The sequence below is a fragment of the Callionymus lyra genome, chromosome 12, assembly GCF_982586985.1.
Source record: "Callionymus lyra chromosome 12, fCalLyr1.hap1.1, whole genome shotgun sequence".
Classification (NCBI taxonomy): Eukaryota; Metazoa; Chordata; class Actinopteri; order Syngnathiformes; family Callionymidae; genus Callionymus; species Callionymus lyra.
Genome location: NC_141829.1, coordinates 22890301 through 23027312, shown reverse-complemented (window position 1 = coordinate 23027312; position 137012 = coordinate 22890301). Strand labels below are relative to the sequence as shown.

The following is a 137012-nucleotide window of genomic DNA, read 5'->3' as shown; positions in this document are numbered from 1 at the left end:
CATCTGGGAAACACTGAATCAGTCGTATTACGTCTTTAAGAACAATAAAATCTGAAAAACCCAGCATAATGTGTAGTGGGTAACTGAACTGGTGTGTACTCAAGTGTGTTTAAGCTGAACCTCAGTTCTCATTTGTGAATCAGTTACGTCACCTTCTGAACGTTATCTTTGAAGGGTTTTAGCTTTACTCATTGGTGAGATCTGGTAAAATTAGGACGCTTCTCAGTTGAATCAACATCTCCTCTTAGGGTTCACAAGTGATATAAAATGAATGTAAAGTTGATCACATCATCCAGCAGAGTGATGAGGTGAAACAGTGACACTTGCTGCAACATGCAGTTATCGCCAGGGGTTCCTGTTTCTCTTATAGTTGCTAATCTGTACATGGAGGAAGTTAAGAGATGCCCTTACTTCCTTCAAGAGAACTGCACTTAGCCATTGGTCCAGATATGTTGATGCCTGTGTCAGAATTCTGATACATGTGGTCGAAGCCTTCACCGACCACAATATCATGGTTTACAACTCTATCAAGTTCACTCGCGAGGATATCAAGGACAAGGTCTTGAACCTTGACTGAGCAGTTCACGTGAAGAGAGATGCATGCCTCAAACCTTAAAGGACACCCACGCATATGGATTAATATTTACTCTTAGATTCGCACCAGCCATAGCAGCACAAACGGGGTGTCATTCGGACCCTCAACCACGAGACTGAGAGTGTCCCCATATGCAATTAAGAAAAGGTTAAAGTGCAAGACCACAATATAAGAAACACCCACTTTTACCTGTGGTTAACCTCAATTGAAAACAAGAAGAGGAAAGCCACCGACAATAAAATGAAAAGGGAACACAAGGAAATTGTAATACTTTACTTTGCTGATCTATCGGATTAATATAGAGGATCTTCGGCAAACACCAGATTCCTTTTGCCTTAATACTTGTTAACACCCTCAGGCAGAAGCTGGTCCACCCTGAGGACAAAACACACAATCACAAACAGATCAATGTGGTGTATGTCGTCCAGTGCAGTGAGGAATGCCAAGGCCTGAACTTTGGGGAAACAAAACAACCGCTTCAAAGTCCAAGGATCTACAAAGATGAACCACCTTCTTGGATCAAGACTCTGCCATCGATCTCCACTTAAAAGACACAGATCACTTATTTGTGCACAGCAATGTACAGGTGCTGGCTAGACAAGCAATCAATACCATTTTTATCATCTTTTTTATTGCATTACAATTAAGGCTATGAACAACGGTGCATAAAACCTATAGGTAAACTATTCCCAAAAAATGTCAATGTTGTTTTGACAAATGCTCGACGACCTTTCATCTGGGAAAACTTGAAAATGACGTTGATGTTAAAATCCACCAGCTAAGCAGGATCCAAACATTTGATTTCTAATGTTTGCTCAAATAGCAAAGCCTTTATCAAAGAATCCACATTGTCGTTTTTGTTTGGTTGGTTTTCAATTTAATTTAAATGAAAATCAACCTAAATTTGTGCCATCTGTCCCAAACTGAATATTTAAATGATGTCTTAAAGTATGTTATTCCAGTATTTTCATGTACCAGGGGTCTGGCTATACGTGCAGCACCACTCTGCCCAATTACAGTTCCTCAGTTCTCGCCCCCTTAGAGGTCCTAGGTAGATAAAAGGAAACAATGTGTACTCAAGCCAAAACTGAAGCTATCAATTCTTTTTTAGTTTCTCAAGCAGCTCAATTTCTCCTTCTTCACCATGTCTTCCCATAAAACCCCTGAAAAATATACAAAAGAGACAACGATACAACACAACTGTGGAGCCTAAACTGAAACAACATGGCAACATGTTGTCCTCTAATATTTTGTTCAGTTTGAAGTAAAGCAGTGTTAATATTTGTGTTTCTCTGACTGTTGCAGGTCTTCCAGGTGAGTCAGAGAACAGAAGGTCCTCCAGTGTTCGCAGGTGTGTGACACAAACAAACAGCTGCGAGGCAAAAATGGACAATAAAAGAGCTCTCTGGCTCAGCTCAGGTCCACAGACACCATGACTCCCAAGTATCTCCTCATCGCCGGTGAGTCTTCATCTTCTAAAGATCTCAGTCCAGTGTTGACGTGTGTGTGTGTGTGTGTGTGTGTGTGTGTGTGTGTGTGTGTGTGTGTGTGTGTGTGTGTGTGTGTGTGTGTGTGTGTGTGTGTGTGTGTGTGTGTGTGTGTGTGTGTGTGTGTGTGTGTGTGTGTGTTTCAGCTTTTGCAGTGGGACTCCTGCTTCTTCATGGATCAGGTGAGAAGAAGGTTCCTGTTGTAGTTTTAGTTGAGTCTTTTGATTTAAGCTATTCTTTTTTACCTATTTTTGATTAGTCATTAATTTAACCTCATATACTCAATAATATTTTTCATCAAGTAACCATTGTCTACATTGCATCTCTTTTTGTTACATAAGGAAAGTTGTGAATATCTTCATGATATTTGTTGATGAAAGCAACACTAGAAGGTTGATGTTTCTTCTGCTTGTGTGTGTGCAGGTGCTGCCCCCGCGACAGGGTGAGAAGAGTGTTTGGTTGGACTCAGGTGAGTGTGTGTGGTGGTCTGGTGCTGATCTTTCTTCTCTGCTCTTCTAGAACCGTTGTTGAACAGCTGGATGAGAAGGTGAGCTTCAGGTGAGCTGTGGACTCTGCTGCTCTCATCTCTGCTGCTTCTTCTCTACAGTTGGAGGGGCTGACCCAAGAGGACGTGCTGAAGTACCTGACCGATCAGCAGCAAGTGGCCATCACCTGGCTGCAGGACAACAAAGAGAAGATAAAGGCTGAGGTGGACCAGCTGTTGGGACGAGTTCTGGCTGTGTTCAGCAAACCGTGAGTGAGGATCCTCAGACTAGAGTGACATGTTTGTCCTGCTGAACTTCTTCTCTGTGTGCAGAATCACTCCTGAGTATGTGGCTTATTGGGAGCAGAAGGTAAGGAAGATCTCACACACGTGTCACTCTCACCAGTTCACTCACTCTGCTGCTGGTGTGTCTGCAGCTGTCAGACTTCGACGTGGAAGATTTCAAGAAGACTCTGTACATGTTGAAGTTGCTGAAGAACATGGAAGAGAGGTGAGAGGAGGAGAAGATTCTTCTGTGGACCATAAACAACTTGTCTGCTCTGTTTCAGTGTGAAGGAGGAAGTGAAGGACATGCTCTCCAATTAAGATATTCATTTCTAGAAAGTGGACGTGGCCTGAGTGGAAGCAGTGAACGACTGAGGATTTTCATTGCAGTTCCTCCTTCACAACTTTTGTTCTGATCATTAAACTATACAGCATCAATTCTTTGACTCTTGACTTCCAAAACCACCTGACCCACTTCTGACCCACCTCAACACACACAGACACACTCTTAAGGGCTGTGATCTTCTTTGGAGCATTCTTAAGAACACTGTAGAATAAAGGATGTGTTTCCAGAGTTGCTCTAGCTTCAGAAGATCTCTCATTTAGAAGAAAATATAAGATCCAGTTGACAAACTCCTAACAGCCTTCTTAGCGATCAAATGCTTAGTGATCAGGCTGCATCAGGACTTTCTAACAACTATGTATAGAAAAACATCAACCAACCTTATGGTATTTCACGGATATCAAGGAAACAGATTATATGTTATTGAACTTATAAAGGCTTCAAATGCATCTTGGAAACACTGAATCAGTCGTATTACGTCTTTAAGAACAATACAATCTGGGAAAACCCAGCATAATGTGTAGTGGGTAACTGAACTGGTGTGTACTCAAGTGTGTTTAAGCTGAACCTCAGTTCTCATTTGTGAATCAGTGACGCCACCTTCTGAATGTTATCTTTGAAGTGTGTTGGCTTTACCCATTGGTGAGATCTGGTAGAATTAGGATGCTTCTCAGTTGAATCAACATCTCCCCTTAGGGTTCATGAGTGATATAAAATGAATGTAAAGTTGATCACATCATCCAGCAGAGTGATGAGGTGAAACAGTGACACTTGCTGCAACATGCAGTTATCTCCAGGGGTTCTTGTTTCTCTTATAGTTGCTAATCTGTACATGGAGGAACTTAAGAGAAGCCCTTACTTCCTTTAAGGGAACTACACTAAGCCATTGGTTCATGTATGTTGATATCACCTGGGTCAGAATTCCGATGCATGAAGTCAAAGCCTTCACCGACCAAAATATCATGGTGTACAACTGTATCCAGTTCACTATCAAGATATCAAGGACAAGGTCTTGAACCTTGACTGAGCAATACATGTGAAGAGAGATGCATGCCTCAAACCTTAAAGGACACCCACGCATATGGATTAATATTTACTCTTAGATTCGCACCAGCCATAGCAGCACAAAAGGGGTGTCATTCGAACCCTCAACCACGAGACTGAGAGTGTCCCCATATGCAATTAAGAAAAGGTTAAAGTGCAAGACCACATTATAAGAAAAACCCACTTTTACCTGTGGTTAACCTCAATTGTAAACAAGAAGAGGAAAGCCACCGAAATGAAAATGAAAAGGGAACGCAAGGACACTGTAATACTTAACTTTGCTGATCTATCGGAATAATATAGAGGATCTTCGGCAAACACCACATTCCTTTTGCCTTAATGCCTGTAAACACCCTCAGGCAGAAGCTGGTCCACCCTGAGGACGAAACACACAATCACAAACAGATCAATATGGTGTATGTCGTCCAGTGCAGTGAGGAATGCAGTTTGTGTTTCAGCTCTTGCAGTGGGAATCCTGCTTCTTCATGGATCAGGTGAGAAGAAGGTTCTTGTCTTGGTTTAGTTTTGATGAAGTCCTCGAATAAGCTCCCTTTGTCACCAAGTTTTGATTTGTCATCAATTTTACATCATATAGTCAAAATAGTTTTAATCACATGACCAAGATCTACGCATCTTGTCTCGTTTTCATTACGTGATGAAGGCTCGTGGACGACAACATCTCCTCATGATATTTGTTGATGAAAGCAACACTAGAAGGTTGATGTTTCTTCTGCTTGTGTGTGTGCAGGTGCTGCCCCCGCGACAGGGTGAGAAGAGTGTTTGGTTGGACTCAGGTGAGTGTGTGTGGTGGTCTGGTGCTGATCTTTCTTCTCTGCTTCTTCCCTTCACAACTTTGTTCTGATCATTAAACTGTACAGCATTATTTCTTTGACTCTTGACTTCAAGAACCACTTGTCCCACTTCTGACCCACCTCACTCACTCACTCACTCACTCACTCACTCACTCACTCACTGACTCATTCCCTGAGAGACACACACAAATAGAATATCAATGATAAATGAATGATAAAACAAACGTTTGTTAAGATGATGACTGAATGCCAAAAAAGGGCATTTTGCCTTCAAGAGTTCCCGGTGCACATTGCACAATGCTGTAGACGGAGCCCCCTGGACCTGGGGCCTTCAGTGCCTGGTAAGGCACAGAATAACTCCACTCTTAAATCTTTTGTATACCCTTAACGTTATGGTCCAACTGAAAGACTTGTAAAGGATCTTCCCTTACCTGTCATGCATGTCCTAACAGTTTTCGGCAGCCAACAGTCTTTCCTGAGCACAACCAACTGCAACAGCCTCTCTTGATGTTCAACAAACGATGTATCTGGATCACCAGGTTCTAGATCACGGACCATGTAAAAATAAACCGGTCGTCTGTTGGGGTTTGGTGTTATAAAAGTATAGTATCTGGGGAAGACAGCATGCCCAGTGTTGTTTCTGTGAAGGAGGACTTGGCAACACCATACAGCTCACAAAGCTGATGTTTTAGCAATCCCTTGAAACTCCTGCCTTGATCTAAATTGATGCGACTTGGAACCACAAACTTACAAAACCTCTCATTTAAAAGAACTTATTGGGGCCCGCTGATCCTTAGTAGGGACAGCCACAGTGTATTAACTTAAAACATCTGTGAGGACCAAGACATTATCGATCCCATTATGAGAGGGTTCCAATATGGTGAAATCCATTGCAAGGATTTAATTCAGCCTAGAGGCCAGTAGGTGGCCCATGAAACTGTGGTGGCTGGCACCTGACGCCTTGGCTACCTGACAACTGTTACAGTTCTCTACCCAACATTTAATATCGGCGGTTACTCCAGGCCAGCAGCACCTTTAAAGTACCAGCTCACCAATGCGTTCCACTCCCTGATGGCCATGCTCCTCATGTAACTGCCAGAGGATCTCAAGCTGGAGTAGGACTAGTAAGAGGATCTGTAATTGCTCTTCCTGCCCATTGAGCTGAAACACACAGCGGTAATGCTCGCCTTCCTTTTCAACTAGCCACCCCCACTGACGGAGCACGCTTGCTGCAACTTTTTGCATCTCTGCCCGAATAGCCTGTCTGCTGACGCCAGAAGCCTAAGACTTCCTTCAGGAGGGGATCCGCCTCCTGTAAAGCACAGAGTTCGGTCAAACTCTGAAATGGAAGAGCAGATACAACATCTACTGGACCAAGACAACTTTAAAGCTGCTTTGGAAGGGCAGTGCTAGGCTGAAGTTGTTCGGCAGAATTATGCCCTGAAGAATACTGCTGGAAAGTGCATCCCCGTTGTTATTACTGCGGCCTGAACAGTATGAATGTCAAAGTCCAACAAGGCAAGCTGGGCTGCCCAGAGGTGTTCCAGGGCACCCGAATTAGCTGACTTAAGATGGCTCAAAGGGTTGTTAACAGTGAATACGATACAAACTTTAGGGCAAGAAATTCCAATTTCATTGAGCTATAATTTGACATGTTGCGCTCCGCTGGCTAGCATCAGTCTCCAGAATAAAAGAGTGTGAAAAGTCAGCCTATGCCAACACAGGGGCAGGACTCAGTTTAGCTTGTTAGGCTTCAAATCGCTGTAAATCACATTCTCTTTTCTAGGCCAAGTAGATTGCTTGCCCTGAACCACGCCTGGACTTGCTACGAGCTATTCCAGCCACCAATTTATGGAGAGGGATAGCCAACTTGGTAAAACCATCGACAAGCTTAAGCGATCGGTAGTCCACACACATACATAGACTACCATCCTTCTTACGGACATGGACAGTGGGTGACGCATAAGGGCTACAACTCTCCCTGATTATCTGGGAATCCAAGAGTTGGTTGATATGAGCAGGTATGCGTTGATATTGCTGACGGACTGGAAGGTCATCCAGTAAGGGTACGCCATGTGACAAAAGACTAGTACATCCAAGGTCAGTCTCATGAGCAGAGAAAACACAACTATATCTGTCTAGCAGTGACCAAACATGCTTCTGCTCAGCCTCGGCCAGGACAGAAAGATCCACTTTCTCAATACTAATCCTACTCCAGTCGATCACAATCTGAGAAGACACTGTATCTGATGTTGGTCTCACCTCAGTGATCCCTTTTGGAAGGCTTACAATTTGAGTCAAACTAAGTGTTCCCAAGGTGATATGTGGATAAAGAAAAACATCATTCTTCCCCACATTTCCCACAGGGATGAAGGCAGTACCACAGGTGACAGGAACTAGGCATGTAGAGGTTAGACGCCAGCGCACGTTAACAGTTCCTACATAATCAGTCGAGTAATGAGATGCAGTCTTATGACAATGTTGGAGGGCCTTTACAACAGATGCTGGAGCTTGCGTTACTACGTCAGTGTTAAAGACAGAAGGACCATGCACCCCAAAGAGACCCTGGTAGCACTGCTGGATGTTCATACCAAGAATCCCAGGGGTGGGTGACTGAGCTCCTGGAGGGTCGTGGTGACTAAAATACCACAGCTGGAAAGAACCTTTCTGCAAAGAGCTACATCCAACTCTAAGTTACCCAAGTACGGTATAGCCAAACTATAGGTATAGACCCACTGTAGACCAAGCAAGGAACTGTGATATCCTGCCCAAAGTGACCACAATATGTGTATTAACAAACTTTTAATTTCAAATTTTGTCGTTAAATCTTGAAATGCCCTCATGATGTCATCAGACTCGCTGGCTCAGTCAATAGAGTTCAGGGCTTAGCATTAAAAAACCTGGTTCCTACTTCAGGAAAGTTGCGAGTGGTGATCGAAGAATTTAATTGTGTGGTAAAAATGTGTGGTTCATCTGTACAACACACGCGCATTATTGTTACATTTATAGAATACAAGGTCATATAATGTCCTAACAGAGCTGGGGACACTGAGAAGAAATCGAGCGGACTTGACTATTCTTCCAGAACCTATCCAGGGTGCCACGGTTCAGACAAACTCTAACGGAACAGTGACAAGATCTGGTGGAGTCTCTCAACCTCCACAAAGATTGGAATAGTAATATAGAGCACAGTTTAGTTAAGGGGGCTAGCTGTGAAGAAAAGGGCAGAATAAATCCCTTCAGCAGAGCCAGAAGGTTCAGGTGGTCTACCCTGTCCTTCAGTTAAGATAGAAGTTAAATTTAAGTTCAGTGAATACTTTAACAGCTAAAAGAGGGGGATGTAGTAGAACCTGATGACCACCAGGGGGCACTGTACTGTTGACATGGTTGGAGGTGTGTGGGGAGATCGGTAAAGTTTTTTGGAATCCCTAATGGCTGTTAGCGTTGTTGTGTGTCTCCTATAAAAACTAACGAGTTGAGCAACAACATCGTACAGTCTTATCTTATCAAGCTTCTGTTTATAATCATTATCACAAGAATGTGGAGACACCTTTTGAGGTGTAACTACCTTGTCAGTCATGATCAGGTTACATTTCGACGTCATAAACAACGAGAATTACAATGGAAACGATTTACTGTAAATGGTTCATTTCTGGTAAGTGTTCCGATGTGTCTCGCTTGGATATTAAGGCCTGGTTTTATCCGCCCACTTGTGTCAGGATCAGCTCAGGATACTTTCGGTTTAGATCGTCAACACTCGCTGGGACATTTTGGAACTATTGCAACGTAAGTAAAAAAAAGTTTAAATCGTCGATATTTCTTTGATTCCGTATTTTTAAAAATACGTTGTTTTTTTTCAATGCAAGAGAAGTGAAATAAAGAAGTAATTATCATGGAAATGTTTATGTTTTTCTCTCTTCACGTTTGTTGTTTGAACACACGTCAGGCGCACTTCATTATTTCACACGTAACTGTCAGTAAATTATATTTTAGATTAAAGAGAAAATATGTATTTCACTCCGAGTGACTAAACGAATAACTTGTAATGTACTCTGTGTCTATTCAAACACGGACTAATAATAATACATGAGCAGGATTTATTTAAACATTCTCTTAACTTTCGTGAGGCGCCGTTAAAAGAAAATGGTGTCTTAACTTGTTGTCGGTTTTTATCTATTAAGATATGTCATTGTTCGTTAACACGCTGTTAAGGGGATGTATTTCTGTAAAGGGAAAACTGTTTAATTGTTTAATAAATCACTTTAGGACGTCTATCAGTACCATCAGAATATTGAACTGAACCTCGAATTCGTTTTTTTTAGTTTTTATTTAAAATCATTGTATTTAATCATTTGTATATTGAAAGGTTTAATTGATGAGGAACAACTTAGAAAGTAACTTTTCCCACAGAACAACTTTTACTAAGAGATTCTAGCCCCACCAGATAAAACTAATATCTGGCTTTGTATCATGGCATAGAAAGTTATACGGTATTGCAAAGTATTGCATACTGTTAAAAAACGAACAGTAATCATTTATTAACGTATTATACTACAGTATAGTGTACTATACTGTAGTATAATATAGTATAGTACATTAATAAAATAATAACTGTATATAAACGTGTGTGTCAAATAATATTGTTCATATTTGCACATTAAAAGCAGGAGCGGCTCAGGTAATAATAAAACAACAGCACAGGTGATAATAAAAATAATCAGGGACATATTGAGTTGTTAAAATTCTTAGGGCAGTGGAGCGAGATGTGGGTGTGGTAAAGGGGAATTCTTGGAACATGTGGGGAAACTTGAGGAGTTTTACTGACAAACACAAGGGTGATTCACTAACGGTAAACTATTTATAGTTCATTCATAGTTCGTAAGTGACAGTTAAACACTTTTGATTTGTTAACTCAGATTCACAGTTTCTCCAGCATGTTTGGTCACCCAGGTGTGTTCTATTACAGGTAATGGATTTCCAAAAGAAGCTTTATGAAATCGATCAGTCTCTGGACACTGAGGAGGTGAAAGCTTTGTGTTTCCTCTGCGCTGATCTTCTGATAAAGAATCTGTCACAAGTGGAACGAGCAACAGAGCTCTTCGATTGTTTGAGCCAACATGGACACTTGACGGAGGAACGTCCTCATCTGCTTACTGAACTTCTGCTCACCATTGACCGACCTCTACTTGTCAATAAATACCAACTACCTCGACACAGTGATGAGATATCTAAATTCAGGTTTGCCTGCTCTTACCTCCAGAGATTCTTTCACAACACTTGCGTTCTTCACGACTCTTCCTCCTCTCTCTCTCTAAAACCCAGGAAGCTGCTGTACAACCTCGACAAAAACCTCACTGATGAACATCTGGACGACATCAAGTTCCTGTTGTTTGAGACTTTACAGGAGAGGAAACGGAAGAAAGCAGTGAGTCGATCATATTTATTTAAGTAGCTTTCACCAAGTCATGTGAGCGATGCATCCTCACATTTTCTTCCACTTATCTGAGGCAGAAGCTGAAGGTAAGAGGTCCAGACTGAGGGAATACACACCTTTATTTGGAAGAGCAGCAAGCAGTCCACAGAAAAAACTTCAAAAACAAAATGTCCCATGTCTATGTGCCTTTGGTGGAAGAGTTCATCTTCCACAGGTGAGGAAAGGATGGAGCAAGAGAGAGTTACTAAGACCTTACCTCACACAAAATGAATTAAAATAATGCCCTGGATCAAATAAGATCATGGCAAAAGATCATGTAGAAATAAAAATACATGCATTTGCATTTATTTTTCATTATTCATTACTAGTCTATATGTCTTTATAATATTTTTGCCCCTCAATGTGATTAAAGTAAATATAGATAAAACATTTTATAAATATTTGATGTGTAAATTAAAACTGCCCTAGACTGAAAAAAAACCCTGTTTGTTAAGGATTTACCTAAATGACCTTACAGAGGTCAATCTATTGCTACAGATCAGTTTTTTGCACTATACTTTCTAATACTTGACTCCTCTCTGCTGGTTCACAGACGACACTTGAACTTTTCCATGAAATGGAAAACTCTTGCCTGCTCTCTGAAAATAATTTGAGCGTACTGGAGAAGATTTTTACATCTGTGTATCCTGCATTGAACCAACAGATTGCACAGTTTAAAGAAACACAAGGTAGTAACTTTTAGAAGAATATTCTCTTTCTCTTTCTCTCTCGCATATATAAATAGACATAAATCTATCTTCAACTATTTTATTGCCTTGAACTCATCCCTCCTCATGCATGAGTGTATATCCTTATTTTCTGCTTTCTCATTCTATACTACAGCCTAGATAAGTCTGAAATAAATAAACTGTAGCTTCTACTCTTTTCCTTTCTTCCCAGTTACATACACTGAACCAGTGGCTGAGGAGAGAGGATATAAAGAAAACAGGGTGATTACAATATTCTTTTTCATGTTTCCTTCTTTAGACAATATTTCTAAAATAGTTTGTTCTTTGGATTCTCAGGATTCTGGAGTGTTCTCTCAACAAGCTATTATTCAAGCACCAGGTAACTGTATATATCTTTAATGTAGTGGTTGGTATATATATTTTTTGAGTTCCTTCTGGAGTTAGGAAGATTTTGGGGGTTTACTTGTAAAGGTATGTGCTATATTCAAACCACTTTTAAGTGGTGAAATCGAGTGTAAAATCGTTAAAAAATATACCGGTTAAATCTCTTCTGTAACAGTTACATTATTTATACATACTAATATATATTACATTATCAAAGCAAGTATTTTTCAATTGATGGCGAGATTAAAAAATGTATGTAAACAAGATGAATGCTTTTGTTGTGTCAGCTCCTGGGTTTATCTTACTGGTAACTCCTTCTTTGTCCTATAAAACTGGTCTCTCTCTGATGTCTTCTTCATCCAGTGCGATCTCTTACTTGTCAGTAATCTCAGACAAAAAGTTACGTAGAGCATCCTTAAAGTGATTGCTATTGTCACTATTGGTTTAGGTTGTTTTTTTTACATTTCCATGATTCTATATTGATTCTTATGTTTCAGTAGCACCTCCAAATGGACCACAAGAGATAGAAGAACACGATAAACTGTGTGAAAAACTGGCCGAACTGAGCACAGAGGTCGCTCAGAATTACTCTGAAGGTTGTTATTACCGTTTTAGATTATTGATACATTGTTTTCAAGCTTATAACTTATCTCTCCTCCTTTAGTGATGTGAAAATGCTGCATGAAGAGAAGAAAACATCTTGCTCTCTTCTTCCTGAGATCTTCGTCAAAACTGGAACGTTCTCAGTCTAGAAGAATGAGTTTTATGATTTTATCTTGAGACGAGGTGGAGATAGTTGTCAACCATAAGTACCTCGGTGTGTGTCTGGACAGTAAACTGGATTGATACTGCAACACAGCACATGTGTATAAGAAAGTCCAGAGTAGACTGTACTTTCTGAGGAGGCACAGTTCACTTAACATCTGCAGGAAACTCCTCTGCACGTTCTACAAGTCCGTGGTGGCCAGTGTCCTGTTTTATACCATGATGTGTTGTGGTGGGGGTTTATGCTCCTTATATTTGCACTTTGTTTTTTTAAATTTGAACTTTTTTCTTGTTATTACTTTTATGAAACTGGCTGTACCTTCTATCATCTGTTGTTTAGTGGAAATCCTAATTGTACAAAGGGGAATTACAAAGGGATTAATAAAGTATATGATGTATTAAGAGACAGGTCTTCTCCTGTTGCATTGAGTTCCTGAGCAGTGACACAAGATCAAGAACTCTAGGATGACGTGCGCTGCGGAAATGCGACCGTGCGGAACACTGCGCTGGGCGGAACTAGGGTTCTCCATCACATAGTTTCCTTTTTGTCAAATAAAAGGACTCAATTCATTCAAGGTTTCAAGAAGCTAAATTTTTTTACCTATAAACCCCAAAAATCTGCCATTATGCTACATACACGTTAGTTGAATGTTGCTAAACGACATCCCTCCAGTCAAGATTTTCGCCGAGGGACTGACGCACAGTTTTGCTGAACCGGATGTTGATATATATTCACCGGTAGTGACTGTGTCGTGCAAATGACAACATATTTTTTACAAAACACACCGTTTAATACTTAAATAACATTTCGAATTTGAAAATTTAAATACAAACTCCTCTCCTCTAAGAGATCACTACAGAAAAACATGACACAGGAGCGAAACCCGATTTTCTGTAAAGACCCCGGGTGAGTAGTTTCGCTTTTAATGACTTTTGTTTGAGAAGTTTCAAATCCACACGTATAGCTTAAGATCATATGCTAAACTAAATCTACAGTTTAAGGTAAACGTTCAAAGGAGGAAATAAATATTGTAGCGTTAGTCTGTATCGTAGTTGGATCAGTTTAGGATTATATCAGGACAGGAAAACCTCCTGGGATTATTACCTTCACATTTTAAGGAAAACTACACTCCCTTGCTTGAATAAGATGTTTTATTTAAGTCGTTTTAAATATAAAAAACATGTCTCGAATATCTACACATTGTAAGTATTAACTGTCACATTGTCACTTGTGTTGCCAGTGTGATTAAAGATGAGACTCCAAAGGTCCCCCACAAAAAGACCCCCATACAGATCCTCCACGAGTACGGCATCAAATCTGGCCAAGTCCCCGTGTTCCTGATGGAGAAAACTGAAGGAGAAGCCCACCAGCCCAAATTCATCTTCAGAGTCACGATCGGTGACGTCAGCTGCATAGGTGTGGAAGCATCAGGATTGTTCAGCATTTTATTAAAACCGTGTCCCTGCTTCCTAAGCTGCAGATAATAGAAACAAGTGGTAGAGAGATCACACAGGATGGAGAAGGCCTTAGAGAGAGACACGTTTCATAAGAAAACATTAACAGTGCAGTGTTGTATGTTCAGAGAGTCAGGAATCAGACTGCAGTGACTGGAAAGGACAGAATCAGAAATGACTATCAGAGTCAGAATAAGAAGTAATGATGGATGTGATGAATAACTTAATACATGAAGGAATACAATTTCTTCAGTAGTTTGGATTTAAATGTGTGTTAAAGGTGAAGGTGTAGAGGTTCAGAACACAGTCAAGATTCAGAGTCGTGTTTGATAAACTCTTCCCTGTTCTATGTACATCTTCACATGTAGAAATTATGACTGCATCATTTCAATTACAGGTGAAGGCTCCAGTAAAAAGGCTGCCAAACAAGCGGCTGCAGAAGATGCCATGAAGACTCTGCAGATCGATCCTGAAATGCTGTGAGTGACTTCAAAAAGTTAAACTCTGGACTGAACCTATCTTCTTCTAGTTTGTTTTTGAAACGGGGAAATACCGCCCTTTACTTTTGTGTTACCTCCAACTAGCCAGAGGTGAGTTTAACATAAACCAAACTCACGGCGAAGGGGACAAAATTTGACTCAAAAATTCATAAATAATCTCACTTGTTTAAATCTCACTTCTGGCATGACATTCATGACTTGATTTATGGCACACCAAACTCTCTGTTGCTCCAACCTTTGTAACCTAGAACGTTGACAGTGTTTAATCTTTAACTGGCCTGAAAACTTAGTAAGTAAGTAAGTAAGTAAAGGTTATTTGTAAAGCACCTTTCTAGAAGGGACAGAGACACTTGTTACAATGTGGATCCATGTTGAATGGTGTTCACAGAGGGAAGCGCTGTGTCAAGATCGAACCAGACGGTGACGCTGGAGGGACAGAGAATCATCTAAACTCAGTTGGAGTCCTTCAGGTTTGTGTCTAATCTGCTCTTCTCCGCACACGAGGGTAGTTAAATTTTTTTTTCAATACACTTCAGGAACTGGCGATGCAGAGAGGCTGGCGTGTTCCTGAATACTCATTAGCGTCAGAGTCTGGTCCGCCACACATGAGGGAGTTCACCATGTGCTGTAGGCTGGAGACGCTATCAGAGAGAGGTAAAGATCCGTTACACTTGAAATAAAAAAATAAAAAAATCATTATCAATACCATATAAAACCAATCTCTACTTGTCAGTATAATGAACTAGTGGTGAGCTAATGAAGCTTCATAAAGCATCGTCATTTTAAGATTATATATCTATATCATCATCTATAAACTTAGAGCACCACCTATTGAGCTCTAAATAGTTAGGACACCGTTTCATAAAGCTTCACAAAAACATCATGACTTTTTGTCCTCACTTCGCAGCGACGGCCAACTCCAAAAAAGCCGCCAAAAAGGCGGCGGCAGACGTCATAGTGGCAAAACTTCAGAGTCTGTCTGGCGGTCCTGTCATCACGTGGGTGAGTGACGCTCCACGACAAGAACAGAGAGTTTTTTAGATGAAAACTGAGTTATTCTGGTTCAGACGCCAAGTGCCGACGTGACGTTGGAGAAGCTGAAGAACTCGGCGGGAGAGAAGATTTCCCTGCTGAGGAGAAGTCCCCTGAGTATTCCCAACACCGACTACATTCAGATGATGCTGGAGTTGTCGGCGGAGCAGGCCTTTACCGTCTCCTACATCAACATAGGTAAGTCTTTTCCTCAGCCTGTGTCTGCGGGTTTCACTTATTAAGCTCTTGAAAGAAACCCACACTGACGTGCCGCTCATTTTGATGATGATTAAACAGTGGTGGAACAAGTACTATCATTTACTGGACCAAATGTAGGAATTACTCTCACAAAAACTATTCGTAAACTATAATGATCCTAATAAAAACTATCGGTGGACGCAACTATAGACATGTTTGATAAAAATGTGATCAAAAATATTTCAATTGGCAAAACGTGTAAAACGGCTAATTATATTCCAGGTATTTTTAATTTTAAACTTAAATAATCAGAAGAAAGAGTTATAAAGTCTCACTGTCATCATCCATGATGGACAGTAGTTTCTTCCTCTTCAAAACAACCACAGCATAAAACGGGACACTGGCCACCACAGACTGGTAGAACGTGCAGAGGAGTTTCCAGAACTTTCTTGTACAGATGGTCTGTGTTGTGTTAGAAAATGGCACATTCATCTATGTTTCTATCATGTTCCGTCTTTATACCTTTTGGGCCCCAAATAAATTAGAAATGGCATCTTTGCGTCGGATGAAATGTAAAGTAAGAATAACCCACAAAATAATTGACCCGAGTGAATAAAAGTGGACTGACTTCTTTACCCTCACGTCAGTTCAGAACTGTATTGAGTCTTATATAAAAATAATCCTCACTGCATCAAACTGAAACGCAGACGTCAGACTGTGACGTCGGGCAGCAATTTGATCTCAGTCAGGTGTTTCTGCTGAGTCATTATCCTCGCCTGCCGTGTTGTGTTCATCCTCCTCCTCACGACCTCACACGACGCTAACTGTCGTCCACAGATGAGCTGACGGTGAACGGTCAGTACCAGTGTCTGGCCGAGCTCTCCATCACTCCGGTGACGGTCTGCTGTGGCACCGGGATCTCCCGCAGCAACGCTCAGAACGACGCGGCGCACCACGCCCTGCAGTACGTCAAGGTCATGGGGACCTGTATGTGAGGCCCCTTGGATTTCTAGCACCAGGAGCCTTGTGTTACGTGGATTTGACCTGTTCTAATGACGACACATAATGATTTGACTGGCTGAATTTTGGCCCCCGAGCCTTAACGAACTGGCAATATGATCATGACTCATGACCGGGAGAAACACTTTTGTGTGGTTTATTGTAGCCCCTGCAGAGATTGTATAATGTGTCTGTGTGCGACTGCAGGATTGTGTTTTGTTGTCACCGGGTTTATACATTACTTTTTGGAATAAGATTGTAAAAGTATTTAAATAAAATATTGAAACATTATTATTTGAAGGAAAAATGTGTTACAGTGAAACATTTAAAAAAATAAAGTGCATTCTGAGTTGTCTCTGTGTTTGAGCTGTTTTGATATTTACCAGTGAAAGATTAATACATTTAAAGTTAATTTCTTGTGTTTGTATCTAACTTATGAATCTTAACATTATAACAAACTACTTCTTCATTCTATTGTCTTATACTGTGGCAGTTTAAGTTCATAACACGATTTTGCACAAAAAAAATGCAGAAATGGTTGATATAGTTTATTCACTAGCAGCTTTACCGCCGCCACTAGAGGTCGCGCTTGTTTATTTGATAAATCATTATAATAAAATGTAATTTAATATAAGTAAGTAATTAGTATTTATAAAGCGCTTAAACAATCAAAAAAAATACCCAATAAAATGTTTTAAGATGTTTCATGAAGGAGTCAGTAGATCCATCAAGCGCAGAGAGAGAGGAAGATCGATCCAAAGCTTAACAGCAATAACATAGTAATAGATGGAAAAGTGTAAAATGTGTAAAAAAGAATTACGTTTTAAGTCACATTTTATAATTTCAAATGTTTTTTGTGACAAATGTATACTGTTAAAATTGCCTTTGTGCCTCTTTCAATCCTCTACAAATCAATTTAGAAGTAAATATGAAACGAACATCGTGGGGGGCAGGAGTGGAGTGAAAGTATCTGAATGTTCTGTCCTATGTTAGTCTTGGTATCCTTTGTCTTTGTTGTTTTTCTTTGATCTATGTTCTTTGTCTTAGATTGTATCATCTTGTTCTTTCTCTTTATGTTCTTGTCTTATTTTATTTTATTTTGATTTCTTTTTTTGAAAAATTGCTGTATTTTCTGTGGCTATTGGAATAAACAATTTCAAATCAATAAAGTTTTACCTTACCTTAAAATGTAATGCATGTTTTGTATACTCAAATCTCTACATATTTACTTTAGCCAAATTGTCATCAACTTAACTATTGCCTTTGGTAATACATTAAAAAAAAGAAAGAAAAAAAAGCTTAATTTCTTCAGTAAATTGAATAAATTGTCGCTCAAGTAGGTTCTACATTCCACCTTGTAAGAGTTATTACAATGACAATGTACCTTTAAGTGACCTTGCACTCAGTTGACATCACTCAAACCCTTACAGGAGCCAAGGCATCAAACAGGCAATTGCACAGTTGTTTGCTATGATTTATTTGCTCTTGTTTTGTAGTTAGACAGGGTGTCCCTCTGGTCCTAGGTAACTGGGATCAAGAATGCTAACATTTGTCGTCACACATGTCTTTGTGAGGTGAAGAAGGGACACACTGTGGAATCTGGACGTTTATTCGAAGGAGCTCTACGTAGCAGCAGTGTGGCGTCCATGACAGATATGTTCTCAGTTGAAATTGCACTTTAGAAGGTTTTTCCCCGTCAGTCCGGTGTGTCAACGCTCGACCGCACAAAAGGAAAAGTGGTCAAACGAAACCTTGTAAGGCATCAGCAACAATCATTGGCAGGCGATGTCTGGACATGCAGGGTGGAGGTGATGAAGCTACTCGTCAGTGCTGTATTTACAGTGTCGGTGTCGTCCTCCACCACCACCGCGAGCGTCAACCTCTTCTTAAGGCACAGCGAGTGAAAACAAGCGTCATCGTTGGGAGGGCGGAGCCAAGCTCAACGGCACAGGAAGCTGTTTTGTTCAAATGCTGGAGGAAAAGATGAAGTAGCTGCCTGAATGGATCGTCGATGCGCAGGCTTCCACGAGGATCTGCCTCCACGCTTGTTTACAGGTGAGCACTAAGTCTGAGGCCTTGGTGACTCTCATTGCAAGTCTATTCTAGCGGAGTGGAAATGATGTTTCATTTTGTAGGAGCCGGCTTGACCGTGAGGGTGTCCCGTTGAACTTGAGGAGCTTAAAGGTGAGATGAGGTGAAGTTGAAGCATCTCGGGGGGGTCTTGTTCTCGAGTCAGGGGAGAAGAAGTAGGTCCCCCGGTGAGGTGCTCCACTTGAGTGTGAGGTCAGATCCATGCTTATACATTTTCAATAATTTAAGTCAGGTTTGTCATGAGTTATTTTCATCATTTAAAATAACAAATCATTTTGAATGTTTATAATTCAATAACACTAAGTCGTTCCTAAAAAGCGGGAGAACTGGCTGTTAAGTCGATGGAGTCATAATTATATTGAAGTATTTATATATCTTGATTATGGAGTTTACCAGTTCCATCAGAATATTGGATGGTTGAGTTTAATGTTTAACATTTTGAAATGTTTTTTTTTAAATAATTCAACAATAATTCAATAGTTTGTACATTGAAAGGTTTATTTGTTTTTTCTTTAAATAAACGTTTTTGTTTTACTCATTCCAATAATTTAAAAAAAGTGTGGGATATTAAATTTAATATAAAACGTTAGTTTAGAAACCTTTTCGAATTGAATTACATAATTAAGTTAAAACAAATTCAACCTTTCAATAGAGAAATCAATGAATTTTATTTATTTTCAATTCATTTCTTTTAACATATAAATATATTCTAATGGCACTGATGTACCTTCATTCTTATTAATTTATTTTGACATTTATAAAATTTGATTTAACAAATCAATTCAAACCTGCAGTTTTTACTCCAAGTTAATTTAAATTATTATATTAAACTTAAATACTTCACTTGAGTAGACTTGTATGTCGTTAAGAATAATTTTAACTCGGTTAGTTTTAAAAGTACTTTTAGTATAAAATACTTTTTAACGGGTACATTTACTTTGTACTTGCGTAGAATTTTGTTGAAGTAAAAGTACTTTTAATTGCGTAAAATATTTCCGTCCATCTGAATTTAGCCGCACGTGTTGATGACTGATGAGCTTGTATGGACCTCGGTTCTGGACCATGTTGACGGCAAAGTCTGAGCAGGAGTGTGGAGTGACTTGATCAGAGAATAATAAGTGTTTGTCGCTGCCGTCACACTCACCAGGAGAGTTTCAAAAAAATAAATAACGTCGCCCAGCCGGACGATATTTTCAATAAAATCTGCCGTCACTTTATAAAAATACTATTTTCTCTACGACACTGATCTATTAAATATGGCTGACGCCAGTGAAAGCTGCTCTACTCATGCAGGACGTCTATCTGATGTTGCCGTGACGATGACTGGAGGGATGGACGGCGGCGTCGTTTTTTCCCATGCACGTCTGCCTCCTCTTTCTTTCGTCTTCGTTGTGCATAGATGATGAGCGGCGCCGACCCGCGCTCTACCACAGACTCACGGTGGCGTCCATGTTGATGAAGCCCGGGTTCTTCCGCAGATCCCAGTAGGTGTTGTTGGAGACCCACCTCTCCCGGTGGTCCACCACCTTCCTGCAGGAGACGAGGGGTCATTGTGGCGACAACTGATTAGCAGCGGCGGAGGAAGGAGAAGGACTTACTTGAAGAAGCACGGCTCCTGACGGACGTTGTTGTCCTCGTTCCACCGCCGCCTCGTCCGCTGCAGGTCCTCGATGCGCTGCTTCTCTGAGGCCGCAGACTCCACGCTCCCTTCCTCCAGATACCTGTGAGCAGCACTGATGTCAGAGGAACCTCCCAGAATGATGTTCTCGTTTATCAGCTGCACGGCTGCCACGTTTGAGAACTGACTAGAGCTATAGCATGAACCCCTCATCTTTGACAATGACTAAGATGGTTAAAATATGGTGATTTAACTCATTATTTCTCTACAATACTACATTCATTTGTTAAGATATTTTTGGGGGAGACAAGTCTACATTTTTCAGACCAGATCTGTGGCCGTGATTGATTGTAACTTGGGATCATTTTTTATTTAAAGCATCAAAAATCTGGCGTCATTAATGAGACATATCTAAAATATGATGTTTAAATAACCTTTTTCTATAAAATTATACATTTAAATGTTATGATATTTTGTGAAACAGTAGTCTAGATCCTCTGGAAGAGATCTATGGCAGTCAATGATCACCCCTCTTGTTGCCTTTGGGTCAAGGTGACCCGAATACAATTGTGTTTGTAGTATCCCCTGTGTTGCCTCTGGGTCAATATGACCCGAATACAATTGTGTTTGTCGTATCCCCTGTATTGCCTCTGGGTCAATGTGACCTGAATACAAATGTGTTTGTAGTATCCCCTGTGTTGCCTCTGGGTCAATATGACCTGTATACAAATGTGTTTCTAGTATCCCTTGTGTTGCCTCTGGGTCAATGTGACCCGAATACAAATGTAAGTAAGTAAGTAAGTAATTGTTATTTATATAGCGCTTTTCCAGACCAGGGTCACAAAGCGCTTAAACAATCAAAACAATATTCAATAAAGTATATACTTTAAAGGTCAAGATAAAACTGATAACACAACAGGAGTGTTTGTAGTATCCCTTGTGTTGCCTCTGGTCAAGGAAAACCCATTTGTTTTTGGGCCACAGTGACAACACAAGTGTTAACTGGGTAAAGACTTTCATCGGCACCTCTGGTCGGGTCTGAAGCGAGCGTCCGTCCGAGGCAGCACATCCTTCAGCTCCGGGCACAGCTCGTTGAGCTCAATGGCAAATCGCGTGAAGCCGTAGTAGAGCTCGTAGTCCGTGGGCATGGAACCTGGAGCCACACGGACAAAGACAGGATGAGTCTCTGCTGCAACTCGAGGGCGACCGGAACCCACCTGGCCTCCAGACACATTTAGCAGAAGGTGGAACTCCGCAGTACAAGCCCTCGTGCCATTTCCCGAAAAGCCTGTGGATCACTTTCCCTTCCTGGTCCATCACGAACCCCTGGACCTCGTTCACGTTCGAGCTCCAGTAGTTTCCCTTCAGAACAAAAAGGGTCAGGCGAGGAACGACCTAAGACACTCTCGTCCACGACCTACCTTGACGAAGGTAAGCTTGCAGAGACAAGCGCTGCTCTTCGTGTTCCTGATGGTGATTTCTCCGTAGTGCTCGATCCAGCGGCGGCCACTCAGGATGTTGTGGACGCAGGTGGTGACTTTGTTCCACTCGTACTGATCTCCGAACCTGGACGGAGAGTTTTTGCAAGTGGGTCAAAGAACCCAGAGACTACTTGCGTCTCCTGTCTCTATGGTTACCTGGGAATCATCAGGTTGATGGTTCCGATCGGTAAAATCTCCATGGACTTCCCCCAGAATTTATTTTTCCATCTCACGTCTGAAATGAAAGAAAAAAAATAATCAAACCCAAAAAGTGAGACGAGTTCTTCTGAAGATGGTGCTGCATGACGACCCACCTTGCCAGAAGGTGAAGTTCTTGGATTCACAGTGGCAGGCGGAGACGGGAGGATGGTGGCTCACCTGAGAGTACATCAAACACACGCTGAATTATTCACACACACACTGAAGGATTCAAGATGTGCAGCACGCTATAGAATTCTTGTTCTTGGACGGATTCGATCGGATGGATTTGATTGATTTAAGACATTCAAACAAGCAACACCTATGATGATAATTTCACTACATAATAAAGACACAATTAAATGTAGTGATGGAAAAAAACATACAGATAAATATTCTTTAGTGATGTAAGAAAACAATGATACATCAATCTATCGTTTACCCCTGTTAATGCTACTGTATTGATATCAAGTACTCGGTCAATACTACAAATATAAACTTTTTCCTACAGTATCTCAATATATTGTATCGTTGCCCCCATACAGCGATAAGTTCTGTCCCGCCAGTTCTTGCCAATAGTCACCCCTTATATTAAGTGTGTGCCTAAACAGTGATGCTACAATTCATCGCCATATTTAGAACTGTTATCAATACATTGACGCCACGTATTTAAATTATGAATATACAGCTGGTCTAAGAAGTTTTTGAAACGCTTCTGTTTAACTGAGTCACTACTTCAAGCCTCCACGCGGTGGCGCCAAGCAAAGAGTCTCCAACATGTCAGCGGTGACATCGTAGTAAAACACGTTTGATTTATGAATTTTGATATATAGAGTAATGGATTAATCGTGTCAAAACCAAGTTGTTTCTCATATAATTCAGTGCTTGGAATGTTTATTTTCACGTCCAGAAGATGATGTTGTTTACATTAAACAATACGATTATCCAATGTTCAGAGTAAAGTTGATAATTTAAGCACTGTATATTCTGCATCATTATTATTATATCTATTATTAAATAATATGTTAATTTTCTGAGACAAATATATTGTGATTAAATGTTGTTTTTTTGCATCATTCTTCCTGATATATCATCAACATCACTTATTGTATAATTGTGTTTTCAGTGTTTGTTTAGAAGAACCACTGCACAGAACAACTTGGCTGTCATTCATGTGAATTTAACATTTTTAATTTCCAGTGAAACCATTATTATTGTGGGCGAAAAAAATCGTGGGCCTTGGAAATACTCAGTACTAATGTATATCTGGACAGATGAACAGACATGTATTGACCGACAGACGTAAAAACAGACTTTTGGATAAACATATGGACAGATGTTTGTATATTTGGACTGTCGTACGTGTGGATGTAAAGATGGACAGATGTGGATTTACAGAACATATATAGGGGTGTCAAACTGGTCCAGAAAAGGGCCGAGACGGTACAGATTTTTGATCCAACCAGTCAAGCACAAATGAGTTAACCAATCAGGTGTCGGCTTAAACAAGCAACACCTGACTGACAATCAATTGATTACTGTATCCAGACGCCTGATTGGTTCAACTATATGTGCCTGAATGGTTAGATCCAAAACCTGCACCGTCTCGGCCCTTTTCTGGACCAGTTTGACACCTGCGAAAAGTGACACGGACAGGGGTCCGGAATGACATTGAGAGATAGAAAGATGTACAAAAATTTAAGGTGAAGGTTCTAGGTTTGTGAAAACCTGGTGTACCTGTTCAGAGAAGAAGCAGAAGCCCTTGTCTTCTCGGATACATTCGTACGTCTCCCCCAGCAGCGGGTTGAATGGCTTACTTCCTGCTCTGTAGTAAGTGGATGAGTAGCCTGAGACAGCGAACGCAGCGACCAGAACCTGAGTCAAAACACGGCGACAATAACAAGATAGGATTAGCGAGGTGGTATTAACCAGCTTTGTCACGGCTGAGCCAAACATCAGCGTTATATATAAGGGGGCAGAAATTGTGTGTCAGACTCCAGGGATAATGATACGGTGATGAAGGTTTACCATGCGCTCAAAAGGATCCTCGGTTTCAGCCGCCTTGTCCAGCAGCTCGCTGTACTCCAGCTCCTCACACATGCGCTGCAGCGTGTTCAGCGGCTCGTTCAGCTCCACCGGCATGGACACTTTGGACAGATCCTTCCCGATGTTGTTCCTCAGGATGTTCCAGAGGTTGATGTTGCTGGTGTCGGGACACGGAGCCGGCAGGCAGGTGCGGCGTCCGTTTCTAAAGGCACAGCCAGCAAAGTCTCCGTTCGCCACTGAAAGAATAATAAGTACAAGCTCAGGATGAAAACAATTAAAAGTGTTAATTAAACCATCCTTAAATGTTTTCTTATCTTTTTAAGGCCATAATAAGGTAAGGTAAGGTAAGGTAAGGTAAAACTTTATTGATCCCTCAGGAGGTCTCCTTTGGGAAATTGTTTTTTACCAATAGCCAGCAATTTTTGATAAACAATAAAAAATAATACATAAAAAATAAAATAAGAAGAACATAAAGAGGAAGAACAAGATGACACAATCTAAGTCTAAAGACAAAGACAAAGGACATAGGTCAAGGAAAGAAAAACAACAAAGACAAAGATACAAAGACTAACATGGAACAGAACATCCAGATACTTTCACTCCACTCCTGCCCCCGAACTCAGAATTGTACAATTTAATAGCCCGAGGGATGAATGAGTCCCTGAGTCTATTTGTTTTGCACCTGGGTAGGAGCATTCGTGCACTCATTCTGCTTCTCTGCTCACTGATGACGGTGTTCAGAGGATGACTGTCATCATCCATGATGGACAGTAGTTTGTTCAATGATATCCTCTCAGCAACTGTCACCAGTGAGTCCAGCTTCATTCCAATGGATAATGGATACAATCCAAGACCCATTTTTTTGTGGAAGGTGGTGTTTTCTTTTTACTTTTTTTTTACTGGAGCCTTAAATTGTAAAACTATTGTCAGTCTTTTACAACTTGAAATAATTCTGCTCTGACTATTTTTTTATCACTGTTATCTTTTCAGATTAAAATATTTCAAACTTAAGTTTAAGTTTAAAAAAAAACCCATTTAGACCTTTATAAAACATGTATAAATCTGTTTAAAATAAATATAATTGTTATGGGGAATATATAGACATTTAAACACCCTGTGGATTCCCTGAACTAGGTTTATTAAAATCTTGTTAATGTAATTTTAAAAAGGTGAACAAAAATGTACAAATAAATCGATCTTAAAATCAATTAGACAACAATTTGTATTTCATATAATAAAGAAATTATTTTCTTAAAAAACCTTTTTTACTTTCGAATTAATAACATTTGAAATGTATACTTTGTTTCTACAATTTTAAATGTATTCTTCTTGTTTCAAACTTCCTTAGATTCAAAGCAGTCTGTAGTCGGACACTGACTCACTGCTGGCTCAAGAGCTCCAGCATGTGATGCATGTTCACGACCTCCCGGCTTGTTCTTCCGGCAAACTGGTGTGATTGTATAACTGACCGGGTCACTTCACTCCTGATTCTTATTGCTCATGACAGCAATAAAAAAAAACGAAAATCAAGTCCAGTTTGAGTTCATATGCTCAGATTGTTTCAGAGACGTTGAGGTGAGACTCCATCCTCACACTGCAGTCTCGCAGACGAATGATCTGAAAGTGTGGTGTTGGTTTGACGCAGAAGAAGAAACTCTCTAAGTACATTTAACAAAGAGTTGGACATACTTTGTCTGGAGACATTATCGGTCACGCTGGCGTTGTCCTCGGAAATGTTATCGCTCACATCGCTGACGTATGACTCATCGTCTGAGCCCTGTGAGGGGAGCAGGTACAAGCGGTGAGTCAGCAGCGTCGGACACAGACACTGATGGTACAATAAGAGGTCTTAAACACACAAACGCACACAAAGACACACACGATGACTGCGGCACGCCGCCGGCCACCAAACTGCAGCAGGCCGAACTGTCTCAGTGCAGTGGAGTGAGAGAATCCAGAGATTAGCTTTATATTTAGCAAACATGAAGAGGCCACTTATGCTGCAGGGGAGAAGAAATTCAGCCACTTCACTAAAGCGATGTTCTCCGTGTGACCTCGGGGCAAAGTTCAACTCTGACTGGCGCTCCTGGCTCTCACTTAAGTCACGCACAACTAGAAACAGACTCTAATTACCCACGACTTGGGTTGATGAGGTTTCATGATACAGTCGCCTCATTTTCAAACGCCCACTAGATGGAACTATCTGCTCTGTTATCTTTGGCTCTGAAACCATATCATTATGACACTGTATCATGAAACCTCATCAAGTAAAAGAACTACAAAATTAAAATATCCTTATCGTCTTTTGCTGGGAATTAATCCTAATTTATTTAATGCAAATAATAATTCAAAACATATGATCACATTAAATGAGATAAAGTGTCTACAGAGCTGTTCCTCAGTTCCACATTTATAAGAGTGGAAAGCACATAATTTTCTCAAAATGTGTTTTCATCACAGAAAACGATATGTTAAAGTGTAGGTTTTTTTCTTTTCATGTAAACTGGGAGAAATTGAATAGTAGGTTTCTTTGATACTGTAGAATTGTATTGCTTCCAAGCAGCCAAGAAGCGTCGCCAGATCTGGACGATAGTCTTTAGTATAAACTCACAAAATAAAACTTGCCCAAATTAATAAGAAAAATAAATCCTCTAATACACAACAAAACATGTTTAAATGGTACATTGCTGCCGCCAGAGATGTGGGTTGATGTAAACCCCTGTCTAGCACATCAAAATGTCTTCAGCAGCCCCTCATGTTAGCATCACGTTTGATTGACTCGACAAGTCTAGTCTGACAGCAGAGAGAGTAAAACAATCATATCGACCCCTGGACGATTGCGTATTCCTGGGGAACCCTGTTATTTCCTTTCTGCGCTCAACAACATTTGTCTTTTTTGTTTTTTTCCAAGTTTCCGTTAATATTGAAACCTGTCGAGCTGCACTGACCACTTGGACACCACAGATGGTTGGACGGTGTTGGAGAACAAAGGTTTAGAAAACAAAACAAAACAGTTTTTTAACGGAATTTGTTATTTCTTAGCACCTGGTCTACTTCATCCCCCATTCACTTGACTTTACGGCTCTGCTCGTAAAACCTGTTATGACACCAGAACGCTTCTATTGTGGACCGGCCCCCCACCATGGTCTCAACAACTCCGGAGCCTCCTTGAGAGAATAGATTGCTCTTCCCTGAGCTGCAGCGAAGGTGCGATTCATCTCTCAGGAGAGTGATCTGTCAACCAGATTCAACGTTCGCCACCAGGACGACCAAACTAATGGCTCTTCGGGGACTGCATGTGTTTAGAGGTGTCACTCTGAGGGAGGTCGACACGGAGCTGAATTGTTTTCATATCAGAATATCCATAAAAAGTCTGGGCCGAGCTGCTCAAGCGTTTAACTGCCGCAATTCTACACAAGTGTCCCGACTTTATTCTGATTTAACGGCTTGAGTCATTGTTATTCCAAGATAAATTTGATTTTTCAACTTTATAACACAGTGAGACGTGTAAACAGACTCAAGCACGAGATGTAGAATTTGAAGTATTTGACATATTCGCAATAAAAAACGTCTCCTCTGGTTGACAAGTCAGTGTCCAGGGGCTTCATGGACTAAGAGTGTAAGTGCATGTACTTTTCCACCTTTTCCATGTTCCGATCAAGAATGAAAAGAGTGTGAAAATGACTTCTCGATGGGTCTATAGCTGTCATATTCACATGTCTGTTACTCTGGCAGCACTTAGTTGAGAAGTGCACATCAGAGACTCATTACTGATAAACATTGATTAAAAAAATCAACTCGTGTTTGAATGACACGGCTGGCTATTAAAGTAATTGCAAACCTAGAAATATTTTTCTCATTCTGATCCTTGGTGATTATGACCACATTATTATTTTATATTGAATGTTTTTCACCAGCCATTTCACTCGGTTCATAAAGTAAGTGCAAGAGTTATAGGCTTGTTTTCATAATAAAACGAACAGAATGATCTGATGGCTTTAACTCTATTAGAGCCGTAGTAGACGTTCTTTTATTTTGAGCCTCCATTAAAATGGAACATTCGGGCAGGACGTCAGCGGTAAACATCAATTGTGGATCCAGAAAGTCCAAAATAAAACGCTTTGTGCAACCAGGATATTCACATTCTAAAAATGTAATACGGATACGTTTGTGTGTGTGTGTCTGTGTGTGTGTGTGTTTGTATTGAGCATGTGAGCCCAAAAATCGAATCACATGGAAGATCAGTTAATCTTTGGATTGTCATCATTAGTTAGCGCATTATGTTACTGTTTTGCAGTCTTATTTTTGTTCAAATTAATCTCAAGATGAAAAGCCCCTCATCGTCTTTGTGAGAAAAGTATTGTTCATAGTTTTATAAATTTTATAACCCCAAATGTAAAATATAAACATTAACACTGGAGTCCGTCTGAACTCATTTACAACAGTGTGATCCATGTTTTATATATATTTTAAAAAAAATTAACAAATAGAAACTATTAATCCAGTTTAAATTCATGTTTTTTCATCTTGTTTTCTTCTGGTCACGTAGAGCTGAAACCCAGGTTCTGGTTGATTTAAACGTGATTGACATATTTAAATGAGGACGTGGAAAGGGATGAACCTGTTTGTGCTGAACTCCATATTGATTTGGATGTACAAAGGAAAAGTGCTGAATATTCTTGTGGGTTGACCCTTTTCTGGGTTTGAGTGGATGCTTGTTTTTAGTTGGAATTTATTATTTCTTCGTAAATCAGCTGTTTTTAGCTGCTGTGGTAGGACTTGAAACATTCCTGAACTGAAAACTAAACTACCGGTAACATTACTTTATGATGATATGTCAAGCCCTGTGTGCGTCGTCACTAAAGGATTTACTTTGCGGCGATCTGATCCTCCTTCTCTGCACACAACTCTTACCTCATTCTCTGACGAGCTGGCTGACAGCAGCACTTCTTGGGCGTCAAAGAACTCGGAGACAGACTCCGACATGGAGAGACGACTCTCATTAGAGGCCTGCTGAGTCAGAGGAATCCCCATCTGCTCCACCGCCTGAGGAGAAAACAAACAAGCGTGTAGGATTTTACAACAACGTCGGAAAAAACCAAATGTTTTGCTACAACAGCTAAATTCACAGATAATAATCTGCAGAAGTGAGAAACGCGATTCTTCGTATTGCTCAACGTTTTCCGCCACCAGGACTGATTGATGTCGCGTCTATTCTGCGGCAGAGATTAAGTCTGTGATCAGTCATTTTACCAATTAACCCGCACGCCTGCGCGCGTGATCATTTATTCCAGGAAGTCGGAGTCAACTGGAAAAGCCATCAATCACAAGGATACACAGGATGCAAATCAATGAAAACATTGACGAACGCAGGAAGTAAACACCGGCATCGCTGAAGAGTCGCTCTTGGATGCGTTAATCCATCAAGAGGTAGAAAAACAGCCTTGTTACGTCACGTTCGCTCACCTCGTCTGCCGTGGAGATGATGTTGACGCTGACGACTTGTTCCGACAGCACGGACTCGGAGTGGATGCGGTTGAGGCGAGTCCGGAGCTCTGCGTTCTGCGACAAGGCCTGAATGAAGACAGATTCGCAGAGGGAAGTCCGGCGACGTCACATGACACAAGAACACTGAACTCGAAATTGCCAAGTGACTTGTGTCAACATACTCGAATAGAAGATGTATGTTGTATGTTAGATGATATCATATATACTTGGCTGTGCTGTTCCAATTGTCAAATATAATGTTAAGAGTTTTAATGCAATCGTGTTGAAGCTAGCTAGTGATGTCAATGGCATTTATCCAATCAGGTTTGTGGTATCAAATGTGCTAGCCAATCAGCACTCTAGTCAGTAATGAGTAGCTAGCTGGCCTCACGTAAACTGTACATGTACGTGCCCTGTGATTGGATAAACACTTCGTTAGCAGCAAAGAATATTTCAAAATATACACCATGGCTGAAGGAGAAATGAAAGATTTGGTTGAGGACATTACATTTTACTTTTCTTGGTTGCCTACTTTTAATGCTGAATGAGACATTATTGATGGGTTTTCTCTGGAAATTAAGTGTTGCTTGAACAGCCTATATTATAGATTGATGTGTTTGTGTGATATTCCAGCCCTGATGTCATATTGACGCTGTTATGATTAAGTATTAAGTATGATGTCGCTGCTGGCCTCAAGCTGTAGTGCAACAAATAGTAATAGTAAATAGTAAAACACATTTTTTGTCTATCTCAAATTATAAATACAATAATTAATTTCTAAATTACAACAATATTGATTTGGACGGATGGTAATTCAAATGGAAATTTGGCCTAAAATTGATTAACCTCTATTAAACCTCCAAAGATTGTGATTCTTTCCCTGGTATAAACAAATCAACAAATATAACTTTAATTCACCCTGAACCTCAGACTATGTTCTTTAAAAGTACAAAACTGAATCCATAACTACTCAACAAAATGATAAGCAGCTGACCATGATGTGATTTTGTGAAGCTGACATCATTGAAAATGTAAAAAACATTATTTCACTTTTGAGATTGGAGACACCAGCAGATGCCTCTGGACGTTTTTTATTAGAAATCTAATAACGTGGTCACACAAAAGTTTAATTAAAGCAGGAAACCAGTACAACAATTGTAAGAGCAACAGATGACGCAACCCTTGAGCAGCAGAGTTCAAGTGTTCAGCACATTTCTATCTTTCAACCATGAAAGCGAGAGAAGATGATTTGACTTCATGACTTCCTCGACGCAGCTTTCATCTCATTTTTAATGAGTGTAGGGAGAGGAACAGCGTGGTCGAGCTAAGATACTTTTATCACAGCATTTTGGTGCCTTTAAACTTTTGAAATGTGTCACTTTGCTAACGGACAGACGCCGACAGTAGCTCCTCACCTGTGACAGAGACTTCCTGAGAGAGTTGATCTGGTCACACTGCTCCTGCTCCGACACGATCTGCTTGATCCTTTCCTTCTCTATCGCCACGGTGTTGAAGGCCGACTTGAGCAGCGAGTGGACTGTAAATCATCCAGAAATCACCTTTTTATAACAATGATTTCCATGTGGTTTGAAAGTCACGTAAACATGTGAAAGGGTTTAGCAATTGGAATGAAATGTGAAAAACTGATCTCAGGGAAAGAATCAGGTGACAGATAGTTACGTGAGCGACACTTGGAAAGACATGGAGACGTTTACGTAATAATGTCACGTCCCCACAGCAGTCTCAGCTGACTCATGATGCTTCATGTCTTCTCTTAAGCTTCCAAAACGTATCATAAAAGACCGTCCCCTCAAATAAAAGACGCCGCAAATATAAAAGTTTACACAGACTAACAACTATATTGTATCTCCGTATCCATCAGCTAAAAGGTTTTTCCCCGAACACTTATATTTTTTTATTGATTAAAATCCTTCTAAAACTACGATACAAGCATCAAAATAAAACTTGTGCCCCCTTCTTTGCTCCACCCTCTCCGTCTCTCTTCTTCCCCCTTTGTCTCTTCTCACTACCAACACTAGTCTGGTTCTGCTTGAGGTTTCTGCCTGTTAAAAAGGAGATTTTCCTCACCCACTCATTGCTTCATCTTCTATGATATAGTGTTATTTAAACTGATAACCTCGATATGATTTGAAGGATTTGAAGAACATCTACCCCACCTTTAGAAATCAATAATTGTAATATTAAGGTTAACAAACGGGGCTTATCCAATTTTATGTATGTATGTTTCCTCGAGTATTTCAACACATCAATGCCAGGAGGCTGAAGAAAGGTAATACTGCAGCGTTACTACTGTAAAGCAAGTTCAAATCTGTTCACACCTTCCTGTGCAATTGTGCAGAACTCCTCCTGAAGCTTGTTGTAGTCGCTGGCACTCTCCGCGCTGTCGGTGAGCCGTGACACGGAGGGCTGGAAGTCCACCAGCTCACCGCAGAGGTTTGGGTTGGACGAGTGGAGGCGGACCGGAGACATGCTCGCGGAGTGAGGAACCTGAAGGAGCAGAAGAAAGGAGAGTGTTGTCCGAGCGTGTTTGTCTAAACGTTTCTAAGATTCTGTCACAGTGTGAGACAAAGCAGGCTGGTGTGAGCGTTCCATGAGAAGCCACAAGAGCAAAAATGTGTTTTCAGATGTCACGACTGTTTGACTCCACTAACCTTAATGCTCATGACAAGATGTAAACACCATCCAATTTTTTATTTATTTTTAATAATATTATTTTGGACAATAGTTCCGCAAATACTGACAATTTGTCAGTGTGTAGCAGTTAATCCTCTTTAAGGAGCATGTATACGACTTCCAAGTTTCACTTTCTGACTGAAAAAATATTTAGTGGCTGCTCTCGCTTTGTTATCTTCAAATAAGTTTGACAGCTGGTTAGCATGCTCCACCAAGGAGGTCCTTAAGTAGCAATGTTCTTTATCTGTTAGGAAAATAAATGGAATCTTCTTAATGTGTGTGTTGAGATTAAACTATAAGGGAATGGTGACACAGGGTGATGGAATGGCTGATTCAATTTAGGTTATTATCTGCAGCTCCATCTGGATTCAATGTGGTTTTGAAGAATTGGTCAATGACTTGTCAGGCACAGTTGCCAAGCTATATCGATATATCGCTTCAATAACACAATTAAAATTTTAAAAAGCTGATATTTGAACATATTTTCAAAACAAATGAAAGCAGTTACAACTTCATCAAAAGTCATGTAGTCTGTAAATTCTGCAACACCAGAGTCGACCAATACTACAAATATATCCTTGTGCCTACAGTATCGCAATATATTGTATTGTTGCCCCTGTATCTTGATACGTACTTTATCGCCAGATTCCTGCAAATACACAGCCCTACCATCTGGCGTTGCTAACGGCTTGATAACTTGCTAAACTTCACCAGTTGGGATTTGGTATTTTCACCCCCAGCGATATTTCTCTTTGTATCCGCAGTAAACGCAATGTAGAGGTTATGCTGAGTTGAAAAGTGTTGCCCTTCGATGTGGGAGCGGGAGATGTGACACATCTGGGGCAGCAGAGTTTCAGCTTCAATGTGTTTCTAGTGACAAATATAAAGCAACATCTTTAGCATTTAAATCTACGGTTGGAAAAGCTGTAGTTTGGTGAAAGTTGCAGTGAATTTTAATTAAATTCTTCTGATCTTTGACTTTCAACTAAGCAGTAGTCTTTTTTCTGGAAGCCGCATGGATGCGAGTAGCTCTACAAATCTTGTTTGGTGTAAAGACATCTTGAGACTTTCTAGTTGCTCATAAATAAAACACACTTTCTCATTTTAATTTTTAGTTTTTCGATTATTGAAATGTGTTGTTGAAGAGTGAAAATGTGAAGATTGATACCTGGAGCTGGAATTTTGGATCTTTGCCGACACTTTTAGTTCTCCATCTTCTGTTCAAGCGCTTTTCCTTTTTTGACAATTCTACACAATTGGTCTACGTGGCACACATGGATGAAAATATGCAGAGTTTGGTTAAAATAACAGCACACAACAGCCAGGAAAGCAGATGAACGCGTGGTGAGCAGGTGTTGCATGAGATGAATGTAGTGGCAGTGATGGCAACATGCTGGTCAGTAAGTAAAGCGGGGAGAGTTATTTTGTTTAAAAGTTGTTTTTGTGTTTTCTACCTGCATGTCTGTGAAGTTAGGAGCTGACTGCGTCCGCTGTAAAATCTCCAGACTCTGCAGCAGCCGGCTCAGTTCGGTCAGGTTCGACTGGCACCTTGAAAGCTCTTAAATGTAAACACACTGTTGTTCAGGCTTCGTTCATTCCTCCAGTATCAGCCATGTTACTGACCCTCTGCGCACTTGTCCATCTCCTCTGACTCTTCCAGCCAAGCGACCACTTTGCTCTGACCGTTACTGTATGAGACAGGCAGGCTGCTGCTGCTGCCACTGCTGGGGGCGACAGGCGGCCATGACAGGTTGCTCGTCTTGGTCGGCTGTGGAAGGAGCAGTTGGGCCATTAAGGGTTCATTGGAACAGAACACAGCAAAAAGTCGCATTAGATATCCAGGAAAACAAGCTTGAATATGAGCAGCTCTCTTATGTGAGTGCAGGTGTTCTTAAATACTTTTGCTCTCTGGATGTGGCAGTTAATTCTGCCTCCAGGATTACAGTGTTTGGTTTAAGCTGTTCAGGAGAGCTAATCAGCCGCGTTGACTCGCTTGCTCACCTCTGAAGTCTCACACGATGTCAACACAGCAGATTCTGCTGCCGAACACTTAAACACAACCCTTCTTCTTATAAAATCAATAAACAATTGAAGATTTTCTATTTAACTTGTCGATGAAAACTTGATTTGAAACAACTTTAATAAAAAAATAAATAAACTTATTCTAGAGTTTATTTTATTAAGGGGGCATTACTTGATTAATTAACGTAAATAAATGGATTTAAAATAAAATCTTAAATAAGTTATTCCCTTTTTAGTGGGCCAAAAGTAGGCGAACAATGACAGGCAAGCACCTAAGAAACTAAATACATGAATTTCATTACAAGTGTGCTAAAAGTGTATTGTGAGAAACAGAATATTGTTTCAAAAATAAACATAAATTTAGCCAATCAAGTCAAACCTCAGAAGCCCAGATGTCAGTTCTAAAATAAACCAATCGGCTGCTATTTGAGGTTTTGATTGTGGCTCCCTCCTGACTCATGTTGCTAATGTTAGTTGGTTGTTTACAATGAATTCCCACAGGGCTGCACATGTTCTTTATTTATGTTTTGTAGTTATGTTGAAGCGCAGTTCTGCAGGGTTATTTCAAGCTGTCAGGAACATTTCTACACACTTCATAGGAGGGTCAGATTAATACACACACACGATCAGGCCGCGGGCCCCCTGGGGTCTAATTATTCCAGAGCAACACACCTTGCCGTCCTGCCCCATGCGTGAGGTAGGTTTCGGGGATTCCATGGCAGCTGGTGGAGGGAACGGTCTCGTGGTGGCCTCCCGAGGAGAACGCACAATCTCGTTCTGGCGGTAGAGCCGGTGATGACGCAACTTGGAAACCCAGGCTTCGAAGATATCCTGGGATTTGACCTAAACCAAAAAGAAATTTATAAAGTAATTTTTTCTTCACATGAGTAATGAGCAAAAGGCTCCGTCAGCGTTACCTTCAGGTGATAGATGTGCTCTTCGGTGTCCAGGTCGATGCGTCTGGCCTTCTTTTTGATGGACATGACTGATAACCCGACGTCGATGCTGCCGTGAAGTTTCCCTTTTTGGATCTGATGAAGATGTTTTATGATCATATGTACTGTACGTTTGTTCTGATCCTTCAAGTATACATATCTGAATGATTGATACGGACTTAAAAATAATATATGTTTTATAAATGCATCTTTTGAATGGATTTCATTACACACGGTTCAGGGAATATTTTCATCATAATCCATCTATCCAGTTGCTACCACAAAAATCTATTAAAATAGTAACATAGTAAATAGTAAAGTGTCTGGAGATGCCATGTTATGATTCAACACTTAAATAAAATACAATTGAAATTATTTGAATTGAATTAGGAGTAGAAACATCAAATCCACTGAACCTCTCCTTCAATTGCCAGCGCCTTTGAGCAACTTAGTGGTCCAAAGTGTTGCGTTTTACTATCAATTTAGAGGATCTACCACTACATTCCTACTTAAGTTAAGTAAGAACTGATACTGTCTGAATGAATGATGAGCTACCAGACACAGTATGGATCAATTTAGTCGTTTGCATTAAGAAAATAATTAACACACCAGGCTGCCAGTTAATTGTGTGAAATGCTGCGTTTACTTACATCGATTGGAGACTTGGAGTACTTCAACATTCCGTTATCCAGAACGAAGAAACGCTGCACAGAAATGATCATCAGAGGATTATGTTTCTTCATCTAAGGTTTATCTTATCTTAAAGCAGACATAGGAGGACCACAAACGCGGACGAGATTCAACTGAACATGTGTCAAAGGTTACAAAATATCTGTACAATTACTCTTGATCTATGTGCCAGTCCTACCACAGCACCTGGACACTGACTTTACACAAGTGAATAATAAAAGTGCAGGAGTGGAACTTTTGTTTTTGTTAATTTGTCAAACAGTTCCCATCATCTCACTGAGGACTGCTGAGCGGATTATTTATGCCCCTCTGCCCCTCTATCCAAGAACTTTAAAGGTCCAGAACCATGAAGAGAGCATGGAACCTCTTCTGCCCCCATAGGCAGGTGCTCAAACCACAATACCAGCCATTTTACCTTTAAAAACAGATCAAACCTGTGTCACTTGCCACTATCTCCACTTTTTATGATTTTGCACTATGCTTGTATATGTTTTGTATATGTATTATTGTAATTTAGCCTATTTTATTTATACTTTTATTTTTATTTCAACTAAATTAAGTTTATATTTACAATATGTATAGTAGGTGAATAAAGCTGTTTCCATTATATCATGTTGGTTTACTCTAAGCATGATAGAAAGCTGAAAAATAAAAGTGTGTTTTTGAGTTTGTCTTAGTAAAACTGTAAAGCAGTCATAAACTCTATAAGTCTAGTTTCAGCATTTTATTTCTTAGTTTACTTTAGTGTTGTGTTCTCCACACGTGGCTCTCACCTTATGCCATCCTTTCAAGGGCCATTTCCGCTTCTTCAGCATGAACCCCTCGTGCTTCTCTGGCCTCTGGACGTTGTTCTGACCGATTTTCAGCCCTTCGATGATTTCCCAGCTGTCTGCCTCCTGGAAGACACAATCCACAATCATTTTGTGCCCCTATTGTCCCGCTGAGCAAGATACATTCTTTTAAGTTTCTTTTGCTCATAATATTTCAGGAATTTCCTCTTGTGTGTTCAGCACTTGTGGCCCATATTTCCTGAGTCGGCTCTTTCAAGAGTCTAACCAAGAGCGGGGAGACGGCAGATCACGTTGGAGGAGGTACGAAATGAGAAAGTTATTTGTCATCACATGACAAATGACTTTCTGTAGGAAACATGGACCAGATGTCAGTCTCCATGGTGACGGGCATACATATGAAGTTAAATCATGACTCAGCAACTGACTATAGAGCCAAAGTTAGCATCAACCTTAACCAAAATGAATCACTTCAGCCACGGTACTCAGTGAAGGCTGAGTGTTCAACCATTTTTAACTCTTTAATGTGTCGACCAGTTAAGCAGGTTGATCAGTTAATGAGGTCATACGTCACCTCCAATCGCTCGTGTTTGAGCAGCGAAGACAACCAGGAAGCAGCTTCTCTAGGTCTAACTGTCTATTACGCTGATGTAATTCTTCAGAGGTCACACTTCCTTTCAATGTTCAACCCACGCATTCAACAATGAGTAATGCACAAATTCTATTTGTTTCAACAACACTGAATATATTTCCTCTCCGCAAATCAATGACTAGATCCCGCTTTAGCGTTAAGTACTGCTAAAGTGGAATGATTCAGTGTAAGAGCCACATACAGCACACGCTGCAGAAAACGGATCGTGCTGAATGAGCCCATTGCGTTTCTCGGTCGACCTTTTATAGACTGAAAATAACCGCCTTAATTGGACTCCTGGACAAATTCCACTTGTCATTGATTAAGTTGCTGATTCACAGATAATATCATAAGTGTAGCTCAAAACAATCTCATGTAACCTTAAAAGAACCCCTTTTTGTAATGTGTCATATTTTACAATAAAAAGTTCCGGTAGATGATATTCATTGCGTGCGTGGGGTAAGCTAAATTCAGAATTCAGAAGAAGTTTGCTGGTTTGCTACAAGCTTAAGCCAATGTTTGTCTTTTCGGTATGGCATTTCTATGTCCTTCCTCTGAATTCATGGGTTACACTGGAGTTAAAAGAGGTTGATTGACTACTCAAAATTGTTTGTATGAATAGATGTTTTTCTCTTTTCTTGTTCATCTTGTTCAGGGTATCCCCTGCCTCTCGCCCTAAGCAGCTGGGATAGGCTTTAGGCACTCCGATTGTGGAATAAGCAGTAAGTAAATGTCTGCAACCCACTTTAAAGCGTCTCCGCAACACACCTGTAGATCCAGACCCAAGAGATAAGAACCACTGATTTAAGATACTTGGAAGAACTGGTCGTAATCCCTTCAGTTGCAAAGTGGAATAAATCATCTGCAGAAATATAAGAAAACATCCTGAAGTAAAGCTCTTTCCATTCTGGGTCTAACCACAAGTAGTGTTGACCCTCTGTACAGCTAATTTGCAGAGAAAGTGAAGAGATGTTCTTTTGTAGGATAAAGTTCCTCAGATTTTGTATTTCTGCTGCTTCCTATTAAAACAAATCTTCATGGTTGGGTCGCTTCCCTTTCTTTTCTGCCTGCTCTCTACATAAATTGAGCAGAAAATTCTACCTCTGCTTCAGGTTCTTTTTATTGTCTCTCATAAAAGCACCAATTTTTAGAAAAGACATTAATGGAAATGATAATGAGCGTAGTGCATATGGATCGTGTCACATTTGACGCCGTACACAAATATTCCATTCATGTGACAGGTAATTAACACCTTCACAGCGCCATCATTTACAGTCTCCATCGACAAATGAGCCAGAGGAAGGAGAAACACTCCTTTGGGACATTTTAGACTGAGTTATCACCACGATTGAGAAGCTTGTGACAAGACGTCTGCTGCTGTGACAGTAATGAACGAAGATAAAAGTGTCACCTCTCTAGAACAGAGAAATACAAGAAGTTCGTCGATAAAACTCCTCGGCTACGGGCTTTACTTTAAGTTCTCAGTACCAATTCTTCAGGAAATCATTATGATGTCATAAAACAAACTGCTGAAAAACAATCAACTCCTTTTCAAACACATAATGGAAAATAGTAACAGTACTAACAGGACCGATACCACCGTGAAGAGTGCATTGAATTGCTGTTTTTATAGTTTATATCACACACTCATTCATGCTAAAAGGCTCCTACTGAACCTTTAAGTCAAATCCCTGCATTTAACTTAATACAGCTGCCTACCAATTCCATGTGATCCATTGAATTTGTATTGATGTGTAAGGATTATGGAAGTAAATCAATGCCATCAGAATATTAAATGGTTTAATTTTTGTTTTTCAAATATTAAAAGGTTGAATTGATTTCAATTATTCAATATTTGTTATAACTTCATTTCAATTATTCAATATTTTTTAATTCAAGGCGTTTAAATTTAATATAAAACAATTAAAAGCGTTTTAAATTCAATATAAAACAATTCAAAGCATTTTAAATTAAATAAAAAACAACAGTTTCCGTTGACGCTTCACACCTGATAAAGCTAATAGGAAGTAGCATGCAGAGCATCCTCCTGATGATCTTTACGTCAATATAACCACAGAACAAGACGTATGGAATTAGCTTTAATCAATGATGAAATATCTTTATCTTGTACAAACTACAGCAAGTAAAGAACAAACCATCACTTTGGCGTAATTTCTGGTTCGTTCGATTATTAAACATCAGAGCTGTGAAGTACTGAAAGCGTTTTATGGCTCTATAGTAGATTCACAGCTAGGTGGGAGAGAGTCTGGAGCTTAACTGCTCTGACATCAGTGAAAACAAACCATAAGTGTGGAGGATCATGAAATCTGTGATAAAATATGAAGAGAGTCACAAATACACTCTGATGTTTCCATCACTGGCCTTGAACCACACAGGTGAATACAACTGTGATCGCAGTGGTCAGGATAATTATTACTACCTGTATGTGTGTCTTAAATCTGACCGGTCTGCTGTTGTGTTCTTCACTGGTCGAGAAAACGTGACTCTACAATGTGGCGACTGGAAACAGCCTGATGAGATTCAATGGTTCATGAAGACAAACCGAACTGTAGAAGACAATCACGTGTATTTTATCTAAGACAAAAAGACAGAATCTTTCACTCCGACATGAGCCTGGTGATCACTAACATCTCTCTGGAAGACAGCGGAGAGTTCTGGTGTGTGATTATGAAAGACAAACGCTATGTGTTCACATCTAAGACCCTTGTAATGTTCGGAGTGCCAGAATGAAAACTAAAATATAGCAAATATTGAATAATTGAAATATTTGAAAAAATAAATTAAACCATTCAATATTCTGATGGCACTGATGTTCTTCCATACATGATTGACTTTACAAAGAAACGGCTAAACATGTTTTCAAACAACTATCTTTTATGATTCGTTAGGGACCATTTTGGGCACCAGTGTTGGATCAGGTTACATTTTAATTTAATTGGGGTCTCTCAAATTTACAGCAAGAAGAATATTAACACACCTTGGCTATCGTTCTCTATGAAGTCAAGAGATTTCGTTCCTAACTAGGAATGACCTGCTGTGTTGTCATGGTTTCTTTCCTGCACATGTATGTGGTGGCTGTTTTTGCTTATGAGCGAGTCTTTGAAGTGAGGATCAGTCGTAGGTGTTGTGTATTGATTTAAAAATGCGGTCTGGATCTCATTAAAACAACATACTTTCATTTCTTCTATGAGTCTTTTCAAGCAAGCTCTGGTGTTTCCTCAAAATCTCCTGAAATCAATGTTAAATGGATAACATTCTAATTACACTTGTTTTCTATTCACCCTCATGTGGGTTAAGGGTGAGATTATTTCAGAGTAATTCCTTTTTAGAGTTATAGGCAAAACATTCTTCACAGACAGGAAACACTCAGGGTATATATCGCTGTGCTCCCAGTCTACTATCTAAACTTAGGGCATTTACTATATTTATCTGGAGTGTTTTCTTGAAATATAGACCTGTTTAAGTTTTTCCCGGAACTAAATTGGCGCACTCAAACGGCCAGAAAATTGAGTGTGGATAGATGCAACACTTTTCAGCCTCAACGACCGCCATCTTAGTGATATAGATGACGCTAAACGGAAGCTACGTCACTTACCACTTATTTTACCACAAAAAAGCACAACAACGATAATAACAAAATGAAAGACAACTAAATAACATTCAATTGATGAAAAGTGCTGTCAAGTGTCTGCAATAGTGTTGCAACTTCCGGTTTCTATCAGCATTAAAAAGTAGTAGCAGAAGCTGTCGGTTAATTTGTATTTAGAATTGTATAAGTGTGTAGCTACAGTGTTTTATTTGGGACAGTAGTATCGCACTAAAATGTGTGTACTGGCCAAGTACGTGCATCTCAATCTGTACTATAAACTAGTACACTCAGAGAAGCGCACAATTTGGTACACAGCCACTGTGTGGTGGTACGATTAAAAAGTCAGTTTCTTAAAGAGAGGTTATATAGCTGTAGTCTTCAACCACTCATAAACCACTCTGAAAAGCTGATTTATTTTGGGGAAAAAAGACAATATTTTCTCTAATGTAGCATTAGCCTTTAACATAACTCAAGATGCGTTTCTCTGTCAAGTTTACTCGCAAAATAAATTGAGTAAAACGCAATCTATACAGGGCCGTCTCGTTGCAGAGAAGCCATTCCAAGAATCCTGCTGAATCCGCATTATGGTGAGATGTATTTTCACGTTTTTTTTTAGGCTTGGTCAGTGAAAACAATGCAGATATCAAACCAGCCCATATTGCAAAAACATCGAGGACCCCTGATCTATAGCATTTGCATACATAAATAAAACCTACTAACCAGGTGCAACTGAAGTGATGAGTTCAATGGGAGGGAGTGAGACAAAGAGCATGTTGTACAGTTTTGAGTTAAAAATGGAATTATATTAGTTGTTCAGTGTTGTTTCACATGGTAATTTTTAACTCAAAATCATCACAAATAAATATTAAAGGGATGGTTCTCCAAAAGAAAATCAAATTTCACCCATTTCCTACTCACCACCCTGTTGAAAGAGGGTTGGGATTATTTTACAGAGTACTCTGTTCCTTTTTAGAGTTATAGGCAAAGTTGTATATCCATTTTAATGTAGCGAGTGGAGCGCACTGGTCCTTTTCTTCATATTCTTAAAAAAAATAAAAAAAAAAAAAAACGCTTAAAAACATCTTTTATTGAAGCCTCAACATTAGGAATTGTTACGAAAAAATGTTTTTTATTTAAAGATTGTTTTTTATGTTTTTTGAGTTGATTGTATAAAGTGATAAATAATAGGGGTATAGTACTCACTATCTTACTCACAGTAATGTTGGAATACATCTTGGAAAGGTTTAAGAAGAATAATCCAGATTACGGACTAACCACACGTGAATATCTTGAGTACTTGGATCACTGTCAGGTACACTATCTTCCTGCATCATTTATCAGTGGAGGCTGCCACATGAATTTTTCACAGGCCTCTTAATGGGTGTTTGAAGCATAGATGCTCGTCTTAATCACTGACAAAATTCAAGAACATGATAAGGCAAACTTTGTGGCTCTCTCAGAACTATGATTTGACTCATTCTCTATATGAAATGGGAATTGATTTTTTTGGCTCTTTCTTACAATTTCGGCAGATTGAACGATTATGCACAATTGATCTATGTTAAGAAGTAGCAAATCATAAAAAACAACAACGTTTAAAATTGATAAGTCATCATCAGCTGCGGCCTGATTCCTTTCCTATGACCCTCCATGGTGCCTTCATGAAATATTCAACAGGTGATGTCAATGGAAAACACGTGATGTCATAGATCCCAGTTTTGGCGTCCAGTTTCGGAGACACAGGATCGCAGTTAGATAAGGACACTCACAGGGTTAAGTTTAAACACCTCATTGGTTATGTTCTCTAATGGATCTCATTAGATGATGAGTGTACAAGCTGGAGACTGTTAAGATGATGAATTCCCACACATACCACTTAAGGTCTTTTATTGTGGATTTTGTGCTACAAACTTTCAAACGTTGTACTATACTTCTTCCAATCACCTTCACCTCTTGATTCCTGCCAAAAGAAATCGTACTTCTTAAGCGACTATTGTGATTTAGTGAAGGGCTGTCAGGCTAAAAGGATGGACAACAAAGAACAGCCTAATTTTGATGGAAAAAGTACAAAAGAATTGGGAAAAAAATAGAAGTCAGATTCTATTCAGAAATTTGATATACATTTAAATACTTTCAAATTATAAGTGGAAAAACTCCCAAAACACTCAAATAAAAAAGACTAAAAACAGAATATTCTATTTAGAGTTGGTTTCTTAATAAATTATACAAAGGGATGCAAAATCAAATGATGAATGATTCAAAAGATGTTACCTAGTCCCATAAGAGCCACGTAAATACTGTCCAAGGGCCCCATGTTGCGTAAAGTAAAGTCATGACGACCGATATCGACCTCCATGACGGTCATGTTTACCTGCCGGCTGTCGCGCTGCGAAGAGGAGGAGGAAGAGGCGCTCTTGTGGACCGGTGTGGCGGTCTTGCTCATCGGCGTGGAGCTCCTCTCCTCAGAGCTCATGGTGCGGCTTTGTGGGCCTCGGTGTTGGTACGACATGGTGGGGGCGCTGGTGGGCGTTGTTGACCTCCCTCAGCGCTGAAGCGGCATCTGAATCTTCTGCTCGATCAAGACGTTCCTGCTCGTCTGGAAGACAAAAAAATAAACGTCATGTTCCCGCTGGAATTTACAGCTCCACTTTACCCCAAAAACTGACATTCCTCTTTGGCAGCAGTGACCAAGTACACGGACTCTCTGTTCTCGTAAAAACCTCCAGAAAGTTTAAGCACAGACTGTTAAACTGGCAAGAACTCGTGGAGCTTACTCACCTCTGTAGGAGTTACTGCTGACTCATTTAGCTTATTTTAAAAGGAACAGTTCCTGCCATCAAAGAGAGCTCTCGAGTAACAACGGGGAGTAAAAGTTTATTCTTGAGAGTTCGTCTCTTCTCTGAAGTTCACCTTCATGGTGTGGAATATATATGCAATCATCCACTTATGAAGACGAATCACTCACATCTGGAAGACACATTTGATAATATTTGCTGCTATTTCAATAATTATATTTTCCCATTTTTTAATAATAAATTCTAGTCCAACATCTATTCTGTCATCCAATCATCCATCTATCCATTCATCACATTATCCAATCATCCATCTTTACATTGAACTATTAATCCATCCATCCATCCATCCATCACATTATCCAATCATCTATCTATCCATTCATCACATTATCCAATCATCCATCTATCCATTCATCACATTATCCAATCATCCATCTTTACATTTATCTATTAATCCATACATCCATCGGTCCTTCCATCCATCGGTCCATCTAACCATCCATCCATCCAACCATCCATCCATCCATCCATCCATCCATCCATCCATCCATCCATCCATCCATCCATCCATCCATCCATCCATCCATCCATCCATCCATCACATTATCCAATCATCCATCTATCCATTCATCACATTATCCAATAATCCATCTTTACATTGATCTATTAATCCATACATCCATCGGTCCTTCCATCCATCGGTCCATCGGTGCATCCAACCATCCATCCATCCATCCATCCATCCATCCATCCATCCATCCATCACATTTTCCAATCATCCATCTATCCATTCATCACATTATCCAATAATCCATCTTTACATTGATCTATTAATCCATACATCCATCGGTCCTTCCATCCATCGGTCCATCGGTCCATCCATCCATCCATCCATCCATCCATCCATCCATCCATCCATCCATCCATCCATCCATCCATCCATCCATCCATCCATCCATCCATCCATCCATCCATCCATCCATCACATTATCCAATCATCCATCTATCCATTCATCACATTATCCAATCATCCATCTTTACATTGATCTATTAATCCATCCGTCAGTCCGTCCACTCATCCATCCATCCATAAGAACTCAACAAAAAAAACGATTCAAGAGAACCAAACTGAGTTTTCTCTGAACTCAGTTTAGAACAAGTGAACAAGTGTTTCTTTCAATGATTGTAATGACAGTTTATTTTTAACTCATAGCAGTTCATAGCTTTATATAAACGTTCAACTGTAAGCATTAATGCATTAGATCTGGTCCAGTTCCCCAACCTTAGACTGAATTAATGTATCAATTATTTTCACAGTCTGGCCTTCAAAGTGTTGAAGGATAAAACGTCAAAGATAAACACCATGATCTGAAAAAAGATGAACGCTCTCGGCATAACCCCGCCACGGTCAACAAAGATCAACTGACTCCAGGCATCATGTGGGCTTTCAGAGAAATCTTACATCAATTATTTTCCCACCAGGAAAACTGTGTGAAATACGGAGATGGCAGGTTTTGATGTTTGTAGTGTGCATTCTGAAAGATTATTTTCATAAAGGCTGACTTACCAAATAAGCTTTTCATTATGCTGGACCTTTCGCTCACACAGCCGTCTCTGCATCATTGAATTATTCAAAACTTGATCTTCATGTTTCTTCAAGTGCACAAGATAATGAGCACAACAACAAAAAAAATCAATAATTTTTCTATTTTAATTTCAGCCATCATCCCAGCAGGCCCTTTCTTCTTCCTTTCCAGCTCATCATCACACTCCAGCCGTTTCGATTTGTAACGACAGAGAAAGACAGAAAAGTTATATCTTAGATGCATTTAACAGATTAAAAGGATGTTGGCAACATGTGGCCCTCTGTGTTCAATAAAGTTCCTGTAATGATATTAAAACAGAATTGATGGTCAACTTTCAGTATTATTTAAATATCTTTATTCAACTGCAGAAATATTTTCAATATCATTATTATTTATCTTTAAATAACTTAGTTTTTGTTTTATCCCCTTCCCTTTCAGTTTTTTTTTTACCAAATCATGAACATATTTACACTTTTGCACTAGCTATAGTTAAATAAGGTGGCGCAGTTGTTAGAGTGATCGCCTTGTACTCCGGTTTCCTCCCACAGTACAAAAACATACAAAGGTAGAATGGGTGAAAGGTCAGATTGGCGACGTGTTCAGGGTGTCCCCAGCCTCTCGCCAAAAGAAATACTATAGATATACTCCAGACCCCATCAACCCCTCGGGTATAAGAGATCAAAAAACGAACGAATGAAGGAATATTACTCTCAGAATTATCCATTATAAAAAATAAATTAATACATTTTGACATGAACTATTTTATATCTTGCAAAGATATATATTAGTTTTTTGGTTTTCAGCTTTATATTTAGCTTTCTGTCTATAATCACCTAGCTTCTCAAAAGTATTTTAAATACATATTAAAGGACAGGATCCGAGGGACATGTGGAGACAGAGTTGGGGAGAACTGTTTCGTTTTGGACTGAAGAGACAGTGTTGTACAGTATTTTCCTCACAAAGATAAAGGTCTGACAGCCCTAACTACTGTTTATTTCTTACTGTTTGTGTTTCTTCTATTGAATGTTCAACCCAAGCCTGGAACACCACAGCACTCACGCAATAATCTATTATTGAAGTCTTCTTACCATGTTATCAACCCACCCAGACCTCTAGCCGGAACAAGAGAGCAGAAGAGTAGAGTCGGATTACACTATTTTCAAAACAGTTCTTCAAAATAGCATTCTGTGTTTAGGTTTAAGCAACAGGCATCCAACAGTCACGCTGTAAATAAACCGGGTCTTTAAATCTGAGAAGTGGCAGGACGGCGAGGTATTTCTGTCTGTTTCACGCTCATATCGACTTGACTGCGGTGTTTTCATGTCTCTGCTCACGACTTGATAAATCATGAGCCTAATCTTTTAAATCCAGGTTTCATGATGATGGTCTGTGAGCGGAAGGGCGACACAACCTCTGTCAGAGCGATGCAGAAGTGACACTCGCTCATCACCTGAGCGGCTCGTACGACAACAACCGTAAACAGGCCGAAGATGTTCTGGATGCCTTATTAACACCACGGTCACACAACTGTCCAAAAATAGAAGAACAACTGACCAAGGTTAAAGACAAGCTCTGAGGGCTTTTACTAATTACCTACTAATCAAAAACAGAATAAACAACATCATTTTCAGAGAATACATCCATTCACACTGAGGTTCTTAGTATCAACATATACTATTATTATAATATATCATTTCAGTCAAACTTAAAAACATCGAAACACTTTGACGCAACAGCTGGTTAGGATAAGCAAGCAAGACAGATGTCCTTTTCTATTCACCTAAAATACCGGTTTGCAGTGTTACCATGACGACAAGGAAGGCCATCAATGGATTGTGTCTCATAGTGAGTGGGATGTAGCATGGTGAAGAAGACAAGAGTGTCTCACTGCGGGAATAAAAGCTGCTTCGTGAGAACGAATTCTATCAAAGGTAGAGAGAAAAGGTAACTGCACTGAAGTGGAACTTGATCTTGTTTAATATTTTGCAGCCTCTTGGTGATATAATAACCACATATGCATCTACCAAAATAACTGCAAAAGTTCAGAACATAATCCAATGAAATGGTCAGAGCATGTGGATCATAGGACAAAGAACATAATTTGTGTTTTCTAGGTTTTATTTTTTTTTCTAAATAATCATCTGGATCCAGGAATCTTTATCCTTATCCTTTGAATAATTATATTAAAAGAAAGTGATGCTGCTTTCAGGAACTTTTCAAGAGAAAAAAAATGACTTAATAAAAAAAATGTATGTGACACGTGTGTTTAAATCTTTCTGTTTTGTATGAGGGTTGCTAAAGAACATTGCTACGGGCAACCCTGGCACACCTGGTCAACATCCTATCAAGAATAGCGGAAGAATAGAGGTCTGCGCTCTCTGAGTGCTTTTCTAGTTATTGTCGCTTTTTGAACATTTGAAGATATAAACATTATTCATTCAAAATGGTCAATATTTTTTCTAAATTTCAATGGCATGTATTAAGACAGTAGGCTGCTAATCTTCATAATAACTTTCGGTTATTTTTTTTAGCGGCGTCTAGGGACCTAATATAATCCCTCCTTTATACTGACTAATGTGAATATTAATGGATTTATTTATCTACTCGGGGGCTTTGAACATGTTAAAACATTGGAGACTTGGTCAAATGAGTGTGATGGAAGTCGGCAAACCAGCTTTTTGGCATGTATTTTCAAAAAATCTACAATAAAATATGAGAAGTAATGAAGAACATATTGAATCTGAGGGGACACATTTTGTGATGGAAGATGAAGATGTCTGTGATAGACTTTCTCGGGCAGCACAGAGGAGCGTTTGGCAAACAGTCAACAAGCCATGGTGGAAGCTGATCGTGCCAGCGAAGAGGAAGCCAGAAGGATCTTCATGAGCTCAGCGTGGAAGGAAAAGCATGTGGTCGATGGAAAGGAAACGAACAGCATCGGAGTCGGTTGATAAACCTGCAACCCCACGAAAAGGGGTGACGCTGAAAAAAGAGGAAGGAGTCACGGACGCATCATCTTTCGACACCAGGATCCTTCTCTTCGGTCACATGTTATTTTCAGCAGCGAGGCCGGGTCAAGACTCTGGGGTAATTAATGTGTGACGCTGAAGCTGGAAATCAGTTCCCGGCCTTCATTTGTTCCTCACAAAATTGATTGGAAATCAATAGATGAATCCATCAGGAGATCAATAGACACTTCAACCTCTGAGGAGAACAAATAAAGTATTTGTGCCAATACATATTACCTTTCTAAATAAAGTCAAAAAAAGTTTATGATGATAATCTCTAAACACTGTTTTGTAATCAAGAATAAAGACGTTATATAAAAACAAGTATTTAGTGGACATAAGTGTCTCCACAACAAGTCAAGATAAGCAAAAAGCAGATTCACTTCCCATTTTCTGACATTGCAGCAACACTTTTAAAACAATAGCACAGTGTTCATAAGTATTGCATACTGCATTTAATTTTAACTAAAGCACACTCCGGCTTGTTTGGAAGTAGTGAGTGACAAATACATCCGTCTGTTGAACGGTTTTACACTTGAGACTTACCCAACATTATATGATGGAGTTCTATCCAGCCAAAAGTAAGACCTTATCACTATTTTCATTTATTTTAACCCTTACGCTACCTCAAATTATTATGTTAACTATGTACTTACATCATAGCTACCAACCTATCTACCTACCTACTAACCTACTGTAGCTACTGTACCGACCTACCTACTGTTATTACTGTCCCTGCCTACTTACCTACCCACGTATCTACCAAGTAGGTATGTGGGTAGGGTAAAATACCTATTTTATGTTTTTTATTTCAATAGTGTGTGTATAAAAGACAATCATTAGATGCTATATTTTACAACAAAACTGAAATATTCACAACATATTCATTTGTGTGGTGCAACTAAACATCTGGCCACAAGTTGCTGAAACGGCAGCAATGACTGGAAAATAAATGATACAACAGGCTTCAGCATCTTTTAAAGCTGATGTTTGGACTCAATTTGGCTTTAAGTTAAAGTATTAAACACTGACAGATCCTGGATATTGCATGTTGCTCCAGGTTTTTTGAGAATGTTAATGCATTTCATTGTTAATATAGTTTTAGTTTTTTGGTAATATATTGAGAAGTACTTCCCTAAAAGCAATTTTACGTTTTATTAGAGAAAGTATATGCACACTTATTTTTGTATTGAAAGCTGAAAATGTGTTTTTAAAAGAAACATTACATTGTTGTTGGCAATAGATTGTATTGTCACACATGTATAGTGATAGATATCGTATTGTCAGATTCTCAAATACACAGCCCTACTACCTAGATTACCTAATGTACATACCTACCTACCCTCCCTACTTTACCTACCTACCTATGCAAATATCTAACGGCAGTGGAGTGATGGGCTATCATATTGTTTTAATTTTTACAATTCAACAAAATTTACGATCGTGGAAGTACAGTTCTCTTGTTCATGTCTTCTAGTACAAATACACTGTCCCTTATGGACTATAAGTAGAATCTGTTGACAAGAAAAGAGACCTTTAAAGCCTTCTTGGATAATGACTTCACTTTCTCAGAAGGAGTTCCTAAGAAAATAAGTTTGTATTTCAAGAACACAGAGGACAACAAGGACATGATGAGTAAACATCATTGTTTAAACATCAGTAAAGCCAAGTGACATTGGTTTGTCTTTGTACTGTGCCGCCGTATAGTGTGTAACCACTTTTGACACCCAGACAATTAGCCCCTAACTTTATGCCTCACGTGTAACGATCTATACCTACGCCCGTGTATTTAACCGCCACAATATACCTTCCTGTGTGTGTTTCCACCACATCTTAGCCAATCTACTGCATCACGTTATCGACCTGCTGCCGCCAGTGGACCAAACCTGCTGCTCTCCCTCCTGTGTTGCATAATTGAAGGGGACCAACAAACGCAGACTCATGTCCCAAGATCAGATTACTGGATCTTCAAAGACGTGTATTGTCTGAATTTACAACTGACGAATAATGCATATCGATCTCAGGGGTTTGCGTTCTAGCAGGTGGACTAAAGGAGGATAAATGGTTGGAAATCCTGTCGGACATCTGGAGGCAGTGAGCCACACGTCTATTTTTAAGTTGGCCCGCTTCTTAACAACGGTTACTGGGCAGCACCGATTTGTCTTTTCCTGCATTACATCATTACGGTAGAGATGGCTTAGGTGTTTACTTTATTTAGAATGTATCTCTTGAATAAACCAACAGTAGACAACTTCACAATGCTAAGTTATTATTGTATTGTTGAGTTTTAAAATCCACCAAAGACTCAACCTATTTTTTTCAATTAGCTTTTTAAAAAATATATATATATATTTTATCAGAGAAAATAATGATTTGAGGAATTGCTTAGTGAAATTCCACTTGTAACCTGAATTTTCATCTGGAAATCTAAGGAAAATGTGAAAGATCTTACAGCTACTGTTGCTACTATTGTGTATTGAGAAAGTAAGTTTCGGAGAACACTATTTTCACCTGCTGGCCCTATAAGCTGTTGCTATCAACAACCTTTAAAATGCTTAAAAAAGGCAACTAATAATATCGATTAAAAAAATGTAACTTGGTTGAGGACTTCATTCTCTTTGTGTTTTTAGATACTTTTGTCCACTCCTGTTCAAAGGTTTGTTTGACCTGTGACTTGGATTATGTTAAACATGTTTGGCCCTTTTTGTAAATGTTTTTTTTAAGCTGAAGTGTATAAACCTAAGGTTAATCTAATCAAAAATGTAAAAATAATTGCAAGAAGAGCAGTGTCATGATTAGATACTAACTACTATATAATAAGAGGTGATGTGAATTAAATAATAGTCTAATACCCGTAAATAATACCAGTAAACATTAGCTTAAGGACACTTTTAATGACATTATAAACAAGATGTGTTTTTGAGTAAACTTTCCACCTGTATAATGTGACTCATGTCAGACAGGGCTGTTATAAAATGCATAGTCACAGTTTGACCTTCAGTGGAATGAGGAAAGATGCAGAGATTTAGAGGACACATTTTTTCAAGTCACACAAGTTTCCCAGAACCATAACATTCTGCCTGGAGTTCCATACTGGTGACGTGGGAAGGTTGTGGGATCAGGAGCACATAGTATGGATCGGATTTGAGGAAAAAATTGTGAAATGCTGTGTTTAAATGACAAGTTGTGGCGCATTGACGACAGGGAAGAGATACATAAACAGTTTATTATTGTCAATAACCCCAGTTTTGTTTGTACACACAGTGACTAGCCAAGCTAACCGAGTCAGGGGCTACTAGCTGGTCACGTCTGGCTGCTTCACTCCGGATGTGAAGAGGATGATGGGATGGACAAGAGGCCATACATGAAAAAATAAGTAGCTGTAATGAAACGTCACGGTGTGTATTTGTAAATGTGTGTCCGGGCTCTGTCATGAGGCGGGATGGAGAGAAGGTTGAGTTTCTTACCACATCAGCAGCATCATGATCATGTCTTTACAGTTCTTGGCGCAGGAACGATCGAGCGGCTCCTCTCTCCTCCTCTCGTCCTCAGCGACAGGAAGCCTCCATCGGTGTCCGCGTCGAAAATAGACCAGAGCCCCCGCTTCGGAACAGAGGTGTCTTGCACGGAAACTAGAACATAGTGGAAAGTGGAAAAAGTGCTGTGTTTGCCTGGTGCCTTGAATGCGGGTTGTGATGCTCCGCTCGGCTCGGCTGTAGCTCCTCCCTGCAGCAAGTCCCGCTCCGAGAGAGAGGCACGACCCGGGATGGAGCACAGGGGCTAGAGGAGCGGACTGAGAGCAAAACATGGAACTGGATTACTTTGCTACTTAGGTTAGGTTAGGTTAGAATAGAAAGAATAGAAAGAATAGAAAGAATAGAAAGGCTTTATTCATCCCCAGAGGGGAAACACACTTTCACAACAGCGCAGTTGGAAGAAAATAAAGTGCAAGGAGAAAGATATAAGGTATAACTTTATTGATTGTTTTTATTCCAAATTATCCACAGCAAATACAGCAATTTTTACATCAATTATGATACAATCTAAGTCTAAAGATAAAGATAAAGAACATAGATCAAAGAAAAATAACAAAGACAAAGGATACAAAGATTAACATAGATTTTACTCCACTCCTGCCCCCAAACTCAGAATTGTACAATTTAATAGCCCAAGGAATGAATGAGTCCTTGAGTCTATTAGTGTTGCATCTGGGGAGGAGCATTCGTGCACTCATTCTGTTTCTCTGCTCACTGATGACAGTGTTAAGAGGATGACTGTCATCATCCATGATGGACAGTAGTTTGTTCAATGATCTCCTCTCAGCAACTGTCACCAGTGAGTCTAGCTTCATGCCAACCACAGAGCCAGCCTTTCTGATCAATCTGTCCAACCTGTTGACACTCCTTTTGGACACATTCCCACCCCAACCCACCACAGCATAGAACAAGACACTGGCCACCACAGACTGGTAGAACATGCAGAGGAGCTTCTTGCAGATGTTAAACTTACTACTTGCAAATAATCTTTTATTGCCAGTGTTGTAAACACAACATATGTTTTGTTTTTTTCTGGTATCAGTACAGAAAATAAGAATGAAATAAAATAACACCCAAAATAAGCAAAAGAAAAATAGAACCAAGCACCAAGGCGGCCATTCTGCAGCGCCTAGCATAGTAAGTAAGTAAGTAAGTAATTTATATTTATAGAGCACTTTTCCAGACCAGGGTCATAAAGCGCTTAAACAATCAAAACAATAATCAATAAAATATATACTGAAAAAAGTCAAGATAACACAGAGAACAACACAGTTCCAGAAATTCAGGGAAAAGCCTGTACAAATAAAAATGTCTTAAGATGTTTCTTGAAGGAGTCAGTAGATCCATCAAACACAGAGGGACAGGAAGATCGTTCCAAAGCTTAGGAGCAACAGTCTGGAAGGATTTCTCTCCTCTGGTCCTGAACAGTGTTCAGGAACCATCAATAGATTCTGATCCACAGACCTCAGAGCCAGAGCTGGGGTGTAAGGCTGGATCAGATCAGTGATGTAAGGAGGAGCCTGACCATGAATAGATCTGAGAGTAAGAACCAGAATTTTAAAGTTGATCCTAAAAGAAACTGGAAGCCAATAAAGAGTTTGAAGGATCGGAGAAATGTACGTTTTTCTACTAGAGCGGGTCAGAATTCTCGCTGCAGAGTTTTGTATTAACTGCAGGCGAGACAGATCCTTCTTGTTAAGACATGAAAACAAACTGTTACAATAGTCTCACTGTACAGTGTTTTGTTTCTTGCTCTTTGTTGAATTGCTGGGATCTATTTTTCCTTAATCAACTGTAGTCTTATTTCAACTGTATAGTGTCTTGAGATAACTTTGTTATGGTAAGACACTTTAAATAAAATTGAATTGAATTGAATTTAAACAAGAAGACACAAACGTATGGATTATAAGCTCCAGATCATGTTGTGACAACATTTTCCTATGAGATTTTTCGCAGTTGAAGGAAACAGTTTCTTATCAGTTTTCCGCAGTGTAGTAAGTAAGTATAAGTAAGTAAATAGTAAGTAATGGTTATTTCTAGTGTCATAATAAAGTAATGACAATACAAAAGTAATATCATAGCCCAATTTTTGGAAGCGTTCATGACAAAAACCTTATTCTTAAGTGACTTTTAGTACAACTGGTTGTAAATGGATAAATATCTCAATTTAATCTTGGGAAAAAAAATATTGTCATAAAGGGAAACAAAAGTATTGATTAGAGTATCTCTTAAATTGAACTCTGACCTCCATTTTACTCATTTTACATGTGAGGTTTCGCCACAAAGCTCTTTTTATTTATTTACTTTAATGATAATGAAAATGATTAGTTTTTCTGGAGATTAAATCTTGTTGACCCCAACTACACAAACTCTGATGTGTTTGGTCCGGCATTTAGGTTTGTCATGGCGCATCATGAATCCAGGAAGTACCCATCTCCAAGGAACTCACATAAACAAATCTGGGTGGGGGGGCATTATGTTGAACTTGCATTCACTCTTCGAACCTCTCGTTTGCTGAGATTTAAGATGGGGTACAACTCAAAACAGAGCATCTTCATGATGAGGGATTTACTGCATCTTGGAGTGGAGGATGACAACATTTATAACACGTAGCTAGAAAGTTGGGCCTTCTTATAGACAATCTGTAAAGAAAATTAAAATGATATTGATTCTAAATTGATGTGCGATTTTTGCTCAAGGAGACAACATACTCCCGAGTTGGCATCTGCCTTTGGTTAACTCACCTTTCAGATACCAGTTCTATATCATTGTCCTTCGCTCTATTGGTTAATCCTTGAGGCTCTACCTCGTAGATGCTAAGGCTCAATTTTCCCTGGGCCAGAAACCTCCTGATTTGGTGAGAAGACAAGCTGAAGGATGGCAAGTGATCTACAAATTAATATTGATCTAGAATGTTGTGCGTGCATGGTGTGAGGAATCTCTACTACGGCAAGTGAACGTCATGCTTTGTGTGTGTGTGGGTGTGTGTGTGTGTGTGTGTGTGTGTGTGTGTGTGTGTGTGTGTGTGTGTGTGTGTGTGTGTGTTTGAGCCACAGTCACATCCTTGAAGACTGTGTGGCCGTCACAGAGCGCAGAGGTCGATTGAGTCAAGTTGCATCGTAACTCAAAGTGATGGTGTTATCAGCAGCAAATAGATCGAGGCCTACACTGATAATACCATGATAATCGTGTTTTGCCACGATTATTCCACGAGGAATTCCTCTCTTCACAGAAGTAAGGCCGGATCACCTTCTCCTTGTTTATAAGGAGGCTGGACGGAGCCCAAGTGTTCTTTTCGTAGAACCTGTGTTACCTTAGGTTACCCGTGGGGGGGTCTTGTTTAAAATAAGAAACTTACTTTTAGCTAAAGGGAAGACTGCACCCTCTGCTGGATATCCCAAGAAGATTATTTCAAACGTATTTTTCCTGTAATAAATTACATGTTGTTATTAATTCTTATAAAATATTACCAAGTTAGATTTATAATGAATCACTATAAAATAGTCAATGAACGTAACCACTGGAGCACGTTTTTATTTAGGTTAATAACACACTTTCTATAATTATGTTAAACATCGTGTTTCATTTGATCAAAAATATAATGTTATAGTATACAGCGTCATCCTTGTATTTTTTTTCTTTTTTGCGTCCTCCTGGACCTTGTTTCACCTTCATGAGCAAGTATCGGTGACGTCAGAGGTCAGCTGACTAATGACGTGTACTTGAGTTACTCTCGCTACACGTTTTATGAAAGGAGGCGACATTGAGAGTCTCACCTGATCGTCCTACAAAAAGTTACTTAATACCTGCTCAGCCACAAACGGTAAGTTTCCCTTTTCTTTAAAATATTCTATTAAACTGCAGTGTTTAGTTGTTTCTCTTCTTTCTTCAACTTTTGAATCCGTCGAAGCGACGCCGGTTCCGGTTGACAACGTGGTTTCTTCTCATCACAGGCTTGAGAGAAAAGGGTCATAGAGACCATTTCAAACCGATTCTATTCGCACTTATGTTTTTTCTAAGCATATATTTGAGTTATTGTATGCGCTACATGATGTTATATTTTAGTATTCAGCCATAGTCTACTTAGACTGTTTAGTATTTACTCGTTACAGTGAGTTCACTCGTGTAGTTAACCGGTTGTATTACATTTTATTGAGAAAGTGTTTAAATAACTTTACACAACGAACATCTTCTGGATTCAACGGTTTTGTTACATTATGGGAGTCAGTTTCATTGTGCAACCGTTGTAAAAACCACCGCCCCCTTGTGGTGTGGACATGAATTTGTCGAATAATTATTTGAGAAAGAAGAGATTAATGTTCTGTACGTGTTGCTTATTTACAGAAGACATGTCTGGAGATATTGCAAAGGGGAAGAAGTCGTTCGTCCAGAAGTGTTCCCAGTGCCACACGGTGGATAAAGGAGGGAAGCACAAGGTGGGGCCCAATCTCTGGGGGCTGTTTGGACGCAAAACAGGACAGGCTGAGGGCTTCTCCTATACTGACGCCAACAAAAGCAAAGGTGAGACACGACTGGTTGTAACTCTAGACTCTTGACCTTAAATGACATCAAACGTCTGTGTCTAATATCTATATGAACGATTAACCAATTGTAAGTAATTAGTATTTTGTATTTATATAGCGCTTTTCCAGACCAGGGTCACAAAGCGCTTAAACAATCAAAACAATACTTACTAAAATATTTACTTTAAAGGTCAAGATAAAACTGAGATCGACACAAGAGTTCCAGAAAACCAAGGAAAAGCCTTCACAAATAAAAATGTCTTAAGATGTGTCTTGATTCTTGAAAGAGTCAGTATCTCTATTGTACGTATCTCAGTGTATCAGAATTAGTTTGTCTAACCTCGCATGAGGATACTTCCTGTAATTACTGTTAAATCCCAGAATAGATGATGTTCTTCTGCTTTTCTAACATGTTTATTTTTGTCCCTCAGGCATCACCTGGAGCGAGGAGACCCTGATGGTTTATCTTGAGAATCCCAAAAAGTACATTCCTGGAACAAAGATGATTTTCGCTGGCATCAAGAAGAAGGGCGAGCGCAACGACCTCATCGCGTATCTTAAATCGGCAACATCGTGAAGATTTTCTATGATCTTTTCGCACCATCTCTGAATTACAACTGTACCTCTGTTGAGAGCACTCTTCACTCGGAAGACATCCTGTTTCTTAAGGTTATTTTTTTTTTCAACATGGGTGAAATTAATTTATATGAAAAAAAGGAACTTTGTGCTAAGCTTTAAGATGTTGTGCTTTGTGAGAGTGAATGTCTCAACAGAATGTCTGTTCTGTCGTTATTTTAGTCGTTGTATTGAAAAAATCTAATCTTGAACAGCATTTTTAATCTTTTCCATATATTTTTCCAATATTAAAAACATTAAGACTGAGAATTTATTTACTGTCTTTTTTTCTAACTGTAAGAATGGATAGTAAAAGGTGGAAATAAACTCAAAAGGTGAATGAAAAAACCTGACAGGTTATTTGTCTTTTGTGACATGTAGAGTTTTCCATTCTGTTGAAGGGGGGGGGATAGAGGGTATTTGATATTTAAATATATTTCAATTTTTTATTTTTTTCAAAAATAAAAATGCAATCAACCTTCTGAAAAAATTAATTGTAGTAAAAAATAATCTAGTATAAAAAGACAAACGCAATGTTACAGGTCATTTAAACTTCCATGTAGACGTGTTCAAAATAGATGTTATGAAAGTATTAATTTAATATGTAACATCTTTTAAATGGTCAGATGTGTTGGCTTTTTATAAAATGTATCATAAATGCTTATTTTTTAGCCATAACATGACTAATGGCGTAGTTTAAATGCATCTCGTTCTTGTCCCAAATTCAGTTCTTTATGTTCCGGTCTGCTGCAGTTGGCACCAGCCATAACCAGCCTGTGACTTAGTGTCAACAATAGTGATGAAAGGGCATTGTTGCGTAAGATGGTGAAATGAACACAATTGAGTATCAGACATACATTTTGTTGCTGAACCTTAAAGCGATTTAATTGTTGGTTATTTTACACCTACTTATTGAGTAGAAACGATTGAAGCCAATTCATTCCTTGTTTAAAAAAAAAAAGGTTAAAATAGGTTTGTGTTGAGGAATCACTAAAGATCATAGAGAACAATTTACTTTTCTACATTTTTTAAATATTAGTGAAGAAAAGTAATGATTTTTTTCAAAGCTCAGTTGAAAACAAAACTACAGAAAAAAATGTTTAAGTGTTTGTAGTCATTAAAAGTATTGTATAAACTAAACAAATAAGAATGAAAATGATAAAGATCAAAATAATAATGTGACTTCCCTTTCGCATGTTTGGTGTCGTGTTATGGCGTCAGTGCATGTGACGGAAGTTGATAGGAAGTTATATTAATAAAGTGCTGGGTTTGTCTCGTGCCTTTGAATGCGGGTTGTGATGACGCGCTCAAATAGCTCTGCCCTGCAGCAACTCCCGCGCTGAGAGGGAGACAAGACCCGGTCTGGAGCATTGACACGAGGACTGGACGGTGAACAAAATATGGAAATGTATTACAACATTTTTATTAAAATAATAATAATGTAAATGATATGGATAAAACCAAACACTAGGCTTATAAATTATTTTGTGTAACTATAAATGAGCAATGGTTGTTCCTGAAGATGTATAGAGAAATACACATCATTTACACCAGGGGTGTCAAACTGGTGCAGAAATGGGTCGAGAGGGTGCAGGTTTTTGTTCCAACCAGTCAAGCACACATGAGTTAACCAATCAAGTGTCGGCTTAAACAAGCAACACCTGACTGACAATTAATTGATTACTGTTTACAGACACCTGATTGGTTCAACTATATGTGCTTGACTGGTTGGATCTGGTTTGACTGGTGAGTAAAGATGGCGACTGGGCCTACACATAATTGAAGTTTGGAAACGTTTGGGGTTGACCCACTCTTGATAAAATTGATGAATGTCGCAAATGGCGAATTATTATCACCTTGTCCTCTCGGAAAAAATGATTAAAAAGGAGCTTAAAGCTTGTGTTGTGGATCATCTGGTCAAGATGGATTTGGTCAGCTTGGCTGACAACTATGGTGCAGTTCCTGTGTCAGTTGAGTTCGATGATGGCGCCCAATCCACCAGTGTGGGTAGTACCAGTGCTGTGTCTCAAATCGCATACTACTCTTAGTATACTAGAAGTTAGTATGCATCAGGATAGTGTACGTACTAACTAGTATGCAAATTCTCCACAGTATGTCTCAAATCAAACACTGCTGCTACACACTAACCGGAAATCACATGACAGCTTCTTCTTCTACTTCTATTTAATGATGTTTCAACCAGCTGTTTGAACGCTATCGTCACCTGCTGGCAGCACGTTTTGCATCTTTGGAAAAAGAAATAAAGAAAAAATATGTGAATCTAAATAATCGCGAGATATTTAAGCTGGTATCAGCAGCGAAGACGTCTCATCCTTCTACTGCTGCGGAAAATTCACCTGTAAATATATGCATATATATGCATTTATATATGACGTAACTTCCGTTTAAAATGTCACTAAGATGGCGGCTGTTTAGTGTGGTTAGTGTCCATGCTCAGTTTTGTGGTCGTGTTAGTATGCCAATTTAGTGTGCATGGCACACTAAATTGGCATACTAAGAATTGAGACGCACTAACGCACTAAAAATACTAACTTTTAGTACGCTAGTATGCGATTTGAGACACAGCACCGGAGTTCCAGCCCTCGGGAGGAAGCGCTGCTCAACGTACGCCTGGCCCGTCTTAAGCTTGAAGCCTAGGAGGGGAACGAAGCTCAGGACCGACAGCTAGAAATTAGAAATCTTGAGACTGAAGCTGACAAAGCCATACAATATCAGGCTCAGGTAGCACCTCGTGATTGTGAAATGGCGTCTCAATGTTCTCCTCGATCATCCACCGACACCTTTGACATCACCAAGTACGTGACTTTGGTGCCAACGTTTCGGGAAGGTGAGGTTGACTCTTTGCAGCATTTGAACGCATTGCTGAAGCGTTGTGGTGGCCTCACGAAGATTGGACTCTGTTAATGCAATGTAGACTTCAGGGAAAGGCTCATGAAATAGTGGGTGCCCTTCCCCTTGAAGACAGCTTGGATTATGAGAAGGTAAAAGTTTCTATTTTACAGGCTTATGAGATGATTCCTGAGGCTTACCTCCGACATTTTAGGGAAAAGAGGAAAATGGTCATCCAAAATTACATTGAGTTCGCTCGGGAGAAAGCCACTCTCATGGATAAATGATGTATAGCTTGTAAAGTGAATTATTTTAATTTGTTACGTGAACTTCTTCTCTTGGAAGAATTTAAGTCCTGTCTAGCTGATGAATTTGTTTTAATCCTCAAATCTACCACCTCCGTAGAAGAGAAACCTAAAGCTGTAAGGCCTAAGTTAATTTTTAAAAACTCCATTCCCAAGAAGGACAATCGGGAGTGTTTTTATTGTCACTGCTCTGGACATGTCATTGCAGACTGTTTGACCCTCCGGCGTAAGAACCGGGAACGTCCAGCTCAACCTATAAGAAGAGTTTTAATCCACATGGAGACCATTTCTTTTCAAGGGTTTTGTTTCATTGACGGGAGTATCTACTGACTAGAGCTACTGCTTTGCTGTTCTCTGAGCAATCCTCCTGTGGATATAGTGTAGTGTTGCGTGGTATTAAAATGGGTTATAACCCTCGGGCAATGCACCATTTCTATTAAGTTTAATAACGGGGACTTTTCTTGTTGCCGTGTGTCCAGTGTTGCCAATAAAAGATGTTATCATGCTAATGAGAAATGATGTAGCTGGTGGCAAAGTGACACCTTCTTGGAGGTACTGGACATTCCTTTATTATTTTGTGGAGAATGGTATACTGATGCGCAAGTGGTCACCCTCCAGTGTTGATAGCTCAGATTGTAATACGGTAAACCAAATAGTAATTCCAAGCTGTTATAGACCGCAAGTCTTGTCATTAGCACATGAGCCAGTGGTCTGGACACCTTGGTGTTAGAAAAACTCATCAGCTCCTGTTGAAACATTTCTTCTGGCCAGGTTTAAAACGGTGCCCCACTGCACCCTAAACCGGTAACGGAACCCTTTGAACATGTCATTGTTGACTGTGTTGGCCCACTAACAAAGTCAAAATCTGGTAACCAATATTTGTTAACAATTATGTGTGCTGCAACTAGATTTCAGGAAGCTGTCCCATTGCGCCAAATAACAGCTAATTCTTAAAGTTATTTTCCACTTTTGCGAGGGCATCAGAAAACTTGTTCTCGGACCCTTTTTTTATGGCCCATATTAAAGAAAAAATGAACCAGGAAAGTCTATTGCATTAGACGCTGGACAGGAAAAAGAGTGGGTTATGGTCAGTATATACAATGGCAAAGAACGAGACCCAATATATATACCTCAAAGTGTTGCAGTGCTAGTTACAGACGGAGGGTTTCCTTTTTACCACCTAGGATGGAGAACCGTGTGAATAGAGTAGGGAACGCAAAATATGTAAATAAATTAGATGTGTTAAAAGGGTATTGGCAAGTCCCTCTGACAAAAACGTGCATCTGAAATATCTGCTTTTGCATCATTTTTTGTTTACAGTACAATGTTATGGCATTTGACTTTTGTAATGCTCCTGCCACTTTCCAGCGCCTAGTAAACCAGTTCCTGGGTCACAACCCAAAGTGTTGTGCATATTTGGATGACCTGGTTGTGTGATGATGAGCAAATGGAAGTTATGAGGCAACTATTCACATGTCTAGCCCAGGCTTCCTTTACCCTCAACCTAGCCAAGTGTGAGTTTGGGACTGTCACAGTGATTTACTTGGGACGCCACGTGGGTCAGGGCCAAATACGACGGGTAGAAGGGAAGGTAGAAGCTATCACTCGGTATCCGGCTCCAAAAACCAGTCGGGAGCTGCATAGGTTTTTGGCAACGTTAGTTTATTACCTACATTTCTGTCGTAACTTCTCCACTGTTGTTTATCCTCTTAATTCCTTACTGAGTTCAACTGGACTCCTGAATGTCAAATTGCCTTTGAAAATGTTGTCACTTCTCTGCCATGCGCCTGTCCTTGTAGCCCCCGATCCCTCTCGGCCGTATAAGCTAGAAGTTGATGCCAGTGTAATATAAGAGACCAGATAATCATGGTCGCTGGTGTAAGTGGTCGACCTCCATGGTAACCTTGCTGGCAGCTTCGATTATTCCGCTGGTTCGTGAGTTAACTTTGTCTTGTCTTAAGTAATTTTAATTGTTAACTCTTTGTGTTAAAATTCCCAACAGTTTGTGTGGCCTGTTAGCCCTTTGTTAGCTTTGTTTCTTTTGTTGTAGTTTTGACGGCTGTGAGCCTGTATTTAAGTTGTTTGTTCAAGAGTGTGTAAACTAGGGTGTTATTCCCATTTGTTTGTATTCGACTTTGTATTTATATTTTGGGAATAGCATCCTTCACTCTGAGTTGTTATTATTTGATCCGATTATGAATTTGCCCTTTTAAACGGTTTATTTTCTTCAAACCAATTTCATTTAGTTATTTATGTTATTTCCCTTACCCTAGTTTTTGTTTAAAAATTGAACTTTGAATTGCACTTTGAACTAAGGACACACTGCATCCTCTGCTGAGAAATATTTTGCTTTAAATACTGTTTTCTCGATTTAACCGTAAAATACAAATTAGTCGATAAATGAAACGCTGGAGCATGTTGTGATAATCAATTGTTTCTTAAACAATGTTCAACATCATTAACATTAACATATACAGTAGATATATAAGCATTTACACCTTTTTTTCTCGTTGCGTCACCTTCCTGAGAAACGAGTGGTGACGTCACAGGTCAGCTGACCAACGCCCACTTGAGTTACTCATCACACACGTTGTATGAAACGGAAGAAAGACACCACGAGTGTTACCTGAGCGTCCGAGGTTAACTTACTCAACACCTGCACAACCACAAACGGTGAGTTGACGTTTTTTTTTATCAAACATGCTATTACGTCACAATTTTTAGTTGTTTATCTGCCTTCAACTTTTTTTATCCGTCGAAGCGACGCCGGTTCCGGTTAACAACGTGGTTTCTTCTCACCACAGGTTGAGATAAAATGGTAGTCAAGACAATTTCAACCCGATTTTTTTTTTAAACACTTACGTTGTTTTTTTCCAAGTATCGATTTGAGGTATAATTTCCGCTACATGTTGTCGTATTCTATCGAGTATATATACTGCTTTTACTTTCAATGTACTCGTTATACTGAGACGAATAGTTATTCATCGGGTTTTCGATCTTACTAAAAGTGTAGAGAGTAAACGTATCTTTACACAACGACCATCTTGTGGCTTCAACGGTTTTGTAACAATATGGGAGTCACTTTCATTGTGCAACAGCTGTACACTTTCGCCCCCTGGTGGTGTGGAAATGAGTTAAAGAAATGATTTAAGAGTAGAAAGGGATTCATAATAAATAATCTGTTTTATTTACAGAAGACATGTCTGGAGATATTGCAAAGGGGAAGAAGTCGTTCGTCCAGAAGTGTTCCCAGTGCCACACGGTGGATAAGGGAGGGAAGCACAAGGTCGGGCCCAATCTCTGGGGCCTGTTTGGACGCAAAACGGGACAGGCTGAGGGCTTCTCCTATACTGACGCCAACAAAAGCAAAGGTGAGACACAACTCCAGGCCCTTGACCTTAAATGACCTTCACCTGTCTGCATGTTAACTTTCGTTGCACAGTTGTATGACTTGAAAGTTCCTATACAAATATAAATTACTTACTATACAAAGGTTAAATTGAGCAATATGGATTATAAAAAATGGTTTGTAATTCGCTTCAGTGGAAAGTCAAAGGTAGCACAGGTAAATCATTATAAACGTGCTTACTTAAGACTTTCAATTCAACTCTTATCTGTTTTATTGAGTTTGTTTTATTGCAAAGATTTTTATTATGTGACACCTAGTAGTTGTAAAGTGACTGAGTGTTTTTAAGGTGCCTTTTGAAATGAAATGCATCAAATTACATCTTGGTGTTTTATTAAACTAAAAGTGGCTTGCAGTAAACTTTTTTTTTTTTTTTTTTAAACATGCTTGTATGAAATGTTTTAACCTTCATGGCATCAGAAATGGTTTTCATAGCGTTCAAAAGACTAGTTCCACTTTTTTTTTTATTTTTATTTGAGGCTTTTAAAGTAATTTTTCTATTATTAAAAAATGTAATTAATAACAACAAATGAATATTATTGCAAACCAGTAAGCGTTATTAAAAAAAAAACATCTTAAATATAATCTGATTTAATAAAAATCTTGTGTTAATGTAAAGTGATGCCAAATTAATAAGTTAATTTTTTCTGTCTTATGTCATCAAACATAAAGATGTTTATTTTTTGTCCCTCAGGCATCATCTGGAGCGAGGAGACCCTGATGGTTTATCTTGAGAATCCTAAAAAGTACATTCCTGGAACAAAGATGATTTTCGCTGGCATCAAGAAGAAGGGCGAGCGCAACGACCTCATCGCGTATCTTAAATCGGCAACATCATGAAGAGTTTCTATGATCTTTAAGAACCATCTCTGAATTACAACTGTATCTCTGTTGAGAGAACGCTTCTCTCTGAAAACATCTTCATGTATCATAAGGTTATTTTTACAACATAAGTTATTAAATTATATAAAATACGACAACTGAAAGCATCAAACCATGTTCTAAAAACTTTAACATGTTTAGATTGCTTTGTAAGAATGAATGAATGTCTTAACAGAATGTCTGTTCTGTCACTGTTTTAGTCAATGGTTTTTTAAATAAAGAATATGCTGAACATAATTTCTATTAATTTTCATATATTTGTTCGATATTAAAGTTAAGACTTTAATAGGTTTCCTCTTCTAAATGCAAGGGAAGAAGGCAAAAGGTGGATGGGGGGGGGGGAGCCTCTTTTAGAGAGGAATAAAAAAGAGGTTTTAATTTAATTTATTTTCATGTCGTAGTAAAAGACATAGTTGGAATTCCAATATATTTTCCAGATGAATACATTAGTTTTCAGATAAATGGAATGTTTTTGGTTCGGGTTATGCTTCAGTTCTATTTGGGTACATTTGTTTATTCAATCAAAAACAGTTGCTTAAATCAAACATTTTAAATAAAAGTAGCTTCAATCAATTAAAAAAAGGTATTCAATTTGGAAGTCATATTATGGGTAAGACATTAGATCCCCCAAAAGTTTCTTTTAATTCTCTCATTTCCATGAATACAGTTTTGAAATAATTTTTGGGATTGAAGTGACTATTTTAAATTTAAAAGAACATTTTGATTCGATGATGATGAAACAAATTTTCCCTCGATACAGTACTTTTCAGAAATCATATTGAATAAACTATCGTCCAATCGCACCCTCTAGTGGTTGAAAGTGGTCAACGCAGCGTTAAGCGAAAAATAGTTTCTGACGCGCCCTGTCGAGTAATTAATAACGCTATTAATATTTGCTTTTAATCCTAAATATACGTTGAGTTCAATGTAGTGAAAAAGAAAAAGTATTAAGTCGGATTTTCATCATCATCATCAGACGCGCGCCTCAGCGTCCGCGGCACTGACGAATTGCGCGTCATCAGAAACCGAACCAACCTCCCGCGCGTCATGCGCGCACACAAAGACCTCCACAACGCTGCTGCTCGCTCCTCAGAGAAGCTTCTCCCGGTGTCCATCTCAGATGTTCCTCAACGAAGTCTGACATGTCCGCGCGCAAAAGAAACGCACGCGGCGACGGCAAGCGTCTTCATGGAGTCTTCAGTCCAGCGCGTGCCTGGCGTGGACCGCGAGAGACTCTGAACTCGAGGTAGAAGATCCTCCATGATCTCGAGCCGCGCTGGAGAAGAAGAAGAAGAGCAGGTATGGCCGTGGCGAAGATGCTGTTCTCCGACGTGGAAACTTTTCTGGACTCGCACCCAGACTTGTTCGAAGACTACCTGAACCGCAAGGGGAACTCCGGGATGGTGGAGAAGTGGCTGAAGAACCACCGGGCGAGCAAGAGTCCGGCGGTGGTGGCGTCTCCCGCCGAGGAGAAGAGCGTGGCCCTGAAGGACAGCTGGGCCAGCAAGTGCGACGGGCTCCAGAGGCGAGCCTCGCAGAGGGAGCTGCGCAAAACTTTCGCCCGGTCCAAGGCCATCAACGTCAACCGGACCTACGACGAGCACGTGAACTCGCGCGCGCAGGAGCCGCTGACCAGCATGAGGAGGAGAGCCCTGCTGAGGAAAGCCAGCTCCCTGCCCCCGACCACCGCGCACATCCTCAGCTCCCTGCTGGAGTCCAGGGTCAACATCCCGCAGTACCCGTCCACGGCCGTGGACTTCAAGTACTACCTGAAGGAGCACAACGAGAGGGAGTTCTTCCTGGAGCTGGTCAAGGACATCTCCAACGACCTGGACCTGACGAGTCTGAGCTACAAGATCCTGGTGTTCGTGTGCATCATGGTGGACGCGGACCGGTGCTCCCTGTTCCTGGTGGAAGGCACCGGCAACAAGAAGACCCTCCTGTCCAAGTTCTTTGACGTGCACGCGGGCACCACCGTGCTGCCCTTCATGAACTCGGACGAGGTGCAGGTGCCGTGGGGGAAAGGGATCATTGGATATGTGGCCGAGCACGGAGAGACTGTGAACATTCCAGACGCCTATCAGGTGCATGATGGTCTGCATGACTCACGAGGTTTTCCTTCTGTCACATCACTGTCACAGATAGTGTGGCCAGCCTTTTCCTGCGGAAAAATCACGCCGAGCCCGGCCTCCGATTAGGTGAACTAAGCGGATGCTTTAAAAGAGTCATGATAATAAAAAAAAAAAAAGTGTTTTCTGAAATGAATGATTTCCAGGTTGAAGTTTCTAAAAATAACAGTTGATCTGTTAATATATATGCATTTTATGAAACGTTACCCACCAAAACAAAACAAAAAAATTGCCTTATTATTTAGGTTGAGAAGTAAAAAATCCTTAAATAACAAAAAAATATAATAACACTATAAATAGGACGTTATTAATGCATCATTTCATCAATCAGCTAAAACATGTATATCCTTGTATTTAATCGAGGATTAATTATTTAAATATAATTAATTTACTCAAATATACTTAAATTCCATATAACAGATTAACGATGTTGAATTGCGTACACACAGAAGTAAGTTATCAAGTAATTAGAGTACTGCATAAAAAAAATATAATTTATAGTAAGCGGTGAAGGACGTTAAGAAGACAGTGCAGGCAAGGTGGAACAATGAGATGATGGATAGATATTATATGTTGTAAAAGATTTGAATGTATCAATATGTCTTGTTTTCCTATGAGATTTAAATAAGATGTTTTTAAATAATAGTATTAGTATTATAAGTATATTGTAAGAGCTAAAGTTTCTGCTATGACGTTTGTGCATGTAGTATCACATTAGAATACTTTTTATGCATTAGAAGTTTAAAGAGTTTTATGTGAATTGGAAATTTTGTAACATCTTTATAAAACTATTTCCTGTTACGTCAAAGCTTATTCTGAGGTGTGATTGTTTCACAAAATAATCTAGAAGAGACCTGGGCAAAGTGAGGCCCCGGGACCACATTTGGCCACATTTAACCATTGAACTGATCATGTAAAGACGTTTCTGACATTGATCTATAATCTGTTTTAATCACTCATTACTAGTTAACCAAAGTTGTCCAATGAGAGTCCATAAGAGGGAAGAGTGTATTCAACGGTATCCTCTCGTCCTCAGTCATCGCCAAACTCTTGCAGGATTTCAACTTTCATTTAGCCGCTGCCATCTAGCGGCCAGAAGTTTAATAGCAGCATTACACACATTGAACTACAAAATATAAACAAACAATGGTACACATAAGATTTGAATGCAGGGAAAAAACGTTTTTTAATGGATACAGTTTCTATTTGTTCAGGCTTTTCCTTGATTTTCTGGAACTCCTGTTGTGTTATCAGTTTTATCTTGACCTTTAAAGTATATACTTTATTGAATATTGTTTTGATTGTTTAAGCGCTTTGTGACCCTGGTCTGGAAAAGCGCTATACAAATAAAAATGACTTACTTTACAGTGCTGTATCAGTACAGTATCGTGGAATATCGCGATGTATCGGCATATCAATATTTTCCAACAGGAAATGTAGTTACCTAGACTGACCCATTTCGAAAGAAACAACCTATTACTATATATATATTAAAAAAACAACAACTTATAATTTGACTATAAAATGTTCAGCTTCTGTAAAAGACTAGTTTCATTGAGTTAAAAGGAATTTCGGGAGCAATTGTTTCTGGTAATGTAGCGATGAGAGCAGGTGGAGAACGACGGTATCTCTAGTCTGACTCGGGAACATCTCTGGTTGAGTCACACGATAACGTTCTTCTGTTCTCCTCCGGCAGGACCGTCGCTTCAGCGACGAGATCGACAAGCTGACCGGGTACAAGACCAAGTCCCTGCTGTGCATGCCCATACGCAACAGCGACGGAGAGATCATCGGCGTCGCTCAGGCCATCAACAAGAACTCGAGCGGGGAGCTCTTCAACGAGGACGACGAAAAGGTGATCTTGTTATTAATCGCAGCGATGTCATGTGACACATCAAGTGATATTTTGAAGTTCAGAAGCCCTTTTGACTCAGAAAGCACTTCCTTGTGGTCCTTGTGTTTGTCGCTCGGTTCTGTGGCTCCAAGTCAAGAAACAAGTTGTTTTAGTACAGCAATATTTAAATCTTTTTGTGTACACTTCCAAAAGTGCTTGTTACACATCTGTAATTTCCACCAAGTATTGATTGGGTATAATTTTAATTTAAAAAAAATGGTAATGGAGGAATATAAATTGCTGGAGAACTGTTGTTCAAGTGTCAAAATATTTTAAATGTACGTAAAATCTTATGAGATTCATGACAATAGATTTAGATTCTAATCTTGTCCACAACACAAGAAAGCTGATTAAGAGATGATGTTAGTAACTTTTATTGAAGTACATTTGAGATGATCTACTTCTTCATTTGACTTGAGTACATTTTGGTTACTAGAACCTGATTAAAATTTGAGTTAAGTACTTAAATAGAACATTTGAGTACTCTTTTCACTTCTGTTTTCTTCTCAATCGCACTATACGACTGTATTTCATTCACCATTCTGATACGATAAGTAAAGTATGTGTCCCTTACCTACTCTTAAATTGTTTTCAGTAGTAGCCACACAGTATTTACACAATCACAAAATTGCTGGTTAAATAATGTTCTTGACTTATTATAATGATATCCATGTTCTTATGCGGAAAATCCCCAAATATAAGACAACTTGCTTATTATGCTTTTCCATTTTAGATGAACATTTTTCAAACTGCAGAGTTAAGTATTTTTGCAGTAGCTCAAAAAGTGAATGAAAAATTTCAAAATAGCAGCCCAATGTGATGCCTTTATCTGCAAAAAAGGCTAAACACTCCACACTTACCTGTTATTACAACTGACTTTTATGTGTGATGAAATATTATTTTACTAATTTTGCTAAAACCCCAACATCTGGAAACAAAGTCCTAACTAACAGCTATGGCAGAAATAAGGAAAAGTGTAAATTTGAGTGAAATACTATTTAATTTTTGTACATTCTAGTCAAGTTTTTTCTTTTGAAAGGTAGGGATGGATGGATATATAGAGGAAATGTATCATAGATTAAGTTTCTATGAGAAAACCTGCAGACAGATGGAGACACTGACAAAAACCATTGATGTTAGCCCTAAATATTGCTAACATTGTTCGACAATCTTACACAAACTAAAGCTGCAGTGACTTGACGTGGCTCTAGCGAGTGTGTTTTCTCAGTAATATAGTCGAGTTACAGTGGAGTGAGTCATGAGTCAAGTCTCAGGCGGATCTACTACAGTCACAACAGATGGGACATCTGACAGATGTTTGTATCGCCATCGTTTACCAAAATAATCTTTAAAATCACTTGATTTGATGTGAAGCATTGAAATCTTTAACTTGATTTATAATCAATAATTTTTACATTTATTTATTAATGTTTATCTGTGACATAAGTTTTGCATTAATCCATATAGAAGTTCAATTTTCTCTTAAATTAAACATGAAATTCTCTACTTAATCATGGGATTTTGAGGTTTCTTTGAAGCATGATGACACGTTCTGACGTCTAGAACTTGTGGCAAGAACATGCAAGAATCACCACATTTTAGTTCACCTCACTCATCCCGCCGGGGAGACTTGTTGGTCGTATGCAATAACATCAACAGCGGCTGCTGCGTTCCCATCTCTGACACCACGTCTTGCTGCATAAATATTTCCTGAGCTCGTCTCCGAAGGGGCCCTGATGAAACATCGCAGAGAATAATGACTTTATGTAAGCGCTAGAGAGTCTCATGACGGCACCCACAGTGTTGTCATTTTGGCTTTTAAGTTCCTCCAGGTCGGGAGATTAAACACTATCTTCAGGTTCGTGTCAGACGTGGGGAAGTAGAGTGTCTTCGTCCGGCAACAGATTGACCACAGGTGCTAAATCCTTGTCTCTTTGGAAAGTTTCCTTCTGATGAAAGCATGGCTGTCGACTGCATCTACGACTGGATGAGCTTTAAGTTTTAATTTTTTCTTCATAATAGAAGCAGAATATTCCGTCCATTGTTTGCACTACATTGTGCCAACGTCAGGCTTATGCTCAGAATGCCACACCTGAATTAGTAATGAATGTGAGGGAACGTTCTGCTGCTTTTACGGAAGAGTTCGTAATATCTCACAAGGCGGCGGTGGATGTCATTAGAGCCAGAGACTTCTACTTTATTGAACAATGCAGCGTGAAACAGTATAGGGTGTTTAATTGCTTGAAATCCCACACTGAGGTAATTGTATCGTAATGATACTCTGCAGGGTTGAAATCCTTCAGGGACTTCTGATAATGGCGGCTTAATAATTGTTCTAACTCTTCCGTACAAAGGTATAGATATTGACTCCGCGCAGGTGGATTAAAAATGTCAATTTGAAGCTCGCAATATTAACTTTCTGGGTTTGAAATCTTCCGGTTTTTATGATTTTTGTCATAGTATATCTTCTTTGTGCGATTGGTAATTGACTTAAAGGAATAATAGCAGGTAAAACTAATGAACGATTGAAATCTCATACTTCGGAGTATGAACACATAACGACAAACAACTACTTTTCTGCTAAATAGTCCTTAATTAACCGTCTCACTACCACAGGAGCCGAGAATTCAGCCGCATTGAAACTCATTACCACCCGAAAACATTGACTCATTTACCCATTTTCAAATCACAACTCAACACTCATCTTTTGCAACCAAACATTCTTTCTTTATGCATTCTTCTCTACTTTTTTTTTCTGATGTTTTAATCCTTATTTACATTGCTGCTGTTTTTAACTGCGCTCTGTACAGTGGGTTACCTTTAAAAAAAAAGAAGATACTTTTATAATGAGGCAGTCGAGACCTACGCATCTGAGAACTGTAAGTATGTATATATATATATATATATATATATATATATATATAATGGGTATGTCACATTTTTGGCCTACAACATAAAAGCTTTGCTGTTAAAAAATTAAATGTTCCCACAATGCACTGCAACAGTAAGATCTCTAAATAATTATGTTTATCTAATGTTAGAAAAAAAATAGTAAGAACTTTTATTGATAAACTAGGACGTGTATGGTTTAGGATTTGATGCCACGATTCTTGACTCACTGAACGGTGTATTTTTATTATTTTAACTCATGAAACCTGTTTCAAGAATAAAGTGTTTCTACACCTTAAAATGTGTTTCTAAATAGACTTCATAGAGTCACATTCACCTGACAAGTCTAGACAGTTTCTTGCTTCAAGATATTGAAAGTAGAAAAAAACAAGAGTATAACCAGCATAAGTATATAAAGAGTAAAGATCTACCAATGGGGGCAGAAAGACCTACCATTGTAATTCCATTAAAAAATATTGTTATCCAATTTGCAGCAGCAACAGTAAATTGTCCTTACATCTTAAAATAAGACAATTTCCTAGACTTGACGGGTTAATCGAACTCATAAGTCAAATTTTTAACGTACAATAAGACATAAATTCTTCCTTAGAAGTATTAAAAACAAGTATCCTTATTTTATCTCTAAGAAAAATAGCATGCTGTATTCATTTTTCTTCTCTGAGGTTTGCTAAAATCCTCAAGTCATTTCATAGCTGATGAGTGATTTTTTTTATAGTACTTTTAACAGCCAAACACTACAGTATAAATTGGCTAAAACAGCTTTTTCTTTTAATTTCGAAACATTTCTTTGCCATAAGATGTTTACTTAATCAACTCTTTGTTTGTTGCTTTGAAAAATATGAACATTTCACTAAAAGATAATAATATTCCTTGACTTTACACAATTATGACACCTTCATCCTCATATTTAAAGACGGCTCATCAATGGTGTGAAATGACTGTGTAAAAAAGTGATGAGTTAACACTGTAAAAGTAATTTTTCAACTCTTGCTGGCCGACATGAGCCTTCTCACATCTCGACAGTGCCGCGCAAGACGAGTCCATTCCAAACCGCATGGTCAGGAGGTTTTGGTCAATTGTGTCGGAGGTTATTGACGGGTTCAGCAATATGGGAATTGATGAGTCGGTTCGCCCTAGAGGGTTTTAAAATGTGACATCAGGGCAATTTCAAGAAGCATTTTCCAGGGCTTAAAGCAAGAAGATGGTTCAGGAGTAGGACATAATAAAGGCGTTTAATGATCCTACTGGACTTCTCTTTTAGTGGGATTCTATATGTCACATATATTAGTTTTCAGCAGCTAATAGTGGCCTGACAGTAGCCTCCATTTTAAAGGGTTGTTAGAGATTCACACTTTAAAGTTATGTGTCAGTTATAACATGTTCTTGTATGTATATTTATAAACATGGGATAAGAAAAACACACATTTGCAAATGCATTCTTAAACACTGCACTAAACTCTCTCTGACTCTGACATTTGACCTAAGCCCATGAAGATTCGTCAACATTTCTCCTGATACCCTCTTCAGCTTTTTTTTCCCCCAAACAAGCAGCGCTCCAGATAGTTCTGTCCGCAAACTATGATCCTTGTATAAGCTCAAGAAGTCTTGCAGTGGTTGATGTAGCAGGAAGTCTCTAATCCACCTGCAAAAGTTCTTCTCCACGCTTCAAATCATCACATTACAAAACCTATCCTATCAAGAATAGCTATCAGAAGGTGGAGAACCAGCACTTCTGTAGTCTGGTTGCCTTAACTTAGACCAGATTGTTGCTGTTTCTGAGAGCACAAAATGAAAACTCCCCGATGATTCATGGCCAAGCTTTAATATCAACGGTAAAAATATGCAAATTGTGCAGCAGAAAGTTCATTGAGAGGGAGTGAGACCAAAAGAGAGAGCAGCTGTTGGGACACAACGTTGGAGCCTATTTGAGCATTAAATAGAATAAAAAACTGGATCTGATCTTTATGGTTTATTAATGATTTGTTTTTTAACATGAGCCTCACTCCAAATCATGTGTAAAAGGATATACGCTAGGGTTTAAGTTTCAGTTCAATAGTGTTTCAAAACCAGTTAAAACCTCTGAACATAATAATAGTTTTAAAGTTTGTTATTGTTAATATGTCAAATTAGTTCAAATGTATTATCTCAGTTTGATTATTTATGTCCATTTAGACTTCTATGAAAAAAAGGGCAGTATTTTTATCATATAAACTTTAATTACACATTCAAAATCTCACAGTATTGTTTAATAACTGCCAGATATTAAAAACATTACATTTCTCTTGGCAAAAAAAAATCCAGAAAGGCTCTCGCTTACAGCACATTTTAACACTTACACAGCTTCAAATTCAGAATCAACAAAAGATATCTGTATTTATATGGACTCAAAGTTTGACCTGAGGTAACCTCAACAGATTCTTCCTTCTGTGAATGAAAAAAAAAAAAGTGTTTCCTCTTTCAACAACAGCCAATTGGAGATTATAGAAAAACACTATATACTGTATATGGAGGCGCAAGAACGTAGAGTCAGATAGTGGAGAGAAACGGCTGTATTATTTTTGATTGCCGTCCTCATTTAGAATAAAGAAGGAAGTCAGCGCCCCGGTGGACCTGCCCGGTTAGTTTTGTTATTAGAGCGTTCTTTACTGAGCGCTGTGCAGGTCTCTAGGCAAAAAAGCTTGTTTGTAATGCAACCTTGTATCACGGCCTGCCTGACAGAATGTAATTAGAGAGAGCAGCGCTTTTCTTGAGGTTGCCTGTTAGTACCACAGACAGATCCATAGTCACATCCCCAAAGTCCTGCTCACTAATGAATCTGGTCCTGCTGGGGCTATTGATGACCGCTGCCTTACTGGAAGATCATTATTAGTGAATTCCATAGGACAGCTGAAATAGCATTATGTGTTAGTGCTTTTTTGCATCAACGCACAAGAATTCTTCTGCAGGAAAATGATTCCATTATGGTGCCGTTTCTCAATTAGGTCACAGTATTTTTTGATTGAAGTCAAAATCAGCATTAGGGTGAGTAAATAATCCAAATTGTAGGTTAGGAGAAAATGATTTTATTCTTCAATTCTTTTGCCTTTTATTCTAAACTGTGCCTCGCACACGGACATACTAATTAAATCCATGTGGCCCCGACTGTCGCTGGAACAAAAGGCTGAAGAGCGGTTGAGAAGCGCCTTATTGTTTGAGAAATTGTCGGCTTTCATGCTTCCTTGTCTGTGCTGCGCAGTAGTTCAGCGAGGAGCTGAAAAGGGACGACGAACTGATATTGAGGAAAGACGAGCTAATTACCTTCACCGGGGAGGTTTAATGACTGTCGTGTTCTCCTGGCATGTGATGCTAGAACACGGCTGTGTCCCAAATCAGGCAATTCTGCAATTACGCTTAATGTTTTGAGTGCACAAGTGCGGCCCGATGAGTAGTATGCGAAAATGTAGTGTGCTATGAGCACTCAAATGGCCAGAAAATTGAGTGTGGATCGATGGACACTTTCCACCCTCAACGGCCACCATTTTAGTGACGTAGATGGCGCTAAACGTAAGCTACGTCACTGGCGACAGGTCTTTGGAGCAAATACCGGCGTAAATGTATCAAGAAAACACTTATTTTACCACAAAACAAAACAACAACAGTAATAAGAAAATTAAACGCAACGTAAAACTTGTTTACATTGGCGAAAACCACTGTTAAGTGTCGGCAAACGGTTGGTTGCAGTCAGCGTTTAAAAGTAGTAGAAGAAGAAGCTGTCGAGTCATTTCCTGTGAGTGTGTAGCGTTTGATCAGTGTTTGATTTGAGACAGTACTACACTGCGCAGGTAAGTGCTCTTTCTGACAGTGTACTGTAAAGCAGTGCACTTAAGATAAATGCGCGATTTGAGACAAAGCCCATGTCCAGATTGCAAAGTTAGCATTTTCTTGATAAAAAGAAGTGACATGTTTAATAGATTATGTGACCAAGCCTCCCTCGTGCTGAAGCATATGAAGGTTAAAAATAACTTGTGTCGATAAACTCCCTTAAGAATGTTGTGCAATCAGCAATTTCCCCCCAAAATAATACGTAGCGCTGACAGTTGGGAACCTAGCTACATTTCATTTTGTCATAACAAGTGAATAAAGTTAATCATTTTTAGCTGGTGTAGTAGGAATGGAAACTCGGGATGGGGAGGGAGAAGTATTGGTAAATCTGCTTATTAATAAACTGGTCGATCACTGTGAATTTGGTCGATCTGATGTCGACATCTAATAAACCAGACTTAAAAATTTCCAATAATGGCGACTTACTTGCACCAAAAAATGTTTTCTGTCCAGAAATCTGTGGCGTCGCACACATCAGTTAACTCATTCACATTGTTCTTGTAAAATCTTGAATTTCTGTACATTTTACTATGAATTTAGTCTTTAATTTGGTATACAGTATATAGGGCATGAGGTTTGCGAGTTCGACTCACAGCAATTTTGTATGTTCTCCCCTTGTTGCATGGGTTTACTCTGGGCACTCTGGTTTCCTCCCACAGTCCAAAAACATACAGAGGTTGATTGGGAACTTGTGGAAATTGTCCGTAGCTATGAGTGTGTGAGTGAATAGGTGTGTGTCTTTGTGTGCCCTCCGACAGACTGGCGTCCTGTCCAGGGTGTCCCCCGTCTCTCGCCCGAAGAAAGGATGACCTAAATGTGCAATGGCTCACACGTTGTCCAGAACTGTGAATAACTAGTCTGGCTCCATCTTAAAGTAGAAAATTGGAACCTCTGGACTTCCAAAATGACGCTTTTTTATGTTTAGTGTCTAGTACTGGATCCTCATCATGGTTGTTGTTTGTGCATAAGTTTGAAAAATGTTCATGTTTTAGTGTGCTAACTTGCATGCTAAGTTCTCTTTTAGATAATATCTTTTGGGGAAAAACATAACAGTTAAAAAGTTATTTGATTGTAAACGTTATTGTTCAAGCTGGCAGGTTTTCTTTCAAACCCCCAACACTACCGAGATAAAATCACTTTCAGACTTGCTTTTTTTTTTATCCCAAAACACTTTGTGTATTCGTCTTACTCTCTCTCATTTAACACCTCACTGCAGCTGTGTGTGTTCGGCACATATTTACCATCATCGTACACTTGAATATATCATAGTCTCTTTACCAACAAGAGGGTAAAGTAGCTACTGGTCCATATGAATGGCTGATATGTACGATAAAACCGGTTCAATGAACGGATAAAAACAGGCACTCTGGTGTGGTATTCCAAGACCAACTCCGATGAGATCCACTATATCAGATTCTGAAGTTTCTAGGGAAATAAACACAAGTTGAAGCTGAAGACAATCATAGTTGTTCCTTAAATGCTCAGGTCATAATAGAGCTGAGATTAAACAGTCGTCATTGTCTTTTAGCCAAGTGCGCCCACATGTGTGTATTCAATTCCCTTCAACATTTCTCTTTGTGTTCCATTCATGACTCCGGCGTTTCGGCAGCATCAATCACCGGAGCGATGCAGGACTCCACCGTCCTCGCGTTCATTCATAGCTGATGAGTAATTGATGCATTATCATTGAGAAGCTAAATGAGATCTGCTGGTATCAGCGGACGCACACACCGGCGCTCCATTCATGTTTCGGCGTGTTGTCTTCGCCCTCGGGTTTGACTGAAGGCTGGTAAACAGTGGTGTGTTTGCTGGACTGATTGCATTGTTTACTCAGCAGCCAGATACAAAGATGGATAACTAAACAAGAGCCGGCATAAGGAAGCACACAGGCCACCATTGATTCTGCATTATGTGGGAGTTTTAGTGAGAGGTAATCGCCGCTTCCTAGATTTCTGCCCGAGCACCGTAGTGGCCACGTTGTTAGCCGTCCTATATCCGCCATCTTAATTTATGAATGAGTCATGTGATGACAAAACAAATGCATTACGTTGTTGATTCAATTTGAGACAACCTCATTAAGATACAGCAATTTATTCCATTATTCATGTTGGGGACAAACACATGCACGCATTTATATCATCAGCCCGAGGCTGGGGAAGTCAGACCATTCCTTCAAATGGTAAAATGTCAGAAGCATTGATTTATTCATTCTACAAAGTAATGATTCTTACAAAAAAATCATTTCTTATTCCGGTCTTGATGGAGTCTTTTGAACGGCGTGATGTCTCTGTTCTTGGCGCAACGGGTTAGAAAATAAATGATCAAGAAGGTGTTTGTGGCTCCACAGGTGCTGCAGATGTATTTGCCCTTCTGTGGGATCGCCATCTCCAACGCCCAACTCTTTGCTGCCTCCAGAAAAGAGTACGACCGGAGCCGGGTAGGTCGCACATGTCCTGGATCAGTTTGAACTAACGGAGTCACATGGTACTGAAGGGACAGCAAGAAGGTTGCTGGTTCACTTAAAGGCAACTCTACCTGTGTTTGCATGGGCTTACTCCGGGAACTCCGGTTTCCTCTAAATTCTAAAACTGTGTCACTGACTAAATTTAACATCCAGTAACTAGTATCTAATGTTTTGATTTGAGTGTCTCTTAAATGTTGGACCTCTATTGTACTCGTGTCTGTCAAAACTCTATTTTCATTGAAATATTAACATTAGAAAATCTTTACAGTAACCACACCCACTCTGCTGTGATTGGCCAATCATTAATGTTTGTCACCGCGCGTCATTAATTCCAGAAGTCTCAACCTCCAAAGGGCTCATTGTATAAACAAAGCAGGCCGTGATTACAGTTGGATTGTGGAGGAGTGAAGCCATCATTACATCATAATGGAATCTGCTTTCAAAACCTTTTGTTCGCTAAGATTTATGACTTTATAAAGATAACTTTATTAAGTAATAACTTTAAAACATCATCATGATGAGAGACTTACTGCATCTAGTAGAGGAAGACTTCAACATTTAAAACATTTGATTGAGTTAGTAAGTTCATTAGTTGCCCTTAAAGAAAAACAGTTGTTTTTTTTTTGCGTTTAAGTATGGAAAAAACCGTGATTAAAAAAATCAATATATTAATTTTTGTTCAGGAATGTTTAAAGTCCAACCACGGCAGCTAAAAACACCTGCACACTCACTTGTCAACAAGTGAATAATAAAAGTCCAGGAGATTTTGTTATTAGAGTTTGTTATTGTAAATATAGTTCAAATTCTTCATCTCAGTTTAAACTTATTTTCTAATGAAATAAAACCAAGTTTTTGTTGTTGTTGTTGTAATTTACAACGATAAAATCAAAAATAAACTCAAGCCATGTGTGTATGATTGCCTTCATCTTGTATCATCTTGAAATGGTTAAAGCTGAGTATTGATCAGCAACAGCCCACTTGCTGCCTCTGCAACAGGGATCAGAGCCGGCAGCCTTTGTACCAACATCCGCATCTGTGCAGGGGGGGGGGGGGGATGGGTGGGTTTCCAGGGCGGGGGTCTGGTCTACAATAGATATCTCCAAGGGAATGTTAAGAGATGCACTAATTTATGTCACACATTGATTTGTGGAGCAAACATAATGAGAACACAGCTCAGTGAACAGGGGAGACGAATGATTTCTGCGCTTGTGTATTAAATTGGAGGCTCGCTGTCGAAGAGAACGCAGCTAATTTACTTTTATTGACACGGCTAATCATATTAATGGCCGAAACAATACTTGTGCTGAGCAGGCCAAAATAAGTCAATCTGTAGGTTTTATCTACTGAAAGATTTTTGTTTTATTTAGCGCAGAAGCTGTTGAGATTCTGCAGGTTCAGCTGGTGTTCTTCTCTCTGGGATGCTCAGGCGCTCCTGGAGGTGGTGAACGACCTGTTTGAGGAGCAGACTGACCTGGAGAAGATTGTCAGGAAGATCATGCATCGCGCCCAGACGCTGCTGAAGTGTGAGCGCTGCTCCGTGCAGCTGCTGGAGGACATAGAATCCCCGGTACTGTTCTCTGCTGTCAGGCCCGTTTAAGATCTCAATTATTCAACTCTGATTAAAAGAAAGATGTTCTCACTTTTCTTTTAAGGTCGTCAAGTTCACCAAGTCGTTCGAGTTATTGTCGCCGAAGTGCAGCGCCGACACGGAGAGCAGGTAAGGAGGATTAAAAAGGTTTGATACGCCGAGAGCTCATTCACGGTTGCCCTCCACGACCTCACCTCCGAGAGGGTTTGTTTGCTTCCCGCCATTAAGAACAAAATACAAGAAAGTATGAAAATGAAATATTCAGAAACACAGTGGGAGTAATGTGCTGGTGGAGAGCAGCAGGCTTACTGCAGGGTTTTTAATTGAGTTTGTGGAATTCCCCCCACCCGCCGCGTGACTGAGAGCAGAGAACGGAGTGTAATATCGTGTGGGAGGTTTATAAATGAAACACAGGGAGAAGAACTTATTGTGTTCCTCTTGTATTTCTTATAGAAAAATACTTTGATTGAAGAAGGGAGGGAAATTCTAGCTGTTGGATGGATAGCGATTGACTGCAGGATTTTACTTTAATTTGCAGTGAATACATGGAATATCAGGGAAATAAGCCAATCATTATAGAAAAAAAAGCAGAAATGTTACATAGTGCCACTTAAAACGTAGGTGATCGTGTGATCTACTGAGGTTTTATTGTAATATTGTTTAAATATTACAATAAATGAAGTAACATTTTAAGAGAATGGTTAAAGACGATGTGAAAACATCAGATTAACATAAAGATAACTTTAATAAAAATTAAAAAAGCTAATACACTATTCTTCTGAGTGTTACATATAGCTTGAGAATTAAGAGAATTAAACTGCAAAAAAAACAACAAGTGCGATGCACAAGTCTTCCTCAGGGTGCTTGTGTGAATAACAAGGACTGCTGCCGAAGATTTATGTGTGTAATTAAGTGAATACATTTGTTGTCAAAAGGCAGGAGTACTGCAGGATTTCCAACGCTCCTCGCAATCCCCCGTGGGAAAGATAACCGTGAGCCCGTGTACAGTCGAGCTGCTTGTCTGTTGCAGCTAAACGACCGACACCAGAGAGAGAAAACAGATGAGCAGAAAATAAAAGCAATTTTCCAGATTTGCTCTCAGTCTCGCGTACAAAGATTAAAAACGAACAATTCAGTTCAAGTCAGTTTACTAAGAAAAATAAACAAGATTAACAAGGTTGAGTTTCTGACGGCAAGCAATTTTATTTTTTACTATTATTATTTTAATATTGATTCTTATTAATCATTACTTTTAAAGTGCAGGTGATTTTTTTTTTAAACAATGTTAAATATTATTGAATATAATTTCACACTATTTTTAAACTCCATTGATATGATTTACTTGTACAGGACTGTTATATATAAATCTACTCTGATAACAAATGTGTGATGGTCTCTTAAAGAGAATCAGAGTTCTTAAGCGCTCAAATAATTATGATTTGTTATGTTTCACACACTCAACCAACTCAAAATGATATATGAAGAAGTAGAAAATATGAAATCAAATCGAAATAAACTTAGTATCATCAGAGTTAGTTTAGCATACAGCTGTCACCTGTCATGTCATCAGCAAACAAAGAATAAAACAGCAAATATAGAGCCAAAATAAACACCTCCTGGGGTGAAAAAAAAATTCATAGCATAGTTCACTTATCTTTAGAGGGGGATTATTAAACCGGTAACTGCTAATAAGATATAAAGTGTATGATATCAAAAGAAACATAAGATTTACATTATCTGTGACTTCTAATATCCAGAAGGTAATGGTTATATAAAGGCTTTGAAGGAGGGAATAAGCTTTTTATGATCGATTTAATAACATATACAGTATTTCACCTGGGTGGATAATTTCCCAAAATATTTTAATTCAAAATTGCATTAACTGCTTTATCATGATTAGTGCATAGTCTCTGTTCTTGGGAAGTCATTTCTTTGCATATGTTCTTTTATTAAACAAAATAATTGATAGTAAAATGAAAAACAAGTTTAAAAGTTGAAATCATATAAAATGGTAATTTCTACAAAGTCAACTAACAATCACACTTTAAATAAATATTTTTAAATGTTCCTAGATAAAGGAGATTTTTCCCTTCTTTCATTTGACTTGACCTTCCGTCACAATGGACACAGTATATAATGGTGTCGCGTAGGAAATGTAATTGGCCTGCACAGGCAGTGTGTGTGGTTTCTAACAATAAGTAAGTAGAATCCCAGAGTGAGCTCACTGCTACAGGTGGATCTCCGTGAAAGACGATCTGAAAGATCAATCATGAGCTAAATGAGTAACATGAAGTGGCCTCTCTGCGCGTTCCAGCTTCAAAGACAGCATGGAGAAGTCGTCGTACTCCGACTGGCTCATCAACAACAGCATCGCCGAGCTAGTGGCGTCGACGGGACTGCCCGTCAACATAAGTGACGCCTACCAGGATCCTCGCTTTGATGCCGAGGTAACGGCACCCTCGCGTCAATTCTGGATCTTAGCATGTCTAGGGGTGTGACAGGAAAATGTCTCGCACGAACTGGATTCGGTGCTGGTTCAAAGGAGCTTCTAATTTGTTCCACTGTGGAGTCATGGTGACATTTACTGATGGATCTTTACGCTTTTATCTCAGCACTGTCTCCTGCTCTTAACCACACTGGGTTTTCTCACTCAGTCAGAAGCAAGTTTCTAACGCTGCTCTTCTAAAACGGCATTGTTAGTTACTTTTAATTGCATGTCATTAACCTATTTCTACAGTGTGAAGGAATAACTAGTCAACCAGTGTGAATGAGATATGACGGAAATCTGTTAACTTCCTTTAGGCAGATCAGTTCTCGGACTTCCACATCCGCTCAGTGCTTTGTGTTCCAATTTGGAACAGCAACCACCAAATCATTGGTAAGTCAACAATCTCTTATTAAATATGTTTTTTCTGCTCTGATAACGGACATTTGACTGGGATTGGTTTTGCGCAACAAATTATTCCAGATTACATTTTCATCTTTCATACCCATCTGGATCCCAGTTAAAATATAAGAAGTTACTGTCATGTATTCTCTTCTTTAATAGCACTCATGGTCCATATATTAATTATTGTTTTAAGCTCAAACATTTCTAAGGGGAACTTTTTAAAGATTATTTAATAAATTCCAGAGTAAATTTCAAGTTATGTATTTAGGAAACTATGATAAAATTTAAGATATGGTTGTGATATTCTGGATCAGCATTTGGTCTTGAATGTAGGTAAGTAAGTAATTTATATTTTTAAATAACCTTTCTCAGACCAGTGTCACAAAGCGCTTAAATAATCAAAACAATACACAGTTAAAATACATACTTTAAAAGGCCAAGACAACATAAGACAAACACAACAGCCCCAAGAAAATGAAGAAAACGCCTGGACAAATAAAAAGATCTTAAGATGTTTCTTGAAGGAGTCAAACGCAGAGAGAGGAAGATCGTTCCAAAAATTAGGAGCAACAGCCTGGAACGATTTCTCTCCTCTGGTCCAGAAGCTTGTTCAGGAACCATCAGTAGATTCAGACCTAAGAGCCCGAGCTGGGGTGTAAAGCTGGATCAGATCAGTGATGTAAGGAGGAGTCTGACCATGAATAGAACTGAAAGTAAGAACCCAATTTTTTTTAATTGATCCTGAAAGAAACTGGCAGCTAATGCAGAGTTTTAAGGATCGGGGAAATGTGAGTTCTTCTACTAGAGCAGGTCAGAATTCTCACTTCAGAGTTTTGTATTAACTGCAGGCGAGACAGATCCTTCTTGTTTAGACACGAAAATAAACTGTTACAATAGTCTAAACGAGAAGACACAAACATGCGTGTGCAAAACTCATAAACTGAGACATTTGCCAATACAAAGAAACATTTTTGACCATTTGTGTGTAACCTGAAGGTAAATTCAGATCCACGAAAAAAACTATAGGCGACCCAAGATGAGAACACATCACCTGCATCATAGTATTGTAGAACCCTTAACCTAGCTTCCGTTCACTTCAGCTACATCAAAATCACACTTAAAAAAAGCCTTTGTTAAAGGACATTTTTTTGGTCAGTTTTCCTACATTTTTAAAACTCAAAAATGAAGTAAATAAATGAAAATGTTGTATCTGACAAGTATTAATGGTCAATTTACATTTCCTGCTTTCAAATAAAAAGTAAGGTGTACATGGAAAAAAGGAGAAAAGGATTAAAATGTATCGGCTCCATAAATCTGTATCCATCTGAGCCTCGGATTGTTTCTTGTCATATTTTAAGCGCACACCGAGGCGCCAAAGAAACAAAAAATCCCGACACAAAAGAGAGAGGCTTCATATCTCCGTCACTTCACGCAGCCGTGTGGAGACCAGGCAGCTCCTGCATGTGTGTGATTAGTCAAGGTGCGCCATCACTCCAGCCTCAGAGGTGTACTTCCTCCATTGTGTTTGTGAATGAGCCTCGGGCACAACAGCACACACTGATAAATCATTGATCTCCCGCCTGCTGCTGGATATTGCAACGACCAGCAGCAGCCACGGAAGCAGCAGCGCTCGCTCGGTCCGCCGAGATCTGACACAGGAAGTCATTTGAAGGAAGTGATAAGCATGTGTGCGAGTCGTTAGGACGGCGTGATCTCACTTTCTTTAGCGGGGGCGTTAATGCATTTGTCTAAAAAAAAGGTGTGAGGCAGGAAGCTTTAGCGAGAGCGAGAGGAGTGCAGTGTGTGGGCGACACCTGAAGATCTGGAGTGAAAGAGCATCACACAAACAAAGGCAGCAGGAGATGAAATGCTCACGATCAAGGGGTTGGTGGCATCAGATCAGTGGACGACATGAACCTCACAGCAATGTTGGGGAAACATGTTTACAGAAAGGTGTGTCACAGAACCTCAAATTCCCATGAACAATATATTTTGACATAAATCTACTCACAGGCAGTGAAAGCGCAGACAAAAATGAATAAAAATGATAGAGTCTCCAAAATGCTGTTGGAAGGGCATTCAATACATAACCAGAATATTTTATAAATAGTCAAATTATTTTGTATTATTTTTATAATAATGGCTGAATGAAGGTTCAGTGATCATAAATGAAGGAATAAAAAAAAACCCTGAGAAAAGGCTTACTTTAATGACAGTATGAGCTCCGGCACTAATCCTTCTCTACCTCTGTGGATTTCCACTCGCACGTCAAAATTAAAACTCAGCTTCCGCTCAGATTGGAAGGTTTGACCTTGTCTAATCTGCAGAGTGTAATTACGACAGAGCAGTTCTCTGGAAGGAAATTAAAAAAAAATCGGCTGTTATCAATTAAATGTTTATGCTTTATCAAGAGGCATTTATCCGTAATGACTAATGGGAAACACACTGTCAAATTAGAGGCTTTGTATTCGCCGCTGTAGACAACAACTGGACTTCCTGTCCGAGATAATATTAATTAGATGTCAGCTTGAGGTGTGCTTTTGTGTGTGTTATTGTAGTTATGACAGCTCTGTGTCATCACTACTATGATTGATTCAACTTTGGGAACAACAGGTGTCGCTCAAGTGCTGAACCGACTGGACGGAAAACCTTTCGATGACGCAGACCAGAGACTGTTTGAGGTAATACCTTTGTGTGTGTGTGTGTGTTGATGTGCATGTATGTGTGTTTGTTGATGTGCATGTGAGTGTGTTTGTTGATGTGCATGTGTGTGTGTTTGTTAGTGTCTTTGTGTGCACATATGTGTATGTTGGTGTGTGTGTTTGTGTGTGCATATATGTGTCTTAGTGTGTTTGTTGATGTGTCTGTGTGCATGTGTGTGTTTGTTTGTGTGTTAGTGTGTGTGTTTGTTGATGTCTGTGTGTGTTTGTTTCTTAGTGTGTGTGTTTGTGTGTGTGTGTTGGTTGGTTTGTGTGTGTGTTGATGTGTATGTGTGTGTGCATATTTGTTTGTTGATGTGTGTTTTTGTGTGCACATATGTGTGTGTGCATGTGTGCGTTTGTTGATGTGTATGTGTTTGCTAGTGTTTGTGTCTGTATACAAATGTATGTAATGTGTGTTGGTGTTTGTTTGTTGATGTGTTTGTGTGTGTGTGTGTGTGTGTGTGTGTGTGTGTTCACCCTGTAGACTTGTTTTGCAGGCCTTTGTGATCTTTTGTGGACTGGGCATCAACAACACCATCATGTACGACCAGGTGAAGAAGTCTTGGGCAAAACAGTCTGTGGCGTTGGATGTGAGTTGTTTGATCAAATCCCTCCTTACAAATATACATCAGCGACATGTCAATCAATCATTATTAAGACACTGATATCAATATAAGAAGTTCCTGAAGAAGCTCAAAGAGTGAAATCCAGTTTTTTTTCGACTTAAGATCATTTAACTTTTCTCTCACCTGTCCTTGTTTGTTTGTTAGCTTGTGTCTGGTTCTCTTTAGGTTTCAGCCGCACACTTTCTGTTTGATTGTTTGGTTCTCGACTTTCAAGATCATAATGATAATTGGAAAACATGTGTAGTGACTGTCAAATGTAGTGTAACTGACAGCTGTAGCACTTCACCCATCATTTCCACATTAACATTGTTTTTTCTTCATTATTTTGTCTTTGTTTAGCTGCTACACCATCGACTACTGTCTTCTTGGATTATGTTCCATCTGTCTGACTGTCCTGTAACGTTAGACCCCCCAGTAGATTGACCTTCTTTATAAATGCCACTTGACAAAATAAGTTATGTTCTGTATCTATTAGGAACGCAGAATGACTTCAACTTTCACTTCTAAGAAGAATTGCCAGAACATTTTCCAGCTCAAATACAACATCAATACAACATTGAAACCAGTTCAATAAAAAAAACACACAAAAGAAAGAGCGTATGAAACACAAGTACGTTTTTGATCTTGCCAAACATGATGAAATATTTTTGCCTTTTTTATTTCTAATACCTCAGAATGAATTGAATTTTTTTTTATCCTCATTCTCACACCATTATTTTTAATGACAAATGTATTTTATCTTGCGTGTAAAACAAAACTTGTTGACCCACTTACACTATTTGCTATTTAAATGTAGCATATTTTCATTTAATGTTTCTTATCACATACTTATCATTAACAGATACTCGATGCAATTCATCTACATTCACGTTTTTATGTTTGTTTCTCTTCCTCCCCGGGATCGTTTGTTTTTGGGCTGCAGTGACCCGTCTCATCTCCACCTCCATAAGTCATAATCGTGTGTTTATTTGTCTCCCAGTCTAAATACGCTCAGAGCTGAAACATTTAAAGCAGTCGAGGCAACAGATGCTGGTCTCTCCGGGGACTTCTCGTCTCCCCTTCCCCCTGAAGATCGCAGGGAAAAACATGTGGCTTCACTCCTTTATGGAGCGGATTGTATTAAAAATGGAACGAGGGGTGACCGGTTTCTAGAGTCAAGCGGCGAAGAGAGAAGCCGGAGATGTACAGGGAATAAACATGAGCATTTATGATCAAATCAGCGAGCGCAGGTCTGCACGAGGTATTTCTCCCAGGAAATGAAGCCGACGTGGCGATGGAATCAGGGCTGACGTGAGGCAGGCTGATCTGGGGGCGAGTGTTGACTTCTTAATCTAAAAGATGCCCTCGGTTATTGAGCAAACATGTGCCTTACGTTCCACAGGGACGCATATCCAAGAGCATTTATGCCGCCGCGTTTTTTAATCATTCTGTTTCCGCAGGTGCTGTCGTACCACGCCACTTGCTCCAAGACGGAAGTCGACAAATTCAAGGTGACTGTTTTCTTTATGTTGTCACTTTGATTCACTTTTTTGAATTCAACCATGCGTTTCTTTTCATTTGTTTTTCCTATATTAACACCACGTTTGGACCATCAATGTCAGAAACGGTTAGATAACCAGACCAGGCAACATACAGCCTAAACATATATAGTAAAATCCTAAAAGATATGTAGACATTTTACTGAAAGATAATAAATCTATTCAATCCATCTATAATATATATATTTTTTATTATTAAGAATATAAATAACGTTCTTTGAATTAGGAATTTTTTCACTTACTCCCTTTTTTGTTCAGCATTTTCCAATGAATGGAAAGAAAACCCAAAAACATAGATGGATGGATGGATGGATGGATAGATGGATTTTTTTTAATCCCGCTGTAGATCTCCTTCGGGAAATTAATGAATTTCAAACTACCGTAATTTAAAATAATATTTTGTTACATTTCATTGTTCTTAAATATATTTAGGATATTTAAATTAAATATTTGCAATACACTACTTGAGTCTGATATCCTATTGTATAGACATTAAAAAAAAAAATTCTCTCTGAATATACATAAAAAAGAAGGCTCTCTTTCTTTGTCTCGTCTTTAGTCTGGCTAGAGCAGTGATCCCCGGTACCGGCCCTTATATATAATTACTATTCTGTTGATTATAACTATCTGAAAGGTGTTTCTATTAGAAAAATATATAGTATTTTTTCTGTCATAACATTAACTTGTGACTATTGACATGTCGATTACACTCGTTTTAGTTTAAGTTTCTTTCAAAAATAAAAGTGTTCTGACCTCAATCAGTGGATCTGATGAATACATTTTGGTACTGAAATCTATAAGTATATCTATGACATAGCTTTCTTCAGACCACACCAAGCATGAGGTATCAAGTACCTGTGGGTCTTATTCACGAGTGAGGGGAGATTAGAAAAAAACAGATTGGAACAGCGACGGTTCAAAGTTGTTCCACCTTAGACGTCAAAAAGCATCAACCAGGATTCTGTTGCGGTTTGCTTAAATAGTTTAAATATAGGAACAAAAGTGAACGTGCGTGGAGAAGGTTCCTGCATTATTGATGCAACTGTTGAAATATATCAAAAGAGCAGTTCTTGAGAGCTGCTGATGTTTTCGCCTGCAAATGTTTGGAGATAATTAACCAGGAGCACGTGGACGTATTCCCTCCTGGAAGTAAACTAATGTTGGTATTTAAAATGGATTCCTTCAATCAATACGTAATCATTTCCAATGCATTATTCATCAATTATCAGCCGTTTTTAATTGGCGTGACATTTATGAGGTATAGATATGACCTATTTTCCCGGCACTTTCATGTGAAGGATTCTCCCTCGTGACCATTACGGCAAAATAGAAGCCCCCGCTCTCAGCGCGCCCGTGTGATCTCTCAGCCCCCTCGTTCAGCTCCACTCCTCTTTCATAACTGCTCCACATACGGAGTCGGTTTGACAGGGAGTCCACCCGAGCGCTGGTGGCAAACAAACCTGGCTGACATCTTCTAACCTCCGGCTGAAAATGAAGTGAGAGGAGGATGTCAGGAGACAAACATTTAGAGGCTTCAGAGGACATTAATGTGGTGCAAGGAGGCCTGGGATTCTACCTTTAAGATGAGCTTACGAAACAACAAATCCTCATTATTTATTCATTTTCTACCGCGGAGCTGTGTCTTGGTCGAGGTGGTCGTCTTCCATGAACTTCAGCACCTCCTCCACTAGTAAACTCCCCCTGTTATCCATTGACGATTTGATAATCATCTAGCAAACTAGCAACTAATCTAGTGATCTGATTAGCTCCGCCTCCAATGTGGCGATCCTTGTAGTAGGCCTGCCCCGATCTAGGTCGCCTGATTATTTATGTGGACGGCGTGGGCTACGAGCCAGTCACTGGAATCTCTTTTTAAATCCAATTGTATGCCTTGGCAACTTGGAACCAGTGGGGGGCAGATCCAGTCAATTTAAAGAGCAGATAAAACTGAAGTTTAACTTCACTATTTGGCAAAGGTTGCATTTGCGGTTAGCCAAGAAGGTCCAGTTCTCTCAGAGCAACTTAAAGTTAAGATGGAAACAGACGTTTTAAAGACGAATGGAACAGAAACAGAAAAATATCTACACAAAGAGAATGCCAGAAGCATTCCTATGCGAGTTTTGTGTCACGATGTCTGTGACATCAACAACGAGTATAAGGTGAGGAGATATTTACAGCTTTTAGTATTTCAATTCATAAGTGCTACATGATGATAACCTTGTGTATCTAACTATTCAACAGGAAATACTAGTAGAGGTGTTGACCGGCAGCCTGTTGATTTCAAATGGTCCGATCAGATCTTTAATCTGGCCTGGTTGACTTCAATCATGTTTTCATTTGTTTTCGTGGATTGGGGAGACTCTGGTAAATGAGGGCGTTGAAATGGAAGAACAAGTCTGCGAATAATTTTGTACGTGCACCATTTTCTGAATTTGAGTGTTCGACTGTTATTAGTAGAAAATTCCTGAACTTCTTTGTACAAATAAATACAAATGCAAATAAAAATAGCTTACTTACTTATTTACATGAGGCCCTTGGACTTAAATTCTGCAACCAAGTTACTAAATTACGTTGCCATAAAATAAATGTATGTCACCACAAGGAAGAAATAATCTGAGGTAAAACTAGTTGTCGTCATTTTTTCGATCATGGGTCTACCACACAAGGGGGAAAGAACGTTCTACTTATTTTATATTTTACCAAACCGGAGTTAAATTCCTTTCCTTCAATCTCACTGTTATTGAAAGTCTCTATGGAACTGTTGACATCCATAATTCCTGTTCCTTATCTTATCTTGAATTTGATTGTGAACATACCATCCAGCAGACCACATAAAATTACTTGGTGGGCCCCTGGCCATAAGTTTGACTCATGTGTTTTAGATGATATTGTAATACTTATGCCAAATTGAGCTTGAAGCGGTGCATTTTGGGAAAAACTGTTTTTTTCAAACTTTTTTTAATAAGAAAAAGTATTTAAAAACAATATAATACTATATATGAATTAATTTGGAATCTTGTTTAGTTTTGTTAATGTTGTCCATTAAATGAAAATACTGTAAATGTCCACTCGTAAATAAACATCAGCTTCAGAAAAACTGCTTTCTTTGTCTTCTAAAGCGTCTCTGGAGAGTCCGAAGCTTCCTCTGACCTTTCCATTCATCCTCTTGTTTACCCATCTTTTTTTCCTCTCGACTGAACACAGGCGGCCAACATTCCGCTGGTGTGTGAGCTGGGCATCGATATGCTCTCCTTCGACGACTTCTCCCTGGACGTGGACGCCATGATAACCGCCGTGCTGAGGATGTTCACGGAGTTGGGGATCGTGCCCAAGTTTAAGATCGAGTACGAGGTGAGGGCGACTTTATCAAAACCCCGGGTAGAGGAGGGTCTTCACTTCATGCTTCCCCTGGTTCTCCAGACTCTTTGCAGGTGGCTGCTGACTGTCAGGAAGAACTACCGCATGGTTCTCTACCACAACTGGAGACACGCCTTCAACGTCTGCCAGTGCATGTTCGCCATGCTCACGGTGAGGTTCCTCAGAGTCGTACGACATTACCAGGAGTGGCCATCAAACAATATAATATCAGGGCAGACCACCAGAACAGGAACACAAAGAAGGTAAAAAGTTTCTACTGTGAATACGTTTGGGGGCTTCCAGTATCTGTCCACTGGGCTACAAAAGCATTCATGGTTTCCAGAACGTAGTTAGCCTCTAGATCTTTAACCAAATAATTATTTTTAATTCAAGACCATCATGGCCTCTTTTCTGGCCACGCTGAGTTTGACACCTCACATATCTACAACAACTCCAAGATGGTGGAGTTGCTGTGGCGACCCCTGACGGTCTCTGCCTCACGTTGCTATCTTCGCTCGCCCCACAATGACCCACAGTGACTCATGTACCCCTGAAGCCATTCATCCAAGTCATAAATCCCCCCCATATGTCCGCATTACTGCAGCCCCCGCGGATATTCCACCGAGATGTTTCTTTTTTTGCAGATGCTGCTGCTGGAGTGTTTTCCATTTTTATTCAATGTTCTCCTCATCTTAAGATCAGAGATTCAGAAAATTCTGCTGAGACGCTCACACTGTTTGTTTTGCTGGCCTCAGACGGCGGGTTTCCAAGAGACTCTGACTGAAGTGGAGATCTTAGCGCTTATTGTGGGCTGCGTGTGTCATGACTTGGACCACAGAGGCACCAACAACGCTTTCCAGGCCAAGTAAGACTTCTGCTTTTTGTCTCCCTCGCGCTTCCTAACACAAAAAAACACACACACACACACACACACACTCCTACACTATATGTTTCCCACCTGCAGCAGTTTGCAGTCGTGCCGCCCGGATCAGCAAGTCAAGACACAAGTGAAGCTTACATCAGACGTAGTCTAACGAGGAGATGGTAAACACTGCTGACTTACAGGTTCTGTTGCCTCAGGTTACAGTTTGCTGACTTTTGCAAGGTTGATACTGTGATCCGTGAACGTGGGATGGAGGCAAACAGGAAGGAAGAGAACAACGATCAGTGGAAAATAGTCCTCGTGCATCATTCTGGAAATAAATGGACTGATGGATGTCTGAAAAATTTACTTGAGGAAGGACACAGGAGTCAACATCAGTGACAGTGAAATGATGATTTTAATTGTCCCTTATTCGAGTTGTTGGCATATTCCTCAAAGGAACGGCACTTGTTCACTAGTTCCATCCAAACGCAGAGCAGACTCATCTGCACCTGCGTCAACCCAGACTTTTTTACAATAATTTCTGAACCATTTTGTTCCATTTTGATCCGAGAGAAAGGGAAAAAAAAAGCTTTCTAGTGACATACGGCTCTTGCAACCATATGCATGAGTTCAATGAGAGGGGGTGAGATCAGTGTTTTGAGCGTGGTATTGAGTTAGAACGTGAGAGAGTAAAAATACTGGATGTTAAATGTTGTTGCATGTGTTCAAGTCTCACTCAAAACCTTTATGAAGAAATATGAATATATTTCAGTTGAAGAATAGTTCAAGTACTACTGGAGTAGCTTAAAAGAAAACCTGTCAACAAAGGTATAATAAAAGTCCAGGAGTGAAAGTTTCTTATTGTAAATATGGTTTAAATTCATCATCTAAACCATGACAGCTGATTCATCTTTGATTAAGAGTCACTCACAAAAACAACAAGTGAAACCATGAATGAACCTGTACATAATTGTAGGAATGAAAGGGTTGAGTTAAGATTACAGCGTCACTGGCTCACCTGTGGGAACTCAACACTAATCTTATTAAACTCTCATCTGAAAAATACCCCATTTTAAATACTGGACATGTATTTTGCAGCGTTCTCTCCTGATGAGATGTTTTATTTTTTCCAGGACGGGCTCAGCGCTCGCGCTGCTCTACGGCACGTCGGCTACACTGGAGCATCACCACTTCAACCACGCCGTCATGATCCTGCAGAGCGAGGTGAGTTGCATCCAACGGTTTGAATCATTCCTTTAGAAAAAAGGGAGAAAAATAAAATAATATGTTTTTAAGTTCTTAAGTGGAGATCAATAGTCGGGTCAAGGTGACCCGAAGGATCCCTTGTGTTGTCTCTGGGTCAAAGTGAATGACCTCCCTGGCTTCCATAAATACATATGCTGTGGTGGAGGTCGTTCACCTTGACCCAGAGACAACACAAGGGATACCACAAACACATTTATTTTCAGGCCTTCGGGTCACCTTGACCCAGAGATGACACAAAGGGTTATGACCTTAACGTGCAAAAAATAATCTTAAACAAGAATAAATTGTGATTTTTGAAGCATGAGTCCAATAACTTGAATCAATGTGTTCTATGCTGTTGCTCAGTGGCGTCACGAGTGGGATGGTGATTCAATTGCACAGTAGATCTTTAAGATGGAAACAGCTACGAGACTGTTCTAGATTTCATTTCATTCAGTGACACTTACAGTCTTTTCTCTGCGGTCTCTGACAAATGGTGTCACAATATACAGAGAAATCACTTTTTTCGGGAAATGATTTCTCTGTACAATGTATGGAACCTACAGGATCTAAGGCGTCACTGGTGGGATGTTGACGTGAAACCATCAGATCATTGTTGTTGATGCATGTGAAGACGACACAGATTGTTCTAAAACAAATATACTTTGAGTTTATGTTTGTTTGTAGTTTAAGGCTTGATTAATGCCAAGAGAAGTCTAGTTTAAAGGGAACTGATTGAGAGCGTTGGGTCAGAGATGAACAAGCGGCCAGTGCTGCCCTCGAATCAATGTCATTAGAGGAGCCATAGATTTACAGGTAATTGGTTGAGAGAGACATTTTAGCAGGTGACTGGGTCCGTGTGAAAGAGTAATTAAAAAACGGGTCGGTACCTTCAGTGCCACGGCGCTGACAACACGGTAAGCTGCGTAAATGTTTGCCTGGAATATCACAGTGAGAGCGACAGTGACGTCAATGGATTCTTTCTTTTGTGGCAGTTGTTGAAGTATAGACTGTTAGAAATGCAGCGTCGTTCAAGTCTGAAGGTCATTTCTTTCAATTATTATCTTTGTCTTCTTCTTCCTTTTTCTACATTCTTGGTCAAACACACCTAAGATTATGTTTTGGAAGAGCTTCTTTAAAGACGACTTAACTATGAATTGTCCGAACATGAAACTAAGGCTCCTCTTTTCAAAATTAATCACCTTAAAAAAATGAATATTTAAATAAAAATACTCCCTCTGCTCATATAACAAAGACAACTGCTGAAACCTAAATTCTTGCAATTTTGAGCAAAGCAGAAATATCAAAGGAGGGGTAGATGATCTTCAAAACTCTGTGAACAACTCCCTGTGTTGGATGTGGGATGAATGTTGTTTGATTGACATATGTAATCATCTTGAAAGACACTCTTGGAATGATTTGACACTGTTTATTTCTTTCAAGAAGTAACTAAAATGTGTCTTTTCTTCTGATAAAACATTCAAGAACTGGCTGTTTCAGTAAAACCAAGATCTGAATGTATCTTTAAAAAAAACAAATCCAAGCAAATGTAATGTATTTTTCTTTGAAAAGATTTTGATCTGGACTGACAGTCCGTCACACAACTCTTTTCATTTTCCCATTTTATGAAACTTTAAACAGCCGAGAAGTAGTTAGTGCTGCATCCTCGGGTTGAATCCGCTTCAGGGCGAGCATGTGCCCTCTTTTCTGTTTGTTCTGTGGCTCCTCTGCCACGGCTGCACATGAAAGTGTGACTCTGAATGTTGTTGTGAGCTTGTGTCATGATCTAGATCGTGTTTACGCGACACAGAGGGAGGGGGAAAATATGCAACTGCTTCTTTATGTGTTGTTAAAAGAACATAACCAGGAGAGCAACGAAGATTACTAGATTGCAAAAACTTTTATTTAAAAATGTATTTAAAAATAAAAATAACCGAGTCCCAACATTAACTGTGCAGCTAAAGCAAAAAAGGTTCTAGACAAAGAGTGTGTTTTATATAATTTAAGCACCTGGTTATCTTGAATATGAGAATAAGTTTGTATTTTATTGGCTAACAACAAAATGTTAATCATGGCGTGTTCATCAGCAAATAAATGAATAATCTATGGATTTTCTTATCACCGCGATACAAACTCGTAACACTTTCGATTGACCACTTCAGTTTTTAAATGGTTTTAATTATGAAATATAGGGGTGTGTATTGGCAAGAATCTGGTGATAGTATACATACCACTATACAGAGCACAACGTTAATATGTATTGTAGGAAAATATATATGAATATATATATATGCATATATATGAAGTACTGTCCATGACTCTTGATGAAGTCTTTTTTTTTAAATTTAAGCAGTGTGTGTGTGTTTCATATATATAAATATATAAAAACACACGTCCAAACATCAGTTCGCTTGATTCAAATGTATCCTCTTGTCCTCAGCCATCACAGGGATATTGCAGGATTTCATTGTTCCTTTAGTTTTGTCATTTTGAAAAGGCTAAGATTATATTAACTTAAAAAAAAAAGAATGTTTTTTTGCCAAATGTTCTTATTCGCAGTCATGTCATGATGGCAGAAACTCTCAAAGCGAAACTTCCTTTTATTGCTTAATTTAAACACCATCTTGTCAGTCAGTTTACTTTGATTATACAAGAGGTCCCCAAACTTTATCCTGTGAGGGCAATACTTTTCCCCTTTTATAATGGGGGGTCAAGGTCAGTTTGTAACAGACAAGTATGACGATCGCAGGGGGGCCTAAATAAAATACTGAACCAAATAATCCTTTCCTCGGTCTTAACAGAAAAAAGTCTGGAATAAATAAATAAAGAAAAAATAACCAAATGTCTCATGTAACTTTCATTAACTTTCTGACAACGAAGTTGAACTTTTACCTGTTCATTTAGAGTCTAACATGTGGATCTTTCAAACCGGACCTTCTTAGAGAGCAGAAGAATGAAGGCAGGTGTCGAATCAAACACACAGTAAATAATTCTTCCCCTAAAAATGGTTGCTCCGGTATATTTGTCACACACTGTCTATGAAAAAAACAAAGGAAACTAACGTACTTAAAATTCCTTCTTAATTTCTATTTTCCTTTTCACCAAATGACACGTTTAATTCATAGTGAATTGATTTGTTTCTGATATAAGAACTCGCTCCTCGGCGGAGGTATGCTTCACTTTTTAGTCAACCCATCAAAGTGCGCGTCAGCATGAAGCCAAACATCACCTTTAAGGGAAGAGCTCGTTCAGACTTGTCTACTCGGTGTTTCGAGCGAGAACTGAGGGATTCATTATCCTCTAATTCCTTCAGTCGTTAACATCTCGTTTCCTCGCATCAACTCCATCACGCGCGCGCTCCAGAGGACTCGACTTTTTTTCCACGCGACAGGCGCGCTGCAGGGGAGCCGCCCACGCGCGCCAAATTTTTTGGGGGAAGAAAAACAACAGCGATGACCTTTTCTGTCGGTTGACTTTTGAGTGCAGTGACGTCACCGCCTCCCGATGCGCGGGTCGAGTCAGTGCGCACGCGCCCTCAACCACCTGCGTGTCCCCCCTCAGGGTCACAACATCTTCTCCAACCTCTCGTCCACGGAGTACAGTGACCTGATGCAGCTGCTGAAGCAGTCCATCCTGGCCACGGACCTCACGCTCTACTTCGAGTACGTTCCCGGTGACACGGGGGTTCAAACGTGTTGATAACAGCGCCCCCCAGTGGACTCACCCTGAATTATCTGTGCAGGAACAGAAACACGTTCTTCGACCTGGTCAGCAAAGGCGAGTACAACTGGAATGTGAAGGCGCACAGAGACATGTGCAGGTGAGGGACCAACGCGCACGCGCACACACAGATGATAGTAACAACTGACCTTCCAGATCGATGATGATGACGGCGTGTGACCTCGGTGCAGTCACCAAACCGTGGGAAATATCACGCAAGGTACGTTTATAAAGGGTTGGAGTCTGTCCCAGCTACACAGGGGAAGAGACGAGAGTGTGGAAGTATATTAGTACCATCAGAATATTGAATTGTTAAATTATACATTTCAAATGATGAAGTTATTTTTTTTCTTTCAACAAATACATTCATTTCTATAGTAAAAGGTTGCATATTTTTAAAAACAAAATTCAATATTTTCTAAATTAATTTGGAATTGTTGGGCAACATTTCTATACTGAAAACGTTTTTATACTTTTAATTTTTTCAAGTATTGGAATTATAATATCAAAATCAATGTGTAAAAAAAAAGTAACTCTTCTATACACAGATTGCTGAATTAAATTATTTAATACAAAACAAATTAAATAAAGTAATAACTGAATTAAGTTCATTCATTGTCTGTCGTGGGGAGACTGGAGCCTATCCCAGTATCATAAGGCGAGAGGCAGGGGACACCCTGGACAGACACCAGTCTGTCACAGGGCACACAAAGACAGACAACCATTCACACACACACTCATACCTATGGATCATTTCCCAAAGTTCTCAATCAACTTCTGTTACTGAATTAAGTTATGCATACATAATTAAATGAGTAGACAAGTAAGAGACAGTTTAGACAGTAAACAACAACATAATAGAATACAATATAAAAACAAATATATAAAAGCTTCAACATTTAAAATGTTACATCTAACCATTCTATATTCCGATGGCACTGATATACCTGTACTTCCATACAAGAGGCATCGTGAGATAAAGTGTCAATTCTCGTTTGTGCCTCCAGGTGGCAGAGTTGGTAACCAGCGAGTTCTTCGAGCAGGGCGACCGAGAGAGATCCGAGCTGAAACTCACGCCTTCGGCAAGTTGACTAGAAGCTCCAGGAACTTTATTTATAGTCCATTTGTCAACAATAAGAAACAATACAAAAGGAAAAAAAAAAGAAATATTGTAAATTAAATAATTTAGAAAAAAATAAATCAGTTAAAACATTATCATTAAAATAAATATATGTGTATTTACACACAAAAACACACACATGTCAAACTCAGGCCCACCAAGTTATTTTTTGCGGCCCCCAGGTAAATATTTATTAAGTGCCTTAAGATGTTGGACACTTATGTAACAGTTTGTCACCACTACATAAAAAACATTTTATTAAAACCTCAAAGAATAACATTTATAATGACCAATTAACAAACATCTGGCCACAGCATAACAATATAAACGTATTTTTACTTGAATATTTTTATTATAAATTGATAAATATGAGGTAAATGAAAAACTATTGTACTATATAAACAGTCATCGTGCCTGCTGGCATTGACGGACACACACAAACCCGAGTCAAAGTTGTGAGTCTTGACAGACACCTTGTGTGTTGCAGGCCATCTTTGATCGGAACAGGAAGGACGAGTTGCCGGGGCTACAGCTGGAGTGGATAGATGGAATCTGTGCTCCACTCTACGAGGTATTTCTTCTTCCTGTTCATGTACCTGCACACTCTTCATTTCACTTCAAGGTTGCTGGTTCAAAGCTGCTTCATAAATAGGCAGCGGTGGAGGGAAAAAAAAAGAGAGAGAGAGTTCGACTAGGAGACATTAGAGAGCGATGACATCAGAGAGACGAACTGATGTTAAAGCAAAGTCCGACATCCTGCAGAGACGTGGTGTCGTCTCGCTCCGCCGTGGTTCACGTCGGTGTTTACGGGGATTCGTGCGGCCGCCAATTAGACTTGTGAGGGGAGAAGAGGGGACGTTCACAGGCAGCGGGGTTTTCAGTTCGTGGGCGGACGAGGCCTTTTTCTTGATCCCACTGATCTCTTCCTCCCGCTGCCGGATCACGACTTTGTAGAATATTAATCCTCGATTACATAACCTTCTGTTGCTCCTCTGGCGAAGCCTCCGTTGCTCCCCGACTTGTTGCGTAAAAATACTACGACAAAACACGAAGCTTTGCTAACACTTTCTGGTTGAATTTGCACGTAAATCAATCTTCTTTAAAATTGTGGCGTGTTTATCAGCAAATAAGTGAATAATTGATAGATTTTTTTATAACCGCCAGACAAACTCGTTTCAATTTCGATCGACACTTTCATTTTTAAATGGTTTTAATTATAAAATATAGGGGTGTGTATTGGTAAGAATTTGGGGATAGTATACATATCACGATGCAGAGCACAACATTATTATGTATTGTAGTAACAAGCATATATTTGAAGTATTGTTGAGTGCTTGACTCTGGTGTTGCAAAATTTACAGACCTCATGACTCTTGATGAAATCGTTAAAAAAACATATATAAACAACTTATGTATGTATATATATATATATACATAAACATGTCCAAACATCAACTTTAAAGGAACTAGAGACAAATGTATCCTCTCGTCCTCAGTCATCACCGGAATCTGGCAGGATTTCATTGTTGCTTTATCTGCAGAGGACATAATAAATGTCGCCATCTAGCGCCTGAAGGTTAAATTGCAACACAAAAATTAACAAACAATATGCATTGTTGCATTTTAATCGTAAATTTTAAAAATATATATTTTTACACACACTTTGAAATACAGTATATACCAAAAGATAACTATGAAAAACGCTTTGAAAGCCCCAAATAAAAAATATTATGAAAGTGCTCTTGGCACATTATTGTTATGTTACCTAAGCTTTCTTTCAGGATGTCTTGACTGCTGTCTGGTGGTGAGGAGGCCTCAGGGCGGACCCAGGTCCCTCCGGAGGAGGTTTTTTTGGTCGTTGCCAGAGTGTTGACTCTCAGTTTGTGCTTCTCTCTGCAGACTCTTGTCAAGTTGAATCCGAAGCTGCAGCCGATGGTTGACATGATTCGGGCCAACAGGTGCAAGTGGGAAGAGCTAAACAACAAGAGACAGCCCGGCCACAGCGTCTCCGCCCCCGCCAGCCCCTGCAGCGGCGGCGGCACCGACGGCCCCGAATCCGTCGCCTGCTCGGTGCCCAAGACCGGCAGCAGCCCGTGTTGCAGCAGCGGCGCCGACGATGACCACGCGCCGCCCGCGTCCGTCAGTTAGCTTCCGCCGTCGCCTCCGATCTTCGTCGGCTCAGTTTCCTCTCACAGCAGCCTGGGACTCGGGCGGTGCGGTGCATGCAGCCGCTCTCAGGCTCTCGCTTCTGCTGCTGCTTGAGATGAGCTTCAGCGTCTCTGGACGACTTGTGCGTCTCTGAATGTTGACCAGAGCAGCTGCACACGAGTCACACATCACTGTGTCTACAGATGGATGGATGAAATCGCACAGACTTCTGCACAACAAAGCAGAACATTCGCGAGCAGTTCTCTGCTCGTCGTCACTTTTGCTTCTGTAAATCTGTACATAGGCGGTTCAGTCAGGCTTGGCAGGGTTTAGAGGCGCAGGAACAACACGACCAGCATGGAGTTATTTACTGACGGGTTCAAGAGAAGAACGTTTGGAATTTTCCAACTCAAGGCAGAGGGGCCCAATCTAGCTCACGATATACTTTCATCTGGCCCACGAGAGAGTCTAAATTGACGGCTGGAAATGTTAATAAAACGAGATAATACATTGATGACATGATATGACCTTCTTCTGCCACTAGAGGGGAGTGTTTCTGCATTGAAGAGGCCGAAAACCCCCATGAAGTTAAATCTATCAATTTATTTTTTGAAATTCATCTTTCGTATTTTAAACAAAATTATTCAAATGTATTTTTATTTAATTTAAAATGTTGTTAGCTCTTTTCATGTTTTTTGTTTTAAAACTATTTCCTGACCTTCAAAAATTAATTGAGAAAAAATATTTAAAAGTGCCTTAATATCATATTCACATGTTTGTCCAGATTTTTTTCTTCCATTTTTTAATTAAATATTAATTACACTTTATAATCTTCAGCATTTAATTTATCTTATTTAGGCAATTCTTGGTTGTTGTTGCGTCTTTGTTTCGGCCAATTGATGATAAAATGAAAATGATATTAAACTGAGGTAAAGTTGTCATTTGATTTGATGTGGATTTAAGTAAATTATTAAGAGAACGATGACCAAACCTGTCAATATGAAATGAGGCACTTTCTTCCAAAACGTTTTTTTCCATTATTTTTATTTTAGGAAAACGATAAAGAAGAAAAAGTAGAACAACAATATTTCGAGGTAAACTAGTATTAAAATTGATGGCCGTCCGAAGTATTTCTACATCATCATGTACTCATGAGGACCACATGGACAGAATTAAAAGGACCTAATGAGGCCCACAGGCTGCACCTTTGATTCGGGTCACATTCTCAATGAATAAACTTGAGTTAAAATACATTTGTGCACAAATGCTGCTCTGGAGCCAAGTCAGTAGTTTAACTCCTCCTGTAGGAGCTTGCGATGCTAAGTGTTTAACGTCCTCCCCTCCTGTGCCTTGTTTGGAACCTCCTGATGAAAAGTGCATGACCTCTCCGACAAACTCACGCTGACCACCCTTTGTCAACCAAAATGAAAATGGGAACCACAGAGATATCGGCGCCGCGTTCAGGGTTCAGCCTGGTCACAAACACACATGTGCCTTGATGACATTTCCGTAGAATTAGCCGTTTGATTTTGTGACTTTTGGACCGGTTTAGTTCAGGCCTGCGGAGGAACTGGATGCGAGTCATGATGAAGTGCCCGTGTAGTAACAAGCCATCACTTTCATGGTATTTTTCCGAGGAAGGTTTGCCTTATGAATCGTGTCGTAGTTTATTGGAAATGTGTCTGTGCACCTTGTGAGGCATGGAACTGTGTGCTGCTGACTGTACTTTAGTTCCACGACGTTGCATGTTCTCTTTCGTTCGCAGTATTGAATTCGACCATTTGCTAACGATGTAGCAAACGTGTACCGACAAATACCTCGACTCATCTTCACGACACATGAGGGGAGAATGCATGTCTTTGATTCTGCTGCATCATGTGATCTCTGAATATTGCTCTTCTATTTTTCTATTCGGCCTGAAAACATGGCCGACATGTCTTTTTCCAAAAACGTAACGTGGTCTCTTCTCTCCTCTCGTGGTGAGGTCAGACGGGAAGACTCCGTCGAGCATGACGATGCAAACGTGCCAATGTTTTTGTGCAGACTTTAAATAAAAATATGCTGCTACGATCAATATGTTATTATTGTCATATATCATATTATTTAATATGCTTTGGCTGGTACTACAGTATATGAGTCAACACAGACATGTGTGTATTATACATATAATACAAGTCAGTGACTGATACAAATGTGTGTGACACGATCATACTGTACGTGTGCGACACAATGTGCAACCTGGTCATGAAAGACTGGGATATAGAAATTGTAATAGATTTTTTAAACAGTGTTACATATACAGTATGTTGTGTAGTATTATATGGAAACATCACAGACAGAGAGAAGTTTCTACCAAGTGTTGCCTTCACTGACCTCGTACTCGATTGACCCAAAGACAAGTCTTACCTGCTGTCACTTACATTATGGATGCTTTTCTTTAAGTTCTGGCCCTCGGTAAATGACTGAGTACTAGTTAAATGGCTAGTGTGAGCTGTTTTGTGTGTATGTGTATGACCTTAGAAGTGTTGTTTAATAAGTAAATGAAAATCAATAATGAGTTTAGGAAGATTTTATGAAAAGGTATTAAAGCCATTCGCAGTTTAAATGATTGTATAAAAGACAAACAAACACAAATGACTCGAGACAATGGCTTGACCAAATTTACTGAAGTTACAATCACAATTAATATCAAATTGTGCGACACATTGATGGGTTGTGATGGATTCAGTACGAACATGGTTGTGTGAGCGTATTAAAGGGAGATTGACAACTTTATGCGTGACAGCAACACATGGGACCAATGTGTGCTACTACATTTTGAACCCGTGCGAACAAATGTGTCTATTACAAGCCTATATGTGTGAACATAAGCATGAAAATAAATTCATAATTCATTGACAAAACAGATTAACGAACACATTTGATATGTTGTGAGGATAATATAATGTATGTATATCAATAGCCGCCTTTACTTTTTTAGTTTACTTGTTATAGAAACCTGCGTGTTGTGCAGATGGTGAAGGTGAATGTGGTTATGATGACGAGTATGATGACGACAATGATGACGTGGCTCCAGTGGAATCAGGTCAATTTTAAAATTCTTCTCAGAATATTCAGTGTTTATGTTAAAATATTTAAACAGCGGAATCCTGAACGACCACCGGAGCAGAAACTTTGACCCACTTTCTCAATCACCGGTGCGACGGTGACCTCTAGTGGACGAAGACCCGCAACTACATCTGCAGAAACCATGACATCGAATATAGATTAGAATCTTAATCATTTTAATAAACCAGATTAATTTATAAATGAATCTATTTAAATTCGAATTAATAATTCAATTAGTTGATTTTTTATGATTGTAATTATAATGTAATAAAAGATCAAAACATGTTTTAATTATAAAAAGAGATAGTAATACAAACTTTTACATTAACAAAAGGTAATATGTCATATTTGGAAACATTTTCTATAAGAAGATTGAGTGGCAACTGGTATTAAGTAAAGAATAATGGAGAGATTAACGTGGATTGGTTGCTAACTAATCTGCGAGTGACGACACTATGATGTGGATAATCAATGTCAACCATCATTACACACATCTTCGCTCGAGGCAACAACACGCGTCTGCAGACCTTGTGTTTCAAAGTGCAGGTGACGGTCGTCCGTTTCTCCATTCAGACAATCCGAAGGTATTAAAGGAGGATGTGGGTGTGAAAAAAAAGCTGCAGTGTGTTTCAAGCGTCCAAGGCTGAGCCGTGTGTTGTGCGAGCGTGACGTCAGCGGCGGTGCGTGGGCGCTTGCGTGGGTGAAGATGACTTCCTAATGAGGCTGCGTGGAAGCAAAGCAAGACGCTCCAACTGGACTCACAGCAAACAGAGCTGACAGAGTAAAGTCAGAAAATGGGAAACTTAGAATTTATTGCACAGACAGCGATGACAAATGGACCATATTTTATGAAGGATACACAAAAGGGCAATCATTTTTTAATGCGTTCGACCTTTTAATTTAGTGTAATCTTTTAGAAAAGAACATGTTTATCCAGTGGAAGCACGTGAATGCAACACACGTGTTTATTTTCTCTTGTAAACAGCTTTAAAGCGATGTAACAAATTTGGTATCAAATAGAACACCGGTTCAAAGGGACATGATAAAAGGGGTCAAAGTGCGCTTGTTAATAAAATGACACGAGCAGATGTGAGCGTAGGTCGCCATGATGCGTCTTTGGTACGACGGAGCACCGCCATCCTGAAGGATGCAACTCACCACGGCTTCCTCAGTAACAAACAAGTAGAAAAGATGAATTCAAAGTCTCTCGTGATCACTTTAGAGGGAATTCCGTTATTAAAATATACTGATTAGAGATGTTTCACACGCGTACGACGGACATATAGAAGGCAGGAAGTCACACGTCAAAGTTAGCATCACAACGGGGGTGTTTTTTCGGAGGGAAAAAGGCAGAAGAAAAGGCACAGAGCTTTAGAAAGTGCATTTGTCAAGAAATGACCGCTAAAGAAGTGCCCACGTACAAACACACACTTAGAAATGCACACAGGAAAGTAAAAAAAAGTCCACTTGTGTTGGCAAAGGTATTTAGGAAAAGATTAAAATACATGTTCTTTCTTGGTCATCCACAACAGCGCTAGCGTGTTAGCTCAAGTGTTTATTAGATGGCACCGGATGTGATGGTCACGCTCATGTGTTACCGTGAGTCGCTCGAGAGAAAAAAGACTTTAGAGGAGGTTTCTGTTGCCGAAGATGTTCTGAGGGTCCACGTAGTCCTTGACGGACTGGAGCATCCCCACCCCGACGTCGGAGATGGTGTCTCGCATCCATTTCTTCCGAAGTTTCCCCACTGTGAGTGACAAGGAGAGAGAGAGAGAGGGAGAGAGGGATAAACAAACAGGCAGGAAGGCGAGCGCAGGAGCGCCACGGCTGATTGCCCAGCGGGGGCCCGGAGCCGATCAATCTTGTGAGAGTGAGTGAATAAACAGAGGGTGATAAATGCTTTGATTCACGGAGGAGAAATGTTTTGCATGGCATGATTTATGGAGCTCAGCAGACTATCAAACTCATTAGGCTGCGTGTGTTCCCAGAGGAGGAGGAGGCTGCGGCGGGCCGTCCACCGCTCTCTTCCCTCCTGCCACCACTCCCCGGCAATTCCCATCCTCCCTCGTCACAGAGGAGCGAGCGGCTCCGGCTGTTCCACTGAGCAGTAACAACGGAGCAGGACGAGCAGATGACCAACGCAGGCTTGATCCGAGTGCAACGTTTGTTGACACAAAACTGAATTATGGTCGTTTGCCTCCTTGTTGAGGGTGAAAATCTAAACGCACTCTTTCACCTCAACTGAAGTAAGTAAGTAAGTAATATTTATTTATATAGCGCTTTTCGAGACCCCACAACACACAATTTCCCCACATTTTCATTGAATAATAAGTTGATCATTGACTTGTATGTGTGATTGTGTAGCTGTTGAACCACAGCAGGACATTTCTATCTACGAACAGGTCAATCATAACTCTTTTTATAATAAACACTCTTCAACTTGTACTTATTACTCTTCGTCTCAATCCCTCTCAGTAAACTTGTTGCTTCTGCAGCATTCTTGGAATATTTTCTTACCATCATCATCATCATCATCTAACAACCATTGCTAGAGATGTGTACCAGTTCCTAACATGAATTAATGGTAGTCAACAGAGAGGAATCTAACACGACCACAATTTTATATCGACCAGACTTAAAAGTGTGCAACAGCAGAAACGCGTCCATTGTAATTTGTCCGAATGTCATTTTTCTTTCTCTAATTTTTTTCATTTGTTAAGTACAATCTTTGGCGGTGGTTTCAATGTTTTAGAATCATCGATACAGAGAATGAAACCATCCCTATGTGTCAGGGTTGATCAACTTTAGGCCTTGAAGATATTTGAATCCATTCACCCATTAATGAAGAAGATGCTATAAAAGGCAGTGTTTAGGGGGAGGAGCTACAGTTTAGTAGATGTAACACAGGACTCTCAGCACAATGTTGACACACAAACTGAAGATTTAAAGACGAATAGACAGAACAATATCCGCACAAAGAGAATGCCAGAGGTATCACGATGTCTGCGCTGTCAACAAAGAGTGTAACACAAGGAGACACTCAGCCGTAGCTTTTACAATTATGTAAATATTTTTATATGCCTTTGCCTAACATTCAACGTGAAATAGTAGTCGAGTGATTGATTGACCACAGATGGATATCATTCTGAAAAACGGTCCCAATGGAAGTTTTAGTTTAAAAGAAAAGATTTACTGCAACATGCTTAAGTCAGGTTTGAAGATGGGTTTGAATATTCTTGATAGGATACACTTGAGGAGTTATGGTAACTTGCAATGTACAAATCAAACCCTGTTAGCAGGCCAGATATGGCCACTGACCCTGGTGTTTGACATGCGACATGAGTTGCAGGGTTAGGGAGTCTATCCCAGTTGTTCAGGACCAGAGACACTGAGGATAGTCTTCAAATAACCTCAGTATGTTTTCAGGATACATACACCAGAGGAACACACAGATGCACAGATACACACAAAAAAACTGCTCAGAACCTTGATCCGAACCCAAGACTATCTTCAAGCGCTTTGTGACCCTGGTCTAGAAACGGGCTTTACAAATCACCATTTCCTTTTAACCTTCTCATGAAAGACATTCAATTGGACATCACGAAGGGACACACAAAGGTTTCGGAGCTATGGACATAACGACTAAAACAACAAATGTAGGCGTTCTTGGACTTTGGCCAATAAACAAGGTAGAAATCTGGGAAGTAAAATGTGAATTGTTCTGATCTCGACTGTGTATGCCAGTGAAGACTAAATGTTTTTGGACTACATTGTAATTAACTATAGCTTAACCTTAAGTACAAAATCTCAGCTTTGTGTTTTTAAAAATAAAAAATAAAAATGCTGTGTGGCACTAAAGTGGGAGGACATGTTTATACATTTGTTTAAAGGTCACTGCACCATCTTCTAAACTGTAGGTTTGGGAAGTGTGTGGGCAGGAACATGTGCTCGACGCCGCGTAAACACAAGGAAGATAAGTGGAAGTAGAAGAGGTGATCTAGATGCAGCTGCAAGAGTGTGGCGCTCCACAGAGGGTTCCTAATGCGTCAAGCAGCGTTATCGGAGTCCAGCCAGGGATCCCAGATGGGGATCAGCCAGGAGACTCCGGAGGCCCGTCTTCTGACAAAGGAGACAGACAGCGGGGGTCACGGGGAAGGCCGATACCACATGCACCCCCAGATGGTGACAGGGAGACCAATCAGCTGCTGCACAGTAACTACAACCAGGAGCAGGCCCGCCTCTTCCTCCTCATCTCCCATCCCACGTGTCCCACCTTCGTCGCGCTCTCCTCCCAGCGAAGAGGGAAAACAGAAGGTGCCGTGACTGCATCATTGCCTCCATCACAGTGATAATTTACACATCTATCTTATCATATTCTCTTTCTTCGCTTCGCTGTTGCAATCAATCTCTCCAGGTTTGGTTCTGTGCGGCCCAGACGTGCAACAAGGTGCCGACAGTTTTTTTTTTTTTAAGTGAGACATTAAAATGAAGGGAGGAGTCATTTTTCTTCCGACGATGATTAAAAACGTTCTTCAAAACAGCTTCTCTAAAGAGGTCACGTCTTGTGAGGGACGACACTCGAGGCAGCGCGGGGGTCGAACTCCTTCAGTTTTGAAGTCAGATCAGGACTTGAAAGGAAGATTTAAGTATTGGCGCTGCGTCCCTGTGATACCACCGTGTTGGCGAAGAGGTGGGAGAGGGATAGATGGATGACTCTTCTAGTGATGGATACCCAGCAGCTGACCCAGTTAAGAGGGACGCTTCTTCTAGTGCTCATGCTTTCGGAAACAAAGAACATGTGGTCGTCAAGCCAATAGAAAGAAGGGATGAACATAAAGAGCCTTATTTTGATTTGAAGAAAAGATAGATATGATTTTAGATAGATAACACCTAAAAAAGTTATATTTAGTTTTGAAATTGTTATAAATTCAAATCAAGAATTCCACAATTTTATTTTTTCTATAATCTAAAACTGCATAAATGTAGTCAAGGGGCTAAATGTGGTCCCCAGGTTGCACCTCGTCTATGGTATAAAGTTTTACACATTGTTTTTTTTTTTTTTCCAGTTTAGGTATCCCGAAAAGTTTGGTGCGTTAATAACAACCACAAGGAAAACGTTTTTAGAAGATCTAGTTCTAGTAATTTGGCGGTGATACTTGACGGCATAACACAGTGATTCCCAACATGTGGGCCACGGTATTGCAAGGTATTGCAAGTGGGCCGCAAAATCGTTCCAAAAATGGTATCATTTCTTTTGGTAGGGTCGATGTAATTATTTAAAAATAAAAATAAAAATGTTTTAAATATTAAAACTTGTTAAGATTAAAAGGATATTAAACATTTTCAAATATTATTTTTATTATATTGTTTAGTATAATAGATGTAACAAGGACATGAGAACAGCAGGTTGGGGAGCACTGGCGTAGCATAAACAAATATATTGTAGAGTTTTTAAATGTACGGTTCAATACATGAAAACATCACATCTTTACCTAAAAATACTCTGGAATATGATGCTTGTATTCAGAAAGTAAATAAAAACTAAATATAACTTAAATAAAACCTTAGCTTCACAACTAATATTTCATTTTTATTCATCAAGCTTTTTAATAGGGATAGTGAATAGCGACTGGTTTAAAAACATGTCTTAATGAGTAATAAAACATGTTTTAAAATGACTTTTAAAAATGGTATCATTAGAAGAAACATGCATAACATGCATAACTGTTGTTTTTTACGTATTCAATAAGATCAATAAAACTACAGATAAAAAAATGGAAAAAGGCAGCAGCCTTACAATATGCCTGTCAACCTGTTTATAAGTGATTATTCTATTTTTTGTAGTCACGAAAATGAACCGTTTATAAGACCATAATCGTCATTTGTCTTGAAGTGACGGAAATATTATGTCTGGGAGAGACTGTACACGCCTAAATTCACTTACCGACGCCCACACAACACAGCGCTGACCTGCTGTGACTACAGGGCCACCAGAATGTATATTTCCTGCAGCGCCCTCCCACCTCCCCATCCTTGACTACATCTGTTTTGTTTGATACACAAAACCCAGTGAAACTAGCTCCATTTGTCAAGCGCTGATTGTGTGCAGACAAACTGGTGTGTCTGCGCCTAGATAGCGAGGCCCACTGTTATTAATCACAATTACAGAGTGGGCCTCGCACGCTGGGTGCTGCATCAATATCCCCTCCTGCGACCCCCCCTCTGTCACCTCCCCAGGCTGCTGGGGGGCGCCGGGCCACCGTTTGGAGGTCAGCGTACAGCAGGCGATAACGGCAGCATCATTTACCCTGGCCCGCTGCCTCCTTTTTATTAGCAATCTTTTAATTTTGAACCCGTCCCCGCCTTCTGGAAAAATCGCAATTTAATACCGCAGCTGATTCACGGCATACTGTTTTTGACAGGCGTGATGAATAGCCTGAAGTGATGTATGAAAACAAGCGGGCGGATGGCAATATAGATAAGGTAGCAGTTTGGTTTTGGCCGCGATGTGTACGAGAGCCGTTCCAGCAGCCGCCCCCCTCACTCGCGTTTCATTTGGTCAGCAGTGAAATGGACTAACGGGCGAGTCACAGAAGTTTGACTGCAGGAGTTTGGACGAATAAAAGGGGCGAGAGCAGATGCACGTTTGTAGCTGCAGTGAGCGTCTGGCCACAAGCTCGGAGGGACGGTGGAGAAGAAACTGTCGAGTCGTCGGCTCGATTTCCTCTCATTACAACGTCTCAACTGTGGCCGCCCTTTTGATCACACCTCCAGCGCCGTCGTTCACTTTCATATGTAGACATCAATGTGATGTGAACAGATGTAAAAGAAAAATCTCCCATTTCTCACCTCAAACCATCAAACCGTGTGTCGTCATGTTTTAGAATAAATCAATATAATCATTTGTATTTAAGGAGGCGATCAATGATGCTGCAACAATTCATTATGAAATGTAATTTACAACTCAGATAATGTCGTTTTTTTCTGAAGAATTCTCTTCACAGCACATTATGTATGTGTTGAAAAAGTCACAGTAGAAGTTCTCTTATCGTAGAACTTGAATTGTTTTGGACACCAGGATTGAAGCTTCAATGTGCTTCTAGTGAGTTGAAAAATCTGAAATTCAATGAAATATCTGGTGTGTCAACCAATCAGAGCCCAGATTTTACAGTTTTTTTTTTACAGTCCAAAGAGGTAAACTTCATTAACAAGCAGAATACATCTGAGGATTTTTTTTTTTTTTTTTTAAATACTCTCGAATTAAATAAAGAGCTAAAACTCTCAACCTGGTCTGCAATTTTCACTTCCCAATAACTTTAGACCCCCCCAGCATATCAAACTACTCTTTTTTTTTTTTTTTAATTGATATAGACGGAGGGAAGTTGTTTCGATTCTGGAAACGAGATTTCAGAACAAAGATGCAAAACAGCATGTGTCACAAAATCACATTTGGCGTGAACACAAAGTAAGGCATGTGAAGAAGAGAGTGCAGGCATGGTGGAACGGGTGGGTAAAACTGTGATGCAAGTTAAGTAAAAGGGAAGCTTTAAAATGACAATAATGGACTCTGTCATGAGGTATGTCTATAGTAAGTTTAAAGAGAATTTAAACTTAAATCTAAAAATATATATTTCAAATTGCATGTTTATACAAAAATGATTTTCAGCAGTCGGCAACAACATCCCATTGATCAAATAAAGACGCCACATTAATGTATGAGTAGAGATACTCGGCGATAAAAATGCAGATTTTTATGACTAAGATTAAGATCATTATTAGTTTAGAGATGAAGAGGTTCCTGAATAATGACATCAAGCCGACTAAAAGAGGTTTAAGATCAGTCAGGGTGGACGACTAGCTGGGAGAAGATGCTCAGAAACAACAATGTTACTCAGTTTTGATATTTCTACGATTGTTGCTTGTATTACCTCCATGGTGATGTGACAGACTTCCCCCGTTGGCAAGGATTTCTTCTCTCGCTGCATGCTGGAAAACCGAAGAAACAATCATTTACTCAATATATACTCGACATTCACAATTACAACAAAACCGTAATCCACGAAACCAACTATTAATTTCCCAGGAATAATAACAATGATCTGCTCCTGAATCACAACTTCACTGTATTTACCTATAACATTTGCACTCAAAAATTAAAGAGACCTTATCAAAGTCTGTTGGCATTAACCCTTTATATTATATAAAACTTCATATGTTTTAATACAAGTTAAGAGTCAATTTTAATTTAAAAAAACGTTTGTACCTCTACTTGTTCAAACACATGTACTGGATCACTGAGTCCTCTGTAGTTGAAGGCAAAATAAAAGTAGACGCAGGCACCGGCGTCGTACGTCTGGGTGACCCTGCGAGAGCACAACACAGTTAAACAGGCAGCAAGTATGACCTCAAGTTCAGTCCTAAACTTTATTGCTCAGCGCTTTGGCATCATGTTGTCAGAGAGCTTCATTTTCATACAATGTATTTGTGAGGTTTCAACTCCACCTCTTTTCTATTCAAAGTTTGTAGAATGTGGAGGCAGGAAGGAAGTATCGCCCCTTTAATGACATAGAATTACTGATATTAAACACTCTTTGAAGCCTTTCACTGCATTCTCTGAGGCTTCCATGCAGAAGTATTCCATTATTTAAACATATTTTCTTTTAAATGAATCCCATTGTAATTCAAAATAAATCCTTGAAATGATAAAGAACCTTTGACACATTCAAACTTTAGTTAAATCAAACGCAGCTCACGGTTCCTCAAATGAAACTTACAGGTAAAGTTTAAATATAGATGATTTAATACCATGTGGTGAGAAACTAGTTATGAAACTAGTTAACCAAAAATGTTATTATTGTAAATTATTTTCTATAGTATTACAAAGGCAATAAAAGGCCATGTTGTTACCAGATGGTTTCTTTTATCAAAGTGCTTAAATCACTAAAAGTATTTAAAAAAAGTTTTAAAAAATAATGTAATAAAATAACTGAATTAATGTAACTGGTTAGGGATAGAACTTGAACCTGTTTATGAATTAAATGGACAGAAATAGATGAATTTAGAATTTGATAAATTATTCATTGTTTGTAAATAATCATTGCAATAAAATAGTTAAATTATAAAACCAGAATTATGGAGTGCGTTAACCGAGACCTGGTTTTGTACATACACAAAGAAAAGGTTTAAGAGCATCTTGAAAGAAGGAGGTCAGTTAGTTAATAACATTTTTTAAGGTTTTTCAATATAAGAAAAATACAGATAAATTCATATTAGACATCTGACTAGTTTAAACTTTATTCTTTTTCACTTTTGTTTCCTGAAGAGAAAGTGTTCACAAGTCAAACATCCTGTAGCTAATACAAGAAAAGTATTACAATTCCCACTGAATTGTTGTTAAGATAATAATTGCCAGACTCGACAGAGGGGCAGGGAGGCGAGCCCTTGTTCATTTGACATGGCCCATCACCTGGCACAGTGACTGCTGTGGAGGTTAAATGGACAGATCAATCATGTGACAGGCTGTGGCCGAGGAATGAATGACTCGAGCATAATCAGGCCGCGTTCTAATCTCTCCTCCATCGCTGTGCAGCAGTCGTTCGGTCAGGCTCGGCTAGTTTGAGAGCTTATTCTGCAGAGTTAATACAGTTCCATTGAAGAAAGGAAACTCCTTTCATCCCCTTGTACCGATACATTTAATTATTTTATTTTAATATTGGTTCCTAGTAGTTTGAAGACAGAGTGTTTAACCTGCTTTATTTTAAGATGTTTACTCCAAGCAGGACTATTACAAAACTTCAAAATAATGAGAAGGAAAATGTTGTCTTTATCTGGCAATTATTTAACAGAATTTGATATTAGTTTCCCTTTTAATTCTCAGAAGCTTCATTTAACCTCTCGTCAAAATCCTGTAACTATACTGAAATTTACTATGAAATGTATTCAAAAACTTAAACCTTCAACCATCAATTTATTTCCATATAAAGACTATAAGATAAAGATATAAAGTGAATAATCTCATCTTGAGTACAAATCTTCCTTGAAACCATACATTTTGGCCACAGATTTCGACAAATAATCACAGGTCACATTCTTTCATGGACTGTTGCAGAAAATGATGGTGCTTGTAGAAAAAAAAAGAAAAAAGGACAGACTTCTGCTTAAGTTTTGCCTGGCGTAGTTATCAAACCTACAACCTTCTTGACGTCAGGCTGCAGCTGCAACTATATCACATGCTGTGACGTGTAGTTCTGCTTTAAGTCACAAGGTAATAACTTTTCTCTGATCAGTGACAAAGAAAACTTCATCAGTTCCAGACTGAACACTCCTTTTCAGTTATTTTCACAGGTCAGAATTTGTATCACTACCACACCAGGGTGGGACAAGAGAGCAAGGGTGAAGCTGAAAACCTCTTGCCGCTGCAATTTTAATAAAAACCACCATCAATAGAACCAGATTTGCAGCATGAATGACCGTGTTACCTGCACGAGGACAAAGGTTGAAATTGGACTCCTTTCGCTTTACACTCTCCAATGATGCGTGCTTTGACATTTCGACAAATGTCCAAAACCCTGAAAAAAAAAAGAGAAGATTTCATAGACCAGAGAGATGTATTTCAAAATCTTAAAAGATTAGCCATGTTTTATTCAAAACCTCTGGCATGATTTAGTCATTAAGGAAAGAGGAGAAAAGGGGCAGTGACTTGAACGCCAAGACTTTTGTGTTGGAGGTTACCACTGGTGAGGAAATGGCCGCCAGCATGTGCAGTCGGGTGGAGGATGGGGAGGAGGAGGAGGAGGAGGAGGAGGAGGAGGAGGAGGAGGAGGAGGAGGAGGAGGAGGAGGACGGGTAATGAGCCAAACACATGTGCTCGCCTCAGTGCCTGATCTCTTGGTCTCTCCCGTCAGGCATGTTACACAACGGGGAGCTGTGCGAGTGTGTGTGTATGTTTGTGTGTTTGTAAAATAAGGAAAACAAGTCAATATACAGAAAAACACTAGATATAAGTTAAGATGACTTATTGAGTGCACGACATCCACAAGTGTCACTAGTTTGTGTCAGTCATAGTGATAGTAGACGGTTGAGCCATGATGAATGCCAAAGACACAACAAATACGAGGAAAAAGGAGAGAGATTGAGAGGATGATGGTTTAGATCGGACTTCTTCAAATAACAGGCACTGGCTATGAGAAATACTAAGCAGCATCTCAAGAGTAAACAAGGATCCTTCGACCAGACATACCAATTGATATACATTTGTACTGCTTTACGTCCAATGCCTGCTAGCTTTTATTTAGTTGTTCTTTTAGTCATTGAAATGCCATTTGTATACTTTATCATTTCAACTGCTTCATATGTTTAGATGTCATTTATGGGGGGGATTTGCACATTATACATGGTACAAATATTTTCTTTATTATGCAAAAATAAACAAATAAAGAGGTTTAGATGAAGTGTATTTGGATCACATTGTAGAGAAAAGGTAACAGAGAATTAATAATTCTGATGTTTACCTGTCCCAAGGCACAGATGTTTCAAATGACTCCCCCATCAGATAGTAGTCCATCCCCAAATCCTACAACAAAACATAAACATGATTAGAACTTTATGGATATCACTTTTGTTGCATGTTCACTTGACTCATAGAATCAAATGGTGCAGTCAAAACAGCTGTTAACTATCTCCCTCTATTTAGCATGTCTTACATTTAGCAATGTTCATAAGCATTTGAATATGCAACAAGACTACTGTTTTAAAAAACACCTTCCTATTTTTATTCAAATTAAAGAAATTATATTATTATATTCACTGTTGTGCCCAAAATGGCTTCTTAAATTGAACCTGTTCTATAATCATGAATTGTTCTTGGGGGTCTTGGGAGGCCCTGATAAGAACCGTGACCTGCTCAAATCAAAGACCTACAGAGGTCACACTTCTGTGCTTCCAGCGCGGCTATCTGCCGCCCCACCTGTCTATCATCTCACAAGAGCAGAGCCAGAGGAGTGACCCACCCGGAGGTAAGCGATGACAAAGGTCAACATGTAGCCTCTCTGACCATTGTCCTCTCCAGCTGCCAGGCCCCTGGAACAGAGATAACGGGGTTAATATTCAACAGCTCTTGTTTTTAGCTTTGTTGGTGCGAGCGCTTCTGCTGCCTCGGAGACTGTCACTCCAACAATGTACAGATCAATGGAGCCGCGCTCCTCGCTTCGCCACAGGTCAGCCACACATCCATCACCGGCGGTGTGTAATCAAATTTTCATCTCTTGGCTGAACCAATCAGGCCGAGCTCATTAGAAAATCACTATATTGATCAGGCCAGCGCTACACTAAAAGAAAATATTCCTTGGAGGATAACACTTATCCATCAGCAGCACTTGATGTGATCGCCGATGGTGATTTATTTGATAGAACGCAATAAAGCAAAGGATGCGCCATGTACCTGACACGCTTCTTATGATTTCATCGCTGGCTATTGCCATGTTATTACTTCAGTAACCGCCCAGAACTGGAATCCTGCCAGGGTTTGATTGAGAGAATTATAGGATCAATAAATATTACAGCGATCTACGGAGCTGCAGGAATCTCATGGTTTTAAGACTGGATTTTGACTTCCAATTAAAATGAAAGAAAAATGGATTCTGTGCAAACATGAAGAAGAAAAAGCTTAAATTATAAATAAGAAAACCAAACTTGTAGATTGTAGATTTGTTCTTGAGCGATGTATCATAAACATACGTTTAAGGATCGACTCATTAAAGATGCAACCGTCTTAGGTTATCGGACAGGTTGGGAACAGGGATCTCTTTAATAGTAACAGATGATTGATTTCCACCCAAGTCATCATTGATCTGATCAATTACATTACAGCACAAGTCCCAAGATGCCTCCTCACACCCCGTTTAGTCCTGATGAGAATGACGCCTGATATTTAACTTGCAGCATCTGTTTTGAAACAGGGATATGATCAGGGGGTGTTTTACGACCTGCAGTTTCCCCAGTAGAAACTAAAACTTTCACACACTCTTGGTATGTATTTATTTATTAAAAATACTTAAATCGTAAGAGTTGTGATAATGTCATGAGAAGGACAGCAATTGCAGCTTGAATTGTGTCGGATAAAATATTTATTTACTTAAAACTTTCTTTTAATTTGCTAGCTCGGCTCCTCAGAAACACAGTTTGTCTAGTATCCTTATTCTAACCAAAAGTAATTTTGTAATTCTATATATACTTCTGGCCACAAACAAATGTATGTTTACCCAAAAGGATGTAGAAGTGTGATTTTCACCAAATAATTTCAGTTTCATCATTTTTTGGACATTTATAATATGCGTCTTATCTTATCCTAAACACTGGTACCTTTTTAGGTCAACATATTAATATGAACATTAATCTACAAGGATTTAGAGCCAACCAGCCGATGCCCTGCGTGAAACGACTGGGCAAGATAGATTTAGTTGTGAGTTTGACACGTTTGTTCCGTTGAACAAATATCTTAAACAAGTTACAAATAGAATCTAAATTTAATTAAATAATGGCAGGCAGTTTAACTTCTAAACCACGAGTTATGACTGATTTAGAGTAAAAAAAACAACAACTGCTCACATGTATAAACTAATTTATCAAACACGCACAACAACAAAAACCAAAACCAAAACTTGGTCATCTGGTACAGAAGAGTTCAATTAGAGGCCATTTTGGCTCTGATGTACTGCACACACCACGCTTTGATGTCTGGGTGATATTTGCTGTGAGCCTGAAAATGAAAGAGTCTACTAACCCAAACTTCGCAGCAATGTCATAAACTTGCTTCTCATGCTGCAGGACCTTCTCACGGTTGCCCTCGAACAGCAGGGTGGCCACACACAGGCGGTTCGGGTCAAAACCTTTGAACTGAAATACACATTCAAAAGTGAGAATTGAGAATAGGATTGTTAGGAACCCTAACTCTACCTTAGTGATGTAGAATTTCTTCAGGCCCTCCAAGAAGGAAGTGAAGATAGATGACACTTGAGGCTTCAGTGCGTGACCTGGAAAAAATACATTTTTGAGAATTGTAGGCTCACACGTGAGGCGTTACTGCTCCTTCTTGTATTCCAAAGTATGCTGAGAGGGCGAGCCAGTCCGATTTAGTTGCACTTTTCGACAAAAGGAGGAAAAATAAATGGCAACATTTGAATTACTTTATAACTGGCCAGTGGCTGTCAGCGACAGCGACCATAAATCAGGGGCTTTCTGAAGGGAAGTGGGGTTGACACAGCGATATCCGTCTTCCTCACACACACTTTTTGATTTATTCCTGATCGGACGCACAAAAGCGCCTGTGGACAAGCGAAAATGAGGGGCTGGGGCAAATGGGATGGTTATCAATCACAGCATGGAAGTCACGGGTGATGTCACAGAGACTTAACAGTTCATTTACCCCCCCTCCCCCCTCAGCTCGAGTCTCTTCATCACTTAGTGTCCTAATTGTTTCCATTCCAAATTTTGATTGCAGGTCTTTAGGTCTGTAGCAGCCATCATACTCATTAATTACATGCTCAACATCCAGAGAGGGAAAATTAACACGTTGCCATGGTTTTACTGCAGCCGAAAAAATACTGCCCAAGACTGCAACCATTTAAAATCTGACAATATAAATCTGTATGAACACGTCACTTCTCCTTACTTCACATTATTTAAAATGAGAGGAGGGACCCACAAGAAAAGGATGGTATCTTAGAGCCGTGAGTTTTGGTTATTAGAGAAAAAACCTGGTTGCATCATCTCCCATACTTAACCGCTAAGAAGTGCCTACTATGTGAAAAGTGGAAATATAGGGGAGATAATGAGATCCCTGGAGGGCTGAGGAACTTTACAGAGATCTCTGGCAATGCCAGACGCATTCCACTAGACCTCAAGGAACAACATCATAAAACTTCAATGCAACAACTACTTAATTTTGTCTAGCAGCCATTTTTCATTGTGCGTCAGTTCTGGGGCCGCATTAGTGCAGCTGCATAATGACGAGCATCCACGTTCTAAAACACCACCTAGTATTGGGAAACCCTGCATGCACAGTAAATCATCAACTTACCAAATTTAAACTGCTCATTATCCATAAGTCGAATAGATGCAGGGGCACACCTCTGTTGAAATAAAGATAGCATAGATAACAAATTAATATTAAATTACTTTTACATTTAAGCATAACTACTAAATGTCACTTTTTGACATTTCTTTTCAAGTTTTATTCTGAACAGTCCTGATTTGAGAAGCAGAACTTTCTTTCTATAGTTTTTAATGGAGGTTTTCTCTACACAATTTTAACTGAGGACCCATCCAGCAGTTATTTCCATAATGCCTAAAATAGTAAAGAATATTTTTTTTGTATAGAAATGCTTGTGCAGGTTTTGACAATAGTATTGGGTTTTTTGTGTCTCTGCACCTACACAGTTGTAACACTAGGGGGAGCCAGAAACAAACATATTCAATCTTCCATATACATAAAATCATACTTAAAAAAAACATGTGATCCACCATATTTAAATCCTTTATATTATTTGAATTAATAAATATTCAATAGGTATATATGATGGTTGATGGAGACAAAACAAGAGTTAAATACTTTAAAAAGATGAACATATTTGTCAGCTAAAACTATTGATAAGTGCTAATATATAAAATACAGGCAATTAAAATGTATCTTTATTTTTAAACATTTTGCTTTTTAATTAAAACTACTTTTTAGTCCAGCAACATTAGAAACAACAGTTTAGCACTGGTATTGGATATCTTCTGTATCAACTATACTGTTTGACCAAGAAAACGTTTAATTACTATTGTATTTTAAAACAAATGAGCTCTAGGAATTAAAAGGTCTGGCATGACGCGACTTGCCATGATGGTTTAGGACCAATGCTTTGAGTTGAACTCTTGCTTTAGGCAGCAGTGGCAACTCATTATTATTTTATAAATGTATTCAAAAGTTAGACTGAAGGGTATTTTTTTTTCTCTTTTTGGGGACAGGATTAGAAAACGTTGTTTTGACATGTCAGAAGTGATAGTATGTTTGTTGGAAATTACACAAGTTAAGTGTGTAATGTCATGAAATATTGTGTACAGCACTAGTTACCCGTTTGGCAACTTCTCTCAGACAAGCGACACCCTTCTCAAAGTTGGGGAAAACCACAGAGCCGTATTTCCGGTACTCTGGTACGGGCCGGATCTTCATTGTCACCTCAGTAACCACACCGAGGGTCCCTGTGGGGAGAAAAAGAAAAAGTATTAGTCAGTTCCCATAATTTCTTTGCCCTAACCCCGTCCTGGACCGGAACTAAAAACCACTTTACAGGGGACTGGTACATGTCCTGAGGGGGGTTGCAGTGACCTTTGTCTCAAATTTCACCTTGTGGTTCTGGTTTTATGCCACACACTGGTAGGGGGGACGTAAGATTTATCAGACAGGAACACGAAGGAAAAGAGAAAGAACCTATCAAAGGCAGTCAGCCGCACCACATATACAGGTTCACCTAAACCTCCGGCCGACCTTGTGACCCCGAAATCTGTTCATTAGTTGCTACTGCTGCCAAAGGCAAAAAAAAAAAAAAGTGCTGAAGAACGTAATAAAGCAATAGAAAAAGGAAAAAAGCAAATATTGTGATTCCATATTGCAAATGGAAAACTAATATTCTCATATTTGACTAAATAAATTAATAAATGAGCTGCAATTTGTTCACCATTGAGATGAATAGACGACTTTGAATTAAGCAGAGTTGTTACTTCGCAGTGCGTCAGTGAAACTTAAGGTTAACATATTTTTGCTGCAAATTCCATACAAACCATACCATGTGGAAAGAGGGAAACAGTGGCTTGAGTGCTATTTAAAAGGAAATCAAGATTGAAAAGATTTTACTATTAAGAATGGATTTTTTTTTTGCTATAAATTAGTAATGCTCATTTCCCACACTTGTACTGTTAGTGTCATAACTAAAGAAGATTAATCACGGTGGTGTATTCTCAAGGGAGACTTAATGTTTAGCTGCAGAGACATTCATCTTAGCAGCATAAACAAATAAATGTGCTGTACTTTGGCAAATACATTTGTTAGTGCAGCACTTTGCCCTTTTCATTGGCATAAAACCAAATAAAGTATTATATAGATATAGTAGAGCAGTACTGGTGGTGATTACCAACTGCTCTATTTAACGTGACGCGTGTATTTTGCTTTGCTCTATGATACATTAAACCATGTATTTTCAATGACATCTACGGCCACATCTCTGGCTGAAGTCGCCTTTAATGAGCCCTCAGATATGACACTGCATGTCACACGCCGCTCCCCAGTGGCCCCCTAGAAAACATGTGACTCCATTATAACGAAGAAGAACCCTGAAGCCCCTCCTACCCGAGAGGGGGGCGCCTAGAAGTGAGGGGGTAAGGGCAGAGAGATGAATGAGGCGGGGCTTGAGTGAAGGAGAGCTAACATGGAGGTAAGAAAGGCAAAGTCAGATAAACTCCTGGGAATAAACGCAATAGAAGGGACTGGTAGGGCACCGCGTATTTCTTTTATGTAGCAATCTATCCTGGACGGCATCATCTCACAAATGTAGTAAAAAGTGTGGGAAATGATGTATACTACCGAGGAGAAACAATATGAGATAATATGTAACTTGATGACAGAGAGATAAACACCTTTTTTAAATGATTCAAGAGGTGCTTTATAGTAAAATGGTTGACTCTTTATTGAACTGTTCGTTGATGCCATCTATAAAACCGTCATTGCTTTTTTGCAGTAGGATGACCCAAAGAGTATGCTGATTAAAAATGTGCTAGTATAAAAACAAAGCAAACATTAACTCAATGTAGAAACTGCTACGAGTTCACTGAGGGTGTTGGTGTTAAAGTTCAAGTTGGGGAGCTTGAGAGTTAGAAAGGGAGTGTGAAAGGGATTTTATTTATGTTAGAGACTAGTTGTTTACTGTTGTTTCACTAACTCAAAGTCTAACTCAAAACTCTTTTAAAGAAAGGTTAATTTTCAGCTGAAAACACCTGAACAACTGAATAATAAAAGTCTAGGAGTGAGTATATATTTCACATTTATCTTGGATTATTGATGTCCGTTTACACTTTTTACTATGATATAACGTTGAATAATCCATTTGTTATCAACTTAAGATAAAGAAAAAAACATAGAATCATGTTGAATAAATCAAAGAAAACAAAGATTTAACTAAAAGCGAAATTAATCAATCCAAATAACATCAGTTTATTCTTCCAGCTGAAAGTACATTTTCCAGCAAAGTCAAAAGTCACGTTTCTGTGCATTGTAGGGCGAATATAAAGTTTGGAGCCACATCTGTTTACATGATGATTCCAAGACTCTTTGAACCCCCTCATTATGCAGGGGCGCTGGCATATGGCAGTATTCTCTGTGGGTGTGCACAAGGACAGGGCACTGCAGATGTGGCTCGTTGTGAACCCCCTCAAAATGTTTTACACTATCGCTGGTTAATGTGTAAGAATGAGGCCATGAGAATCGCCCTGATGTTGCCATCATATCTAAAAGCCAGCAGAAGCTGCATTCACACGTGAGGGTGAACTTGTGTGCACACATGATTTTGAAGGAATAAAAACTGAGCAAACCTTCTGAACCCAAGATGAAGTGGTGAACGTCCGGTCCTGTGGAGACTCGGGGACCCAGACAGCTCTTTTCTATCACTCCTTGAGGAGTCACCATCTTGATGTGGACCACCTATTTAGAGAGATAAAAGAATTAACATCAAATTGAAAAAAAAGAACATTTTTGTAAATTTGATTAGTAAAGCAGTATCACATTGTTTTGAAGTGTGTCAAGTAAGTTTTATAACTGTAAATAAATAATTTATTTAAATTTCACAAACACACTATAACAATCCTTTTTTTCCAAAAGGTTGTCTATTAATAGTTTCATGGGGATTGAGGTGAGGGGCAGGGCAGGCGACCCACCAGGTCCTCGATGTTGCCATAGACATTCTTCTTCATGCCAGATGCTCTGGTTGCCACCCAGCCCCCCAGAGTGCTGAACTCCATGGAGTCAGGCTCGTGTCCTGTGCAGTACCCGCTCTCGTTGAGCTGCACAAGGAGACAAAACATAAAGTCAGGAACAGTTACTTTCAACATTAGCATTATACCAACCAATTATAAAATTACAAGATTAAATTGTGGCCTTCCATTACTTAATAATTCACAATGAAGGATAAGAGTAACAAAGTAGCCAACTTTACTAAAGAATATAACTACAAGTTAGACCATTTCAATTTTTTTTTTTTTTAATTGGATAAAAAGATTAATAGCATCACCCTGTTTGTAAAAAACAATGTTCATTTTATCTTTATTTCAATCCACTCAGTGCCTCCATCATACAGAAAAAAGCAGAGGTTATTTATGATTTTTAAAAATTGTTTATTTTACCTTTTTAATGACTAACTTGACCCATAAATGCCAAACTCCTTAACCAGGTGCCTAAAGTAATCCCTAGTCCAAGTCTAGTATACAATGTTTGGTTCAACTTTTTATTCAATTTTAACAAAATTTAAAGTTTAACACAAATTAGCATGTTTATATCATGACCTTTGATGACCGAACGGAACCTGATGAATAATAAAAACCAAGACAAAGACAACATCTAAATAGAATAATGATTAGAGGTCCAATCATATACTAATTCATTAAAATAATCTTAAATCTTGTTCAGAATTATTTCTTAGAGGAAACTCACTTTCACACTGGTTGTTTTCCGTCTTTATTTCTACATCTACCATTTCACTCATCATTAACATTGATACATAATACATTAAGTCACACAAAAAATGTGTCTTTATTGAACATTGTTTTTATTCCTTTATTTTTATTTTACTTGACTACTGAGTGACTGTAATAATTCTAACAAGTAATAGTGAATGTTGTGTACCATGTGCCGTTTAACGTTTATTGAAAGTAATACATTGTTGTTCAACTTAAGTGATAAAAAACATTTTTTGTAGTTATTATATTGACAAACACAAAATTCCTCATATAAATGAATGTGAAAGGATAACAGGTTTTCCTTGAGGACGTTAACAGTCAGACTATCCATCAAAAGTAGACAAAGCCATAAAGGATTCTGTCTTTGGGTGAACCATTAAACAGTAAAAGTTAAAAAGAAAAAGTAACAATAACGACAAGGAACTTAAAGATGCTTCACCAGAGGCCCTGCTTTTAGGATGAGGGTACAAGCAGACCTTATTTTATCACTGCCTTTTCCTAGAAGGCACTTGATAACGCGGACCCATCTGCTCCTTCGAATCGCACAGTCGAAGAAGACCCTGCTTTAAATGCGACTCACGAAATCTGCCACATCAAACGCTTGCTCCTTTTACATTTTTCTGAATTAGCTTGATGGTACCATCTGGTCCGGACTGCCACCTCGCTCACTAATCTTTCCCCTTCAGCGCTCGCCTTCTTCCTCAAACTCATTTCTGCCAAACCTCCATAAAACAGTTACCGAGGTGGTGTGATCACGAGCAGGTGAAAGGGCAGATTTGGCATTCATGTGGCACTAAGAGAGAGAGAGAGAGACTTACCAAGCGCTCCAGATCCTGACCAGTGATGCCAGCTTCCACATGGGCAGTTAGATTCTTCTCATCAATCCAGATGATGCGATGCTGGAAGATTAAACAGACAGAATGAAGAGGATTCTCCGTTCTTAAATGCATGTTCATCCTTCAAATGCACAACAATTACCTCTGCCAAGGAGGTTATGCTTTTATATACCGGTCGGTCTGTTTTAGATTTAAAAAACTGATTTAAATTGAAATTTCAGGAGGTGATGATAATGGGACTAGAATAAATGTTATGGTCTAAGTTGTTGTGACCTCATGTCTTGGCTACACTCCAACTCGCTTGTCTGATCCACAGCCTTGAGTCCTTTCAAGACTCTGGTGCTTTTCTAACTCACCGCAGAGGAGGAATGAAGACCATCATTACTGCATAATGGACTTAGCTCTCGTAACCTCTCCTTCTCAGAGATTATCGACAGAGGAAAACTTAATAAAGCAATAACTTCAAAACATGGTCATGATGAGGGACTTACTGCTCTTGGGGAGGAAAACAACATTTGAAAGATGCTAGTCAATCCGGAGAGTTTAATTTTTATATATACATGTTGTTGTTGTAAAACTGAATGAGCTGTTGTGTAACATGCTACTTGGTTAGGTTTTGTAGCTTCTAGCCTCAGAGATAATTTGTGAATATGGGCTCTGAGAAGAGAGTAACAGGCAGTTTCTCAAGGTAAAACGGTTAACATCACACTCCAAATATATGCCTTTTATTTGGGCTGCTGACCACAAGGCCGACCACGAACTGCGGGAGGTCGATGCATGCCTGCCATCAATTATTCTGTAAAGGTAATAAACTTTATGTTCCTTCCATAGTGCCTCTTTCAAAGCTACCACCGGAGCCACCTCATCTTTGACCCTTAACTCTGGAGTCTGTGGCACCAAACTTTGGCAGGCCTTCAGCTCTGGACACACTATATATCATGCTCGCGTTGGGCAGGATCAAAGTAGTGTACGGATGATATTCAACATTTTATATTCTATCAAATGGGACATATGCTCACTGTAAGTGGCCTGAATTTGCCGGATGATTAATGGCGGGTACCAAAGTATCATCATATCTAGTCCCATTGCACACTCCACCTTTAGTAATTCATATGAGGGCTGTACTAGAAACCAATTCCTTAAAATTTACTGTGAGAAATGCACCTCGCACTGAGGTGTTGTAAATTTGTCAATGTACAGCAAATATGACAGAAATCTACAGTTTAGCTTCGTCAAGATTTATAATGTCCATTTAAGTATTGGAATGCTACTTTCAAGATAATAAAATCATTTTGTAAAGAGTGTGTGAGGCCTTGAAGAAAATGGAAGTGACTGGGGAGGATGATGAAGAGAGGTTAAAGTAGAAGATTCTGATGACCCAATGACTGAAGGAGAAGATGACAGAAATGAATATAAAAATTAAAAGGGAAAAGAGGGAAGATAAAAAAGGAAACAAGGAAAAGGGAAAAAAGGATGAAAAACTAAAGATGAAAAAATTAAGAAAAGTGAAGTGAGACAGAAGAACATAAAAAAAACAGTATAAAAAGAAAGAACAAAGAAAGACATGAGAAGAAAGATGAATGAAGATTGGGATCGAAGTAAAGAAAAAAAGGAATTTAAGTAAAGAAACTAACTAAAGAAAGAAAGGTGGCAAAAGAATAAGTGACAAATGGACAATTATTAAAGAAAAAAAATGTTAATGAAGTTAAAAAAGGAACAAGGAAAGAATGGAATGAGAAAAAATGAATAAAAAGGAAGATGCAAGTTAAAAGAACATAAATATGCAGAGAGAAGGAAAGAGAACATGGAAATGAAGGAGATAGAAAGACAAAGGAATGGGGAAAAAATATTGCATGAAATTGAAATATAACACATTTACAAATGTTACCACAGAACCATGTATTAGATGAAGAAAATAGAAAAAGAAAAAGTTCTTATTATTTAAATGGGAATAAATGGAACAACTACAAATGTATGTTGACGAAAGCCTTTCCTGTGTTTTCTAACCATTTCAAGACGAGCAGCTCTCTCCAACACACATGTTTACCTACCATCTGTGAGGTATCCAGAGACACGATGGAGCGAGTTTCCTCCGGAGGACACTCCAGAGCGCTGGAGACGCTCGTCCCTCCTGGATGATGATTCAATAAAACAAGAGATTTGCTTCGTTACTCTTCGTTCTACACTTTCTGCTTCTGTGGATCAATGACGACATTAACACCAACAAGTTCTAGTTTTAGATGTTTTTAATCATCCAAAAGAGAATACAAATGTTAATAGGATTGAAATAAAACCAGCGGGTGGAACAGCATAATTCTTTTTTTTTTCAACTACAGAAAATACCCTTCCGTGTAGCGCTCCCGGAGGAATTGTATAGAACGATATTCCATTACTCACCGCCGTATGGTATTATACAAACATTGTGTTTGCAAGCCAGCTCCACAATCTTCACTACATCATCATGACAGTCTACAAAGACAAAGAGGATCATTTATAAAATTAGAGGCCATCACAGGACACGTTTTGTTTTCATTCTCAAAAATGATTTCACAATAACATTGCATAATTCTGCATATTCAATTCTTCCATCTGTGGCTGCTTTTAATTCAGGATCAGGCATTAAAACTGCCTGAATGTGTGTGTGTGTGAGGGGTGTGTGTTATGGGGTTTTACAGCCACACGCGTGTCTTTAACCAGACTTAAGTGCTGCTGCCGCATGTATAGATCACACATAGCTCCTGCTTTATCCAAGACAACACAGAAGACACATTACACAAAAGGACGTCTCCAAACGTTTTGAGTTTTGTTAATGAATGAAATCCTCGTCCACTCATATATATTTATATTTCCCATGTGTACCATCTAGATAAGCAAAGTGATGGGAGATGCAGGAAATGACGTGACATAGTTCACTCACTTGGCCACAACACCATGTCTGGAACGCGTCCAATTTTCCCTTCTCGTAGGGCGAAGATCTCGTGTAAGCAGTGGCCTAAAAGGACAGGTTGTGGATCAGACAGTTCGGAAAGAAATTAATAGTAAAGATTTTCCAAGAACACACACCGTAGCCACGATATACCCGATCCTCTGCATCCAGAGACAAGGGGATGCCTGTGCATTTAAGATCGTCTACAAAGGCCTTGTTTATGTTTGGAGGCTGCACAGCGTTGCTATTCAGTAAAGGCTGAAACAGAACAAACCGTTGTTACTTCCCCACCAGTGACAATTGGATGGGAGAGGAGAGTCACCATTGCTGGAGTTTTGTGTTGAAGACTGGTTCCAAACGTGCCCTCCATCCAGTCTTTCAGACCAGGAATGATCAACCCGCTCAGCTTGTACCTGGTTAAAGAAAGAACAGAAGAAAGAAAGACAGAATATTATTCGAATTATTCATTATTATATAAGGTGTTTGAAACTAAGCGTTTTAGACATGTACAGAAATCAGCACGGAAGAAGCAAATAAGATACACATAATAATGAATGTAACTTGACCAACTGCAACATTGTCCTTCTAGATGGCATTTATCATATTTTCTAAATTATTAAAGATATTTCCTAATTCATTTATTGCATTGTTTGTTATTTTCATTTTCAAATGAATCGAGTTATGTCTTTGTCATGTTTCAAAATGTGACCTTCGTCGTGTTTTCTTACACACGTTTTTACTCAGAAAACAGCTGCTAAGCAATATTTGTCAAACTTGAGGCCTGGGGGCCAAACCTGGGCAGCCACCTGGGCATTTTTTTGTGGCCCCCAAGAGCTATAAAGATCCATAAAAATGTAAATTATTATTAAACGTAAAATCCAGATTACCTTCAAAGCTTATACATATCACAGCCTATAAAGACTGAAGGTTAATTAAAGAAAAGACAGCAGAGTCCTTGTGTAATGCAATTATTGGTGTATTTAAAGTAAGACCGACATTGGATTCTAAGAAAATGTTTTCGTCTATAACTATCAACATGGGTCCAGGTCTCATTCTCAGAGATTCAGCAGTTTCCTTGCTCAACTTTAACTTTGTTAGGTTTCCATCTCTCTTTTAGAGAACATATGTAAACTTGAATATGGGCAGATACTGGTGAGTAAAATAATATTGATGAAATTGTATTTTTATAGCATAGAAATTAGTGTTTGAATGGTGATAAGATTCAACCAATTTTCAATTCATTTAAAAATGTATCACAAGAGTTTTAATGAAGCACCCAAACTTGTGCTGCTCTTACCAACCTGAATATTAAAATGTAAAGCTACACCATTACCACCCACGGCAAAAGGAACACGTAAGCACAAATAAAAAGCCTTTTGCTGCAATTAATGTTGAGAAGAAAGTGACACTTATTCAGCTGTCTCTAGTTGAAGTATGCGGCACAGGTTTCTCATTCAAGATTGTGTAAGCAGAAGCTGCTGTAGGTATGTTAAAATGGTAACCACACTTCAAATTAAAATCCAAGTAAATAAAAAGTAAATGTCTTAAGAGTGTGATGTGGTTGTCGTTTTATATTTCAACCACTGGGTGGCAGTAGCACCACACTGATGAGTGTAGAGGCGTCAGCTCAGTTTAAGATGAACAAATGATCAATGAACTTTCTTAAATTAAGATCTGGATGAGTCTGCCAGATAAATGATATCATACCTTTGACCAGTAAACTCCGCCTGGCCCTTTTTGTTATAGACGAATTTTGAATCACTGTAACCCCAGCCGTTCCATTTCATGACCTCCTGTCTGTGGAGGACAAAATATCATCAGTTAAAAACAGATACAGTTCATGAAAGAAGGGCTTCTTAGGACACACCCTGTGCACGAGCAGACATTTTCAGAATAAGTCTGTGTTTAAGATTCAAAGAATGTGTGGAAATCCTCAGAAGAGCGTTACTATGCAATTACTCTGCTACACATGTGAGCGGCAATTGTCTGTTTACACAGAGAACAATAGTCCTGACAGTGACCTGACTCCCTCACTCATCTCCCACGATAATATAGTTTACAGGTTATAAAGAAGAGATTTTACAGTTAACCAGTAACATATGACTCGAGTCGTCTGCCAATTCTTCATCGTGTGATCCACATAGTTAAAAAAATGTTCTGCTTTATTTATTAATCTGGAGTTTTATGTACCAACAGTTGTGTCAGTCAGAATAGACTTCTGCTTAAAAACTTGCTATTAGAGCAAATAAAATCAAGCCATTCAACATTTTTTCTTCAACTTAACAAGGTTGTGGGATTTTGCAGCTACTTTGGAAAAAAGCTGGGGGGAACCCTGGATCTCCTCCAGTATTTTTAGAGCATAGAAAGACAAACACTTCTTTATTTGTTTTTGGACGTGGGGAAAATACGTAAAAATGTACACAGGAAAGTTGAGTTTATGCTTTTGATTTGCTGAGACTCATTTAAAGGTCATTCTGGGGGAATGAAGGTCTTTTTTTCCCCATAAGCAAACCGAATTAACTTTATCGAGACTAAATGGAAACAAACTGTGAGACAAATATTAATGGAACTTTTGAGGTTTTTCATACATATGGAGTGTGAGGTTTCCCTTCCGAAAGCTATCTTGAATCTCAAATAAGATTTTATGTAATGTCCATTCTTTTGTTTTACATATAAAATACAGTTTTTATGCAATAAATCTGTGTTCCTCAAAATGCAAGCAAAACTGTTACTACAACATTTTTAGCAAGGCAGTGAAAAGGGGTATCATATGACATATGGAAGTTGGAACTATCCATGCTACGTACTTACCCTTTTATCAAAACAACATTCCTTGACTGTCTCTTGTTATGAGACAACACACAGATTAGCATAAAATAGTTTTAAGAAAGGCTGTCACTTTGCAGATAGTAACAGATGCTCTTCCTAAGAAAAGCCAAAATATGAACTTTCAACCCTTTTATTTTAAGTCTAATAAATCACTTTATTTTCTATAAATTACTGAAGAGCACCAAAAATTGGAAACAAAAACATCTACAAAATCGAATCAAAGAACGTAAAGAAAAGTAACATGGTTAGATTGATAACACACTAACACTGTTGTAATGAACCTGTCGCCACTGATTTGATTTAACAAGTGCACATTTTATTTTGTTATTGAAGAATATTTAAGGATTGTAACCAAACCAGGCTTTTAATATGTCATACGCCTAAGAAAGGTTACACTTAACGGTATTATTCTTACGTTTCCATTTGTTAAGATGTACCAATGAAGGCTCCAGAATCAGAAAGCATAAAAATATGAATTGGCTAATAACTGTACAGAGTAAAAAAACAACAACAAGGGAGCAGAGGAGCTTATAAAAAAAATCAAGAGTACACGTCTACAGTCATAGCTTACACAATATCTAACAGATTTACAGAAAAACTGCACTGACAGGTGGAAGAAATGTTGAGCAGATGAGTTAGTAATAAACAAGGATGATAAAAGAAGGAGGTGTGTAACTAACTCAGAGTTTTGGCAGATGTTTAACCCATACCTTTATAGTTACATCACCAGCAAATCTGGATTTTTTGCCCCAACCTGTTGCACCAGAGGAGGGGAAATTAACGTCTAACAATACATAATGAAGTCTTTGTTTGAAATATTAACTCAATAATGTGTTTATTTTTAGTATTCAACACTTCAAGTACTCTGGAGAAGATCATAACCCCTTTAACGGAAAAAAATAAGCATTTTTTGTGTTTGAAACTAGACTAGGCAGTTTTATCTGCACCAGGAAGTTGTAACACAGCTGGTTTCCCGTCAAGTCAATTCAAGCCATTTCTCGGAAAAGTTTCAAACTTCTGCAAAGGTTGCAGCGACCTTGGGATCAAGGTGCTTTTGGAACTCTCTGATCTTGTTCAATCATATTTTTAGCTGGTATCCGCACTAGATGTCAGCACAGAGAGCTGGAGGTTGGCGCTCACCGAGTGGAAGAGCTCATAGGTTGGAAGTCAGACCACCACTTTTCTCAGCCAACCGGATCAACTCGGGGGAAGAAAAAAAAAAACGAAACTTCCGGCAGAAATATAACTCACTGAACGCTTTGTATTCTTTTACATATTTGCCAAAGGTGTCGCAGTTATTTTTAGAACGTTTGCATAAAAACAGACTCTACATTAAACATGTTTATTCAACGTTGAATATCACTTTATCAGCAGCTACCAAGCTAACTGAGCTTATGGAACTTTTGCGAGCTTTACGCAAACTCGTCTTTTCCTTCTGAAAATATCACTACTAAGATGAAAACTGATGTTTGACTTCATTTTTAAAAGTTAAAGTTGACATTTGTGCTGGAGTGAAAGTAGCCGCGCCCACTTAAAATACAAATGCTACTCCGGTAGCTAAGTGACGTTAGCTAGCAGGCTAACTGTGTCCCCATCTTTTACTTGTACGTTCCGTCTCCACGGGTCAGGCGGAGTAAGTTAGCTGCAACAATGCTGCTGTTGTGAAGAGGACCAGACAGACGGTTCACTGTTGCTCCATCCCTGCCTCCTACCTCCTCCTGGGCACCGTCTTCTGCTCCTTGGTCGTCTGCGGGTGGCTCCCCTGGGCTTTGCACTCCACCGCAGCGACGGCGGGGTCATCCTCGCCCGTCCTCGGTACATGGCCGGTAGTGATTCCTAGTCTTTGCCCCGCGATTCTCTCCCTGTCAGGGAGCTCTCCGCCGTTGCTGCTGTCGCCGCCGGACGCCATGCTGCTTCCGTGTTTGTGCAATGTGCAGGGAGGAGGAGGGAGGAGGAGGGAGCGGAACCACGAGTCAGAGGTCAGTGTCGGGAGAGAGTGCTGCGTTCATGCACCTCGAAAAAAAACGATTGTCTATGGGAAATTGACCACCAGACATTCGTAAAATTATAATTAAAATATCTTAAACACATGTTTATATATAAAACAAATTAAATTAACTTCTGTAGTTTTTCTTAAGTAAAACATATTAAATAATTATATAGGAAACAACAAATGTCCGACTTTATGATCTACATTGAACGTATCAAATTTAAATTTCCTGGGATTACCTAAAAAAAACACTGAAGTATGGTTTCATTCATTCATTTCCCACTGCACAGTCCCCATTTTTTTCAAGCTACCAAGGGCGTGACGCAGGGGACACCTCGGGCAGGTCCATCGCAGGGCAGATACAGACACACCTATAGACAATATAGAGTAACCAAATATCCTGGTTTTTGGGACTATGGGAAGAAAACAGACTGGGAAGTTCAACATAAGGAATGTGATATCCTCACAAGATACCCAGAGCAAACTTAAATAACATGCAGGAGCTGTGGCTTTCCCTCTTATCTCTTGGATAACAGAAGTCCAGATATGAAGGTGGACCTCCAGGCTTAGCCACAATCATGAGACTAAGGCTTATCGATTGTTTCGTTATTCAATATACCTTTTGTGCATAAATTCACAGCTGAAAAACAATTAAAGCGTACAAACTAACCTTGAAGTTATTTTTAATTGTTTTATCTATACACACTTGTATATGTAGTGCTCAGTAGATTATTTATTTATTTATTCATTTTTAACAACCCTTAATGCACGAAATGGACATTAAAACACGCTTTATGTCTTTCACAAGTCTGGAATTAAAATTGTTCATCATTTTAAATACATTTTGACAATACACATTTTTGAGAGCTGATGAAATGGACCAAACACAAAAAGCACCAGTTTCACAGAAGGAAAATGTAATCAACTGCACATAAAACATATATATATATATGTATTAAAATTAAAGTACTAATAAGTGTGTTTTATCTATGATCCGAATTGTGTCATTGTTTTCCTAATCATCTAGGTATAGTTTTAATGATAATGATCAATTCCCCCATAATTGGGACCTTCATGTCAGGAAGGACTCATCTGAACCTCAGAAGCACCTTTGGCCATTTAAGATCATCAAGATATTTTAACGTTTACTAGACAATTTCATAGCCGACTTATCTATGATGAACAAAAGTTTTTGAGGATTGAATCGAATGTCACCTGACTCCACCTGTACTCATTTCCCAAAGTGCCATGTAGCATGCTGGTGGTTTCATGCTCTATTGACTGCCATCACTAGACCTGAAATTTACTGCCTTGCATGGGAACAGTGAAAGAATTCTGTCTCCCTACTAGAATTACTGGATGTACCCAGGGGGCGATTGTTGTAATGCAAGAAAGTCAACTTTTACACCCAAAGACTCGTGAAGATCATTTGCTACATGGATTATTATAAAAGCTATACGATACATACAGAACTTTTTCTCCTCTCCACCAATGCTTAACTCTGAAATATCAGTCTCAAATAGTGATATTCAACTGCTATTAATGACTGAAGATGTAACCTCAAACAAACCGACTTCCCTGTTTACTTTTCTGCTCCACGAGTCACCTGACCTGTCAGACTACTGCTTCCATATGGCACACAGACATACTCTGTGGAAGTATTCCGTCATATATAAACCACAAGTAAAACACATTAAAACTTTAAAAAGGGTTTGAAACGGTGAAACTTTATTTCAAATAAAAAAAAGGATCATCAGCTGAAAATAAAAGTTGGTTGAATATTTATTCTCCATCTGGTTCAGTATCAGCCTCCAAAACAAAGTTCTGTAATGCACTGACTGCGAGCATTTAGAGTCTGAGTGTATCACAGAACTTTATTTGGAAAGCCACATTGCCACCTCATAGGTCCTTGTGCCTTTTCCAGTCGCCACTTTCTTTTTTCCTGCGAAAAAAAAAGAAGCAAAAACACAACAGGGAATCTGGAAATGAATTCCTTCACACTAAAATGTCACCGTGCTAATTGAAAGAATAAATAGAACAGGCCTAGAATGAGACACGCAAATGAGTCCAGATGGGATCTTTAAACAAACTTTTTTTTTTTTAATGAAGAAGTGGCAGCTGTGTGGCTGAAGTTACAAGAATAACTTTTAACCGTAACATCTGTTTGTCAATATTAGCAACTCAAAGTCTAAACTTAACAGAAAAAAATTGCTCCATTGTGACACCTTCTCTACCTGTTGAGCTACAACTTGACAAACACCAAAAGAATAATAGTGACACTTTTAACTAACACTGTTGGAATAGATTGGAATAGTGCGATACTGACCCAGAACTGCAGGTCACACTGTACCTGAGAGGTAGACTTCATGGACCAGCTGCGATCCAACACGCAGGCCAAACCAGCCTGGATCATAAAAATGCAAAAAAAAAATGCAGAAGGCGATCAGAGGACGTAGCAGGCCGATGACAGATCCTGGCTGCACCAGCAGGTCCTCGCTGCGGTGGATGTCCATGTGTGGACGTGCAGCCCCCGCTTCATCGTCAGCGAGCTTCAGCCGTTCCACCGTTTCTTCCTCCGGTCCTGTGCAGTTGACTATAAGCAGCTGGAAGAATGTCGACGTGGAGCTGCCAAACGTGAACGCGTGTACATGAGCGCGCCTGGAGAGAGAGGGAGTGAGGGAGTGAGGGAGGGGTGAGGGGGGGGGGGGGGGGGGGAAAGGTCTTTTTTTGGGAGTAATTTCACGCAGTGGCACAGTCAGCTGCACGTCAGTGCGAGCTTCTTTGCAGATAGGTGACAGAGCTGCACACAGACGCTCCTATTAGACGGACATTCTTCCCAAAGATTCTTAATCACGCGAGACTTGAGACCCACCTTTAATAAACTTCACTGAACTTTAGACAACTTTTTTTTTTACTAATGAAGTATTGTTGGTACGCTTTTTTATTTAAAGAACGTATCATTACCAATCCTGGCTAAATATGTGTTATTACTCTTGAGACATTCAATCATTACACATAAAAAAAAAAAAAAACTGTAGCCATAAACGTTTTTTTTAACATAAATATATACTTTTTTAACATAAAGTAAAATGTAGGTCATCCTAAGAAATCAGTGCAATGTCCACTTTGCATTTTTGGAAAGACTTTATAGCATACATTACTATAAATATTATCATTTTTATTAAGAACAAGGTGGTGTTTATCGTAAAACTTATTAATTCACATTTCATACCACTTAACAGACAGGATTGACTATTTTTAAGACATAAAGCATATAACTAATTACATATTAGAAATATAGGTTTGTTATTTAACTGGAGATTTACATTTATAGAATACATATTTCAATCTTAAACGTAAACAAATATAGAAAATGGTACATTGTGGTAAATGTTCCCTCACTGCTAACTAGGCTAGCAATTAAATAGCAAAGTTAGCAAATATAGCATTCCGTTAAAAAAGTCCTTAATTTAGCATTACAAGTAAAAGAAAAATTATTATAACAGTTTCTATCATGTGTTTCGGGGTGATATATGGTGAAGGGAATGAGTCTAAAGCAGATAACCAATTCTATTTTAGGAATGAAGGTTTGTTATTTAACTGAAGATTTACATTTACAGAATAATTATTACAATCTTAAATGAAAAAATATATAGAAAATGGTTCATTGTGGTAAATGTCCCCTCACTGAAGCTAGCACTGCTAACTAGGCTAGCTCAGAAACTAGCTAAGCTAGCTAATATAGCATTCCATTAAAAATGTCCTTAACTTAGAATTACAAGTGAAAAAAAAAGATTATAACAGTTTCTATCATGTGTTTTGGGGATGATATATGGTGAAGTGAATGAGTCTAAAGCAGATAACCAATTATATTTTAGGAATAAAGGTTTCTTATTTAACTGAAGATTTACATTTACAGACTATTATTACAATCTTAACTGAAAAAAAATATAGAAAATGGTTCATTGTGGTAAATGGGGACATTTCACTGAAGCTAGCAGTGCTAACTAGGCTAGCAAAGAAACTAGCTAAGCTAGCTAATATAGCATCCCGTTGAAAATGTCCTTAACTTAGCATTACAAGTGAAAAGAAAGATTATTATAACAGTTTCTACCATGTGTTTCGGGGTGATACAGTATATGGTGAAGTGAATGAGCCTATATAAGTACTAGAAAGAGCAAATAAATCATTCAATTATGTTGGAACTGGCCTACTTGAGACAAGGGTTTGAGTGATGTCGCTAGAAAAGGTTAGTGTAAGGTGGTGTTTAAAACTTCAGCATTGGCACAAAATAATTCAATCTAACCAATATTCTTTAATGTTCTACAATATGCAATGGTTAATTTTAAGAAAAATATTTTGATTAGAAAAAAAACCCATTCGAGACATTTTAAATTTAATTTAAATCCATCAAACTTTATTCAAAAAACACGTTTCATAATTATGTGACTCAAATGTAATCAGTTATAAAACAAATATAAAATGTTTTTATTTTTTAAATGTAAGACACACTCTCTTAAGTAAGTAAGTCATTTTTATTTGTAACATAGGTCAAGTTGGAAAATGCGAAACTCATAGAAGCTGGTCTATGTTTAGGTGGTTTCATTGTAGATCTCCTCACAATAATTCATTTAAAACTTATCAAAAATAATAACAAAATATCATAGACTTTAGATGAGTGATTGTCTTTTCAAATGTCAATCCAGTTATATTAAACTGATCTTTGCTCTATATGAACATCAGTCATTTTTAACTTCTTTAAAGTTAACTTGTCAACCTTCCTACTTTCAAAAGACTCATATGAGTAGTCACATCACTTCCTTGAAATTGAAACAATGATGTGACCCATTTCCAAAGAAGAACAAAAGTTAGATAGAAGTTGAAGTAGAGAGTTCAGACAGGCTGGGCAGGTGGAGACCACTGTGATGAAATATAGTTTTCAAGTTTTTATTGGTAGTGAATAGAAAGGACCAGATCAGAGGAGAAACTGTTCCAGACCCAAAATATTGGAGATGAAAGAAGTGGTTAATGGATGCGAATAAAGACATGAAAAGAAGAAAGAGGAAAATGTTGTTCTCGACTGACTGCGTGTGGTAAACATTCTGATCCTGTGGTTTCATAATTAATGTTATTTTCTTCCTCTAAATTTTATTAAACGTATGTTCAATAATGCAGCCAAATAAAACTCCACAGTCGTATTTCTCTGTAGTCGTTCCATATCTCATGCGTCATCTCAGCGCACACATGAACATTCACAGGAATATTAGAAACACATTTCACACCAGAAGATAAGTCCAGTACATTTCTTCAGGAGAATACTCTCGCTGGTATTGTGTCTGCGTGACTCGCTTCAGAAGCTTCTCGGTCAACGACCTTCCACTGTGCTCAGCATGAGAAGTGACTTTTTCTTGATTATTAAGAGAAAGTTGCTTCCTAAAGCTGTCTTTTTCAAGTAAATGTGTTATTAAAAGGTATAAGCAGTATATCAGGAAGTATTAAGAACAAGCGATATGAGGTAATTATGAAAGATTAAATGAAAATTAGTTTTATTAGACATCAAGTAAAGTCATCATAGAAGAGCTATGTAATGCAAATTGTCGCAACAAAACTAGTATTAACCACAAGGTGCAATATATGATGCACAGAGAGAGAATATTCATCAAAAAAAAGAATCAAACCGACCGAGATAATAGCTCTTGTTTTTTTTTTAATTATTTGACACAAGCTAGAACTACTATTCCGCCTTTCCTATCCCCCATTTTGACTTTCCACTAACATTAGACCTGTATCAGCGATCTTGTTTATCTGCAAGTGCAGATCCTTAACTTTTTGGCTCATATCGTCCACACAATAGAAGACTCTTCTTCACATGGGGTAGGATCTGCAACATGTCCTCATCCTGCTGGCTTGCCATTCACCCGCCTTTGGAATCATCTTCATCCATTATAAGGTTTTATTTCATGGATACACTTCATTTTTTGGAAAAGTGACATTAGGAAAAAACTTCACATGGATTATTTTTATGTCCAATGATTCCAGTCGTTCCAGATGTTAGCTGCCTCTGTAGACAATCCTATAATAAAAAGTGGACCAACAGTTTTCGCAACAGCGTTACCACTTTCCAAAATGCCAAATATGGAGAAAGCACAATAACACTTTA

The 137012-nt window shown here is 39.1% G+C and overlaps 6 protein-coding genes across 12 annotated transcripts; 4 read left to right on the top strand and 2 right to left on the bottom strand.

Annotated features, from left to right (window-relative positions):
- The first annotated feature begins 8446 nt into the window (after positions 1-8446).
- On the top strand, positions 8447-16898 carry prkra (protein kinase, interferon-inducible double stranded RNA dependent activator). 5 transcript variants are annotated; one of them, XM_087804143.1, is made up of 10 exons: positions 8447-8705; positions 8770-8836; positions 10017-10288; positions 10373-10475; positions 10558-10698; positions 11077-11212; positions 11424-11473; positions 11549-11591; positions 12094-12192; positions 12261-12767. In XM_087804143.1, the coding sequence occupies exons 1-10, from the start codon at positions 8692-8694 to the stop codon at positions 12266-12268; spliced, it is 933 nt and encodes a 310-aa protein (XP_087660269.1). In that variant the 5' UTR covers positions 8447-8691; the 3' UTR covers positions 12269-12767. The 5 variants fall into 5 exon arrangements, with proteins under 5 accessions (XP_087660269.1, XP_087660268.1, XP_087660267.1 ...); XM_087804142.1 differs by having other exon boundaries at positions 8447-8836; positions 12097-12192; XM_087804141.1 differs by having other exon boundaries at positions 8447-8836.
- Positions 16899-18138: 1240 nt separating this feature from the next.
- On the bottom strand, positions 18139-51948 carry osbpl6 (oxysterol binding protein-like 6). Of its 2 annotated transcripts, XM_087803667.1 has the most exons (23): positions 51693-51948; positions 43208-43432; positions 36581-36703; positions 35768-35821; positions 35100-35213; positions 34855-35025; positions 33784-33928; positions 33615-33718; positions 33329-33421; positions 31806-31974; positions 30882-31003; positions 29446-29553; positions 28894-29025; positions 25669-25756; positions 23962-24215; positions 23671-23808; positions 22050-22113; positions 21892-21970; positions 21676-21820; positions 21472-21616; positions 21281-21407; positions 20235-20357; positions 18139-20166 (listed from the first exon to the last, which is right to left on the bottom strand). In XM_087803667.1, the coding sequence occupies exons 2-23, from the start codon at positions 43343-43345 to the stop codon at positions 20061-20063; spliced, it is 2742 nt and encodes a 913-aa protein (XP_087659793.1). In that variant the 5' UTR covers positions 43346-43432; positions 51693-51948; the 3' UTR covers positions 18139-20060. The 2 variants fall into 2 exon arrangements, with proteins under 2 accessions (XP_087659793.1, XP_087659794.1); XM_087803668.1 differs by lacking the exon at positions 33329-33421.
- Positions 51949-55482: 3534 nt separating this feature from the next.
- Positions 55483-57169, top strand: LOC148068707 (cytochrome c-b-like). 2 transcript variants are annotated; one of them, XM_087803947.1, is made up of 3 exons: positions 55483-55584; positions 56106-56282; positions 56716-57169. In XM_087803947.1, exons 2-3 carry the CDS (start codon positions 56111-56113, stop codon positions 56859-56861), a joined length of 318 nt encoding a protein of 105 aa, XP_087660073.1. In that variant the 5' UTR covers positions 55483-55584; positions 56106-56110; the 3' UTR covers positions 56862-57169. The 2 variants fall into 2 exon arrangements, with proteins under 2 accessions (XP_087660073.1, XP_087660074.1); XM_087803948.1 differs by having other exon boundaries at positions 55530-55584; positions 56109-56282.
- A 5420-nt stretch (positions 57170-62589) lies between these two features.
- Positions 62590-64579, top strand: LOC148068706 (cytochrome c-b). The gene is made up of 3 exons (XM_087803946.1): positions 62590-62727; positions 63249-63425; positions 64155-64579. Exons 2-3 carry the CDS (start codon positions 63254-63256, stop codon positions 64298-64300), a joined length of 318 nt encoding a protein of 105 aa, XP_087660072.1. The 5' UTR covers positions 62590-62727; positions 63249-63253; the 3' UTR covers positions 64301-64579.
- Positions 64580-65463: 884 nt separating this feature from the next.
- pde11a (phosphodiesterase 11a) lies at positions 65464-101418 on the top strand. The gene is made up of 20 exons (XM_087804259.1): positions 65464-66426; positions 68168-68326; positions 77484-77573; positions 79027-79167; positions 79253-79317; positions 81503-81635; positions 81991-82066; positions 84692-84759; positions 85278-85370; positions 86846-86896; positions 90149-90295; positions 90365-90472; positions 91057-91166; positions 92300-92390; positions 95973-96073; positions 96154-96231; positions 96288-96351; positions 97139-97213; positions 97739-97822; positions 99151-101418. The coding sequence occupies exons 1-20, from the start codon at positions 65644-65646 to the stop codon at positions 99397-99399; spliced, it is 2766 nt and encodes a 921-aa protein (XP_087660385.1). The 5' UTR covers positions 65464-65643; the 3' UTR covers positions 99400-101418.
- Positions 101419-103294: 1876 nt separating this feature from the next.
- Positions 103295-130785, bottom strand: agps (alkylglycerone phosphate synthase). The gene is made up of 20 exons (XM_087803666.1): positions 130575-130785; positions 127741-127830; positions 126356-126446; positions 126171-126291; positions 126025-126099; positions 125505-125576; positions 125159-125238; positions 123090-123170; positions 121474-121599; positions 121132-121240; positions 118622-118749; positions 117584-117635; positions 116461-116537; positions 116288-116400; positions 114516-114585; positions 114018-114079; positions 112986-113075; positions 110771-110870; positions 110436-110493; positions 103295-104254 (listed from the first exon to the last, which is right to left on the bottom strand). The coding sequence occupies exons 1-20, from the start codon at positions 130769-130771 to the stop codon at positions 104133-104135; spliced, it is 1914 nt and encodes a 637-aa protein (XP_087659792.1). The 5' UTR covers positions 130772-130785; the 3' UTR covers positions 103295-104132.
- Positions 130786-137012: the final 6227 nt, after the last annotated feature.

Excerpts from the sequence above, each read along its gene's own strand:
- prkra (XM_087804141.1), top strand. The coding sequence starts at position 8,672 with ATGGAAACGATTTACTGTAAATGGTTCATTTCTGGTAAGTGTTCCGAT. Across the intron at positions 10,476-10,557 it reads AGAGGAAACGGAAGAAAGCA|GCAGAAGCTGAAGGTAAGAG; the intron begins GTGAGTCGATCA and ends CACTTATCTGAG. Across the intron at positions 11,592-12,093 it reads AGCTATTATTCAAGCACCAG|TAGCACCTCCAAATGGACCA; the intron begins GTAACTGTATAT and ends CTTATGTTTCAG.
- osbpl6 (XM_087803667.1), bottom strand. The coding sequence starts at position 43,345 with ATGTCGTACCAACACCGAGGCCCACAAAGCCGCACCATGAGCTCTGAG. Across the intron at positions 33,719-33,783 it reads GATGGACAAGTGCGCAGAGG|AGCTTTCAAGGTGCCAGTCG; the intron begins GTCAGTAACATG and ends TTTACATTTAAG. Across the intron at positions 20,358-21,280 it reads CGCTTCAGACCCGACCAGAG|GTATCTGGAGGAAGGGAGCG; the intron begins GTGCCGATGAAA and ends TGCTGCTCACAG.
- LOC148068707 (XM_087803947.1), top strand. The coding sequence starts at position 56,111 with ATGTCTGGAGATATTGCAAAGGGGAAGAAGTCGTTCGTCCAGAAGTGT. Across the intron at positions 56,283-56,715 it reads TGACGCCAACAAAAGCAAAG|GCATCACCTGGAGCGAGGAG; the intron begins GTGAGACACGAC and ends TTTGTCCCTCAG.
- LOC148068706 (XM_087803946.1), top strand. The coding sequence starts at position 63,254 with ATGTCTGGAGATATTGCAAAGGGGAAGAAGTCGTTCGTCCAGAAGTGT. Across the intron at positions 63,426-64,154 it reads TGACGCCAACAAAAGCAAAG|GCATCATCTGGAGCGAGGAG; the intron begins GTGAGACACAAC and ends TTTGTCCCTCAG.
- pde11a (XM_087804259.1), top strand. The coding sequence starts at position 65,644 with ATGGCCGTGGCGAAGATGCTGTTCTCCGACGTGGAAACTTTTCTGGAC. Across the intron at positions 77,574-79,026 it reads AAGAGTACGACCGGAGCCGG|GCGCTCCTGGAGGTGGTGAA; the intron begins GTAGGTCGCACA and ends TGGGATGCTCAG. Across the intron at positions 90,473-91,056 it reads GCATGTTCGCCATGCTCACG|ACGGCGGGTTTCCAAGAGAC; the intron begins GTGAGGTTCCTC and ends TGCTGGCCTCAG.
- agps (XM_087803666.1), bottom strand. The coding sequence starts at position 130,771 with ATGGCGTCCGGCGGCGACAGCAGCAACGGCGGAGAGCTCCCTGACAGG. Across the intron at positions 125,577-126,024 it reads AGACATGGTGTTGTGGCCAA|ACTGTCATGATGATGTAGTG; the intron begins GTGAGTGAACTA and ends TTGTCTTTGTAG. Across the intron at positions 116,401-116,460 it reads AGAAATTCTACATCACTAAG|TTCAAAGGTTTTGACCCGAA; the intron begins GTAGAGTTAGGG and ends TGTGTATTTCAG.